The following is a 121,224-nucleotide window of genomic DNA, read 5'->3' on the forward strand; positions in this document are numbered from 1 at the left end:
TAAATTAGAGAGTGAATTTATAGGAATCTGGTCCAAAAGAAAATAAAAATTCGTGGAATCATGCAAGTTGACTTCCAAGCTTTGTTCTCAAACTAACGCTATTCTTGAGTCAGTTGAAAAGTTATACGAGTAACATATACGTGTGTTATTTATTCAACGTTTTACCAAATTTTTGTTTTTTTGTATTTATAATACTCGTACTAGGCAGGTTTAAGGCTTTGCAAAGCATATATCATCGATCCAGGTCAAAGCCCATCCAAGTTAATAGTAGCTTTTTATAAATCCTTATCTAGAGATCAACAGAGCACAGCATTAAAATTCATTTGGCAAGCGTCTTGTAAACAAACACAACAATAAATCAAAACATAAATAGCTAGCCCAAGCTCAAGTTTCTTCATATATTGACTACCCGGCCACGTCGTTACTGCTGGCAATTTCATACGACTTGACAACCAAAAACAAAACCAAGTGTTTTGACCTCCTCAATTAAGTAAGCTGTTTAGGGGGCGGGCCTCCTTTCGATTAAATACCAAAGTTATTCTTTGCTCTCCAAATACCTCAAAAGACCCTTTTTAATTGTGAGAGCATTGGGCAAGACAAACTACATCATATCCTAATTAAATGTTTTACTTAATTTATTACTCTGTAAAACTTTTGGATAAGCTCTAACATATAATTAATTAATCTTCAAAAATCTTTATCTAAGAGAATATATAGTTTTATCTGAAGTATAAAACTACTGAACGACAAGCAATAATAAAATAAGAGCTAGATCCGGAAGACGCGTCAAATATGCCCCTTTTAAACATGACGTTTTAGCTTGGTTTATTCGTGGCGTCAGCAAGTGTCTTAGACTTGCTAACATGTCCTTGTACTATCTCTAAATTCTATATATGACCCTAGATTATCAATACTGTATAAAATCAAGATATCAAAGTGTTTATTGATATTATTTGTTCAGTATCAAAAAGAGGAAGAACCCTCTGATATATATATCGAACTAGGATACGTAAATTAAGAAAAGATATGGACTTATCAAGACCAGAAAAATAGGGAGCAAATATGGGAAAGATATGAACGACCCATAATATTTAAAACCAATACTCCCCCTCAAGCTGGAGTGTGTAAATCGATAACACCCAACTTGTCAAGTAAGAAACGAAGTTGAGCAGCACCGAGACCCTTAGTGAGAAGATCTGCTAGTTGAAGTTTGGAGTCGATAGGCATAGGACAAACTTCTTGAGATTCAACACGTTCACGAACGAAATAACAGTCCATCTCAACATGTTTAGTGCGTTCGTGAAAAACTGGATTGTTAGCAATATGACGAGCTGCTTGGTTGTCACAGAAAAGAGTAGTAGAGCTAAGTTGAGGAACTCCCAGCTCCTTTAAGAGCCAACGCAGCCAAATAAGTACACTAACAGTTGTAGCCATAGCACGATACTCTTCTTCAGCGGAAGAACGTGAGACAACAAATTGCTTTTTAGTTTTCCACGAAACGGGAGCTCCACCAAGAAGAACAATGTAACCTGTTCGGGAACGTCTAGTAAGAGGACACCCAAGCCAATCTGAATCTGAGTATCCAATTAAATTTGTACCTCCCTCTGTTGGCAAAAGTATACCTTGACCAGGAGTTGCTTTAAGATATCGAAGAACTCTTGTAACAGCATCCATGTGACTTTTACGAGGATCTGAGACAAATTGACTCAGAGTGTAAACGGAATAGGAGATATCTGGTCGAGTAGCCGGAAGATATATAAGTCGTCCTATGATACGCCGATAAGCACCAACATCAACTTTTGGATCCTCTTCATTACTAACAATAAGTCGTCCTATGATACGCCGATAAGCACCAACATCAACTTTTGGATCCTCTTCATTACTAACAAGTTTTAGATTCTGTTCAATGGGGAACAAACTCGGCCGACACCCTTTCATACCACTATCTGCTAAAATGTCGAGTGTGTATTTTCGTTGACTCAGCACAAGACCATGAGAAGTTCGAGCCACTTCTATACCCAGAAAATATTTGAGTTGTCCAAGATCTTTGTTGCTAAACTTCTCATGCAAACATTGCTTAAACTCCTGTATCTTGGTGAGACTGTTTCCAACAATGATAACATCATCGACATATATAAGGATGCACACGAAAACGTCATTATCCTTGTAAAGGAAAATCGAATGATTTGCCTTGGAGGACAAAAAACCGAGACCAATGAGAGCAATAGTGAATTTTTTATACCAATTTCGAGATGCTTGTTTGAGGCCATAAAGAGATTTCCTTAAGCGACAAACACCTCCCTTCTTTTCTGTGGAGAAACCTTGTGGCAACTTCATATACACTTCTTCCTCAAGATCGCCATGAAGGAAAGCATTATTGACGTCAAGTTGATGAATAAACCAATTCTTCTTAATGGCAACCGATAACAAAGTTCGAACAGTCACTAATTTGGCTACCGGAGCAAAGGTATCATGAAAATCTTCTCCTTCAATTTGAGTGAAAACTTTTGCTACAAGTCTCGCCTTATATCTTTCGACATCTCCATTTGGCTTATACTTGATCTTATAGACCCATTTAGAGTCAATAGCCTTTTTTCCGTTTGGCAAAGACTCAATGGTCCATGTATTATTTTCTTGGAGAGCTTGAATCTCTTTCTTCATGGCTTCAATCCATCTTGGATTTTGTATGGCTTGCTTAAAAGTTTTCGGCTCATCATTGGTGGTGAAGGCCGCCAAAAAAAGTTTGTGAGCATGAGAAAAATTATCATAAGAAATGTAATGGGCAGAGGGATGTACCGTTGAGGCGACTTGAGTTGATGCGGTATGTGCGTGGTCAACCGAAGGGGGAAGATCAACTACAAAGTCTTTCAAATAATTTGGTGAAACTCGATTTCTTCTTGGCCGATCATTAGGCATTTCAGCATCAGGAAGTGGTATGTCTTCATTAATAGGATTTGGGCTCATTTCATTATTTTCAAGACTTTCTGGGCCAACATTCAGCCCATTATTTGTCATATCATCAGAGTTGGACACCTCACAACCTGGGCTTGCAATGTCTCGAGTTTCAATAGGAACACAAATATCATGATCATTCCTCACTTCGGTTTGAGTAGGAAACGTAAAGGTGCCCTCATGGAATTTTACATCTCGTGACACAATCATTTTCTTATTTCCAATATCAAAAATTTTGTACCCTTTGGTTCCTTGAGGATAACCCAAAAAAATACCAGGTCTCCCCCTCACTTCAAACTTGTCACCCTTTGTTTCAATGTTCCAAAAATAAGTAAGACAACCAAAGACCCTCATGTGATCATATTCTGGTTTTTTATTATGTAAAATTTCATATGGAGTTTTATCACCAAGAGTTTTGGAGGGTAATCGGTTGATGATATAAGCGGACGTTAAAACACACTTTCCCCAAAAACGTTTTGGCAAGCTAGCTTCAAAACGTAAGGCCCGAGCTGTGTCAAGTAAGTGCCTATGCTTACGCTCAACCACCCCGTTTTGTTGAGGAGTAGGAGGGCAGGTGGTTTCCAACAGTATGCCTTGTTTGGTATAAAAATCCAACATGAGATTAGACGTGAATTCCCCACCATTGTCACATCTTATTCTCTTTATGGCTTTGCTAAACTGAATTTCAACCATTTTGCAAAAATTCACTAAACAAACACTAGCATTGTTTTTATGTTTAATGAGAAAAATCCAAACATTCCTACTGAAATCATCCACAATGGTTAAAAAATAATTTGCCCCCGAAAGTGAAGGAACACGATACTTGCCCCATATATCACAATGCAATAGCTCAAAACAATCCTTTGTTTTAATTTCACTTAACGGAAATGGAGATCTAGTATGTTTAGCCTTTGAACAAGAATCACAAATAGTACTCCTAAGATTAAAAGAAACACCTTTCAAAAAATCAACTTTAGCGAGCTTTTCTGGAGACGTATGACCCAATCTCTTATGCCATCTTTCAATGCTCACCGCCATAGCTTTCCTTTCCCTTGCAAACATCCCCATTCGGTATAGACCTCTTTTGCATTTACCCGCACCAATCAAGTTCCTCGAACGGAGACCTTGCATAACACAAAAATCAGGAAAGAACGTCACTGAACATTGAAGATCCTTGGTCAAATGGCTAATTGATAATAAATTACAAGTAAAATTTGGCACATGTAATATGCCCTTAATTTTGGTGCCCCCTGGTAGAATGTAATCGCCTTTCCCTTCTACTGGGACGGTGTGACCATTTGGAATGATCACGGGCATTTCAAGCTGGTCTGTTCTCTTATTTAAGAGAACGCTACTTAGATAGGTTGTATGATCAGTTGCCCCCGAGTCGACAACCCAATCATCATCATTATCAGATTTACCTGTCATGTTAACCACTCGTTTTTTTTCTTCATCACTTGTGATATTTCGATCTTCAAACTGCTTCAAGAAAGTATTATATTGTTCCACCGTAATTCCAGGAATGGTACTCGAACCTCCTTCAACACAGGAAGCCTTTGGTTTGAATTTGTTTCCCTTCGTCTTTCCTGGCCACGAGTCAGGATATCCAATACGCCGAAAACATCCTTCTCGAAGGTGTCCATCCTTGTCACAATAAGTGCAATGCGGTGTCTCCTCTTCTTGTTTTTCAACCTTTGAATAGGCTTTGTTTTTCTGTTGTGAAGAAGATTTACTCGAATTGCCTTGTTTTTGAGGAACAAAGGCCTTAAATGCAGCAGCTTCAACAAGTGGTTTCTTCTCTTCGGTTATTTGTTTCTGTCGCTCATCCTCTGCTACTAGATGGTAAGCAGTCGAAAGGCCAGCAATCGGTTCAGTGGCTAGGATTTGGGTTTTGATGACAGCGAATTCACTGTCAAGACCCATGAGGAACTCGTACAATCTCTCCTTTTCTTGATGTGCAACAAGTCGCTTACCAATATCGCATGTACATCCGTTACAAGTGCACTATGGGATTGGAAGCACTGACTGGATTTCATCCCATAAGGATCGCAACTTCGTGTAGTAGGCAGAAACAGTAGCTCCATCTTGGTGCATATCCGTCCACATCTCCGCAGCGGTATTGGCGTACTTGACACTGCTTCTTATTTCTTTCTCCATAGAGGTAGTTAACCACCCCTTTATCATTGGATCTACTCTCATCCATGACATGTAGTCCTTGGATGTCTTTTCTGGTTTCTTTATTGATCCGTCGATGAAGCCGATCTTATTCTTTGCGAACAAGAAATTCTCCATTTCTTGCACCCAATCCGTATAGTTTTTGTCTGACAAAGCATCGTTAACTTGCATTTGCCTAGGATAATCGGAAGGGTGAAGGTAATACGGCGAGTTGTAATCGACGACATTACCGCCGCTTGATTCTCTATCACCGGTTTTATCTCCGGCCATGGTCTTCGTCAGAATAGTACGATCACTGCTCTGATGCCATATAAAATCAAGATATCAAAGTGTTTATTGATATTATTTGTTCAGTATCAAAAAGAGGAAGAACCCTCTGATATATATATCAAACTAGGATACGTAAATTAAGAAAAGATATGGACTTATCAAGACCAGAAAAATAGGGAGCAAATATGGGAAGGATATGGACGACCCATAATATTTAAAACCAATATACTGAATATTTGATGTAAAGCATGCTGTAATTTCATTGGACAACGAATTGAAGTATGAACCTATTCAGGTCAGTCAATAACCAATTAAACATGTATATCGTCATATCTTAATTAGACAAAGATTGATATACAAGTAAATTAATAGTATGCAGTTAAGTTTTTAACAAGCTAGCTAGTATCAAAATGCAAGTTGAAACTTCCGTGATTAATATGGGTCATTTGGGGATCACCACAAAGGTAATTGATTATAAGACAAGTTCCTTGATTGATATGGGCATAACTAGAATTTTTGTTGAATGAGTTCATTATTAATTAAACTTATCAAGCTAGGTTTATGGATATTTTAAATGTTTCAACAACAAATTTGTACTCGTATAAAATTACGAGAGGAATGTAGCTAGTTCTGCCCGTGCTCGACTCCTTGTACACTTTTTCATTGAATACTTGATAGGAGGATTTAAAGTGTAACATTTCTTGGGCATTTTGGAGTAGTATCCTAATACCACTTTCAGCTTTTGTAATTTTGGTGATTAGCATCTTGCTAGCTACACCAATCTTATAAGTACGACATGCATGTGATATCCACTGTTATTAGAAGAATAAATGAAAAAAACATGCATCTTCATCATAGACCATTGAAAGTTTGAAACTGTCGGGTTCTAACTTCTAAGCTGTCTCATCAATAATGAGACAAGGCATGCATCGTTGACTTTTCTACTTTTCCTCTAAGACCTTTTTGGGAACATCCCAAGTCAAGAGTAGTGGTGGGACATTCGGATCCCGAGCATGTGACAATCTACCTTTATGTATGTATGTATAATGAGGATACGATAGAGGAAAATGAATAATCATTCTAATGTCTAAAAATCCTCATAACATTTTAAGAAAGTAACCTGTGATATTTATTAATTCTTTTTCCTAATCTTGTTCTTGATTTTTTCACATGTCATGATCCAATAATTAAGAAGATTTTTAGGCTATTTTGTTAAGAGGATTAATTATTTCCCTGTGAGAGAATATCATATATTTGACATCTCCTAACTAGCTACATACCTTATGTGTTTAGATAATTGAGTTTCTAAATTTCTGTTTCTAATGCCAAATCCTTGTATTTATTATTAGGGAACATATTAGCTCCATGGTTGAAATGACATTAGTCATTCAAAAGGTTTTGGATTCAAGTCTTAGAGTGGACATAAAAAATCTTTCTATAAGGGCTTTACTTGGGGATACCGATGTTCAAATATGAAAAAGCAGTGTTTACCTTTATTAATCGTTGTGCATTCGGACAGTTTAGTAGAAGATATTAAAACCTATGATTATATTAATTTACTTGTCCATTATTAGCATTCTTTGCATCTTAGAGTTTCCATGAAATAAAAAATTGATCATAACTATTGTTATATCTAAATGCATATATATATATATATATGGTGAAGTTATTTTGAGAACTTTTTTTTGCTAGAACTTTTCAAATCAAGCCCATCCGATGATTGTTTTTTACATGAAAATTGTTTTTTAATTGTTTTTTAGAATAACTTATGTGTAATTTTGAAGTTTATAATTGTGTGGAGCATAGATTATCATCCGTTATACAATTATATGGAGATTTGGATTCTCGATCACATGTGCACGAATATTGCTATGATCACATGTATGCAAGTCGATCACATGTAATCATAGCAATATTCGTGCACATGTGATCAAGAATCCAAATCTCCACATAATTGTATAACGGATGATAATCCATACCTCCACACACTTATAAACTTCAAAATTACACATAAGTTATTCAGAAAACAATAAAAAAACAATTTTCATGTAAAGAATAATCATCGGTTGGGCTTGATTTGAAAAGTTCTCAAAGGTTCTCGCTAAAAAAAGGGTTCTCAATATAACTTTTCAATATATATATATATATTATAAGCTAAATACTAGGGGGAAAAGAACTAATAACAATTATTAATATTATTAATATATTTAAAAGGATTTTTAGGAATTTGGAAAAAATCATAATATATATAATAATAATGCATTCCTACCTATATTTTAAAGTTGGCTTCTTTATTCACAGTTAAAAAGTTTAGGATTTAGGTAAAATAAAATAAGTATTAAAGTAAAACAAATAAAAACAATAAGTTTTTTTTCACTAAAATTATTGTGCACCATGAAAATCATCGTGCATCAATTGCTTCGTGAATCTTCGTGTATCAATTTAACAATGATCTAAGAGTCAAGATATTGTCGTATATGTTTTATTTTAATACTTGTTTTACAATACCAAACCTCTTAGAATTTATGGTGTTTTCTTATAAAGGGTTTCATTTTAATGGAGTGAGTGTTCACATTTTGCCATTTTAAGGGAAGAGTGTCCACAATTTGCCTATGACATATGAAGTAATGAGAAAGAGGTCTTTGTTTGTAGTGCCATACCATCTAAAACATGAACGAGCAAACATTTTAAAGTATTACCATTGGACTCAAAGTTTTGTATAATAGACTTAGTGTTTGGACTTTGAGATAAATATTATTATATAATTTGAATTGCAATAACATACTTGTTGGTTTTACATTAACATCTGTGCGCATTTTTTTATTACTAGGAGTTCAATAACATAAAAGTCAAGCTAACTTTTTTTTTATTTTATTACTATTTATTGATTTACTTTAATTTATTGCTAACAAACTTAGACCTTAACATTAATCTCGTTTAAGGTTCTCAAAAACTTTAAGCTGACACTGACAAGACCCGAATTTGGATTGCCTAGTGCGTATATCAATTCCAAGGGATGCTGTAAATTTTTTTGTCATTAAAAATAAAAAGTGTGTTTATATTTTTCTAATATTGAGCTTTTAGTTTCGAGCTCTGTGAACATACTCGTAAAAAGTTTTGGATGATCCCTTTTATAATGTGGGCCTCCACGGTTGGGTTGTCTCACATGCCCATTACCCAGCCCACAAGTTATCCTTTAGGTTAAAAAGACATATTAGAATCAAATATATATTCAAATGATTATAAATTACTTTTCCTTATATTTTTGTGGAAAATGATGGAATTGTTATATTCTTGTGTGCTATTTTTAACCTTACCGTAAGTACAATCAAACGTATTGACCGAATATAATGACTTTCATATATAGTAATGATTATCGTTTTCCTTAATATATGAAATGAAAAATATATATACAGTATATACTTGGCTATAGCTACGGCCCGGTTACGTAAGAATCACACGTGTTATCAAAATTATTATCATGACTTTCATCTAGTGTGTCAAAGAGGACTGCACTTGTCAGTGAATAATAAGTAAAATATATGTTTAAATTAAAATTATCAACACAAATATATAGCACATTCTAGGCCCTTTCCTAGCTTCATCACTGGTTTGAGGAGCCAAAATAAATGAAACAGTGTCTTATGGTCGTCTTTTAATATTAATAATTTCGTCGACACGTTTTGATTTATATTTGGCTGTTGTGTATATAAGTAATACATTTTCAGATCCAAAGTCTTCACTAGCCACACAAATATAGATTAACGAGAAACTCTCACACTGCACGTACCTGGAAAGACAAAAATGGTCAGGGCCCCATGTTTCGACAAAAATGGAATCAAGCGAGGTGCATGGAGTGAAGATGAAGATAACAAGCTTAGATCCTATATCGCGATATACGGCCACTCCAACTGGCGTGAACTCCCCAAGTTAGCTGGTATATATGATCGATCCATCCGGCCACTGCACTTGTTAATTATATATAGTGATAGTGATTAACAAATTAATTTACTTGCATTTTATTTTTGGTAGGTTTGTCTAGATGTGGGAAAAGTTGTAGGCTGCGATGGATGAATTATTTACGACCAAATGTGAAACATGGCAATTTTACAAAAGAAGAGGAAGATATTATCGTGGCTCTACATAACAAGTATGGAAATAAGTAAGTGAATCTAGCTAGCTATATATTTTTACCCCCTAGAACAAGTAATTAATCTATATAAATTATGTTGTTAAAAATGTAGTAGCTTAATTTTCTTACTAATATGATGTTGTTAATTAATTAATCTATATATCTATAGATGGTCAACGATGGCCTCACGATTACCAGGGAGAAGCGACAACGAAATAAAGAACTATTGGCACACACATTTGAAAAACCGGGTTCAAAAAGATCAAAAAACAACTGTGATGATCAAGAATGAACAAGTTATAACAAGTAGTAGTAGTCCTGAAACCTGCTATGTGGTAAAAGAGGAACAAGTAACTAAGGCGGCTAATCCTAAACAATGTCCCGCCGTTGAAAAACTTAACTTTAAAACACAATTGCAGGAAGTTAATATTTTAGTACAAGTGTTATCATCTGAGTCGCCATCATCATCTTCTTCTTCGGCAAGTGAATCGTCTCCATGTTCATTGAGCGTCTCGGATCATCATGATGTTCTTAATGATTTTGCAGCCCCACAAATTTGCGAACCAGACGAAAATTCGTGGATAGAGCAATTTTTGTTGGATAACGATAGTATTATAACATCAAGTGATAATAATTACATATTTTCGCCTTTAGGATTCACCGATGATGATGATGGCATAACCCAGCAGGCTTCTTTTCAGGATTACATCATGGATGATGAGCTTTTATGGTCAACTTTGGATTTATAATTATAAATCATTAAGCTAGTCATTAATTAATTTATAAGTCCAACTATAGCTACGTGTGTGTTATTTTTGTCGTATTGTTCCATACAATATTGTATAAACTCTCTACGTTGTTCATGACCAATAAAATATTTTTGTGGAGTTAATTATATGAAAAGTTTGCTATTGGATTTAGCCAGAAGTCCAAGGGCAATGTTATATATATAAGCATACTTTTACACCAATGGATTGTGGATCTAACATCTTTTAAAGTTATTATTATTAACTTCATAAATGAATTTGAGAAAATCTTAATCTTTGAATTAAAATCAAATGTTAAGATTTAAAGTTAATATTTAAATCTTGACTTTTCATTTTAATCCAAAGGTTAAAATCATCATCTTTACTTATAAAGTTAATAATAACTTTAGAGTATCTAAATACAATTTAGTTTTACTTTAATTAATTTACACTCTATATTCAAGATTATATCCCCTTTTAGAATATTACTATTTGTGACATATAAATGGTGTTTAATGAATTAACTACACGATCAGCTTTTTATTCTTTAAAGTATTTTCATTAACTTCTTTAAATTAAGTACTTATATAACTCATTCGTCATCACCACCACCAATGGTTCCAGTTAGCTAGAGTAATCACGAGCGGTCGCCGTTACCACCACACCATCGTTTTCGTCGCAATGTATGGGTATCATGCTAGTAAATCTCTGCCTTTAAATTCGTCAAATTAACTTTATGTAATTCGGGTTTGAGTTGAGCTTTTGGTAATCGGCTCGATTTGTCAACTCTATTTGTATATGTAAATAAAAATATCATATAAAGTATATATACATTCTACCCTATCAAATATATATCCGATATTTAAACTAAACTTGCTATGCGGGGTCCGGGAGGAGTTTACTCCAAGGTCTCGAGTTCGACCTTGATATGTTCTCCTCGATGGTATTTTTCAATAAAAGAGGTGATATGGCGAGAAAGGTTATTTAAGATCCGCTTAGTGCAAAACCCTTTCGTTGTGCGATTAGCACACATCATACGCGTGTGAGGTAAAATTTACTTGTCAAATTAAAAGAATCTAAAATCCATAATAACCTCATTTTATTTATTTTTGTTATATGTTCTCCATTCTTTTTAAGTTTATTATTACTCGTATTTTGTTTAGATATATCTGATGTCTAACATCATATTTTAAAACAGTTTGACCAAAACGATCCCACCAACATACCAACCTGCTTAAACCATGCCTTGAACTGGTCATGATATCAGGTTCAGGTTTACAAATTATGAATCAAGGTAGAAATTTATGACTAGCTTAAAACTTTTAATGAATTAGATTTAATCAAACAGCCAACCTAAAATACCCAAATAAAAAACCTAAATCGACCCAATTTAAATGCCAAACTGGCGAAAAAGTTGGTTTGAGAAATACCACGGTTTGCATGTCAAACCAATTAACAAATACATGGGACCATCTGTTAGATATCTTAATTAAGCTATTATATATATTTTTAAATGATATTCAAACCCATAAGTATTGCCGATATCAGTGAAAGCAAACTGAAATCTATAAACTGGCTAATATTTATATATTTTGAAGACGGAATTGACTTTTAGTTTATTGTTCGTCATTTATACGTATTTAAAATGAAAAATGATTGATATAAATAAAAATATGAACCGTAGATCAAACATAATATTGTGCCATACTTGAATGAAAGAAAACACTTAAAATTGAAACATATGTACGTGCTACTCAAATGAAAGAAAATAAATGGTACATATCAATGTATTAAGCATTGGGTAAAATCGACTGACGATTCTAGTTAAACTATATAATGCTAAGTTAAAGAGTTTAACCTTTGATATATCACATATCCAATTTAAATATATCACCGATGTTTCAAACTATATTTTTTTCGGAACAATGTTACGTAACTAAATAGATATAGATCGGAAAATGATGAATAGACTTAAAGTTATGCTTAAAAATCTACCTAGAAACTTTAAAACATTGACTTTTGTATATTCCATTAAGTCTTTTTCCTAATTATAACTTTTGAATCTTTTAAATATTATCATCTTATTAATCTGTTTTATTAGGTTTTCAGCAAGGTGCGAGAGGGGCCGGGTTACAAAATCTGTAGATTTGCAAGAATTGGGAAAGGATCATGAGACCAACTAGCGTTGCTTTTATTTTAGGGCTTTGCTAAAAAAACTCTAAGAACTTTCGTTAAGGTACATTAATTAGTTGTATATTTACCATAAATTTTAGATGGCCGACATTTAATATGAAAATGTACAACATTTTTATGAAAATTTACAAGAATTGGGAAAGGATATGAGACCAACTAGCGTTGCTTTTGTTTTTAGCATTTTCCTTTATTTTTATAAAAAGTACTTAATTAGTTTAATTTTACGAAACAGTTTAATAAAGGAACCTTTTAATATAAACATAAATAAAAATGAACATAACATGTTAATTGGTTAGTTGGTGCAATATTTAAGTTCGCAAGATCCATAGAATGCGTCCGTTGGCCACTCTTAAATGCATGACAGGGTTGTGCATGACATCAGGCAATTTCGTCATTGTAGTCGTCAGATCATTTTTCTTTTATGTCAATTTATGATTATATATGATGCGTCTAGTAGTTGTATTTCTATCGGAAATGAAAAGAAAAAGGAGATGACGTATAAAGGAAAATGATATCGATTGTATCCTGTTAACAACTTAACATATAAATCAATTTTCTTAATGTACGTACGTACCATATATACATTATGGAAATATGGAATACGTTCATTATTCTACCATCATTTCATCTTTTAATTTAAATATTTGTAAATATATATAGGAGAGATTTGTAGTATTTTCATTTTGTAAAAAGATATACATGCAACTCCATATGTCATTATACGTTTGCATTCAATTATTAAGACCGTACTTAAGTTAAATATACCTTAAATATCTCTAGATCATGAGGTTTTAAGGGTAAGGAGTACAGGCACTTTTTAACAAAAATACGTTTCGTACGTGGTATATATATTCTACTACTAGACATCTGAAGATTTAAATGTACGTAATGAGTAGACGGCTAGAAAGTTTTATATACGATTCATTAAAATAATTTACCAAAAATTCAACATGTAATTAAATATGTGATAAACAAAATTTTGCACGTTAAGTTGAGCCTAAAGGCTTAATTTAGCATTTTTCCTATATAATATATCACTGTTTCAAAATAAGTTTTTAAATACTACTCGTATCTGTTTGTTTAAAATTATGCGTCTACTTAAAAAATTTAAACAAAATTATGTCATCTTATTGGTTGACAATGATTTTTATAAAATCATATGAGGTATATCGATCAGTTGTATAGTAAATACGTATATTAGCTAGCTAGCTAGCAGGTTCCTGGCTAGTTAATGGTCTTTTTTTACAATAAATATTTATCATGGAACCACGTTTTGAATTGCTTGCATTTACGTTGCATTGACTTAATTAGTAAATTAGCTTTCAATATATATATAGCCAACCATCGGGAAAATTAAGATCCTCAGGCCGGGAGATCTATTATATATAGAAGATGGTGATGGCAGCATTTTATGACAAAAACGGACGGAAGAAAGGTGCATGGAGTGAAGACGAAGACAAGAAGCTCAGAACCTATATCGAAAGATATGGCCATTACAATTGGCGTGAACTTCCTAAGCTTGCTGGTACGTACGGGCGATCCACTGCTTTCCGACCACATTTCAAATACACTAGCTAGCTTGATTATATTATTATAAGTATTTATTATCTATGTTTCTCGATCGATCTTTTCTATATAGGTTTGTCTAGATGCGGAAAGAGTTGTAGGTTGAGATGGAAGAATTATCTGTCCCCAAATGTGAAACTCGGAAACTTTTCAAAAGAGGAAGAAGATCTAATTGTCGCTTTACAAAACAAGCTTGGCAACAAGTAAGTTCATTACTAATTAATTAAGACATACTATATTAATTAGTACGTTTACTAGCTAGCTAGTTGTGATTTCGGGCTCCCCTGCTAGCTAGTTGTCTACTACATATTAGACAGTATATATAACTAGCTAGGCTGTGTTATTTTACGTATCCGTCCACAGATGGTCAAAAATCGCTGAAAAATTGCCAGGAAGAAGTGACAATGAGATAAAAAATCATTGGCATGCACATTTGAAAACAAGCACCCAAAAAGATCAAGCAATGTCGTCAAATAATAAAGATAGAAGAATTGGAAGTTTGAAGAAGGCCTATAAGAGTAAACCTAAAGTAAGTCCAACCAACAAAAAATCAAACTTTAAACCCCAACAGGGAGTTGAAAATGTAGTAGTTAATACTATGGCTTCATCACAATCATCGCCATCAACTACCGCAACATCTTCTTATTGTTCGTTGAGTGACTTTAATAATGCAACTTCTTCAAGTCATGATGTTGTCACACAATCTTTTGAATACAATAATATTATGGAAGGAGATTTCTGGACAGAACCCTTTATACTAGATGACAACTCTAGCATCTACCAAAGTGATACTTTGTTGTCACCTTTGGATTTAGCCGATGATTACATCAACCAAGCTTCTTACCAAGATATAATGATGAATGGTTCATGTTTTTGGTCAATGTAATTAAGCTTAATTTAACTCAGTTTGTAGATTGAAATGCATGTTAGTTAAGTTGTTTGTGTCTCCTTTTTCATTAAAGATAATTATATCTTCTTTCTTTTCTTGAAAGGCTTTGGACATTAACTATCGTATACTCCTTCCGTCCCATTTTAATTGTCCAAATTTGACTTGCCAAGTCTTTTGTCTTTAATTTTAACCGTAAATATTTCTGTTTGTATTTTATAACACTTGCTATAAAATATTGAGCTTTAAATATATTTTTCATTGATATAAATTCCATCAGCTAATCTATAACACAAACAACTTAAGTTATTTACGGTCAAAATTTAAAGTAAAAAAACTTTAAAAAGTCAAAATAGAAAATTTTAAATGGAACATGAATTATAATCTGTAGTAGTAATGAATAAAGATGCTTGTGTTGACAAGCAATCTTAACTAAAATGCGATTTTATTTAGTGGTAGAATCTATCGAGTTTTAACAATAAATAGCTGGATTGGAAGAGGTTGATTTAAACTTAAAAACTAAAAGTTACATAGGATATTACGTTAGTTGGAGTTGACTAATCATCCCCTCGCTCCTACCCAGGGTTGTAAAATCGACTGTATCATCTGAGTATTTGGGATTGGATAGGGAGACGGTCCCATACGTTTGCAAAATGAACAATCATTTCATCCACATTAAGGGCATTAATAATTACTAGATATAGTTACTTAAAATTTCCTCAAACACAGATTGACTAGTCTAAATGATCAGTTCTTTCGTTTGGCATTAGTGATTAGTCTCGATGTTAAAGTAATCAATGAAACAACTAACAAAGTGCATTAAATTCATCTTTTGAAGCAATTAATCGGTTTGGGCTTGTTCTCGCCCTTGGGCTCACACTTGGCCCATTTAACTTGTTGTTGACTCGGTTTGGGCCCAAAACACTTTGGGTCGACTATGGGTTTGACTCGTTGACATTATTTAGTCCGAATTATCTTAATGGCTTGTATGGATGCGCGTGGTCCGGTTTGACCGGTTTTTGCTAAAAATATCAACAAAACCAATGTAAACGGTTTAACATTTTTATGAAATATTAGCATGGTACCCGCGCGTTGCAGCAGATGCAATTGACAGAACACACATGCAAAAGAAAGAATGGGGAAAATAATTGGTGGCTCCAACAGGGGTTTGTGTGCGAATATATAGCTACAAAGTGAGTTTGTATATGATGGTTGCACTTTTATGGAAAGCGAATTTTGGATATTTCCAATGTGTAACTTTCAACCGGGTGTATTTATTATGTAATATAGGCTATTAAAGAAACTGAGATGAAAATTTATTACACGACTGAGAGCCCTTGTCAGCTGATTTTTGTAGTTCACCATCCCCCTTGTTAATAAATATTTATCCTATCAAGGTTTAGGATTTCAGGTTCCAATTTGTATCAGCGTTTTCTTTTTCTTTTTATTTTTGGGGCGGAATGGTGAATTGATGAGTAATTAATATTGACTGATTCTAAGCATAGAAAATGACGACGATAATGGTGGTGAGAAGTTGCATGAAATCGTCACTAAAACTTGTTAATTCCTTATTTGGGATGTGTGGGATTGCGATGATTGTTTACGCTGCGTGGATGATTAAGATTTGGCCTGTATCTAACCCCCACTGTCACTCTGCTTCATGGTAATCATCTGTTTTACATTTTTTTTAATTTTATTGAACATATATATACTATTTTTTATATATATAGTAGTTAATTTGGGTGATTATTTGTTTTTAATGATGTGAATTATTATGTTAGATTTTGCTTAGTATATATTTGAACCACCGCCAAGGTGGTCAGGCGTATATGTTTCTTTACAAGAGGTCTCCATGGGATATGGTTAGAAACGGTCTTTAATTAGGTCACCCCCTGGTTAGGCCCTGTATATCTAGGTCAAAAACACCCGCCATCCTGGGTAACCTGGACAGCAAATACCTCATCGGTTTGCTTAGTATGTAATTAATGGGTCATGATTTTACTAATTTTACTTACATACATTGGTAATGTAATAAATGCATGTTACATGAAATGTATTTTTTTTGTTTAAATTGAGAGATTTATAAGTATATTAGACATGCAACAAATGTGTCATGTGATAATATACAAACAGAGAATGTAAAGAAACAGAAAAAGAAGGTAATTTGAACGCTTGTTTTTCCAAGAATTTGTTTCTAAACTGTTTCATTGTTTTTAGTATGGGACTAGAACCCTTAACGTTTTGGTTGATGTCTCACCTCACATCATACTAGGCCAAGAGCTGTAAATCAAATGTACATGGTGGTCTGCTAAGATGGTGGCTAGCTGACTAGTTCAACTTCACTATAGAAGTTTGTTAAAATAAATCAGGTTTCCCCTCTACTCCATTGAGGGGAGAATTCAGGATACTTCCAAATGCCATATTTACACAATAAAATTTGGTTATATATGAGAACAGTTTGGTGCAATAAACCCTTAAGTTTAAGCATTCATGTACTTTCGGAATTTTTGGGGTTTTTGAATGGATGGGGGTGGCTCATTTCTTTCGATTGACATTGCAGGTTCATGTATACTATACTTGGATTTGGTGCACTTGTGTGTGCAATAACATGTTTTGGTCACATTGCTGCAGAGACGGCTAATGGTTGTTGCTTGTATTGTGTATCCTCTCATATTAAACCTTACTTGGCTCCTTTAATAGTGAAATATGGTTTCTAGAGCACCTTCTCTTGATTAACAGATGCACTGGTTTTTATGTATATGGCTGCTCATAACAATTATTTGTTGGAAATTTTATGTAATAACATAGAATATCCAAGTTAATAGATATGTTAAAAGGAGTTGAAAGAGTAATTAACTAATGTGAGTTTGTCCCACATTGGTAGAAGAATAAACATTAAGTGTGTTTATAAGGAGGAGTGTTGGAGGAATTATAATTCCTTATAAGGGGCTACACCCCAAGTGGGCTAGGAGCACCCGACGCGCCCGGGACCGAGACCGGGGGCGTGGGCGATGAGGTGTTTTAGTGGCGCACTTTGCACTTAGGCCGCTATTGAGCCGTCTTTATTTTTGGCTAGTTCGGTGTGGCTCGGTTATGGCTTACATGGCTTGATTATGGCTCAGTGGGTGGTTGTTTATGGCTCAATGGGTGGTCCTATTCCAGGCCTTGCACCTGGCAGGACACTTGACTTAGCCTTAAGTGTAACACATGTTGTTTAACCATGCAAACCAACATGTGTCCCACTAAAACATCCACTAACGAGTTTATATGTATATAAACTATACTTAGTGATGTTTTTGGTAGTTCAGAACAACACTAACACTCTCTCAATCTGGATCATCAACCAGAATTTATTTCCTTTTCTTCATTTCGTATTGTTCTTGAAGGTATAATTCCGGGTTGTGGTTAACTCCGGCTAGTACAATCTGCTTTGGCTGTTGTACCCTGGGAAATTGTCGGGTTCACTTGGGTGGCCCGAAATCAGTTTTAAGGGACCTTGGTTTAACCATATCCTCAGCCCGTTTTTGCCTTTCTTTCTGTTTCTGTTCTTTTTCTTTCTTGTATTGATTAGTTAATAGTTATTTACTTGTTATTTCTTGTTGTAATTCGAATTTGTTTATCAATAAAATGTTCAATTATTGAATGGTGTCCAACATTATTTTACTACAAAGTAGTCGTTATCCTTACATGAATGATTTATATAGTACCTCGTCTTTATCTTTTCTCTCTTAATGCTGGAAGGAGCAGTCACAATTGATGTATTCTTGAATCCTAATTGGGAAAAGGTACATAATAATCATAAAAATCTTTATTATCACATTATTTATTATTTTTCCTTCATGTTTTTGTTATCCGGCATTCCTTCCTTAGGTGTGACTGTATGATGTCCTAACCTTGCATCTTTTATCACTGGTTTCATTCATACCAGGACTTCCCACAGGACCAAAGTGGAAACTTACGTGAGCTGAGAGATTTTATCAGGAACAACATTGACTTTTGCAAATGGGTTGGCTTGTCTATTTTATCTGTTGAGGTCATTACGTCTATCTTATTCACTTAACATGTGAAAAATTGATATTCTATTTTCTTGATAGATATACCTCGATTGATTGTCTTCAGTTGAACTGAATTTTCTATTTGAATGGCAGGCATTGTCTGTGTTTTTGGCTCTCATTCTAATAGCTGTTGGGCCACATAAAAAAGTATACGATTGTGATGATGAGTGTACTCCAGAAAGGGTCCCATTGTTGAAATGTTATTCAAACTCAAATGAATCTCCTTATGTGAATATGAGGCCCATTGATAGCAGTATTACACGGCATTTCTAAAGCATGCTATAACGGTGGGATACTGATATCTAATTGCAGTTGACAACACGGACAAAACAAAGGAATACAATATGTTGTTCAAGTAAGAGTGATATTATTCTTATTAACTAATGAACATATGCATTTATTGTTTAATTCCTAACCTGGGCTATAATGTGCAGAAATCAGAGGAAACTGAACTCAATTAACTTGTAGCTGTAGATGATGAGTAAACATGTAAGCCATCTAGTCTTGTTACCATTCTTTCTGCATATTATGCTTTGAATAGGGTATGATCAATTCCTGTAGAGTTTCTGTGTGTCCCCAAATAAACACACCATGTGTTTAAACGTTTTCATTTAGACTTATATACATTGACTTGTGGATCATCATTTAGGCTCACTGGCTCGAATTATCTAAACTACTCTTGGTTTGCCACAGCAAACGGACCAAGTGAGTACAATTCAATATTAAAAGAATAAACAATATTAGACAAAAAAGAAAGGATCAAAGTAAACTGTTCTTTTTTCTATTTCATTATAAATTCATCATTAATCCAAAGCTATTTTTTGTTCCTTCTGACATTTTCATAACCACAATGTGCAATAAGAAAGCGAACATTTAATTGGATTTGTCTTTTGGCATCATCAGCCTCATATCAGTGTATTTCAACTTTGATTAAGAAACTAAAACGATGGGCTTGTCAAGGTAAATAAAGGGAAAAAAGGCTGAATAGGAATTTTGAAAGGGTATGGGTTCTCTGTCAGTGGATTTATTTTATTTTCAGAGTGGCAAAATGGGTGGGTTGAACGGGTTGAATAATTAGTTTGAATAAATGGACGGAAGATTTATCTCTTCTCAGGGTGGTAAAATGTGTTGGTTGAATGGGTTGAGTAACAAGTACTGATCAGAACAGGTAAGTTTTATGCTTCTGAATTTACACTGGAGAAATTTTCATATGGTTGACCCATATTTATGTTAGCTGAGATTGTATATTTATTTTTGTTAACTTCATGATAAAAATAGAAAAAAGATACATAGAAGAAGAAAACACACACCATTAAACCAAAAAGATATAATAGCCCAAAAGATATTTAAATCTCTATAAGTAACAGAATATGCCTACTGTCTTCTACATGCATGTGTCGATGTATTCTCTTTATCAAAGTATTTTTGTGATAATAATACAAAATCAATAACACAATGCCATGCCTTCTCCAAGACAAAAAAAATATGACCATCAATGTACAGCTTCCTATAGTATATGTCATTACGACTAAATGTTTCTCAAATGGCCATAGGATCGCTTTTCTGCTGCACCAGCTGCTGGGTATCCGATAGCTCGACTTCCTCTTCTTGCCAATTTCGATCCTTCTGAAACAACAACTCAATCTGCTCCAGAGACTTCCCTTTTGTCTCGGGTACCAGTTTGTAAACAAAACCAACAGACAAAAATGAAATCACAGTGAATATGAAAAATGTCCCTGCCATTGAAATGGTACGAGAAACCGATAGGAAAGACATTGCCACGACACCACTACATACTCTATTTCCTACCGCCCCTAATGCGGATGCTTGGGCTCGAAGTCTTAATGGAAAGATTTCTGACGTTATAACCCAGCAAACTGGCCCGATTCCAATTGAAAAGAAAGATACGTTCCCACACACAGATAGAATGGCCAATGCCACACCGAGAGTAGTTCCTCTGAACAAAGAAAGACTGATTGCTAAACCGCCTAAACAAATGGTCATTCCAATTGTGCTCACGTATAGCAACGGTTTTCTCCCAACTTTATCGATAAGTAATATTGCGACTAAAATGAATAGAGTTTTTGCGACTCCTACAGCCACTGTTGCTGCTAAGAGTCTTGACTTTTGTTGAATTCCTGCAGTTTGAAGAATCTCCGGACTGTAGTATACCGTCGCGTCGATTCCTGTGATCTGTTGGAAACACTGAATTCCGAATCCGGTGATCAGCATTCTCCTTAAAGTAGGAGATGGACTCAGCAATTCCCTCCAAACAGCTTTCTCTTCTGGGTTCTCTCCAGCTCCAATTCCGGTTCCAGCTGCCTTGAGGATTTCTGATAGTCTCTCCTCAACCTCAGCTTCAATATCAATTGTTTTCAGCAGAACCGATCTCGCCTCATCAATTCGGTTTTGCATCACTAGCCATCTAGGAGATTCCGGGATAATGAATAACGCAAATGCTATAAAAACCGATGGTAGGATCCCTACTGCGAGCATTATTCTCCAGTTTATGTGTGCAGGAAGGCCTGAAAATGCATAATTCGAGACATACCCCAATAGAATCCCGAAATTTATAAATATTTCAGGGAAGGAGGTAAAAGAGCCTCTGGAGATTGTTGGTGAAATCTCAGCTATGTAAACCGGAGCGATCATGACACCAAAACCGATTCCAATTCCAGCAAGGAGACGACCGATCATTAGAACTTGGAAGGTAGGAGCTAAGGTCATTATAAGTGCACCAATCTGAAAGATAACTGCAGCTATTCCCATTGTCCATTTCCGGCCAAGAGCATCTGAGGCACGACCACCGCCTAGACTGCCCAATAGAGAGATGACACTCAAAATTCCCACAAGAATTTCTTCTTGAAACTCTGTGATCTTAAGATCTTCTTGAATAAATATGATTGCTCCACTCATAACACCAACATCTGAAATTTAAAAAAATAATTATATCATAAGTTTCATATTGCATTAATCGTTCGTGCTTTGTTTGGAGATATTTAAGAATATAGATCGATGTGGATTCCCATCAACCAAAACCACCCATAGGATAGAGATTTCACTTCAATACAAAGAGCATTGTACTTCAAGCAGAGGCTGAAAAAACTTAATCTTACAATATAACATCATTTTTATATTTTAATGCTTCTTTTATCGCTATGATATAATCGATCATATGTATAGATATAATCAGGTGAAAATGGTCATGTATATTCATGTAGGTATAAACTATAATAATCCCCATTTTGATACAATATTACAATGTATCCAGCTAATAGCACAATCCTTTACAAAATACCTCATGTTTGCTTCTAATTTGCATGCCATATGATATTGTGGAATAATCGGTGTATATTGTTTGCAATACTAACGGGTCAACCCCTTTTCGGCTTAGCAGGACTTCTGGGTTATAAACAAAATGTCAAATTGCTTAAAGGTTCTACATAAGTTCAGTAGTTCACTAAGCGTTTTGGGATTCTTTTCATTCTCTCTAATATTTCTGTAGTTGCAACTTAAATTATAAAATAAATTTTTTTTAGAAAAAGAGAAAAACAAACCACTGTTAGCTAATCGGGGAAGCAACATATTCAATGTTTGAAACTCTTATAACACCTAATTGCCTATAACAAAATGCTAACAATAAAGAACAATTTTGCAATGCATAATGTACAAGTTGGACTAGATCTTTCCTATAAAAGAAGATTGGTAATCTGAACATCATTCCTTTTGTTCAGACAGCACTACATGTATGACTCTTTAAAGCATGAATGATAGTGTATGGACTATATATAAGCTCTTCTTAACAATAAGAGACACACAAGACACAAGGAACAATGCCACACACAATTGGGGCGCGCACCCGCGCGCGCACACACACATATATATTACTCGTATATGGTAAGGTTCGTTTGAAAATGTTCACATATACCATTCTCGAACTTCAAATTATAATTTTAAAGTTTATTATTTCAATTCAAATAATTCTCACAAGAATATATATATCGACAGGGCATTTAGTAGGGTAACATACTCATCAAATACTAGTACCTAACAAGAATCCCAATGCAATTAACGTTCCCGTAATATAGGAGAAGTTAGGCAATTATGTCTTGTAACCGAATAAGATCAATGCCATAAAAAAAGCTGACAACCACAACACTTAAATCATATGAATAAAAAAAAAAAACTTTAAATCTTTCTTTTTTTATTTATTTATGATTTAATACTCTTTGATTTATATTATAGAGACCAATTTAGATTAATGAACAAAGAAAGTCAAACCTCAAATTCAAGCCCAGAAAAAATAGATGTAACATTTGCTGAAAGTGTTGTACATTTGCCTGTCGGTGACAAACTTCTAAAGCTGGATTTAAAGGTTTGTATCGCGCTATTATATAAAGATTTATATGTAATCTTGTATAATCAGAATCAGAATTATTATAAAATCATAAATAAATATGAGTACAAAAATATATAGTACCGTAGCCAAGAAGGACATTGTTGAGAGATGCAAAAACAGCACAAGCAAAAACATATTTTCTTGTACTTGTGCTTCTTTCCTGCTGTGTCTGCTTGTACGGTACAACTTCCAAATCATCATCGCTATAATCATCGACCCCAGAATCCATTCTTCTATATTTATTTTTGGATCCAAGTGGAACCCCAGAGATACCCATGTCACCACTCCCATTTTCTTGGACACCCATATTGTACACGTACAACTAGTAATCCAAAACGCACAACTTTCCTCAACCAAATTCAAATCCGTTTGATGGGTTTTCTTATTTGATTTATGTTGAAAAAAACCCAGATAGGAATCTAGATATTATTCATCTATTCTGATCAGATCTGGAAAGTTGAAAAAATCAAGAAGTTGAAAATATTGTATATATATAGCTTGACTTGAAAATTATAAGCTAGTGGGCCCCTTTAATTGTATTGTAAGTAGATTCTACTTGTCTAGTGGTGATAGGAGAATAAAGTATGGTGAGACTTCACATATCAACATGGGAAGTATGAAGTTGAATAGTAAAAACCTTAAACAATATAAATGGAGAAAAGATGAACAAGAGCTTTCGTGGGAACAACCATGGCAACTACTTCATTTAAAATTTATTTTAAAAGGAAATAAAATATTCTTTTCATTTATTTACTCACAAGTTTTGGTAATTAAAATCAATGTTGAAACGTGTATAAATAGTTATACTTTCATTATTATAAATTTCAAGATTTTTAACATAAAAGTTATAAATTTTTTATACAAATTATTGACCCATTTAGAGGCATTATTGAAATTTTTTAATTTTTAAACAGGGTGAACAAGAGTTTTCATAGGAATCGATATTTATTTACTCACAATAAATCTAATCGAATATCAAAAGAAATCCACATTTATCACTAATACCATGATAATATTAACTTAGTGACAACATCAATCATTCAGATTAAAATCAAACATTAGCACAATAATCTATAAGCAAAACAACAACTAAACATAACTTAAACACTAAATACAAACAAATAAAAATGGTATGTTAAAAACTTCAAAGCTATATTTAAAATAAAAAAAAAAAAAAAACCAACATTTGACAAGAATAACTGAAAACAAATAGATCACATACATTGAACATCATGGAGCACATACTAGTGCAGTAGTGCAAACTAAACGATAAAATCGGAGTGAAATGGTCTTGAACAATGAAAGCAAATCAGGCCCATTTGAAGAGTAACGTCTGGGCTTGTTTGTGATAGGGCCGTCGATTAAGATTTAGCTTAAAAGGCTATTCCATGAGAGCTTTGGGCTTAGGCCTGTCTAGGTTTGGACCTACAAATTGACACTTCAGTTTACAACATTTGTGGCAAGTGGCAACATACATGATCAATAATCAAATATCCATTTATTTATATTCCTCCGGATTGTAAGTAAGAATGAAACGATATTCAACAGGACTAACTAGTCTTTTTATCCTCGGTTTACAACGGAACACGACAAAATTTTAGATACAGACAATATATAGTAATATTTTTAATATGATACAAATACATATGTAAAATTATTTGAACCATGTTCATAGAAAAAAAACATGTAGCAATAATAATAATAGCATATAAGAACAATAAGTATATTAATGCAACTAATGACTTTCGGATGACGGCAATGTAATATATATGTCTTGCTTTAAATGTTTAATGAACGTAAGACATAAAGATGATAAATGTTTTTATATATTAGAAAGGATGTATATAACGAAAGGATGTAAAAATGTTTATAGGTAAAAATGTACATATGTAAAAGTTGATTGATAAAAACATGAAATATCAAAAGTTTGATGACAAAAAAACTAAAGTTGAAAACTTTGATAGAGGACAATAGTTATAAGATAAAAACTTTATAGGTAAAAATGAAAAAACAAAAGTCAAAAAAGTATTATACTTCATGCTCATACAATTAAAAGATTAAAAAATTTTAAGAGGTAAAAAGAAATAACAAAAATAAATTTTTTTATTTTATGTATAATTAAACATGTACTTTGTATATTATTTTAATGCATAGTTTACTTGTACTTTTTATGCATAATTAACTTGTAACCTTCTATGACAAGTGTGAGTAAATGGGTATAGAATGTGTATTTGTCGTGAAAGTGTCAATAACATGGGTATATGAATGTGAATTTGAAAAGGTTTTAGGTATGTATGGTAAAAGTAGCTGGAGCTAGGAGTTGAAACTGAAAATTGAGACTTTAAAACTGAAGCTTTTAATTATAAAACACTGTCTCACAAATAAAGTTGTAAGATGATATCAATGAAAGTATAATTATATTAATGGACATAGAATTTATTTTATATGATTGTGATAATTTTGATGAAGCATATTCAGATTGTAGAACACCACTAGAATATATTGTATTGTATATATGTATATACGTATGATACATGTATATATGTATGATACAATAGCTTTTTATTTTCTCACAGGAGAATGATATTTCTACAACAACATTTAACCATCTACAACAATACCTGCATTGTACAGTTGTATACTGTACAGTGAAATTTGCATATTTGTTGTAGATGGCTAATTTATGTTGTAGCAATATCAATCCCTTTTTTCATAACATGGTTGATAAAGCAGGTATGAAACTTGGAACATGGATGCTAATTGATTTTTGTGATATTGAATTCATATGTGAATTGAAATTGGAATATGGATACTACTTAATAATTGGCATTTTGATATGATACTACTTACAGGTTAAATAAAGTCAAAATTAAAAAAAAAAAAAAAACCTAATTAAAAACAACTAGCTAATCGCTACACTTGACCATCATTATTCTCTTTCATTGCAATTTTGTGTTCTAGTGTAAAAAGTGTACTACTATTTCTGAAAGAACGAGCAATGGCTACGAACGGTACAGTTTATTTTCTTATGAAGATGGGATTATTAAGGTAATTTTAATACTTAGGAGATGGGGCTTTTTTTTTTAACGCTTTTCTATAAGTCCATTGGGTTTTTTTTTCTTAAAATAAAATCCTCAAACCTTTTAATCATGGCTTCTTTTTTTCAGGATGAGCTTCTTTTCTATAATCCTAAGCGCTAGCCCTTCAAAAGCCCTCAAACAACCCTTGCCAAACAGCCCCGAATATAAGAATAAGAAATGTATAAGATGATCAGTTAAAAAAACAAAATCTTTTTCTAATTCGGCAATGGTCGAAATGGACCCACACCTCTTTTCTTTGCTCGGTTCCTGACCAAAGAACCCGTGCTAATTAAGGGTTCACAAACCGAAGTGTTGAAACCGAAGAAGCCGTTGGCAATGGTCTAATCTAATCAATTATGTGAATTTCTACCATATACTTAACGTATGACAAATAATATAGATAACCACATTCAACATTTTCTTTCACAACAACTCTTACTTACTAAATCAAACACATGAATAGTAAACTAACCTAGCTAGTCAGCACACAAGATACTGCAACCCAAGTTCAGTTATTTGTTCCAACTTTTATAGCCAGGCCTATTTATTTTAATCAAGCGACTTCCTAGTGGATAATACATCCTGCCGTTAAAAGGAAAACACCTTCACTTTTAGTAGATTTTCTTTGTATCAAAATCCTTTATATAATTTTTTTCAAGTTTAAATAAGAAAACTAAGAAACTTTAATTAATTTAACTTGATAACTTGTTGTCATTTAAAATAAATCAGGCATTAGCAAATACTACTTTTGTTATATTATATATCAATATAAAATATTATGTCTCAGTGTGGGGAATATAATTAAATAATTAGTGCAAGGCAAACCAGGATCAAAGATAAGACACTAACACTTGTAAGCAACCATATATTCCTGGATATTTGTTTCTTTGTTGACCTTTAAGGAACATATTCATGCCATAAAGATTTTGATAAGTGAAGCGGTCGGTTATTGATTCTTAAGTACAGACCCACTCGCACGGCTCCAAAGTTAAAGACAGACAGATACATCCTCACTTTCATGCTCTGGATCGCTAATTTAATTAAATAAACCAACAAATTTGAGTTCACAGTCATATGTTTTTGCATCTTTGGTTAAAATTGTATATATATGTTTCATTTAATAGCTAGCATCATTGGTTTATTAATTAAAATTCACGTATTAGTTTCATTTTGCCAAAACTGAACATTACAACATCCATATATGATCACAATAAAATGATATTTGAACATTACAACATCCATATATGATCACAATAAAATGATATTTTATAACTTGTTTGACAAAAAAACCGAATAGAAATCCTCTAAGCTAAATTCAACTTAAATCTAACTTTATAAGTAAAATTTGATATTTTCACCTAAAATTTAAAATAAAATATTAAGATTCAAATTAAAATTTTTTTTTTTGAACAATTAATTTTAATTTAAAAATTAAAATTGCTCTAGTTTTATCTTTAAAACAACTTTAGAAAATTTCTAAAAAAAAAAAAAGCTAACAATTAATTCATTAAGGAAAAGTCTCTACTAAGAGGGTTGGCAACCCATGTTTTGCATTTTTTTTCACCACTCACTTCTAACCAATCACAGCATGCCACCTCAACTTCACCACTCACTCACCACTCATCCAAATTTCATTGGCATCCGACCACTCACTTCACCACTCACTCCATTTTCTAATTTTATTTAAAACATAAATCAAATATAAAACATTTAAAACAATCAAATAAAACACAAATAACACATGACATAAACATAAAACATACGATGTTCGGTTCGGCTACAAATTAAAACATAAAACGTACCACTTACAAATAGAAACCTACAAAGTACACGGCCACCCGTGTTTCGCGCATAACTCGCGTTTACGATTGATGATGAACTCTCTGAACGCCGGGTCGTTGATATGCTCGCGAGGATCCATAACGAACTTCATGTCACGGTTGTACTCTTCCCCTTGCAAAAACTTGAAATACTCGTCGTCCTTCTTCTTTTGAACATCAACCCGCTCCTTCAGTATACTTGCCTTCTCGGTCGTATAGGTCGATAAGGTATCACGAACCGAACAATGGCTTGATTCTTCACTGGTAGCCTTTTTTTTCCCCTTGATTGGCGGGATGGAGCAGGATCTTCATTGAGAATCGGCAAAGGAACGTTGAATTCCATTTCTTCGCCCATAGATGGCGGTGTTGGAGTAGCGTTTTATCCAGATGGTGGTGTTGGAGTAGCGTTTGAACCAGATGGTGGAGTTGGAGTAGGGTTTGATTCGGCAGACTTTCTCTTCAAATTCGAGCTCGACGACTCGTTTACACCACCAATATATGGTTGTTCTTGCCACTTCGGATTATCTTTCACAATGTTCCAAGCCAACATGTGCGTAAACGTCTTCTTGTGTTGTCTTGCAAAATCATCATTTGCTTTGGTTCGGATATTAATCTCATTACATCCACTTTGCTTCATACGTGTCTGCAAAATTGTAAAATGGTAACCATAGATTCGACAGAAAGCAAGAACACTAGATATAACCATTTTACAGAAACATGTTCGACAGAAACAACCACCATAGATATATGTATATATATACATTCGACAGAAAGCAAGAACACTAGATATAACCATTTTACAGAAACATGTTCAAACATGTTCGACAGAAACAACAACCATAGATATATACATATATGTGCTCAACAGAAAGCAAGAAAACACACACACACACACACACATATATATATATATATATATGATATAAATGTGCTCGACATAAACCATATATTCAAACAAGAAAGCAAGAACACACATTTCAATCCGAATCACATTTCAATCCAAATCACATTTCAATCCGAATCACATTTCAATCCAAATCACGTTTCTATGTAATTTAAAGTTGAAACACACATATATATATACAAAACCGAATCACATATATATACAAAACCGAATCAAAGAAGTTGAAACATACCGCCGCTTGATGGTATCCGTTGAATGATTGAATTAACGGATTCATAGCATTCCATTTCGAGTTGAGTTGATCCTTGGTGCGTAAAGTACCCGATATATGTCCTTGAAAGTGTATTAGAACCCGCTTCCAAAATCCTACCTTCGTTTGACGGTCACCAACAACTTTGTCAACCGAAACTTTAATCCAACACTTCGCTAGTGCCTCTTCTTCTTCTTGAGTCCAAGGCTTCCTATCCAATTTTTTTCCCCTCCCGTTGGACGCACCTCGGGCACTTCTTCCACTTCCACTTCTTCCTCTTCGGCTTCGTCTTCCCAATCATCTTGTGTTTCTGGAACGGCATCAAGTCCTGCAAATTCTTCATCTTCCTCAGCATCATCAATGGCATGTGGGTCGCGTGGAACCCAAAATGGGTCGATATCCACATTGCCCATTTCAGTCGCCTCGGGCCCGGTGGAGTAATAAATGTTTTGAGATTCAGGAACCATTCGAGGACGATAAACGGGTTGGGAATCGATCGATTGTCAGCGAGTGGTTTGAGGTGGTGTTTGTTGCCGGTTAACGGGTTGGTGTTGGGGTAGGGGTCGACGGCGATTGACGGGTGTTGGGGTTGGGGTTGATGTTGGATTCGGCCACGGGGTGATCTGATAACGCGTTTGGGTTTTCTTGGATCCATTTTTATGAGGAGAAATGGAGTTGAAGAGAAATGGAGGAGATGAAAGAAATGGGGGAAATGGGTGTAGATGAAGAAGAAGAGGTGAAAAAAAAAACACAATGAATTTCGGTCAAATATGACCTTAATTACTCGTTCCAACACCTCGAATACACAAACAAACCGAGTGGTCGACTGCGTGGTCACACCACGCAACTTGACACCACCACGCGTCGTGGACTGTTGGCGGCGGTGTTGAGTGGTGGTGCCCCATCCACCACGCATCCACCTTCCAACCGTTGCCAACCCCTGATTAGATTATATAGAATTGTTATGTTATATTCACGCAGGGTATTGACTATTAAGCCATCAACATCATATATATGGATAATTGGATTTCCAATGTATAAATAAACATGAAATATATATATATATATATATAGTATTATATATAATGAAGATCTAGTATATTATATATGGGTCTATATATGTGTACTCAAAATTAATTTTCGAGATGTTTCAACAAGAATAAACATAAAATTTAGTTGCTGCATACTCTGAATTAATTAGGTACTACGTCATGTTCAAAGAAAATATTAGGTGTTCTACTTCTAAACTTACGTATCTTATTTGATGCTACAAAATCATGCTTAAATGCAATTATTTTTATAATCTAAATAATGCAATGTATTTGGACAGAATATTCTTCTAATTATATTACGAGTATAAATATAAATTTTCAATATTTTTTACCTATTTGCACTTTTTTTTGGGTTAAAATGAAAACGAGTTGCTATATGCAACCATTCAATTCAAGTGTATAAAAAGTATAAAGCGCATAAAGACAATACTTATGCACGTACATATAATAATCAGCCTACAATAATTATAACAATTATTTGAAGTCATAAGCTTAGTTATTGTAATTCTATTCTATACTTATATATATACAGCATGTCCTCGTCTTCCACATTACATACACACTCACTTCTCTTTTGCTTCTTCTACCGAAACAAATTAAAGTACTGCTCACTTAATTTACACAATGTTGTCCAAGAAAATAGGATTTGTCAAGAGGCTGGCCAACAAGATTAAGGTTGGGGGCTGCATTGGTCATGGTTCTGACATATTGTGTTACGAAAACTTGTCAAGATCATGTGATCTTGATGAAAATAAACAAGTGTATAATCGATCGTGCACGAGCACCCCGAGAGGATGTATTGCACTATATGTTGGAGAGGAGCAACAACGGTTTGTGGTTCGGACATCCCATCTTTCTCACCCTCTCTTCCAAATATTATTGGAAAAGATGGCTGACGAATTTGGGTTCGACCAGAAAGATAGGCTGGTGGTTCCGTGCAGCGTTGTTGTTTTCCGAGAGTTAATGAGTGCGGTGAAATGCAACAACGGCAAGTTTGATTCAAGATGCCTTATTGAAGAGATCAATATTAACTCGAATTGATCGAAAAGAGTAGAAGTTGTGGTATGCAACTCCATTTAGACATAAGCTTTCAAAGTTCTTAGTTTTAGTTACTTGAATTCAATTACTCGAAAATACGAGTGAATTGATTGGATATATATACTAATAATAAAATAATAATGTCTACACGCAACACAATGAGATACGCATATTATGTGACTTATTTTCATCGATATTGAGTAAATTATAATGATACTTTGATGTTTTTACAACGGTGACTATCAAGCATGATAAAATAGACTGGGAGCTGAGAAAACATGATCGATGTTATAAAACCTCATTCGATAAACTCATGTTTTGCTATATAATAATAACTATTAGAAAAAATAACATAGATATAAAAAAAGAATTTATATATATACATATATATATTTTTTTTAAAAACAGTGATTCGGTATTTGACCCAGACATCCGATAAATTATATAATTCACTTAAATGTTATGTGTGTTTATACATTATTAATAGCTTAACCTAATTTACAAATCGGATTTTAAATATTGGTTTATTATTAAAAACTAGCTAATCACCCCGGGTTAACTTATAAACGCTTTTTCAACAAATTAACTGAATTATATCCGGGTAGTTTTAAAATATACTATCATGTTAAAATGTATAATAATTAACAACGTTAAATAAATTGAAAGGTTATGATAAATTATTATGTAGATAACGAAACTAAAGGGAAACAGAACATGTGCAGCTGTGGACACATGTTGAAACACATACGGATGATAAAAACAAAAAACTAAAACCTATCCAAAAAGAACTATAGTTTTCTGCCTATTATAACGAAAAATTAAGGTGATTAAAAACTTACATAATCGTGTGAACATTTAATAAAAATTTATATTAATGAGATATATTATAAAAAGAAGAATATTTTAAAATTAATATGATGATGTTATAATTAATTAAAAAGATGCATGAGAGTACATAATTTTTAAAACTCTTATGTTATCACAATTCTTTTTTATTTATATAATATAATATAATAATTTTAAAAAGATTATTGAACAAATATGACATCATAAATAAAATTAAAAATATTTTGAAAAAATTTGTAGACATGACACATCATAATTGTTTCTAAAAATAATTTAAAAAACAATTTTTCTTTATTATATATAAAGATTAAAACTTATAAGTATAAATAAATACTAAAATTAATTGGATTATTAGGTGTTGTGATTATTAAATTTGGAATGTTTGGCTTTAAATAGAATCTTTATTAGGTTTTAAAATGTGAGGAGTAATTTAAACTTTCGCATAGAAAACATGTAAGTAATAAAATACATCAAAAGTTTGTTAGTGTAGTCATTATCAAGCACATAATTCTATATCTAATCATAAGAGCAATACTATATTTTAAACATAATGTTGAATGTAACGATATTAAAAACGTTGAACTATGAATTAACTTTAACTACTTGTATACAAATTACGGATGGTGATAAATTTAGAATAATTTTTAGTCATGTACGATAAATGTATATATTTGACATACACGACTCCATAAAACATACATATAATAAATGGTTAAATTTGGACTTGTTAATGTCTTGGTGTCAGTTGGGCTAGAAATGATAAGAGGCCAGCCCAATAGGAAATTTAAAGTTGAGCGGTGATTGTCGGGGAATAATATTTAAGCGTGTGCCTTTTATCCCAATGGGGACCCGAAAGGGTAAAAAATCCACATTTTAATTTTTTTTTTTGTTTTTTTGAAAGTTTACTGTTATTCACATATAAACCACCCACCAACTAGTGGTAACATATACATTATAGATTTACACCACAGTGAATCTACCCAATCTTCCCATGTAATCGAGTTTTTTCTACCTCTAAGGCTCTAATCCTATACCACAAGAATCTCACATTTTAATTAACCCATATGCATAAGATTTAGTGCAAATATATATAGATTTAGTGCTTATACATAATGCAAGTTTAATGGAGTAGAAGAAGGTCAAGGTCGTTTGATTTTGCATATATAACAGTGTGGGCTTGTGAAGTTGGTGGCCAACCGACAGAACTAGTTAAAGTTGCAACTATTAAACATTACAACATTAGTTGTGGTCATTCAATCGCATAGCGCTAGGTACGAATATCGCAATGATAATATGGGACGGGCATTTATAAATATATTTTATAGGATTACATATTATATGTTTCTATTTTATATCGGTTAAATATGAATATATTAAAAAATATAATTGATTGTAATATGATAAATGTTTCACTTTATCTTTTAACTTAATCTTTACTGAAATGAACTGTTTTTATTTTAAATAATTATAACTTTGAATTATCAGAATTACCCTTGACTTTTTATGTATTGCCCTTAATTAATTATATTTTACACTATAAACCTTTATTATAATAATTAACATTTTAATTAAGGCCTTATCTTCTAAATTTTTCACTATCACAATTGCATCAACTTACACCACTTGACATCGCCACCACCACCAATAGTACCATCACCGACACCACTAGACCGTCTTCTCCACCACCGCCGCCGCATTATACGCGGATACCATGCTCGTATAAATTAGTTACGACTTGTAACATCATATACCACGAAGTCTATCGATTTAGCTAATTTCCTTCTGTAGTTCTGTTTTATGAAATTCATTTTTGTAAAATTTCAACAAAACGAAACAAAAGTACGAGTCAAAAAATTTCAATTTGATTGTCCACATGATAATTTATTATTGATAAATGTTGTTGGTGAAGTGTAAATTTACTACATATCTAAAATCAGAATAAGCTATTACTGAACCAGCATCGAGACTATTTTGGCACGTTCCTCAAATTTATTACTACAACTTAACAAATTAGAATATATATCCCACGTACATACAAGACATCACATGTGATACTTCCATATAACCATTAATTAAGTGGTCAAACTTAAGCCTATTTCCATGTACTACAGGACGAGGAATAATTTCAGTATGAATGATCTAAAAGGGTATGAAAAAACTTATTTGATTATCTATAATAATAAAAGAAAAAGAATATAAATATGGGATGAGGGGGGAAGGGGATTGGTATTCTTCGTATGGGAAAAGGGAATGGAAATGATCGATAGTTAGGGGAGGAGATACGCTCCCATGGCCTTTATATATTCTTTTGGTATTAACTTTAGGCCGGATTAATTTAAGGGTGTTCAACATGCGGAAACGAACAGTGTTTAGTTTTTCCAATTAAGAAAGAAAGAAATGAGAAAATAAATGGTCCAATATTAAAGAAACAAGAGGGAAACATACGCAAAACAACAACGATGACATGGTGATGGCGGCGCGACTGATGTGCTTTAACATATAACTAGGTTCTAAGATAAATTTATAAAACAGATTTATATGTATGGTCCTTCAATGACTTTAAACATACACATATAATTTCTCATTTACCTTTGTATAGTTTGTTTTTTTATATGTAGGTTAATATACACTTTTAACAAAAAGTTCACATGTTAAAATTTGAAAAAAAAATTTAAATCATAATTTTTCTACATTTATAACTTTATTAACAAAATGTTGTAAATATTATTAAATATTTTCACACTTAAAAATATAAAAGTTAATTTATAAACCTAATATCTTCAGTCCATCTCACGTGAAAAAAATTGGTGTTAATTACAATTTGACTTTACAATTCAAAATTAATGTGAACAATTAATGTATCTTTACACATATGAAAGTTAAATACTTAGAAACTTTTTCTCCACATATATATAAATGTAAAAAAAATTACCCCGTCCCATTTTAGTTGTCATGTTGACTAACTTTGACCGTAAATAGCTTTGTTTGTGTCATGTAACACTTGATATAAAATATATGAATGGATTGGAGTTTTAATATATTTTTCGTTCATATAAGTTTCATCAACTGCTATATAGTACAAACAAAGTTATTTACAGTCAAAGTTAGTCAGCATGACAACTAAAATGGGACGGAAGGATATTTAATTTTCTTTACCCTTTTAAATGTGAATTCTTTTTATTTTTTTTAGGTGTTGAAAAATTAACAATTGTTTTTATATTTTTTAAAAGTAAGTATATAGTTAAGGGAGTTTTTTGAAAAAACAAAGGCCTAACTCTTGGCCCACGATCATATGCGAAGATCAGAAAGTAATTTAAAGCTTGAGTAGAAAACCATTTAAGATTAAACACCTAACTTCTGATCAGAGTTTAATTGGTTTAATTTAATGTATTCTTTTTTCTTTTTTAAACCTTAGATCATTTATATCCGAGTGTTTGGCTCGATCACTTTTCTTTCTAAGTAACACCCAATCTCCACGTACGTACACCATCTTGCAAGTGCCTAATATCCCTTTCTTCCCCCTTCTAGCTCCCTATATATATCTACCTATTTATACATACAATACATACATATAGTCATATAGATATAGAAATGGGTGATGCTCCAAGAAAATTTGAGAACAACACAAGATTGTTAGGGGGGACAGAACAAAATTGGTGCAAAGCAGTGGCTGTTGGAACTGGGATTACAACATTGGCCCTCCAAATTTCAAAGGAACCAGATATTCCAAAGTTCAAAAAAGCCCTTCAAAAACTCCAAAATGACCATCCTAACCTCAATACCATGTTACACAAAAACACCTCAACAGGCACGACTTGTTTCATCATCAATCCACCTATCCCTCACCTCCGCCTCAACATAATGAGTCAGTCGAAAACAACCGAACTTTTACAGACCCTCATGAGCCAAGGCTCTAACGCGTCCATGTCGCCGTTACACGTAATTCTCGAGCATGAACTCAACATCAACGAATGGTCCGATATCAGTAGCCGTTCGTTGAGCATGGGAGGGTTACACCTATGGTTTGCTAACGTCTACACATTGCCTGATAAAAAATGGGTGTTGGTGTTGAGGCTACACGCGGGGATATGTGACCGAACCACGGCTGTTTCGTTGCTTAAGGAGCTCAAGGAAGCCATGGGGGAGAAATTAGAAGGAGGCGCAGCAGGGCATTATAAAGAGAAAGGTAATGTTGGAATAGAGGAACTTATTCCTATTGGGAAGGCTAAGAAAACACTTTGGGCACATGGGAAGGACATGCTGTCATACTCGGTTAACTCACTCAGGCTCACAAATTTGAAGTTTAAGGATGTGAAATCTCCTAGATACTCAGAGGTGTTGAGATTAAAGATGAATGCACATGAAACTCATATGCTTTTGGCTGTAAGTTTTACTTCAATTTCACTACTACTTGCTCTTAATTACCTAGCTTAGTTTATTGGTTTCTATTGAATTTTAAGTTGAATATATGCATACAACAAATTCACCACCCTCATGCTAGGTGGCCTAGCAGTCAGACGTCCTACATCCTGGGGGTGACCAGGAGTAAGATGGGTAGAAACGTAAGTAAATAAATAAATAAAACGTATAATAAGAACTATGTCCTTGCTATAGATCTGATCCCATTTATTTATCTGTTTTGGCTTTGTAACAACAACATTAAATGAAAAAAATTAAAAATTGTACTGCAAACCAGCTAAATGTCTGGCCAAACTAGAAAATCAACTTGACCCACTTCTTTTGTCTTTTAGTGAGCTTTAGTGAGGACATAGTGTCATTGCTATAGAAGTTCCTCGTTAAATGACAATATTCTTGTAGTTAACGGTCACGTAGATGTCACGATTAGGCCACTAGACATCACTACATCTCAGTCAAAAAGGGAAAGCCTCCTTTGTTTTATACAATTATACGTATACAATAAATAAGTTATACTCCATATATATTGATATTTTTGACAACTTCTTGTTCATAAGAGTCTCAAACAGTTACCGTGATCATATAAGATATATAATGCCGTTATATGTCAGATGCCTAAGTTATGTCGTTTGTGGTTTAAGTTCCTCTGCCTTCAACTACATGTACTAGCTAGCATTACCCATTTCATTTCTGAAGAGCCTTTAATCATGTCCATCTTATTAAAGTTCCTGTTTCTTTTCATATAAATAGATGTAATTCCTGCAAATATATTAATGATATATAGTTGGTACAAATGTAGATATACACTGGCGCTTAAGTTTTTTACCGCTACGGAACTTGCCAACTGTATGATTTGATTGTTAAGATTCTATATACCCTTGGGATTTAGAGAAAGGATAGTATACACATACAAATAAGTTTTCAAAGTTATTCAAAGCCATAATTACAACCAGGGACGGAGTCAGCTTGAGGTCTGGGTCCAATTTAAGTATACAATGTAAAAAGAAAAAGTTATTTCAAAAATACATTTGAAATTTTGCCCATATAAAATGGAAATTTGATAAGTATAACGAATACATACAAATTGTAAAATTAGCGTGCTAAATTTGTCCTTTGAGATAAATTTTCTGGATCCTTCTCTGGTTGCTACTGATCCCTAATTCATAAACTTCATTATTGACTTTGTGTTTACATTCAATAATTAGAGCATGACTTGTTACCCCCTTTTTTTCAAAACAGATTGCAACAAAATCTACAGAATTAAGACTATAAGTACAGTTAATTTATTTGTTTATTTATCGGAAACCGTTGTATAACTTATTGATGAAATCAAATTTGCTTCTTAAGCAATTCTCCGGTGCAATCATGTTTTATGAGATTTTTGTCATGTTAACATCTACTAAGGTCAATCTGATAGGGTTGCAAACTAAGAGGAATAAAGTTAAGTGGAGCATTGGCGGCCGCGACACTGCTTGCAGCCTATCCCTCCAAGCGACGTCCTAGTAGCAACCACGGGAAGAAATATGGAGTGGTGTTCCTAAATGATTGCCGCTCATATCTCCAACCTGCTCTGTCCATCCATGAATTCGGTACACTCATGACTCATCTCCTTAAAAAACGTTGCTAGTTAATGTGAGGTTAGCCCACTGGATAGAGGCTCATGCCCCTTGGGAGAAGTTTAGGGTTCAATATTATCAAATTGCTCCAAGTATTACAAGTAGTTTTTTACAAGAGGTTCCTCTAAGTGAAATCTTTTAAGTTAATAAATTACTTTTATTACTTGTTTCAAAATATATATGGAGACATATATGATGGTATAAACATGACATATGATTTGATCACAGATACATTCATAAATACCTCTACCTGCATTACCAAACATACATTATACCAACACGTTGTAGTTGCTTTTAATGAACCAACACTTCATATATATATTTTCAAACTCCAAATAAATGATGCTTTTCAATAAATGTAGAACAGAAATTCTTGAAGAGTAGGATATTTATCGCTGAAAAGTTCATGTTCTCTGTTTTCAGTTTTATTATATATATGTTCGTATCATATAAATGGAACTTTAACTTGTTGAATCTTTTATCTCTAACTTTGACCGCAAGTACGATTGTTTGTATAATATAATAACTAATGAAAGTTATATCAATGAAAAATACATCTAAAGCTCAATCTATCCATATATTTTACATCAATTATTGTATAACACACACGAAACAATTTACGGTCAAAGTCCCAAAAGCAAGACTTCAAAAGTCAAAATAGGACATTTTGATATGCTACTCATGAGCTTTTGGAACTGGGTTTTGTGATACTCAAACACGACTCGAGAGTCTACTCATGTAGCTCAATTCCTAGTGTGGCTCGATCAAGTCAGAGTGAGTTTCAAGTATCTACGCGCGAGACAATCTTGTATAGCTCACGAGTAGGCTTGATACTCGATTACACCCCTACCAAGAATAGTATCAAGTATCTAGTAGATGAAACATAGCATTTCCATCACTAAATGACCCTTTAGTTGTTATTTAACTAAACAATATGGTTTACTGATATATTTCAGGATTCTACCATTCTACTATCTCAAATAGTCATGAAGTGAAAGGAGAAGAAACCTTATGGGACTTGGCAACTAAGATCTACATGACTTTTGAAAACTCAAAGAATAACAACAAACATTTCACAGATATGGCTGACTTAAACTTTCTCATGACTAAAGCCATAGAAAACCCCAGTTTGACTCCTTCGTCTTCCTTGAGAACTTCCTTGGTAAGCGTCTTTGAGGATCCTGTCATCGAGACTTCTAGTGATGCCGAACGAGAGTTTGGACTTGATGATTATATTGGGTGTGCCTCGGCTCATGGAGTAGGTCCATCCATTGCCCTTTTTGATACAGTAAGAGATGGACTGTTTGATTGTGCGTGTGTTTACCCTGCACCACTACATTCAAGACAACAGATACAGGAACTGCTTGATAGCATGAAGTTTCACCTTCTTGAAGGTATAAAAATGGACGAAAAGCTTCAAATTTAGGAATTGCATATTTAATAAAGCAATTTTACTATTCACTTTAATATGTGAGACTATCTTTATATTGGTCTTTATTGGAGTACCATTTTATGTATTATTACACATTTACATGCTATATATGTCTTTCTCCCTTATTGTATCAGGTTATCTTTTATGATAGTTTTCTGTATTAGGTTGACTATAAGTGTTATTGATCATATATTTAGTTTGCTTTACTATCAATTAGCATAAGTGGTTCTTAAAACCTACACTAATCTTTCCTATATCTGCGGATGTTAGATTAAAAAATATCGATGCCCCATCTATCGCTTTGCCATATTTGAAATTATAAATTACACCAATTAACAAATACTATCTAATCTTATTGGACATAAACAATCAACAAAATCCATAATACTCTAGCCTTTTGCTAGCTAGTTGATACAATTACCACCGGTGTTAGGAAGAAGAAAAAAATACTGCAAATCATGCAATTTTGGCCTAAAATTCAAGTTGTTCCTCCATTTTAATACCATCAACAAGATTGGTTTGCATATTAGCAATTAGTTCTTGAATCTGCTCCCTGGAATGAAGAGGTGAAGGGTAAACACAAAGACAGTCCAATTGTCCATCCACAATAGTATCAAAAATGGCAATGGATGGGCCTACTCCATGAACCGAGGCACACCCGACATAATCATCTAGGAGAAGATCTTGGCTCAACTCACTAGCCATCTCAATGACAGGATCTTCAAACACAGTAACCAACGCCGTCCGCAAGGAAGACTTTGGTGTTAAACTAGGGTTGTCAATGGCCTTGGACATGAGGTAGTTCAAGTCAGCCACATCTGTGAAATGTTTGTTGTTATTCTTCGCACTTGCAAATGATGTGTAGCTTCTTGTTGCCAAGTCCCAAAGATTTTCCGCTCGTTTCATTTCTTGAACAGTGTTTATTGCCGAATGGTAAAATCCTGCAAAAACAAACATAATGACCAATGCAGGGTTAAAACGTAAAACCTTCAGTTTAAATTGTGTTTTTGATCTGTTGGCTTATGGTGTTGGTGAATTATTAAGATCAGCTGGCTTAGAGAATCAATAATGAAATTTCTATATTTCTTTTTGGCCATTAGTTAGTTCATAGCAATTAGAATTTTAACGAGGATCCAAAGACATACTCAGTAGTTGGAGAAAAAGAGTCAATGGTTTGGTCCAACTGTATAAGACCCAAATCCATCATTTGGGCCACTTTCAAGTTTTGCATGTTTGTTTTTGTGACCACCTCTTTTAAGCTTGAAAACTAATTTGAACATTGCAAATATACTGTAGTTACAAGCTTGTGTACAGTAATGTTTATTTTCTGTCCTGTTTTGGACCCAAACTTACCAAAATGTTGGTGAGAGAGAGCTGGTTGTAGATATGAGCGACAATCATTCAAAAATATCACTCCATACTTTTTCCGTTTGTTTTTGTTTGGGAGACGTCTAGAGGAGTAGACAGCAAGAAGCATTGCAGACACCAATACTCCGCAAAGTTTGATTCCCCTCGACTTGCAACCCTGTCAAATAGTCATGCATAATGATCATATATAAGTAGACATGGATAACCATATTTGCAATATCTCACACTAAAAGTTTAAATATTAAAGAACCAGCTAAGTGTTCAATTTCAACTGCTTCCTTTCAGATGATAAGATTTCTTTTAGAATAATCTAAAACTTCACATATAAATTCCATATTTTAATATCGGGATACAGAGTCGTGATCTATCATATAGGTACTATACATGAGATTTCCCATGCTTACAAGCAGAATGCACATCCAAATGTATGTACTTTTGGAGTAGATAGTACTTTTTGTGTTGTATGAATTACATCTCATATTTATATGTCTATATTTCATTCAACAAGAATAAGCTGAGAAATGTAACTTACAACTAATAGCATTTGAGTTTGTTGCGCGTTCATCTTAAATCTCACCACTTCTGAACGATAAGGTCCTTTGACGTCTTTGAACTTCAACTTTGAGAGCCTAAATGAGTTAACAGAGTATGCAACCATGTCCTTCCCATGTCCCCACATTGTCTTCTTAGCCTTCCCAGCAGGAACAAGTTCCTCGAATGCCATATTGCCCTCCTCTTTAAACCCTTCACCCTCATTCTCCCCAAAAACCTCTCTCAACTCCTTGAGCAATGAAACCGCAGTGGTCCTGTCACACACTGCAGTGTGGAACCTCATCACCAAGATCCATCTTTGGTCAGGCAAAGTGTACAAATTAGCAAACCATATGTAGAACCCGCCTTTACTTAATGAGCGGCTGGTAAAACCAGACCATTCGTTAATGTTGAGCTCATGCTCAAGGAGTATGTGTAAGGGAGACAGAGATGTGCTGGAGCTGTGGGCCATGAGGGTTTGGAGAAGTTGGGAGGTTGCAGAGAGGGTGAGGATGTTGAGATGGAAGTGAGGAACGGGAGGATTGATGATGAAAGTAGTTGAACCATTGGAGATATTTTTGTGTAGCATGGAGTTAAGGATAGGATGGTTTTCCTGGATTTTGTGAAGAGCATTCCTGACATGTGTGATATCTAGGTTTTTAGAGGCTTGAAGTGCCAATGCGGTTATCCCTGTGCCGCTGGCCACTGACTTGCACCAATTTTGCTCAGTCCCTCCTAACAATCTTGATTTGCTACCAAGTTTTCTTAAATTTTCATTCATTGTTCCGACTTCCTTTTCTCGTTGGTAGAGAAATAATACAGGGAAAGATAAAGGGGTAATAGAGAAGGAAAGACAAGTACAGTTCACAAGGTGGTAGGGTATGAACACCCTTAGGTAATAACAGGTTGATACTTATAGCAAAGTCATAGTTAAATCCTCATGTTTGGGTATGAAATGATTTTGAAAGCTTGATTCATATTACATTGTACACCAACTATTTTACATCGGATGATTGTTACATCTGGGACTTGTTTCCAACAAAACATTGTGATTGTATGATCAGCTTTTAAGTTATGACCCAACTGTTATAGCATCATATCAAATACATGACTGTATTTCTTCACTATTTTCCGCTAATTGATAACTTGATAATATATTGCAACACCATAACCCCAAGTTATTTAGCATGTTTTCAAAACATAAAACATGTTTTGATCCGATGCCAACTTTCAGGAAAAATGAGATGTTAAACTTGTTGTATTCGACATACTTATGGCTGATTCGGTAACTGTTCTTTTATGAACTACAAAGAACGTCTGATTTATATATGTGGTTGACAACATACCAATTTTATACTGTAAAAACAAAGTCCTACATAGTTGCAGCTTGTTGCATCTACTTGTCTTCCTAATTGATCATATGACAAGCATAACAATATCGAAAATTCAGGAATGCATTGCTATACTTTTTTTTTTCTTACAACACAACAAACACATTCATACCATAGAAACTGACTGAGATTCTTCTTTTTGACTGATCCTAAGCCAAACCAACAAGCTTTTCGCTGACTTCCCACAGCTTCCGAGCTTTCTCTGCGTCACTGGCTTCTTGTGAAAGCTGATTTTCAAATGAAGCAGAGTTCTTGTTCCAGCTCCAATACACACCCGATTTCCCTAAGCTTGAATCACTTACTACCTATAAAGATCAATAAAACAAATAAGTCAGCATTAACCAATGTAACATCTTGATTTTAAAGACAGTACATTTTCTTACCTGTGCTAGTCGTTTTCCTGCTTCCTCTTCTGATACATAGCCTTTCGTGATGTATTTCTGAAAAGGAGGGAATAGAAGTCTAAACAAGGGGATATGTTCCCTAAATAGACCAGTTGTAGCGATACAACCGGGATAAAGAGATGAAAAGGTAACTCCACTTTCTTCATGGTAACGTCTATGAAACTCTTGCATTGTGAGCATATTGCACACTTTACTGTCTTTGTAAGCCTTGGCACCATCAAACTCTCCACCATCAATCATAGCAGAATTGTTTAGCCCATTTAACCCACCAGCTAACCCTCTCAAGTCCCCCAGGTTAGCCTTAGGTGGCACGTTTCCAGCCAAAGTGTTTGTGTTTCCTAAAATTCATCCCCAAGTCAATAAATTTACTTTCATCATTTAAAAATTTGGTATGTGGTTGTAAGAGTTAGACATTAGTACCTGTTATGGAGCCAACAATAATGAGTCGCTTTTGTGGGTAATCTGATTTCTTAAGGTCATCAAGCAACAACCTTGAGAGAAGAAAGTGACCAAGATGGTTAGTCCCAACGCTAAGTTCAAATCCTTCTGCAGTGTAAGTAGGTTCTTTAGCTGTTGGCAAATAGACTGCTGCATTGCACACAAGTGCATCAAGAGGTCGACCAGACCTCCTAAAGGTGTCCACAAATTGGCGAACACTTTCAAGAGAAGAAAGATCAAGGTGCATAACGGTATAGTTATCTTTACTAATACCAACCGATTTAGCAGCCTTTTCAGCTTTCAAGAAGTTCCTACAAGCCATGATAACATGCCATTTCTCAGTATCGGCTAAAGCCTTAGCTGTGGCCAGTCCCAAACCAGAAGAGGCTCCTGTAATTATCACATTGCCCTTCCTAAGTGTTTTCTTGCCGTCTGGTGCAGCCTCGTTGACAGATGGAGCCACGGTTGCTGTTTGACCCCTAATGGGTCCAAATGATGACTTCCGCCTAAGCTCCTGCAATCAAGAATTACCCACCAATTGAGATACTAATATGAATCAATTCATCGTACATAATTCCAATCCAGGGAAATTCACTTCGACGCATTCCATGGCCCAAAGATTACGACTTTTATTGAACTTAAAAGACTTGGGAGCTTTAAAGTTGAATAAAGTAAACACATGAATATATTTTGATGGATTTATGTAAATAGGATGAGGATATCAATATGTCGCTTTGAATCGTGTGATCACTTTCCGAAAAACAACATATTAGACCTTATACCTCGCGGGTTACACAGAAATTTGTCTTCGTATAACACAAAATGTTGTGCTTTGTTTTTGACAGTAGAACCAAAAACTTAGCAAGAGTTCCAAAAATTCATGTTTGTATTCCATACAAGACCTAAAGTTTTTTGCAAGATATGTGGGTTAAAACTTATAACTGTCCAATAGTGGTTTCCATAAGTTACAAACAGTTACCAGCAATTACCTACATAATGCATGTGTTTGGAATAAATTGTACTATATAAATAGAATTTACATACTGTAAATTATAACAGTAAAGTTTACCTTTGCACCAATGAAAAGAGGACTGAAATCAGACTTAACATTTTTTGATATAAATGAAGTTTCCTTCAGACTACAACAAGAATTCAACTTCCCCTGTTTCACATTACATACAATTCAGCCCATAATAATAGACACTTATAAAAACATATCTATTAAAACTTTATAAGCCCAAATCTGCATATAATAATAGTAATAAAAAAAATTCTATATGTATGTATGTATACCTCTTTGTGAGCTGAAATTGCAGATGGAAGAAGAGAAGCTGCTCGAAGTGCCATAATATCTTGTTTACTTAAAATGTACTGATATTTTATGCACAAAGTACAACCTGTACAGGTACACAAATGTGTTTCGTTGGGTTGGGGGGAATGATAAGGTTTTTAGTCTTTGAGGGGGTTTATTGGGAAAATAAGTGTGCCACGTTGGCATTTCAACTGCCAATCAGAGTTTGCTATTTCGATTTCTTGATAATTCTTTCTTGCTTCCAAATAAATAGTAAAATTAAAATATGCTTCTACTTAAAAACTTAGCAAAACGAGAGCAAGTACCCGCGCGTTGTGGCGGTGAGATGATGGGGGTGATAGGTCATAGAGTGTGATAGCCAAATGCCTTAGCCGTACGGGCTTCGCCCTCAGATTTAAAAATTCGTCGAAAGTATATCGAATGATATCTCTAATGAAAGAGAATGAAATTTTAAGAACACCTATATAATTTTTATAATTTATCGATGTACGATTTATGAGATAAAAGATTTTGAATGAATTGGATGAATAAATGATATATGGAAGAGAGAGAAAACAAATGATTGATTGAGAGAAAGGGTGTTAGACCTCTCCTTATAGTATACCACTTCTACCCACTTCTAACCCACTTCTAACACTATTCATCAGTTTCTCTCTCCTCTAGACACACCAAGACACACCCCTACTTATAACCCCCACTTCTAACACTATTAATCCATTATTATATTATTTCATTTTCTTTTTTCATAAAACTAAACAAACACATTTTATTATAAAAAAACACATTATAACACTTAAAAAAAACATAAACCAAATTACATTTATTTAAAAACATTAAAAAATAACTAAAAAACACATTATTAGGAAATAAAGAACTCTGCATCAACGTTGACAGCCGCGTTCCGGGAGGTGTCAGACATGTTTAACCAGAGCATTGCGGAGTCCATGATGAGTCCTTCTATCGCGCACCTCCCTGTACATACGAAGTTGCGTTGAACACCTTTCATCCCACGTGCGGGTTGGGAGGACAGTATTAGCTATCAACTCTTCTTCAAACTCTGTGATTGCGCGCCCGTTATCTTCAACGATCATGTTGTGCAGAATGACACAACATAACATGATACGTTTTATCTTGTTCACATTGTAGGCCCGAGCTTGTTGCTCAACAATCTGCCAACGACCTTGAAGAACCCCAAACGCTCGCTCCACATCCTTCCTTGCAGCTTCTTGGTACCTCTTGAACTTGGTGGTTTTGGGTCCATCGGGCACTTGAAAGACTTCACAAGAGTGGCCCATTCAGGATAAATACCATCTACTAGGTAATATCCCTTCCAAAACTAGTGCCCATTCACCGAAAACTCTACTTTGGGAGCCCTGTCCTGAAGTAAATCGTCGAACAAATCTGACTCGTTGATGTCGTTGTTCGAACCAGCAGGGCCAAAGTAAGCATGCCAGATCCACAAATCATATGAAGCAACCGCTTCAAGCATGATTGTGGGATGGCCCTTGTCGCCTCACGTGTACTGCCCTTGCCATGCCATCGGACAGTTCCTCCACCCCAATGCATGCAATCTATGCTACCAAGCATCCCCGGAAAACCATGAACCTGCTCATGTTTAGTAGTTAACAGCTCGATATCTGCTTCTGTTGGCCTTCTCAAGTACTCTTGTTGATACAGGTGTATCACACACTTGCAGAAAGCATCTAAACACTGGTACCCCGTATCTTGCGCCATTTGCATGTACTCGTCCAAAGCATCAGCCTTATAGCTATACGCTAACTGCATATTGCAGAAGTGCATTTCTAGAAAATGTTAAAACCGAGACGACCAGAAGCATCCGTCGGCCCTTTGTGGAAAAACTGAAAGTGCTTCGGTAGCGGTTGAATGCTGTTAAAGGAGTGTATATCCCGCGCTATGCGGAGAAACATTTCCTTTCGCATTCTAAACCTTCTACGAAACATGTCGGGTGGATAAGTGCAATTAGGCGCAAAGTAATGATCGTATAAAAGTTTTGCAGCACCAAGGTGATCTCGATAGATCACCCTTCTAGTCAACTTGGGTGCTGAAGAACTTGAAGATGCTTGGATCTGGTTTTCTTCTTCATCAAAGATAACGTTAAGACAAGCGGTGATTGCCTCAGGATTGAAAATTGCATTCATCTTTGAAACAGCCCGATTGATTGATTCGTTTCGGTTGATTCGTAATGAGAGCTAGAGGATGATGCTGATGAATTAGACATTTTTTTGAGGTGGTATGTGAATATAGATGGTTTAAAAAAGATAGAAGTATGTATGTTTGATAGTGTGTAAAAGAGTAATGTGATAGTGGTGTATATAGGAGAAGGGAAAAAAAAGGCCAAAGTAGCCATTACATTTTAAAATTTTTTGAAAAAAACCTTTTTTTATTTATTTTGGCAACGGATACAACCGCTTGGGACCCACAAACATACACTTCTACTGCGTTCCATTTTGGAAGCAAGGAAGAGACGCACCCCTAGACAAAGGTGGTGCTACTAGCGTATAGTGCTTCGGCCGCGTCGGACGTGGAACAGACGCAGGACCCGAAGCCTATAAGGTGCGACCTTAGGTAAATATAGAATTGAAATATGGACATTTTGGGAAAGTAAATGTTGAAACTTAAAATATAAACAGGGGAGATCTGCTTATAATATAGTATAGATAACTATTTCTTATGGGTAATGAATCTCAATATTATGTATAATAATGTATTTGAAATGTTGAAATGTAAACATTTTTATCCGTAGTTAAAGTAACTAGAACGGTTACTCGTGTAATGCGGCGGTGTAATGACGGCAACGATGGTAAAGGTGGCGGCAGCGGTAATAGTGACGAGGGTGGTGGCGACACGTCGACGGTGTCGGTGGCGGTTAAGTAGTTTAGGTTATGGATAATAATAAATTAACCTACAAATTAATCTAATCATAGGATTGTGACAGTTATAAGAATTAAGAAATATGATTAGTAAGAGACTTAGTGAAATCCTAGTGTCAAATTTTTATGATTTAAGGTTGATTATTAGTCATATGAGTTAGATTGATTTATCATTATCCTTTAATTTTTCTCTCTTTTCATCTCATTTCTAATCCTTTCAATTCTTTTCTTATTATAAAATGTTGAGAATACAGTAGTAGACTTAATGTGAACCAATCACAATCTCGTCATGAGCATGCATGTTATAATTGTTTTTAGGGTTATTTACTGAAATGCTACCTGGACTATCCACCATATTACTGGTTTCATACCTATAACTTTAAAATTACTCTCATCATACCCCAACTTATCAATTTTTCACTCAGACGATACCTGACTTGACGGGTGTCAGTTTGGCCGTTAAGTTGAGGTATGACTACCGTAAATTTTAAAGTTTTAGGTATGAAACCAGTAATATGGTGGATAGTCCAGATATCATTTATGTAATTATTATTATTATTATTATTATTATTATTATTATTATTATTATTATTGTGGTTGTTGTTGTTGTTTTTTTAATTACACAAAGTACATTGATATTTTTTTTTGTAAATATTTATATTTATTTTATAAAAGAATATTTTATTTTTATAAAAAAATTATTGTAAATATTTAATTTTTTATTAAAAACTATTAATATTTCAAAAACTATTATTTATAAAATTTATTTTTTAATAAAATAATATTTTCTTTTATAAAAGTTCATTTTTAGTACAAAGTTTTTATTTTTATAAAAAAATATTTTTCAATTTTCTTTTTTAAAGGGGTCAACCGGAAAGAATATCATAATTTCTTGTATTGCATTAGTACCTGTACAATTACTATGTAAGGTTTGAATCAACTCAAAACAGATTTAATCAACTCCATGTGGTGGTATCCATTCAAGACTTCACGTTCATTTATCAATGTTTTACATGAAATTAATGTACTGCTTCCGATTTACTTATTTTTTTTAAATAAAAAATAAATAAAATCATCATGGATCTATAATTTGATTGATTAATAGTTTTTAATAAAAAACTAAATATTTACAATATTTTTTATAAAAATAAAGTATTCTTTTATAAAATAAAAGTAAATATTTACAAAAAATATCAATGTACTTTTTAAAATTATTTATTCCTAAATAATACTTTGTGTAATTAAAACAACAACAACAACAGCCATAATAATAATAATAATAATAATAATAATAATAATAATAATAATAATAATAATAATAGTAAAAACATCACTTCCATTAGAAATTAATAGAATTTACAAGAAATTATAGTAATATAATAATAATAATAATAATAATAATAATAATAGTAGTAGTAGTAGTTAATTACATAAATGACACATGGACTATCCACTATATTACTGGTTTCATACCTAAAACTTTAAAATTTACCGTAGTCATACCCCAACTTAACGGCCAAACTGACGCCCGTCAGGTCAGGTATCGTCCGTGTGGAGAATTGATAAGTTGGGGTATGATGAGAGTAATTTTAAAGTTATAGGTATGAAATCAGTAATATTGTGGATAGTCCAGGTACCATTTCAGTAAATAATCCTTGTTTTTATATAAATGCCAATATTTCATTTAGAATAGTTTCAAATTTCAATATTTATATGTAACTCATAATATCCTTTTTTTTATTAATAATAAATAACACAATAAGCTAGTTTAGACTTGCAAGGTTAGTCGAATAATAGCAAACGAATTAGTAATCAAAATTAAGCTTTAAGCGACATGCCAAACAAATGTTAATGGATAAACCAAATCTGGCCCATATTAAAAAACTACATAAGTCGACATGTAACCCAGCCCACTCATTTTGCTATCTATAATGATTAATGAAGTTAATTATAATATCTCATGTTTTTTTAACTCAAACTTACAAGCTTTACACTACAGACTCATTGAAATGGATGATGTTAAGCTTGCATCTAGAAAAGTTTTCCAATGCTACAATGGATTGAAAAGTATACTTAAACTCCCAATCACCTCAGCAAACAAGTCCTTAAATTTCAATTTTATAGCACTAAACGAAGGCTCTGCGATTTGGGGTTCAACCTCTCAAAACCAAAAAGAATGTTACATAAAACACCCACCAAATCCGATTTGTAACTCCTGGGATTCTCCTTTGTTCGGGGCTTGTCATCCCCTTCAGATCCTTCGAATCCAAAGTCTGCACTAGCTTCCTTTCTGCCTTGATACATTACATATTACATACGAATCTTAATTGCAAGAAAAGACATAAAATCAGAAACCAGTAAACTGAACCAAAAGAATCAAGAATATTCCATACATTTAGTATATTACACTCTTATATCCAGATAAAAAATATATCAACTCTAGAACGAAACAACAAACGGACAATTTGAACCTATAGAAACTGAAATTTCATACATATTCTGTACTCTTAGATGAAAACTCTAATATCGTGATACCCAAAGATCATTACACTATACTACCTGCTCCTGTTGGGTTTAAAACTCATTTAGGTCACAAGATTCAACCTTTGTTGCTGTTATGGAAAAATATTCAACCTCTGATATCCACAGTGTTAAAGCAGTCCACATTTTCATCACCATACTCTTCTTCTTCTTCTGCCATATCAGCCCAGCTTTTCCTTGGTTTACTTGGTAGTTTCATCTCAAGATCTTGGTTTTCTGCAAGCTGTCCAAACTGTAACTTTCTTAAACATCCTCCATTCAGATGGCCAGCTTTATCACAAGGTTGTGTGTATGGCGTGTTGGGGATGCCATTAAGAGGCAGAAGACAAGGTTTCTGGTAAGTATATGGTGTCTCAGGCTGCATGCTATCACAGTTGTCATTCCCAGCCTCTTCACTAGAATCTGTTTCCTTGTTTCTACTAAGAAACATAGAGAAACTCGTGACAAAACTGCAGGATTCCAACTCATGCATCACTTGGATCGCACGCTCATAAGATTTGGCATAGCTTTCATACACGTCTCTACTTCTGTTGGAATCTTTTACATTATTTAGTAGAAATTTTCCTTCTATCATTCTGTCTGTGTACATCAAGCAAATCGCTAGGTTACACTGCTTGTTCTTATCTGGCTCCAATGATAGTGCTTTTCTGCATAATCAACATCTCAAAGTTAATACCAAATGATTTCTACTAATGCTTTATATAATGACAATACAGAATAAGCTAAAGATACCTATATATCTCTTCTGCTAGTTTATACTTATCAAGCTGCAAGTAAGCCCATGCCAGGTTGCCCAATAATCTCGAATACTCTTGTCCCATTGTCATTTGAATTCTCTTACCCTGAGATCTGGCAATTCTCGTTCTATTCACATTATGCATTGCAGAATCCTCAATTTGCTTTATTCTTGACTCAAGCAAATGTATCTGCTCATCTAACCGTCCAGACCTCTGTTAAAAATGCTCGTGATGTTAATATAACGTTTTAAACACAAAGTCTCATGGATTACTTAAAAAAATAAATGGTAAATAAGTGCAATGTACCTTGTACAGTTCAAGCATAATGTTGTCAAGAGACTCTTGTGCTTCAAGTGGACACAAATGACGAAAAGATTTGATAGCCTCAATTGCTTCTTCAGATCTATTTAATTGTTTCATTGCTGTTGCCATATCTTTTAGTGCACTATCAACTCGGTCGCCAAGATTTATAGCAGCCCAAAACATAGCTACAGCTTTGCTTGGGTTCTTGTCAACCAACTGCCAAGAATATACCAACCAATCAATCTCAAGAAGCGAAAACCTCACATATCAAACCACTTTAAGATCAATGGAACCCACTTTCATACTTCAGCATTAATTTGTCATAATTGAAGTTGGGTTCTGGCTGGTGGCCTGGTGGGTTGGTATAATATAAGTTCTAACACAAACATGACCCCCAAAACCTATTTATTTAGATGCTTTAAACAGTCAAGCAGGCTATACAACACAATCCAACCCAAATATGACCCATTATATGAAACGGGTTAGACAGCTTGACTCGTCCCCTTAGACAGACCCAACCCTAATCCATAAATGGGTTGTACCAGTATACGGGCTGTAAACCGATTTAATTCAGAATTTTATTTTCAAACAGGTTGACAAGTCAACCAACTCATAACAACACAATCCAACCCATTATATGAAAAGGGTTAAACAGCTTTACTCGTTTTAAATAAACCCCTTTAGACCCAACCCTAACGCATGAATGTAGTACCAGTATACGGGCTTGTAAACAGATTGAAACTACAAATTTATTTTGTCACTTTCATTTGAAAATGGGTTGACAAGTCAACCAACTCATAACAACACAATCCAACACAGATATGACCCATAATCTGAAATGGGTTAGACCGCTTGACTCGTTCAAGACAAACCCCAACCCATATATAGTTCATTGGTTTTGATCACCATAATTTGTTTACAAACTTGAACCAAACAAAACCCTTATAATAAAAATAATAATAATATCATCATGACCCACAAACAAAAGTTATCCAAGAATCATAAATAACTACAATAAAGTACAGTATTTGACTTATAAAGTCAACAACCAAAAGTCAAACTAAAGAAATCTTGAAAGAGTTGGAGAATATATTTAAAAAAAGACCAACCTGAACATGTTTGGCTCTGCCATAAGGGGAATCACCGGCCGGAACTTTATGTATGAAACGAAAACTATTATTATTACTGTTTGATTGTGATTGTGGGTGTGGGTGTGGTTGTGGGGGCTTCCATTTCTTTTCAGAGGTAGGCAGAAGCTGTTTTCGGGTGGCGGGTGGCGGAGAAGGAAACGGATTGGAAGAGCAGGTGCGGTGGTTACTCCGTCGCTGTGGGGTGTAGAACGGAAACCCAGTTGGTGTGAAATCGGAATTGGATGAATGGGTTTTGTTTGTGGTCCACATTGTTTGTTTCTTGTTGATTGAACTTTTTGATTGAATGATGATGAATTGATCAAAATCAAGAAGATGAATTTGGGGGTTTGTTATTTTTTTTGTGAGCAGAATTTTGGGGTGGGGGGTATATATATTTAAGTTTGAATATTTGGGGTTATTAGTAACGGTAATACTTGTGTTAGTTACCTTCTCAATTACTCGTACTCATTATTTTAGCTTCAATAAGTAGGGTTTTTTTTTAAAAAAAGAAAATACTTCTTTTAATTGTGTGTTTCTACTTTCCACTACCTCAACTACTTAAGTTTAAATCAAGATTGTATCGTTGATACTTATTGTAACACTTATTAGGGGTTCTTATGAGAAGAAAATAAGAAATAAAGGATTTTTTGATAAGGGGATAACTTGGATAATGTTAACATTATTTTGGTTGGATGATGTTGCTCTTACAAACCATTAAAATCATGGAGGGATTTTTGACATGTGTAGAAAATGATTTAAGTGAGTTTGTGAGAGCAATATTATTTAACAAAGATGATGTTAACATCATAAATCATTTTCTCTTTTGATCATTGTAATGTAAATTACTCGTATAATTTTTTTTAAACATGTAATAATACAATTACTCCTAAAATGGTTTGATAGTTCGCATATTGAGATATCAGTAAGAGATTTTAGGTTCAAACCCATTATATATGATCTTTGGGGTAACCATGAATTGTTCGTAAATAGTTATCCGATACTTCATTAGGCCAGATATATCTAAGTGAATACTCTCCCTCATCGGACAACTTGAACTCTCGGCCCCATCCCATCCCAATATCATTCTTATTTTTCAGCCCCAATGAAAAAATTCGAAAAAGTCGCCATTTCAGCTAGCAGATGTCTCTAATAAACACAATCAACCAACATATAAAAGAAAAATATACGAGTGAATGATATCCTTGAAGGAGACATACAAGGTTGCTATCAAAAAAAAAATGTCCATTGCTTCAATAAATTAAGTTGCATTTAACACACTTCAAGGATTTTCATGCAAAACAACATTTAAAATCGTAGTTCTGCTACTTGGCTGTTTTCACGTTTACCGTGTTGTCCTAACCACATTAAATCGTGTACCATGCTACTAAAATGTGACATCAATAAAAGTTCCCATTTTTGTTGAGTTGTCATAGTTCCATATTTCTGCATGGCCAATCATTTTGTGGTCCAATGCTAATCCTTCAATTCATGCATACATTCATGGAGTTTGTGGCAATTGACCAATTCGTGTTTAACTTAATCTTTAAATTGGCATTAAGATTTTGTTTAACTTTCTTGGAAGTAAAATTTCAAGTAGCATTAAATGTTTTGGTCACGGTACAGAAGTATCACAAGAAGCAATTTACCATAGTAAATTTGGAACTCAAAAACACTAACACAAAAGTGTGAAGTATATCATATCATAAAACATTTGATTGCACCATGGTCAAGCCCTGTGAGTCACCCTCTTTCATGTGAATCTTTTCCACTCCCAAATGCCTGTGACTTGCTTCAATACCACCTTGATCTTTTCCTTTGTTATAAATTCATTATCCATCCACCTCTTTCTTTCTTGATCTCACCATACAAAGTAACCTTCTTCAACTCTGATCACCTATTTGGCGTTTTAGACCGATTACTTGCAAGCATGAAGAGTTCTTTGTGCAATATCATATTTCTCTCCTTATTGCTATTGCTATTGCCGCCTCCTCACATCTCCTCAAGGCATATCGGTTTGCAACGTTCACGTAAGTTATCAACGATCCCTACGTTGTACAATACAGCCTAAGGATTTCCCACATGATCAACTTTTATGTGCACATTACTAGGCTGTAATGTACAGCCTAAGTATGGTATCATATTCTAATTTTGCTTAAAAAGTACTTATCTTGGTTTTAAATAAGCACCTCCAACGACGAATCAATTAGGAATGAATGTTTTACTTACTGCAAATACACATATGTTTAATCTATGTGATGTGAACAGGTCATGGGCATCACCATCCAACTCAAGTGACACAAAATCAGCATGTAGCAACATTTATGACACCACGGAAGCAACGGACTGATACTGTTAAAGTGCCAGGATCAAGGCTACCAGACTGTTCTCATGCTTGTGGCTCATGTTCCCCTTGCAGACTCGTCATGGTTAGCTTCGTGTGTGCATCCATTGAAGAGGCTGAAACATGTCCCATGGCTTACAAGTGCATGTGTAAAAACAAATCCTATCCAGTTCCTTAACTCCCATGTCTTATAGACCATGTTCTTTCCGTCTAATGTTAAATACTAGCAAGATTTTGTTTTCGTTTTCCATTCTTGTGTTTACAATTTTCTTCATATTTAATCAGATTTGGCCGGTGTAATGAGTGATTTGGTATTGAATTCTTAATCTCTAATGCTTTGTTTCTAAGTTTTTATCATGAAAGAAAACATATAGATGATTGACATAAAATATAACAAACATCTAAAATACAAATACTACACACGCTTTTTTAACAAATAAGAATGAACAAAATCTAAAATGTAAGAATCTGTAATCTGTGAGCAAATGCACTAATACAGCAGCATACAATAGGTTGAGCTCCAACATCAAGTTTCTATTACAAAACTAGTTCCCCACAACCATATCATATCTTAACCATTTTTTGAAGAAAGCTATAGGGGTTCTGGTGTCGTGCTGGCTTGGTTGAGGTTATGGACCATATATGGTCACCAGTGGGATTCAAAGGAGATGAATATCGAATAAAACTATACAACAATTCAAGTCAAAACAACTAACTGTGCAGAAGGTTGAATGCTGGCAAATCACGTATTCGATGGATGTCATCAAGTGCCAGTTCTCTTTCCAGTTGTGCCCGTGTAACTTGTAAAACTTCCTGATATTTATATTGAAAAAGATTAGTAGTATAATATTGTACGTGTGTAAGTAAGCTGGAGTAGTCTATACACACAGTGCAAGAAAAAGTACATTGAACTCCATGAATGAGGCATGCGTTGCGAGCCACTGAGCATCCATCAATACGAAAGCTATACAATATAAAACATCAAAGGCTTCTTCATCCTCTGCAATCATATGTTCATAAACATAATGAATCCATCAGTGATCTCACGCGTTGAATGTAGGTAGTTTTATACAAAAAAGATTTAAGATCGAGTAGATAACTACCTCCCAATATTTTGACAAAATTTACACAGTGCGTACATCTAGGCTTAACTGCAAAACAGAGTTCAACAACAACATAAATTGAAAATATAAAGAGCTCTGATCAGCGCATGTTATAGAAGATGGATTGAAGTTGAGAACCTTGGTATAACTCCAACATCTGAGTCAACATAAATGATATGTTAATGCCAGCAATAGCAAAAGGATATTCCCACATCACTCTTTTTCCACGTTGTTTCAATAGTAATCTACGAAAGGCGCCCTTCAATTCAAAATTTTATCAACTAGTAAATTATATATCTTGATGTTTCCTAATTGTATTTCATGAATAATATATGTCCCTTTCTTTAAATTAAAGAGAAAGTTATGAGATTCAAGATAGTGTAGTATGAAATTAAGTAATTCCACTTACCGGAAATGTTTTTGCAAAAAAGATCAAATTCTCAAGTGAAAGAAAACCACCACCCCTGCAATAAACAGGATTTAATTAGCAAATGGTCGATTTTAACACGTTGTATACTTATATGTCAATATCTGTGTGTGTGTGCTCACAGTGTACCTAAAGTCAGTCGATGGATTAATTCCTTGCCAGCCCATTTCCTTCCATTGCTCGGAAATTAATCCTTGCAGTGTAACATTTGGATATGCTAAATTCCACAATTCTAAAAGGGCTTTCTGTTAAAAAAAGAAAAGAAAAAAAGACAATTCTGTCAAGCAGGAGCCAATTCATTCCAGAATCAGACTGAAAAGATGAATGGTAGAAAAATACACCTGATGGTCAACACGAAGCTCATCATAAGGTAAGTTTGCTCGATCTCTAAGGTTCTGATATCTTGCTTCCTGTAAAAATTTATATAAAGATAGATTAAGACATTAACATTCAAGTTTCCAAGTTATCTACTTCGGTGTTTCCAAAGGGTTTAATTTCCTTGGTTAAGCCAACTCACTTTGCCTACACAAAGAAGAGAAGTAGATTACGTGCTTAGCTTGAACATGCCAACAGCATTCCGTTTACTTACCCAGATTCACGCATTTACTTGTTAGCTAGAGCTATTTCACATCATTCGATTGTTCCCAAATGTGTGCATATGTATATCTATGCCTGTTATTTTTTCAATACTTGAACTGGTTCGAGTTGTCAAGTTAAAATGTGTTTACTCTAATACCTGAATAGGAGTCCACTTTAAATCAACGTATTTATTACTCGTAGAATGCTTGGGGCCTTGGCGGCTAAAGATTCCTCCAATCCATGTTCGTGAACCAACCATAGCAGTAGCTAAATCCAACAATCCCATATTACAAAGTTAATAATTAAGTAATATGGTATGAACGGCAAAGCAGTTATCTGGAAAAACAAGTATACACCTAGAGCTAAAGATAGTAAAGAAATGAAAGGTCGTAAAATAACATTTACTCACTAATACATTGAGCCAATTCTGATTTTCTGGTAATAGACTTATGTAACCATTCTAAAAGGTTGTTCTTGTTGTGTTTCCATGGGTAATCATCTTCATCAACCTGATATGTGAATAAAAAAAGTTATTGCACCAATGTATTATTCATTTGCAACTTTAATGATGATCACAAAAAATAAAAGTTGATATCATTCAACTACATCATATATAAAACTTGAAAATTGAGTTCATACTTGGAAGCAAAAACATTTTAGGAAGAACCGCACAAATTCATAAGAACGGTGCAAATCAATCATCTGAGTTCTGCATATAAAATGCATTAATAAAATATTAATATATAATATATATTAATACTTTGTTTCTTTGTATTCAATTTTTTTGTTTTTGATTTATGTATAATGGGACTCTAGTCTATGGTTGTTGCACTTGGTGCATGGTCTGTAAAAGTCAATCTAGTATTCAGCTAGATTGCCCGTTCTTTATTTGATATATATAATATAGCCAGGGGTGACGGCCTTTTACCGGAAAAAAAAAATATTACACAGATTTTTTTGAACTTAAAGAGAATAAATGGTCAATATAAGTGAGATCAATAAAAGGTCTGCAATCATATTTGACCATATTGTAACATAAATTGTATGAGGAAACAAAACACATAGTGTGGACTTTAAACTAAAATATTGAATCATCAAACATACATTAATAATAAAAATAGATACAGATAGTGAAATCGTGAAAGTCAAAAAACGGATACATAACAAGAGGCCTACTCTGTGATGAGAAGAACAGGAAGGTATGCATTTCCTATGCCGTAATCTCATCAGTGGAAAATAAGAACAAAAAAGAGATATGTGGTATGATCACTTTTTCTAACCCTTTCAAACAAAAGCCAACAATCAAAATGCAATACGGGTTATACAAACTAAAGAAAAATGATTGTAAAAACCCATGATTTACCCTCAAAATCCAACCTTCTCATCATACCAACCCAATTTGTAGAAAAAAGAAAACAAGACTATCACAAAAGTCAATTTCGAAAGAAAAGGAAGCATACATAGAATATGTTAAAGAAAAAAGATTAAACAGCGCACTTAAAGGATTATTCCTTTTCACATGATTCTTTTCCTAATGGTTAATGATGCTTAATGTAAAGCTTTTCAAAAGGAAAAGGCATAAGACAAATGAAAAAATACACTTAATCATAACCTTCTTATCTAATAATACAGCATATCCAATGAGGTCTTTCCAATTTAGGTTACCCGAGAGGGTTAAGCCTTTTGACATGTACGCGGCCTAATCAGGGTATCCATGACCATTTTTTAACCCTACCTTAGCCACCCCAATAGATATATATACTTGGCAGGATTCGAACTTGAGATATCTTGTAGAGATCCCAATATGTTATATACATAAATTCTCAAAGGAAATGTTATGTGTAATGACTCAAAGAAACAAGACTCATGTAGAAAAATAAGGCAATTAAGAACACATAAATTCAATCGATAATTGTTCAAAGGAAAGAAACAATACCCATCATGTAAAAATGCAAGCTTTATTGAATGTTTGTCAAGGAAATGAAGGAAGGCATGTGGGTATTAGGCAAACAAGGAAAAAAAAAAGACCCATATAGCAAATTAAGGCAATAACACATAAAATGAATACTTTTGATCGATGTATTGATTAAAGAAAAGCATATGCATGCATGTACCTCTTCAAAAAGAAAGAATGGAGATCCTTTGAGGATGATGATGATGACGATAATAATTAGAAAAAGGTGATGAGGGTAGTTGGGCCCTCTAGGGGAGAATGATGAAGCCAGGGTTTGGGTATGAAGAAGAATGGGTATATGGGTATGGGTATGGGTGCATCAGAGGTTTGAGGGTGGGGGGAAAAGAACCCACCGTTCACAAGTGGCAAGATGCCAAAGGCCGGGAGGGAAAACGCCCTTTGAGTTAAAAACCAAACATGTTTCTATAATGCCGCCTATTCAATAGCTTGCTTTCTTTTTATTTTTCATCTAAAAATAATATTTTGAGTGTGGACATTTTGTTCTATATATTTACAACATTTTCATATACAGATTAAATAGCAAGAAAAGTAAACTAAGTTCCCTGGCATATGTATACTCACATTTATTTCCAAAAGATGTAGATTGGTAGCACATCTTTGATCTCATGTGTTTTTTTGGTACCAATCATATCATTGTTCACTATAAAATATATTTTTTTTTAAAATAGAAAAATTGTTTTCCTAAAACAAATATTAAAAACAAGGCTTTGCACTCAAAAACTATTTATTGCCAAAATTCTCTCCAATTAACTCATGTATTTTATAAGTTTGAACTATATATATAGTTACAACTATGCCAATCTATCAGGTTTATTGCGTGAGTGAAGAAAATAGCAAATTATCTGTCAAAAGTACAAATAAGCTATTGTCAAAAGGCCACCTTGATACGTACATACTAAATAGATTAGTTGAACTTGAAGTTACAACTTGCAAGTAGGAACTAGTAACTAGTTATAGCAAATATGCATATGCTACACACTACACAGGTAAAAATGTAAAATAGAATGACGATTGGGCTATTCTTTGGGCTATACGTTGGGCCACGCACAGGTGGGTAAAATAAAATGCTAATGGCCTATACTTTGAGTCTTTGAGATGTTTTAGCCTTTGAGTTGCATCATGCATGTGAATTCCATGACTTTTCCATGTTGCATATATTTCATTTTCATTTTTATTATTTTTTTAACAAGAATTCATACCACTCTCATCGATGTCGTAATAAAACTAAATACCACTACTTAGTATAGGTAAGTCGAGTGTCGTATCCTCGGGGAATCATGAGAAAGTGCTAAAATATTTGAAAAGTTAATAAAGCTAGACATAAACTTAAATCGATTTGATTGATTGGTTTGCTTAAAACTAAAATTAATCAAGAACTTAACAATATAATTCAGCTAAATAAAAGGGATTATTCTCATGCTTCAAATTATGTTTTCAAATATGTAACCTAACTTGTATCCGTTAGAAATTACATAGACATGATTCGTTATAATGTTTAGATTGAATGAATTCAAGAACTAAAGCAATCGGTTGTGATGATTCACGATAATGGAAACCGAGGAATTGACATAACTAGATTTTCAATTCATTAAAGTAAAATTACAAGTTCATGAGAGATTCATTCAATAATCAATGATCAATCAACAAGTTAAAACCAAATGATAGATGAATTTCATTCAAAGTCATAAACAGGTAATCATTCAAACAATCCAAACAACATTAGATGTAAAATACTAATGAGGAATTAAACATCTAATCTAACATGAATATGAGAAAGGTTGAACATAAATGGCTTACATAATTATTCACATGAGAATGATCAAAAAAAAACCTAGCCTATTATCTTCATTGTTGATTCTTCAATTGAGGTTATGATCTCCATGAAATTATGAATTGATGATGAAATTGGGGTGTTGAGAGGATGAAAAACTGCTCCAGGTGTGTGAAAAATATGAAGGATAACTTCGCAAGTCGTGAGTGATAATGATATAAACTGAAATAAGTAAATGCATAAAATACGGATTTTCTTCATATAGGGCCGTCCCGCACTGTGGCTATGGGCATCCTGCATTGTGCCCCAGAAATTGCAATTTTTCAGATTTTTAACTTTGACTTTTCTTGACTCGTTCCTTCATCCAATTAGCTCCATTTTGCTACATATGACCTGAAATCACTCAACAAACATAAAACCGTTCTAATCGTCTATTAACAAGCAATAAAACACGTCATTTTTATATCTTAAAGTTAGATGATTTAGGCATTCATCACACTCATACTCTCAAACTTGAATACCTAGAATGAAAATATTCTCTCCCAAGATTTGAACTATGATGACCCAAAATAGGATAGCATGTATATAAGCCATTATCTTTTTCATTTGTATGTAGTTAATCGAGTTAAAAAGTGTGTAAAATAAGGCCTGTAAACTTTGTGTGCATTTGGTTACGATCAACATGGAAGACGTTATGTATAACGAATACAGTTTTCACTTTCACGTTCTAATTGACGATCCAATCAATTCATCTTTAGTGCTTAATATATAGGTGGTAATATGGTTTGATATCCATATATATAACATGAGGATGAATTTTATAATATTCGAATGGCATGGTTGCTTTCTAAAAGGGTTAGTACGGTACTACAATTTTATCTTCCGTGTGAGATTCCATATTATGTTTCCGCCTGTGCCTATATATGTTCAAGGGTCTGTTTTTTGTTTTTTTTTTTAAATTATTAAGTGCTGAATGTATTAAGTAGTTGAACACGTTAAGAATGTCTGTATGTAATTAGTAAAATATAAGTAATTGATAAAATTTAACTGAAAAATTAAGTTCATTAACTATTATGTTTATTAAGTGAAAAAAAAAAAACAAGGGGTAAGTCTGTCTAAAAACAATTGGTTTAAACTCTTGTCTAATGTGAACATATAAAAGCATTATATACAAGAAGAGATTCCATATATAGGCTTTTTGCAATGTCATTTTCAACTAGCCTTGTAGATTGATTCAATTTCTCAAAGGATAAGATAAATTGATGGTGCGTATTTTACTTTCTTATATAATGATGGTGAATGTGGTCACATAGGAACCTAAATTGAGAAAAAAAAATGTCAAAGTAACCATGGGTTTAAAGTGGACTAAGAATTAATGGAAATGCTGGGTTTAGCATCATTAGCTTAGCTCCAATCCAATTATCCAAATCCACACATGATGTGGTCCAACTCCACATACTGGTGGCGGTGTTGACCACTAGTTTAATACTAATTCTTTTTTTAATTACAAAAGCTAGGTTTACATTCACAAGTTAGATTAATAGATAAGATAAATGTCAACTTTGATTCTTCTACTGTAATTCTTCTTAAGAATTGAGTCTATATATTTTAATAATAATCTCTTAGTTTGGATAGAAAGGTAAACTGATATCTTACCGTAGGGTATAATCTTTTGCATGATTAATAGGTGAAAGCATATATATTTTCAACAAGCTAGGTTTTGCGAGATGAAATATCGTTTTTCAATAGGTAAAAAAGCTACATATACATGATGTGGGCTTGTGTTTTCTCTAATTTTTTTTTTTTTTGAAATGTGTGGATTATTTGCTCGCAACAGGGGATCTAGTTTACGTTTTCTAAACCGGGTCTGCACTAGAGAGCCCCTTCACCCTCAATACCTAGTAGGAGGAAAACTCCAAACTAAACCGCCCGAAGACACAACATTTAATTGGGATAAAACTTTGCCCCCTCTGCATGACTCAAACCTACATCACTGAAGGACTTTATTTGTAAAATACCTTAGAATGTTTTTCCCATGTCTCGAACTCGAAACCTCCAGCATGAAAAGCCGGTGTTCAACCATTGAGTTATAAGAAGAAGTACCATGTGTTCTCTAAATGATGATAGAATAAAAGGAATTGATATTTATACCATATAATTTGATTAATTATCATATTGTACACATCTCATAACATATTATAAAAGTATCTAATACACAATTATAATAGATACATTAAATTATGTGGTACGAATATCACTTCCCTATAATAAACTATATCTGTACCATTTATTCCTTTTATAGTAATAAGATTTATGTAAATTTATTATTTGGGGTTTTAAGTAATTAACATATCCTAAAGGTTATGTTTTAGAATATATATATTAGACATTAAAAAATGGAAACACTCATACAAGATGATGTGTGGGAGTACTCGTTAAAATCTATATCAATATGATACAACTAGACGGTCGACGTACTATATGTTTATAGATTGAGGATGCAATTATGTGGAGATTAATGAAAACGTCTTTTTTTTTTAGTTCTTGTGTCATGATTAATATATTAATGTTGTATATGGTTGGTGGTTGCCGCTTTGATAATGTGTGATGATGTTGATCGATCATTTTTGTTTTAGAAAGGCATGACGTGTAAGAAGCACTAGTACAAAATATTTAAACCTCGAGATCAGTTATTGAGCACAAAGAGACCGATTTTATGACCTGTCTTTAATTTTGGTTATAGGTTTCCCTTATCGAGACCGGTTATTTTGAGACAAATAGGTTTTTATGCGACTTTTTGTTGAATAATAATAGGGGTTTTTTTTATTATCCACAACTTTACAAAACTCTATAGATCTCCACACTCTTACAATTAAGTTACACGTGCGATAAAAACTCTCCCAACCATTAAGCTTTATACGAACACAAAGGTTGAAACAACTCCAAGTCTCCAACCTTCAAATTTAAAGTTGTAGCCACAAAGTATAATTACTTTCAAGAACAAGCATTTCTTATGTATTTTACAAATACATTAATTCATGCGTAAATCCCATTACTCGTATATTATATCATCACGCAGTGTCATCATGAATTAAAGAAGAGTTAATCTAAATATAGATAAACATTAAATATTATCCGACGTTATTAAATATCGCAGTGTTTGACTTTTGGTTTTTATATAATAATACTCTAATTAAAGTAGAAAACATATCACAGGTTCAATGTCTTGTGAATTTGGTTGCGGGAAACAGGTGAGTATGAAACTATGACTCTATGAGTATTCAAATCACATGGACTTGGACCCAACATACTTTCCTGTTAGAGAACCAATCCGACGTGCACAACTCATCTATCACCATTTTATGAGAGATCGGAATGCATATATATGATTTTAATTTTATGAATAAATGTATAGTAGTGTTTGGGTTAAAATATATAAATAGAACTGTATATGTTTAATAACAAGATAATAAATAACATAAGAAAATGGGTCAAGTTCTAAATAAACGAGATTTGATTTGAGACATGCATTTTGAACATGAGGAATTCTCAACAAAGATGGTTAGTGACACCTTTTATTTCTATTAATTCTTCGTTTTACATATCTGAGATATAAAGGCTAAATTTAAAGATGAGTCTAAAGACTCGATATTACATTTGTTATATTTTTAGTAAACGTTTGATATTTAAGAAATACGTACGTGCATATCTCTACCTAAGTACTTTTAATTTTACTTTAGAATTGAAAGAAAAAATAAAAATCACAGATGGCATCTACTATTAGTGACTTAATGATAAAACTAAACCGTCTAATAGTAGCTTGTTAAAAAAAAAAAAAAATTATGCGTATCACGAAATTCCTATGTATAAAAACATAAATGAGCAAATCTTCGGTATTTAACATTTCAATATGCACATGTTACTTCTATGATGCAAAATTTAGCTTTTGGGATATGGTAACAAACTTTCATATCGATAAGGTTAGAAGTTAGAACAAAGAGATCAGTATAATAAAGCTAATAGTTGTGTAGCAACTAGCAAGATGTAGTAAACTAGTAATCACCGACTCATCATCATACAATATATAGAGAGGAATTGAAGCACGTTCCTTTAGTTTTCTTTTTGTCATATGTAAATAAATTTAAAAAAGTAACTGCTCAATGACGCCTTTCGCGTGTTTTGAGCCTCAATACCTCGATGGTATATGGGGAAGGTTAAGATGTAGACAGACATTATCTCTACCTAAGTAGAGAGGTTGCTTCCAGTTTCTACCTAAATGGTAGAAAAGGCCCTCGAACCTTTGCATGGGATGAGGATCGAACCCATGATCTTTGTCTACAAAGACAAGGATGTTTACCACTGATCCAACCATGCTGCTTTATGTAAATAAATTTAGTTATGTTATTCTTAGAGACAATTTTTTTTTTAAATGATTAATTTTCCTAACCAAATAGCCTAATAATCCTCTTAACTATGAGATGATGACATGTGAAAAAATCAAGAGGCAAAATTATGAAAGAGAATTAGTAGATACCACATATCACCTTCTTACTGTATTATTATGCTATTTGGTTAGGAGCAGGGACAGAACTAGAATTTCCCATTGACGGAGGCCGGTAGACAAAAAATTTTGTCCTCACAATTTTAATAAGTACAAAACATTTCAAAACTACACCATTGTATGATGTATAAGTTAACTACGGTCTACATATTGAATTTATATTGAATAATATACAAAACTTTAAAAAGAAAAGGTTCTATTAATATGTTTGAAAAAGTAGAAGGTAATAAATGAAAATTGTGAAATAAATTATGTAGGCATTTGGACCCACCACCCAACTAATACCTGTTATATTTACATACTAATTTAAGGATCCGGGTAATATTATGATAACTAATTTTAATAAAAACAGTTGAGATGTAATGTTAAACGTGAAAGCACAAATACATCAGTAGTCTAGAAATATCATATGATTTTATTGTACACACATCTAGTGATGACAAAAAATATCCGTACCCGATGAAGAATCCAATATCTGAACCAGATTTGACCAAAGAATCTCTTATTTAACCGGGGATGGGGATGGGGATGGGTATTGGATATTATTCTATTCCCCAATGGGGATTGGGGAGGGGATGGGAAACGACAAATCCCTGATTCTCATACTCGAACCCGAAAATACTATATATATTTTAAAATTACCTTAATTTTTTTTCAATATATTAGAATCATTTTAAGTTTTGTTTAGTACTTTTTATGTTATATACTTACTTATCATATATTTAACATAGATATTAGTTTATACATAAAAAGAAAAAGTCGAACTATATATTTTCCTTTTTATCTTTTACTATAATGAATTTTATAACTAAATTTTGATAATTTTTTTGATACTAAAAGTAATTATGGGTATAATAAAAATTCTGAATTCTCCCAAAAAAGTCAGTTTAGGATATTCCTGATATATTGTCTTCAACATTATTGGAATTAAATTATCGAAAAACTTTTATAGCACTAAATTACTGAAATTAAACTATCAACCGTCCGTATGATACTAAATGAACAAATATAGTTATAAAGCTAACCCAGATGTTCTCTCATTAAAAAAAAATTGAAATTTAAAGTGCACTCATATTATTAACAAAAACAATATGTTTTTGATACATCCTTTATTAACAAACCTTCTTTAAATCAATATTGACTAATTTGAAAAACCCTTTGGATTGCAACAATACTTGCTATCGTGAAGAGATGTGTGTAGTTTCGCTAAAACATCTTGGAGTGAATATCATATATCCCTTCCTTAAATCCTAAAAACATATTTACCAAACTATAAGATGATAATAACTCTCACATGTATCCATTTCATTAAATAAATTTAATAGACTAATATAGTACACTTAAATCCTTAATCCATCCTTTCATAAATCATTTTTATACAACCAGTTTACACTAATTTCGACAATATAAACGGTTGATATATTCAACGATATTGTTCCAGCCCCTCTTCCCATTTATGATTATGTGTTTAAGTGCAATGTATAGTTTATATAGCCAACGAATATCATAAATAAAAATATTAATACTAATATCCATTAAGTTTTTTTTATAAAATTCTCAATATACATCTTCTTTACTGATAAAACAAGATCCTAAGAAAAATATACCTTCACAATTCTACCACGTGGCAGCTCTCCCGTATGTTTCCAAAAAATCCTCACCAAAATTATTTTTCACACAAGCTTAAGTACCCGGGTATTGTTATGATAATTCATTTACCGTTATAACAATTTGTTACATATATGTGAAAACACGACAACGCTGTTGCGTAATAAACAAGTACTATAATGGCATACTGTAAAACAAAACACAAAAAATACTCGTATAAATTATAGAAAACATACATACTAAAAAGTAAAAATGATGAATAAAAAACCCAATCCATATTTACCTGTTTTTTTAATCAAAATCATTATAATTAGTCATAATAAATAGAATTACAAACAAACCAAATTAAGAGTTCAAGGGAAATACCAAAAGATATAAAATAAATAAAAATTTATTGTACCATAATAGCAAACATGATTTCGAATACTGAAGAGGCTAGCAATTGATGGATATTTAAATTGATAGATGAAAACTATTTTTTTTGAATAAACAGATCAACAGAAAGGTATGAATAATTAGGCAAATGTTTTAATTTGTTTATAACATCATAAATATCTGTATTTAATGGAAATAAGTGAATGAAAGGATTTTAACTGTGCCACATATGATTATTTTTTGAGAAATTTTAGGAATGGATTTTTGTTTTGTATAGATAAAAGATATACACATCATTGTCTTCAACCAAAGTTTCAGATCTCCGCTATTTTTTTAGATCTCCGATCTCTACCATTTTTGACTTATTAAAAGGGGTTAAACTAATAAAAACCTCAAGAAATCTTTAATTGAACTATTAAAAATCTGCCTTATCTATATCTGTTGGGGGAGGCTTGGCACCCCCTAACCCCCCTTGTCTCTAACACTGGTTAGAAGGATTTATCATTTTTTACTCAAATGTATACTTTTGTGTTTTGACTGTTTAAAGGTGTTATTGTTTATTACTCCCAAACTTAAGGGGTGATTTTTGGCAAGTAACTATTGTCGTGCTGTTTGCCATGATCCGATTGCGTAGTCCGTTAACGCGTGTGACAACTGACAAGGGAAAATATGGGATACTCGAAGTGTGTCATCACGGACCTGGTCAACTATTTGGTAGCAACTGTTATCTGCCTATATTCATTCATATTCGTATGTTATCTCATAATTAATGTTAAAAAATTAATAAAATCCTAATTAATTAGTACAGCATATATATGAAGACATGATAATAACGTGCATATACGATATCAAAAAGAAAGTGTATATTTCATACGGTATGTGAAAAAGATAGTTGCCGTTTGCATTTCTTTTCATTTATTAACTACATTAAATACTGTCTAAAATAAATAGTGTCAATTTTATGTAATTTGTTTTATATGCTGAATGAACAGTTTGCCATGAACAGTATAAATATTAGCAACTTAATTGATAAAATCATTCTTTACAAATTAAGTTCAAAACAAATACATCATATCTTTTTAATTTACATATTAGTTTTGACAAACAATTATTACTGATTAAATTATAAAATAACTATACTTCTCATTATAGCTCAGTTGTTGAGTACCAGCTTTACATGTTGTAGGTCTCGAGTTCAAGATATGAAAAAGACATTTTCAAGGTATTTTACAAATAAAGTCCTATACTGATGCAAGTTGCGAGCAAATAATCCACCTCTTTCAAAAAAAAATGATAGAATAACTATTTTAAGTGAATAACTTCAAATGATAAACCCTTCAAAATTTTTGCTAGAGAAAAATAAAGATATATTTGAATTTTGAACTTAGAGGCATGTCGTTTTACATAATTAACTCTAATTCTAATAGAAAATATAAGTTCTAAATTAAATTTGTAGACATTAATAGTTAATGTTTTTAATGATAAAAGTATGAAAACTAATACTTTTATATATTTTACATCATTTTTCATTTTTAAAAATCATTTTTTGTTTATTTAAAAATAAAGTTTTATCTTTTAATGTAATACGTTTTTATTAAATTATGTTTTTGTATAGAAATTTTATCATATAACATAATAAAATTTGATTATAAGTTATTTAATTTTATATCATTAATATCTTATTATTTTTTAAAAAATGTTTTGAAAACCGGGACCCGATGTTAAACGGACCTTCTTACTAAAGAACTAAGAGATCCCTTAGTTTGTTGAGACTTAAAATCGTTGATACTATCATATGATTTAGGTTACAATATTATTGGACACCCCTAGGTGTTCACATTGTAAGATATTTACATACTCCGTATAAGTTTGATAATTGTATTGTAAGACTTAAAAAGGTTAAAAACACGGAAGCTAAAACGCTTAATGTAGCTACACTAGATGAGGTTGACCCATCAGGGGCTAAAGACGATGATTTCCATATATCTTCCCAAAAGTAGTAGAAGGACCAAAATGACCCAATTAAGTTGAAAGAGGTTATAATGTTGTTCCACATATTAAGATAGGTTCTACTCCCTCTACTCACCTTAATCTGATTCCGACACATGTTGTGGATGTAAAGGATCAGTTTGAGGGGCCCACATTCATTCAATCTCACCTGATGATTTCATTCGAGTTTTGGTAAACCAGATGAGTTGAGTAATGGTGCACAAACTAAATCATGCCACACACTACAACTCCTCATGACTCGACTATGTTGTTCCATCAACACATATCGAGTAAGATTCGGAAAACATTTGGAGCTATAGAGACCCATTTGGAAAAATTCAAAGACCGTCGTTTTCTCTCATTCATTTACATAAGTGGAATAATAACTATTTTCCTATTAATGTACGTTAAGACTTGGAGCATGTGTGGTACGGGGAAAAAAAAATTTATTTACAAAATATTTTAGAGAGGCGAGCAAAAGGTTTTAAAAAGTCGAATGTCGGGTAAGTCTCTTTCTGTTTGTGGCATTATGCAGCAGGTAGTGTTTGGTGTTCGTTCTACAAGAGGTCATTGTTTTTGTATTTTATTGAGATCTCATTTATTAAATTAGTAGATGTTGTCATTTTACGCATTTGCCTCTTAGTCTTAGGGCTCTTGTTTTATATTTTTGAATGTATTGCGTAACTTTGTAGTGGCTAGTTTCTTGTTAGCATTTATTACTCGTAATTTAATTAAATTTTAATCCCGTTAAAAGAAATATATATATAACTTTAGAGACATGAAAAATCAAGGGTCCTTACACTAAGGGTACTTTTAAGGAAGATGATAAATAAACGGTCGTTACACCGATGGACATAAATACATGCTAGTGACAGTGAAATGAGAATGCAAACAATAAGTCTTACACAAATAATGTTTTCAAAATAGCTCTCACTTGCAAATAAAAAAACACGGATAAAATAAGAAGATATGATGAAAGAAACAAAAAATTAAATTAACAATTCCATTTGCGTCAAGTTAGTTTCTAAACATATGAAGATTTGTCCAAAAGCGTAGTATTTGTTAGAAAGTGTGAATGATTTCCCTCTTCCATACAAATGTAGAGCGCATATTAGAAAATGAAACTGCTTCGTATAGTAGTTATGTTTCATAGTGATATTATACGAGTAAAATGTCAAACTTTTCTATCACATTCATTAGATTCCTCAATGTACATAACATAAATCCGCCTCTTTTCGCTAAAATTTTCCGAAATCTAAACAATTCAGTCCTAAAAAACCAAAGGGCGGAGTTGACTCGACAGGTAAGAAAGGAACTAGGAAAAACAAAGTCAAAGCTCGATCTCAACCAAATTGTGCAAAACAATGTACCATCTAAACATAACTTCTTCCTAGCCATGTAGGACGAGAGGCACGGCCCACTGGTGATAACAAAAGCGTAAAACCAGACGACACTCTCATATGGGTCAGAGCATAATTCTTTAGACGTCACATGTAGTTAGTTCTCAACCACGACGATTCCCCATAAAGTAGTTAAAATCATGGTGTTGGACACCTAATTGCCTCAACCAAGAATCAGCGACACTCAAAAGTGAAACTACCTTCTCTTGGTCCCTAGAATTCCTACTCGAGATCCAAATGTCTCCTTGCATCTTGTAAGTCGCCAATCCAAATGGCGGAAGACCGATTCCTTCTCCCTCCTTTCTTTTTGTCTTTACAAATCCATCTTGGTCTACAATATCCGTATCTACATCCGTAAAGTTTGGTAAGTCCAATGTGGATAACACTTTTTACACAACAAAGTATAAACAGACGTAATGAAAACCGTTACTACCTTGAAATGAAGACGAGAGGGTATGATATGTTAGGAAACACGTAGACAAGTCTTTCATCATCTTTCCCATGGGAATGTGATATATAGGGTACCTAAATCACAATTTTTAAGCCATTCAAATGAGCAAACACAACACAAAACCATGCAAAGTTGTTTTAGCACCATCCAAGTTAACTATTCTTTCGATATTAACAAACCACAAAATTTTTGGCAAATTACAAGAGACATACCAAGCGACCGCCATCCAAGTAGCCGGTGAAAGATCAACATTTCTTAATGACATTAGTCCAGGATACCTTTTAGATAATGCATAAACCTATGAAAAGAACAAAAAAGAAAGACAAAATTGAGTTTAAAAAAAAAAAAAAAGAAAGACAAAACTGAGACAAAAAGGCAGATAAGAGAAAGAGTAGGTGGTCACATTGCATTCTTTAGAACATAGTGGGGGTGTTTAGTAAAATACAAGACACATCAGCATAGTTCACGCGGAAACTACTCATCTTTACTTCATCAAACACTTCAAGCAAGCCACTGATCACGTCAAAACAGAAACGTGTGGCGCTCGAAAGCAAGGGATATTTGTAAGGGAGGGTAAATGTGTCATTTACTTAATACTTAATATAAAATAAAAGTAATCCTTTTCAAATATAGTAAAAAAAAATGAAACTAAAAAGAGAAACAGATTTCAAACTTATCATTTGTGATAACGTAATAGTATGTCATAATACGGATCTGGTTTACAATTTAATTTATTTGTATATTACTTTATAACAACAATATACATTCCCAAAATAGAAAATATACCCCATTTATATATAGATTCTTGTTTCACAAGAAATATCTGTTTCCAAAAAATGTCCACCAGATGATCGTATAAATATTGGACTAAAAACAGATCATACCATGAAGTAATTAAGTTGAAAACAAACTTATTAACTTAGATGCCACATTTTCAAATTTAGTGTAATTTATTTATGAAGTAGACGCTGAGCCAAAAACTTGTCAATAAATATAATCGATCCGATTAAATTACACTAGAATAATGATGAAAGATTTATTCAATGGGTTCGAGTGCACCCTCCCGATCGGGTGTATGTAGACCACGATATATAGCAATAATCAAAATGCACGTCTAAAACATAAGAACGATATTTTTCCCACACTATAAATGCTCATGGATGACGTTACCCACACACAAATCATTTCTAGGTATGGAGAATAACGATGCGTCTCCTATTCAATGACATTTCTTGTACAAACTCTAAATGAATAAGTTTTTGAAAAATAAAACTACCAAAAAAAAGGTCAAACGAAGATGTAAAAATTGATTCAAAACTTACTTAAAATGTATCATAAAGTATATAAATAAAAATAATATAATGTATACCTTATCCACGAGCGGAACTCTTCCGTAAGGAGTTGATCTATCGAAGTACTGGAAGTAAAGGTGACCCAATCGATCATTCAAATGAAAAGTCATCTCTTGATCGGGCATACCTTCATCCGATGAACATCCGTCCCATCGTGACACCTTCTCACACTCACTTTCATCACTAAAAGTGTCGCTAAATGAATCCCTCGTTTCAGAATCCGTTTCATCCCTACAAATAATAAAAATTCCTTATTCGATAACATAACAAATAATAATGAATCAGAAAAGCATATTCTTAAAATCATCACTCTCATTCATTTAAAAATGTGACATAACCAAACAATATAATATAACTATATAACATTTAATATATATAAAAGAAAAAAAAAACAAGAGTACTTTTTCTAAAAGCTATTAAGACTAGATTTAACTTTTGTCTTTATAGTTAAAGTTGTCATGGGCATTTTAGACATGTCACAAATAATATTCCCAGGATTACCAACAGCTATTCCAGAGTACCGCCACCGGGAATGTGATAAAAACTGGCATAAAATAAACTAATAAAGAATAAAAAATATAGATGATAAAAATTACCTTAAATAATTTAGGGATATGTTGCTAGTAAAGATTTGAATAGCAGAAAGATAAGGAACATAATACTGAATGATGGTTTCATCACCGCCGTCATCGACGGTGATCGGAACTCCGGCACCATAAGCACTCCATTCATCAAAGCAATTCCAGAGATCACTTAATGTGAAAAATTCAACTTTATCTCTGGCCCACGGATGCCATAATCTATTTAGCTTTATTATCTCACCCTACAAAACCAATAATATAAACAAACACTTATAATAATTAGCTGATTAAACCGTATAATTTAAAAAAAAAAAAAAGAAAAAGTATCAAAAAACATTATATTTTTGCTCTTTTTTTTAATAAATAAAATAAATTAAAAAGAAACAAACCTTGGGTAAAAATTGAGAAGGGACAACAGGGGTTGTGGAATCCAGAAAGCATTCAAGATTTGATGGTCTTTTGAGTGAAAACATTTTTTTGTGAGAGAGAATGAAAAAGCAAATGAGAGGTTTTAATGTTTGAAGTTTATTGGTAGATTAATATTAATGGGGTTTGATTTTTTTAAGAAGTGTAATTGATGGAGGAAAATGGTAAGACTTGTAGTTTAGTAAACTATCAATAAATATTCATATATATTTAATTAATGAGATTTTATTGACTAAAATAAATAGAAAACAAAAAATCTTTGTCAATTCAACTACAGAAATCTTGTTTGTGTTGTCGGTGACAAAAAGTCACCGGAAACTGCTAAAAGAAAAAAAAAAAACTCAACTTACACTCCAAGAAAAACACAATAAAAAGAAAGAAACCCTTTGAAGGTTGGCAAAGAAATTAAATGAAAGCTAATCAAAATTCAACAAAGAAAATGACCGGGTCGGGAATTATGGCGGAAAAGGCTCTGATCGTGGAATCAAATTGAAAACATAGAGGTGTTGGATAATAGAAATATATAGTGTGTATGTATAGGAGGCAAATACTATTTCAGGAATTGAGAGATGTATGTATGTATGTATGTATGTATGTATGTATTTGTTTGTTTGTTTTGGGGGTAACGTGGATGAGTATCACGTCTTATTTGTACAGACTACAGAAGTTTGTAGTGCCAAGACAACGTTTGTTACAGGAAGCGGTCAAAACAAAATATATTATTTTTATGCTGCGAGATAAAATCTTTGCTCATTTAATACTTTAGTATATTTTAGTATTTTATTTAATTTAATTACGAGTAATATATTCTTATCCACCCTTTAAATAGAATTCATGGATTTCATTCTTTTTTGTTATATAAAAGGATTCATTATTTAATGTTTCGGTGATAAATGGTTAATAAAAGTTACAGATTTAGGCGTGGTGAATAAAGGGTACTCATAAATGGTTAACTGGTGATTATTAGTTAATCTAAAATCGATACAACTTTTTGGTTTTTTGGTTTCGGGATTTTTTAACACACCGAGTTGTTAAGGTTGCGTTTGAAAGTGGTTATAATTGCTTTGATTCTGAATAATGATTATTTTCTTCAAAATTTCTGTTTCTTGTAAAGGCAAATGCGGTTTTACATAAGTATGTTTTTACATATTCTATAAACGCTCTTGTTAATATGCGTTTTGAAATTAATGAAATAAATTAGGTGAAATATATATTAGTACTCTGAGGTTAGTTGAGTAGCTCTTTTACTACCCTAAACTGTTCAATTTATTTTAACGCATAACATGATATACGGAACTTTTTTTTTTTTTAAAGTAACTATTATAACAAGGTATTTTAATTTAATTTTAAGGTTGTATCTAACATTACCAAATATATGATACTAAAAGTACAACTTATTATAAAGAATTTACACGGTTAATTATAATGAAAGTAGAGGATTAAAAGTATTACGGAATACATTATTTCAACTTATAAAATCAAAAAACATACATATTATGTTTAAGAAAAAAACTAATCATACGATTACTCAAAATATAAAATAATAAGTTCACGCTCATACGAAAATTTTAATAAATTACAATGTCACATATTTACTTATCATAAGTATTTAAGCTGAAATATTTACCTTGTCTTTTAAAGAAAACTTACAAAAAGTAAGCGTATGACTGTTTGTCTAAAGAAAGTTGGAAAAACTTATACAATATGTACTTTAAATTTTTTATTTGTTTTTTAGTTCAAAATTGCTATTATTAATGAGAGACGGCTCAAGAAAACATAATGATTTAAACTGCTTGGTTAAAAAATCATACGATGGAAAGATGCGTACGAACTACGAAGAACAATGAAAATTGGAAGATCTAAACAAAACAGAGGTAGGAGGGGATGGGGATTTAACGACAACAAAGTGTGACAATATGGTTAAAGACTAGACGAGTGGTCTAAGATTATGTTGGGAAACATATGTTTTTGTTTGTCGACGTAACTAAAGTAGATTAAATAAAAGAATTCTAAATTGTCATAAAAAACTTTTGAAAAACACAAACGCATTATATATCATTTTATTCCTACCAAATATTTGGGACGTATTCTAACTTAGCTATAAATGACTAATAAAACGAAAATACTATAAAAAGAGATCATTTTATATATACTTTTAAAATCTTAAAAATACCATTTACATATGACAGTCCTAAATTTTTCTTATAAAAAATCAAATACCATTATAAGGGTATGTTATTGAGTTTTTTCTAAAAGGGAAAGGAAAGGATTATGAAGGATATTAAATTTTTTTGTGTTCTTTAGTTTTATTTAAAAGAAAAAGAGAAAAGAAAGAAAAAGATATGGAAGGAGAATTCAATAGATTTTGTTAAAGATATTTTCTTCCCAATTTTGGGATGATTTGAAAGGAAAGAAAATCTACTATTTCTCTTCCATTCATCTCTCTTATTTTCTTCCCTCTTCCTTCATAAAAAAAAACTCAAGAACACAGGCTAAGAGTTTATTCTTTCATTTATAACTTTAGGATCATTCATATGCTACAAGAAGAAATTTATATATACGTAATTATAGCTAACTATAAGTGAAGTAAAATTAAAGAACAATTTATGGTATATGTTTTCGGGATGCTTTTAGGGTTGTTTGCAAAAATATATAAGGAAAGTTAATGTGAAGTTGTCACACAAAAAACCCTTTACATCTTGATTTTTTTTTATATTATATAAAAATCATATGTTCTAATCATTTATTAATTATATAAAAATAAAAATATTTAAAAAAGAGTATATGGTGGATTTTTCATCTAGGTTTGGTGTGTGACAACCTCACACTCACTTTTCTTAAATATTATATATAATAAATATGTTTTAGATAAAATAAAACAAGTATTAATGTAAAACAAAAAGAAAAATAGGTTTCTATTCATTGAAAATCATCGTGAATCATGAAATTTATCGTACATTAATTGCTTTGTGGATATTCGTGCATTAATTTAACAATGATCTAAATGTCAAAATCTTGTTTTAAATTTTTTTTTTTTAATATTCGTTTTTACAATACTTAGCTCCATATATATCTATATACATATTATAACAATAAGAATCCTGGCATTTTAAAGTTCTTTTCAATTTAAAGGTATTTTTAAAAATTGGCACATAAGATTTTATACTATGTGGCATCCTCATATATTTTTGACAATATTTATCTTATTTTATATACAAAATTATATACAAAACTATAAAAGTAACAAGCATTTTTTAAAAGAATAATTTAAAATATGGTTTCATAATCTTCTAATCATTATTGCTTCTAAAATAAAGAATCTCGACAATATATATCTCTTGAAAACCTAAGTATTTAAATCTGCATTATTATATATAGGATTTGTTTTTATCTATTCACAAAACTATAAAAGTAACAAGCATTTTTTAAAAGGATAATTTAAAATATGGTTTCATAATCTTCTAATTATTATTACTCCTAAAATAAAAAATCTCAACAATAGTTAGCCAGTTTCAATCATATCACGTTTTATGAACCTATATTTTTTATATTATGATTTTTGTTTTATATATATAGATATATATATATATCGTAACTTACACACTACCATCATCATCTACTACGATATACAAGACTTTTTTCTAAAACCCTAAGAATTTCTGGTGACGGTCCCACAGGAAAATCATGTGTCACTTACACATGATTTTCCAGCGACACGGTGACCGGAAAATCATGGTGGTGGTCGGAGTTAACTTACACATGTGTAAGTTACATGGACTTTTTTTAGGTGGACTCATTTTATCTTTCCCCATATATATCTATATAATTATTAAAACAGTAGGAAACTGAACGATTCTAGAACCTCTAAAAAATCTAACCTGTTTTATAAATTTGTCATGTAAGATTTTATCCTATGTAGCATTTCTACAATTTTTTGTCAACATTTATTAATTTTTATTTATTATTATAGATTCAAAATAAATTAAAATTATTTCCTTCCAAATTAGCCATATATATTTGATTTTAAAAGTATATTAGATATTTAATACATTACATTATAATAAGAATAAGAAGTTACGTATATTACTGTAAACAAATCTTTTATATTACTTTAAGACTCTTTTTTTGGGTTAGATTTTAAAATTCTTCTATATTACTTGAAATATCACATTTTAAGAATTTTCTATATTACTTAAAATATATCGTTATACTTTAAATCCTATTGATGATATCATATCACCGTATGAATATTTTTATTAGATTGGTTTTCTCTCAATATATATGATCCATCTCCAATTCAATATGAATATATGGTATGTTTCTCTTACATGTTTTAGTTTTATTGGTTTGTAGTTTAATTTATATTTATAATTTTTTTTTATATTTAATACAATGATTTTTCGAAGTTTATGAGTTTCTTATATTCAGATATTTAGTTTGATACTTTAACAATAGTTGATTAGGATGGGATGATTGATGGGAGTAAAAGATGTAAAGTTCATTTATCTATAATTTCCAAGGGTATGTATTATTGTCTCTTTCCTTTTAGTTACATACATAAACCATTAATGATTTGTTAATTTCCTGTTAATCGTTGTTGACATGGGTCTTACATTTATTGACTTTTGTTGTTTAATTAACTTTTGATCAGGCTATCAGCTGGAGAGTGAAATGGATGCGAACTAGAGTTTGTTATTTAATAGAGTTCAAGTTTCACATTCTATTTTTTTTCGCAGTTTTTATACTCCGTATATCTTTGTTAGATTTTCAATGCATCATCTTTTGATTTATGTGGCCGCTTGATGTTATTAATACTAAAAAAAATGGTGAATTGATGAGAACCGTTTGATCCCATGCATTTAATTGATACCCACGTAACCTCCAACAAGGATAGTGTCAAGGTAAGTCAACCACTTAAATTTAATTCTGCCTCTAACAAGATTCGAACTCAAGTTATTCCCAGAAAGTGGTAACTGGTGGACATCTCTTCGTGTTATTAATACTATTAATTATTTATTATGAAAGTTATTATTGATGATATTATTCATGTGATTAGATATAATTACATATGATATTGGTTTATTTTTATTTTTATATATCTACCAAATAAAGAATATCAATGAAAACTTTATTAAATTGATTGTTTTAAATAACCGCACATCGTGCGGGTAAAAACCCTAATATATATATATATTTGATTTGACGCATTTCAACTCTTCCTATGATTTTGCGTCTTTTCTTTTAATTATAACATTATAATATAACAATTATCAAGTTCTGGGTTTAATAAACTGAAACTCATACTATGATTTGTTTAGGGTTGTCAGTATTAACTAATTTGATGTATTAAAATTTATACTTTGTTTGTGAAAATTTAAAGGGTGGTTATTGGTATATAAAGTAATACTTTTTATGCATGTAATAAGCTGTTAATGATAATTCTTATTGTCATTATAATTTCCTATTTGTTTTATTTTTTTTTGAACGACAAAAGTGAATTTTATTGATCAACAAAACTAGCAAAGAGCTAGTATATATATATATATATATATAATAATATATAATATGTGAGACATTTTTCTTTTAAGTTGAATATGAAATAACTTCGCACTTACTTTTCCCATATAATGTGTACTTAATTTCTTTGTGTGTGTCTATTCAAAATCAAATTACATAAATATATATCTCTCGTTTAAAATATTAAAAATGTTAGTCGTGACCTTAAAAGTTTGTCGTTAATATGTATAAAAAAATATATATTTTTCATATAGAAAACTCATTCTGAGTTTTATTATAATAAAAAAAAATGAAACTATTTATGCAGGCAAATAAAACAAGGCCCATAAATAAAATATTTATTATGATAACAACAACTAAGTGCTATTAAAAGTATACTTTTTTATCGGCTAATTCTTTACTAATATTTTATATAATAAAATCTTAATGTTGTTAAAAAAATACTCTAGTATACTTTATTTTTCTTTAGTTTTTCCATTTAATTGTTCTCATCCGCTACAACTCTTGCAATCGATCATTAAATTTTTAAAGAATTAAATAAAAGGACGCGTGTGAGAGTGAGACAATAGTCTCAATAGATATCAAAATGAGAATTAATAAACATATTCCCTGTTTATTTATTATTTACATCTGAACAGATAGAATTTTGACGATTTTTTTCTCATTTTTGATAATGACTCGAAGTTACACGTTTAACTTATGGTATTTTAGTTTTAACTCAAACCATCAAATAATTAGTAATTCTAACCATTCGTACGTGTCACAATGTAGGCATCTTCAATAACATCGTTTACAATCATTATAAAACGTAGAGGTATACACGGTTAGGCCACAAGGGGATAGTCCACATTTGGCTCGAATGCAACCAAGTATTCATTTGGTCAACTCTTACATTTTTACTTTAACCATTTTCTATTTTATTTTTTTACCTAGTAAAGTTTGAACTCGACTCTATCTTAAAATCTTGCAAATGCTTTCCCTTTAATGTACCTCGAAGATCATGGTGAGGACTTGAGGTTGTTATTATTACTCTAACACACACATGTTGATCAATTATTGTATAAACTAAACATATATTGAATTAGGGGTGTGTATCTGATCATCCAGAAGCCGTAAAGGGAAAACGACATGACTCGGTTGAGGATCGGGTTCCCGTTTAGGGTATGCGCTAATGATGGGGTTTTAAGTGACAGAGATAAGGCCACAAGAGTTTAGAGAAAATTTAGAGGGAATGATTTTTGTTATGGTGTTAGCCCCTAATGATCTCTATATATAAGAACACCCAATGGGAAACCCTAATTAATAAGTATGCTAAGTACGTCCATCAAATAATTACCTATTAATTATTTAGAGGTAATTAGGTCATTGATCATTATAATTAGATAAATGATTATAAGGGTCACATATATAAATATATATTTATTCTTACAACACACACAAAAATTTTTTTTACACATTGTGTTATTTTTTATGTTTTCTTTAAAGAACATCTGTTATGCCTCCAATAATTATCGACAATAATAACGCTCGTTTTGTTGTGTTTTTTTCCCCTTAGAAGGTAGCCAATACCCCCGTCCATGGTTCGTTCTCCACTCGTTCGTTAGGGATGGGCGAGTCCACACCGTTAGGTGGGCCTCGTCCCTTGTTCGTTCCTTTGGTTCGTTCCCATCACTCGTTCCTGCAGAGACGAGTTATAATTGTGTTATATATATTATTTTCTTTTTCTTTCCCCTAAATATATATATATATATATATATATAATATTTAAATACATAAATAGATACATATATATATATGTGTGTGTGTATGTTTACTGTAAAGTAAAAAATGAACTTCTGTTTTTTTTTCCAGAGGTCGATAAATTAACGCGAAGAACAAGGTGAGGTTTTAGGGGATTTTTACTTTTTCAATTTTTTGTCTTTTATGTATACACTTGTATAATTTTCAAGTTCTATCCTGCACTTTAATGTTAGTTTAAAAATAACCCTAAATAAATAAACTTCCTTTTTCTCTAAATATATATACATTCTATGTTGTTGTTGTTATTATTATTGTTGTTGTTGTTGTTGTTGTTGTTGTTGCTGCTGCTGCTGCTGCTGCTGCTGTAATTAATTTTGAATATGTAAAATTAAATAAAAGGCGGTTCAAGATTAGTCTTTTGCATTAGGTATGTTTTCAGGGATTGGTTTTTGGAGTTGCTGATGTGAAATTGACTGGGACTAGTCCTTTTGAGGGTGAATCCTAATACTAAGGAGCCTCTTAAGGCATATTTAAGTGTATTTCTTTTATTATTTATTTGAATTATATGTTACTCTTAAATTTTGGAAAGGTTCTTGTCTATGGCCAGAAGTTTTGACCAATGAAACAAAAAAAATGCAGAGTTGTGGTTTGCAATGTAAATTTGGAGGCTCCAACCATACTTTAACGTGAGACTCAAAACATGATTTAAACTGTAAGAATCAAGATATTTGAGAATATATAATCATGATAATGTATATATATTTACTAGTCTTAATACCTGCACGATGTACGGTAATTATATAAATTATATCATAAAGAAATTCGAATATGTCTCATACATGATTTGTAAGTATGAAATAAATTGTGATTGCTGATGATTAACGTTAAGTTATAATAAACAGTAATGATGAATAAAATGTATGTTTAGTTAAAGTTTTAGATTTACCTTAAATATTTAAAATCACATCAAATTCGGAACTTGTAAGTATAAAGTATGATGACAAATAGTCTTGTGATTTTTGACCGTAAACTCAAGTTTTTAAAGTTTCATGTTATTAATTTATTATTATAAATAATATAAGTAGTAGGAGTTGAAGAATTGAGAAATAAAAAGAGACAATTTTATTAATGAAAAAGGGAAATGATATTCCCACAACACAAATTACCCATCCACAACATACGTATATATTCTACTGCACAATATACAACTGTGTAAAGCATTGATTGTTGTGGATGGCTAATTTGTGTTGTGGGGATACCACTTCCCAATGAAAAAACGATCAATTAAATTAAGTTATAATGTGTTATATATATATAAGCTAAGAGTTATAGTTTAATTGTAAGTCTAATAAGGAAATTACATCTATTTACAATTAAAAAAGTTAATTTAATAAGATAAATAAATTAAAAGAACACATGTCAATTAAGGAGTACGCCACTTGTCGTTTCAAAAATATCTCAATCTTGCTTTAGTTTATTGGTAGATATAATACAAATATATGATTAATCGTAGTATGTAGATTAGGCTATTAGAGTTATACTAGATTTTAGACCCGTGTCCAACACTGGACACGGGGCTTATGACATTATCAAATAAGATGATTTGATAACTATTAGGAGTCATAATTTGAGTGACAATCATAAGTGTGAGCATTAATCACAATGTTAATATATAAAATCAGAAAAAAATTATACCTTTTGATTAAGAGATAACATTTGCTTTGAATGAAGTTCATATTCGTTTGAATTTAGGATTCAATTAAGATGATCGTAAATCAATCCTTAGTTATATATGGTGTTGGATTTATAATAAGGGATTTGTGGTTCCTATTGTATTTGGCTATAAGTTTTTAATAGTTTTCTAATAACATAATAGTTTTCTTTAGGTAGAGTGGTAATTGTTGTATTATACTATGATGTACGGATTGATTATGTATGCTATATTATTATTTTTTCTCATATAAAATAATCGAAGTTGAAAAATTAAAATTGTTGATTTGAAATAGAATTAAAAAAAGGTAAATTATATTTAAATACATTAACTAAAATCTGTGCAACTTATATATCTTTTTCTCATATTAAATGTTCAATTTGAACTTATCAAGTTTTATGCTTTCATTGATTAAATTCATGCAACTTAATATATTTTCTATAGGTAGATCGAGTTTTACATTTATCTTTCATTGATATAATTTTCATCTACTATTATATAATACAAACAAAAATATTTATGGTCAAAGTTGGAAAAAAAAAAAGATAATACAAAACGGATTTACTATATATGTTATATTATAATTTTTTCCCATACAAAATAATCAATTTCGAACAAAATAAAATTGTTGGATTAAAATATAATTTAAAAAAAGAGTAAATTATATCTAAATACATTAACTAAAATTTGTAATCTCGTGTTTATAGACAAATAGATAAGGATAACTAATTGATGTACACAACATCGAATTAAAGGTTTTGGATATATGGTAATTCATATAATTGACATATTTTAAATGGATAGATAGATGATCTTTTAAATATATTGCATTAACTATTAAGTATGAAATAGGATTAGTCGTAATTGATTTTATATATATAATAAAAGTTAAGAAAAGTTAAAATTGGAATTTTAAGGAAATTAAGAGTTGTAATTGGTTAATAAACTATTAGAGCAACTGTGTTTTAGTATAATAAAAGATTTAAGTTATATGAAGTTCTCCGTAGCATATTAAAAACTTGTTTAATAATAAAAACCTTATTTTTGATTTTGATATTAGATACTTAATAAAACCAATTAACAAATTTCTTGTTTGTTTTTATCAAAAAACCATTCCATATGTCCAATGAAGTTGATAACTTATTGCTAAAATCTATATTTTAGGATATTATATCAAAGTTCAAATTTTACCACTTACATTTATAAAAATGAATTATTAAAGGGTTTAAAAATAACAAGTTAACACAAAGTAAAATCTTTATTAAAAACCATATCATATCCAAATGACTCATTTCAAGTAACCCGCATGTGATTCCTATCTTTTTTTTTTTTTTGAAAAGTACATGTGATTCCTATCTAGTTGATTGATTCATGGGCCTTTTTCTTCCAAACATAAAAAACATACTGGTTTCGACAAACAAAGTCTTAATTACAATTATTTTTTATTATTTTTTTAAAAAGTGTACATCATTTGCTCGAGATCTAGCTTACGTTGATATATTAAATAGTTATATACTTACCATAAAATTTAAAGGTGAACTTTTGATATAAAAAATATAATTTTTTAAAAAGATGATTAGTCATTCAACCCATAAATTTTGTACTTAACACACATAAAATCAAAGATCCCATCAATCAACACTGATTGCGCTAATTAGCTACCATAGTTAATGTTCTTTAATCATTAAGATAATAATATCCTAATATTTATCTCTAATTTACCTTAGTTGTTTTAGAAACATGATACACACTATAAACCAATATACCATCAATCATAAAATTAATTGATTTAAAGGGTTAATAAAGGTATATTTTATAAGATAAATGATTAATAGTGTTATTTAAACATTAATGTTACGGGGTAGTGTATGTGAAAATAATTTAAAAATGCTAGATAAAAGTATTACATAATATTTTATAGGATGACATTTTAGACATTTTTCTCTCTATAACTTTCAACAGGAAAGTGTTTTTTTTAATAAGTAATATATATATATATACTTTCCTTATTTTGAGAATTTTTTTTTTGTAAAAATTATGAGAACTCTTAAATTATATATTTGTTTACATGTTTTTTTTTCATTCACATGTTAAATGATATAAAAATGTATGTTGTAGGAGAAACTTTTTTAAAAAACCTTACAAATAGTCTTTTATGAATTTGTGAATGAAATATATATACATATATATGGGAAAGATAATTAAAATACAAGCAATTCAAAAAGTACAAAAAGTACAAGAGGATATCTTCTTCCCCTTTCTTTTTTCTTATCCGGCGAGATTGCCGCCGCCAACCACGACCTCCTTCTTCTTCGGCAAGACAACTACTGTCACCACCATCATCTCCGACCACCCCAACCACGCCGCCGACACCTGCAGTAAGGGCTTCGCCCGTACCGTATTAAACCGCCACCATCTCTTGGATCGTCGCCCATCAAATCCATACTATTCCCGTATGCGCCCCATGACAACCAGTTTAGAACGAATTAGGGCAACGCCCGTACCGTATCCACCCGAAAACGAACCTGATTCTCGTCAGAAAAGTCACCGGAGATGTCGTCGGAGGTGGTGGCGGTGGTTGTCTCGCAGGAGAAAAAAGAAGAAGGAGGAGGTGTGGCGGTCATCCGAGAAAAAGGTGGTGGCTGGTGGTGGCAGTCTCGCCGGAGAAGAAAGAAGAAAGAGGAAGAAGATCCAACGGTGCCTTGTATTTTTTGTACTTTTTGGATTGCTTGTACTATAAAAAACCCATCCCTACATATATATATATATATATATATATACCAAATTAGTCTTATATGTCTTTATTCTAATTATTTAATAGGAAATGTTAAACGCAACTTTTAGAGATACATTTAGGTCGCGTTTGGTTCGCAGATTCTGATGAAATTTGATGGAATTGGAATTTAATTCCATTCTTTAGTGCGTTTGGTTGCTCAATGATGAAGGAATATCATTCCGTTGGAATGTCAACATTCCTTCATTTGATGGAATCTCCATTCCATGGGGATGAGGGAAGAAATCTCATTCCGTCTCTCACTTAAATCTTAAAAAAATGAAAAACATTCCGTCAAATTTCATTCCATCAGATTCCAATTGCTTCAACAGATTTCATTCATTTTCTAAAAACATTATGTGAACCAAACGTGCCCTTAGCGTACACAAATTTTGTTATCTTTAATATCAAAAGTCCTCCACCAAATTTTATGTTAATTGTATAACTATTTAATACACTTAATTAACTACAACCTTAACATCTGCATTTAGCAAAACCCTTATTTAATTATTTATGAGTCTTGCTAAATACGGAGTATAAGCTAAAGGCTAAAGTTAAGGTTTATAGAATAATTGTGTACTATAACACATAGATTTAAGCTTGATTGATGATCGATGGTGATTTAGATCTTGTAAAGTGTATAAGTGTGTGTGTTTGGAGGTTGGGAATAATGATAAAATTGGATATTTTTATATGAAAGCTTTATATACAAATGTAAGGTTTAGGGATATTTATACATTCACTATTCTTTTTATTAATACTCTTTCCATACTTAATTAATTACAATTAAACAATATATATTTATCGTATATATATATATATATATATATATATATATATATATATTTTTTTTTATATATAACATCAAGAAACACTTGGGTGGTTGCATTAAAGGTTGATTGAGTAATTATCAACTCGTGTTAGGATTTGGTCAAAATCTCTAGACATTAAAAATGACACTATTAAAGAATGTGTACTACGAAAAAATGCTATAATCTTAAAGATTAAAGTTAACATACACAACAAAAATTGTACATTTCATATAAAAGGTCTATCCCATGACATTTCATATTAAAAATTTCTCAATTTTTTGATTAAATACCTGACCATTTAATCAAATCCAACTTACGGAGGATTACATTACATGTATCATGTATGTATAAAAGTTGATCTTCCAGTGACATGCATATGTGACTAGATCTAAACGTGGCCAAGTTCATATGTAGACGGAAAAAACATGTGTCATCAACTCGCTCAACATATGTAGAAATATAGGTGGTGTTTAATAACATCTTAATAAATAAGACATGACTTAATCTTAATTGTTTAAGTTGGATATAATATTTGTTTAGGACTTATTTAATAAGTCATCACTTAATTAAAAAGTGCAGCTAAAAGTATTTTACATAATTATTCTTTCAAAACTTTTTTTTAAAAAACACTCATTAAATTTCAAGGGTATTATAGTAATTAAAATTTTTTAATTGGTTAATTTAGCACACATAACAAACAATAACTATATCTATACCCGGTCGTTGACCGGGTTAGAAACAATATATAGTTAAGAATATACGAAACATGTTGAACTTTATATACAAAGATAAAATAAATTGACAAAAGTGCAAATATCCAACTTTTATTATTAACGTGTAACATAAAACGCTAACCCTATCAACCCTAAATCCATCCACCAACCTGCCAACTTGATTATTTCAGGTTGGTGAGTTAGTTTGGGTTATCTGGTAAGAAGTTCGGATCAGGTTTTTGACCCAAAATTTATCAAGCTAGATATTTTCAACTTGTCAACCTGAACCCGACCTTATTAACACCCCTATACAAATAAAAGACATAAAAAAATATTATAAAAAATATCAAAACTTAAAATTAATCCATTAACCTCCCAACCCAGCACCTGTTTAACCTATCAACCCTAAACTCGTCCACCAACCTGCCAACCTGATTATTTTAGGTTGGTGAGTTAGTTTCGGATAATCTTGTTAGTAGGTTCAAGTTAATTTTCCGACCTAAAATTTATCAAGCTGGATATTTTCAACTCGTTAATCTGAACCCGACTTTATTGACACCCCTATACGAATAAAAGACATAAATAAAATTATAAAAAAATATCGAAACTTGATGGGAACGTATGTTATTAATATCAAGTTAATAACAGTTATTTTAAACAAATACGTATATCCGATAAGAAAACGATGGATTGAATTTTATTGCATTGTCGGGCGTTGGGTTTGCATAGCTCTGGCCGGATTTTGACCACTGCTCATGACTAACGCCGCTATTGTCACTGCCACCATCTGTAACTATGCCACCGCTGCCACCAATCACCAATGTCGCATTGCACTGCTACCCTTTAGTGTAATAGTAACAATTCAAAAATATATGACTTGAAATATACTGTATTTACTTTTAGTTTAAAAATATATATGTATCACACACTGAAACCCGATCGACCCCGAAAGCCAAACCGTCTAAAACTTTCTACCCATTAACTTAGTTTTTTTCGCATTGAGTCTGGGTTGAGTTTTCAACCCGACATCCCGAATAACTTTTTAAAGTTAATAATAAGTGATCTTGACCTATTTGACCCCAAATCAATCCACCAACACAATTGATGGTTTTAGGTCAAGTAATTGACTGACTTGACCCAAACCAAAACCAACCTCATCAACCTTATTGACTTAATTGACCCAAAACCAACCCATTTGATATGTCGACTCGTCAAGTCACTTGACCCAAAAACAACCCGTTTGACTTAAAACAAACCCATTTGATGTCAACTCAAATGACCCAGAAACAAACCCATCATAATAAGTTAGGTCATGTTTGAATACTTGTATATTAAAATTGTTTATACGTACTGAAAAATCATTTCTTTACGAATGATTTCTGCACAAGTCTCGCAGAGAAATGATCTTTACTTATAAGTGCATAAAGTATAAAATTTGTACATGTTATTAACTTTGATCTTTAGATCAACAATACAACAATCAACCATCCACAATCAATAATAGATGAATAATGTATAGAAAAATATTAGAAAAGATACATAGGGGGGAATAATTTATCGTGTATATATATCCATATATGTATGCATGTGACGACCCTCAATATAGTACAATGATTTCCAAATATATTAACAAGTGATTGAGGAGTAAAAGAGGCGAGAACTAATCTACTCAATATATTTGCATATATAACACTCCACGCTCATTAATGTTAACATTTTTTTTCATATGAAACTTTTAAATTTTTTTCGTACTTTTTCGTGTAGCTTATTTGCACACATTTTTAAATGTGAATGATTCAACAAATTTGACACTTTTCAAAACTGTGTAAAATAAAGTGTGCTGAATTGACTAATTTGTTGTAGTGGATTGCTATTTTTTGAATGAATCTAATAAAAGATTATTTTTTTTCTTTAGCTTCATGAGCAATATTATATAAATTCAATTGTGCATTTGTGGTCCGAAGTTAATACAGAAACCAAATATCTGTATTATATGTATCTAAAATCAACGGCATTTATAGCATATATTCGTATCGAATGAGAGTAGACAAAGTTAGTTTACGGCCATTTCATAAAGACATAAACTCCATTACTACGTACAATATAAGGGAAATACAAACTCCTTAAGACTAATTATGCCCACCACACTAAACTAAAGGAAGATATACATGTAATTTAATTTAACGTGGGAACATGAAAACTATACCCAAATACTGTAAAACTAAGTTGAACATGAAGTTAGACTAATATGTTGACTTTTAAATAGGTATTAGCTAGTTAATTAAAAAAATTTACCATAATTAAATATCAAAGTTGACTATTAATTTTAATGGTGGAGATTCATTTGTTGGTTTATTTTTAATGGTTTGGATTAGAAACAATTTTTATTTTTTTCTCTTCGTAGTGGTAGCCATATATATATATATATAATTATTCATTTATTGTCTTACCCGTCTCAGACACACTAAATTCAGACATACACTTAATCCACACAACACTTAATGGGAAAAAAAAAAATACAGGCCCTATTAATCAGAAATAACTACTTTATTAACTCAGGCAATGATTTTGATCAAATATTTAGAGTTGATCAATTTTTTTATGCAAATTTAGGTCGAACCATTAAAGGATTTAAAAGAACGAAAGATGATCAGCTTAAAATCAGCATATATAGGAAGTTATATACTTATATGGGCTTCCTTAGATGAAAAGCCCAGTTAGAGACTCAGACGGTCGAGATGGCAACATACTTGCCCACACCAGTTGACGGATCAATTTGGAGGCCTAGGCAATTTTCAATTATGTCTCCAATTTTTAATTTCCCCAACTTTCAGTATTTTCATTCGGATACTCGTCAAAAAAATAGACGCGGCCCTCTTATATTTACGTTGTAATCTTGGATCATTTTCAGTAATTACTTGTGGTTAACAATATTATGTGTTATATCATGCTATGTTATGTCACGATTATTTGTGAAATATCAAGAATTTTATCTCTTTCAAAGCGTATTGTAAAGATCATGTTCTTGCTTATGTTCCGTGTCACAAATAATCAAGTTATCGCACATCGACCATAAGCATATAATAAGTTTAAAGTTTTAACGATATACATAGTCATGATCAAAGAATAGTAGGACTGTAGGAGAAGCACACGTAATTTCCTCATTCTGGATTTTCAAATCCATTAGAGAATGTCACAAGATCCATTAATGTTACCCAGAAATCCACCATTTGTGGTAGTTCGTTTTTAATTCAAACAAACCCAAAGATGCATGTAGATATTGGATATATATGTGGTTTTAACCAAATAAAATGAGTCCAAAAAGAAGTTAGGTTAGTCAATGTTGACATATATATTTATTTCTGCATTGTGACCAAACCACGCTTTGGAATTGTCCCAAACTATTAGTTAATGGGTGAAAAGTTAGAAAACCTTCTTGTACATGTACCATCTTGTTATTCAAAGCGCATTCCGCATATAAAACATGTCCGGCGACTCATTGTTTTCACACATGAATCACAAGATATATATAATTTTTCCATTTGTTTATGGCAAAACTTAAACTTGTGACTTTCAGTCTTGATTTGTTGGTCCATGTGGTCACATGGTGGTAATAACAGTTGTTTAATGACCAATTTGTTATTAATATACATACATATATATATATAGATAAAATCAAATTTAGGTATTGCTACCTATTATGCGACGTATTGCTGTAACATATTCCATATTACATAAAGATTATTTATCTCTTAGTTAGGTGTTACTAGTATAATTTTGTTGTGTTTATTAGTTTCCGAGTATTGTTGGGTCACGGCTATGGGTTTTGGTCTTTTTGGATGACCGGATCAAATGATCGATGACACACATTTTATTAGTGTACTTGATAATGGTCGGCATGTGTAATTGACTTTGAATCAGAGGTTTATAAATACCATCTCTAAAGGTTAAGAAACCGAAATCTTGAGAGCTGACCACCCTATACAAAATTTACTATGTACGAGTTTTGGCATAGAGCAAAATGACCGACTATTCATAGCCTGTTTATCAGGGCGTAAAACTTTATATTACATTTCTACAAAAGTATAGTCTAGGGACTAGTGATTTTGCACGGGCCGGCAAGGGTTTTGACCCGTGCTCACGCCAAGTATATATAGTCTATACCTTATAATGTGTTATTTTAATAGTATGTTTTTTTTTTCTTAGAATTTTTTTAATAATAATGTTTGTTATATTTATTGATATACACTAGTAACACTTATTGTCGCTTTTAAAAGTTAGTTTATACGATTTAATTCATCGTGTCTAAAGAGTTATTTTTCTAGCTAGCTCGTCCTAAGCCCATGAATCCTCGATACCTCCTCACGAAATCAACTCAATGCTCCAAATGAGTTAAGAAAGATGAGTTGGGAAACATTGAGCATGAGGTGACAACGCAGAAGATTGAACATCTACGACATCAGGAGGAATTAGACAAGGATCATGCATATATGCTATTAATTATACATATAGTAATAGTATATCTCAATCATGACCAGTGACTTCCATATATTATTCTCATGTTTGATCATAATTAGAAGACCACATAATTTAGTCCATGTGAGAGTATACAACAATAATTAATCAAGCCGGGGACATGATATAACACAAACCTTAATTATCCGTGTGGAATGTATCACAAACCTCATGATAACACATTTTTATATATATAAGCCATATATATATAAATTATACAAAAATAATACGAGTAATATTATTGTTACAAGTCGATGGATAATAAACTCATCAATGGCTACATATCTATCTCCCCCTCAACAAAGCCTTTTCAACAGAATCCATCTCTTCTAGAATTCTAGTCTTCCTTTTAGCAGGAATAGGAGAAGTGGGCCCAAAACTAACATAATGGCCAGAGACAGCATTCAAGGCCGAGTACATGTCTCTAAAAGACAGCCTGCCCAACAAGGCTTTTTCTCTTCTGTATTTTGCAACCCATGTGTTTGAAGTTTCTCTTAGCTCGGCCACAGCAGTTGCAATGTTTGGGTCAGTTTTGTCCATGTTGATTGTGTCCCTTACCTTCTTGATCACCTCTTTTGTTTCTTGTGCATATTCTTCATCAGTAGCAGCCAATGCAGCTGATGCTGGCAGTAGTACTACTGGGGAAGAAATCAGGGCTATTATGGCTGCTGTTGACGATGATAAGAAGTTGCGGCGGTGGGTGGTGGTGGCATTGGAGGAGAGTTTGGAGCGGATAATGGGTACAAGGGGTTTAGGGGTTGAGGTTGTGGGGGTGATCAAGGTGGGAGATGCCATGGTGGTGAATGGTAGTGATATGGATATGATTTTATTTTGCAATATATGTTTTGGTTAGAATTAGAAGATGGTGGGCTTATCATCTTATCTACTTTTCATAGTTTATGGATGAGAAAGTGTCTTGCTAGATTTTGGTATGATGTGGCTCAACCTATGGGGTGGATAATAGAGACTTTTCAACTATCTCATGGCTAATACTAATAACTATCTCATGGTACTTACAACTTAGGTTATCTTTAATGGAAGATGGTAAGAATGTTTTTACATATTTCAAGAACTTGTGGGTAAATATCTTTAGCCAAGGATATGTTTTTAGAATGCTTATAATATCTTTTGTTGTTTGTTCGTTTATAAAATATGTAAGAATGTATCATGTGTGGTGATTTGTAAAGTATAACAATATTTGTACGGTTAGAGATAAAACTCAAAGATTTGAAAGTTTTATTGTTTGGGGTAGAATTTTCAAAACTAAGATCTCAATAATATTGTAACATTAGACTTGAATAGTTTTATTTATTCTACTCGCTGTTACTTAAAGGATCCTTATCATTGTGCCAATTTAAGAATCTTGATTGTATTATCTTATTATTTTAGTATAGCAGGATCTTGAGATCATCGAGATCAACATAATCACTAACGAATGTATATCTAGTACAAGAAGATATAGTATGCAGGGCTAATTGTGACGACCAAAGAGCATTTACAACGTGAATAAACAATTCTTAACAAATAGTTAACCGTTTCAACCATAAGAATCAGGATTGATAACGGTTTTACCATGTGTGGACAAGCTCTCAATGGTCACCTTCACCAATTCTTCAGCGTAATGAGCAAGTCCAGGAAGATCCCAGATTTTCGAATATTCAGTTCAACGTCCAGCTCTATAATTACAAAGGCTTCTTCGGCAGAAGGACATACAACGATCAACACACAACAACTTCACACTTCGCTCATCTTTTTACACACATTCATAGCTAGTTAATCATTCACTTTTTATTTCATTCATTGTATTGTAATTTTAAACTAATAATAACAAAAGAACACAGGTAGGAACGATTGATTCTTCCCGGGATTTTTTACTTGAGATTTCTTAATTGAGTCAAGGGTTTTTTCCCGTCAACAAAACTCTATTGTCGTTATTCTTTTCGTATTTATCTTCAATTTAGGATCACAACGCTGATCTTTAGTCTTATTATCTTTATCTTCAACGATTTTCATCTTTAATTACTATAATTCTATCTCAATGATTTTCACAAAGTTTCTTAATCAAAAAATCATATTTCGTATTACTTTTACTAGCAAAAATCTTACTTTATTTTAAGATCTTAAACACTTGACCTCACTTACAAATCTTTGGTTAGAAAATTATCTTGAATCTTTTTACAAGATTATCTTAGACAATTTTTGTCCAAAACAATTATAAGGATTTTAAGATTTGTATTTTGTAAGATATGATATGGTAACCGAAATACGCTTAAAGATGTCCTTACATTGGAGATAGTCTTATGCTTCCAAATTTACAATTTTACATTTATTGGATCTTTATTTTCTAAATAGTTTTCTAGGTAATGCAAACAATCTGAGCCAACGTTTCGTAAAAAATAACTCAAATATACTTTTCAAACTGGGCAAATCATTAAACCACCACGATTTTGAAAGTTCAGACTCTGATAAATGTTTCAAGAACTTGAAAGTGTCGTGAGTCGAAATCGTGACCAACCACCTAACATTTAGTTTTAGCAAACACATGCAATGGGTTTGGTTTGGGCTATTCTAATGGGTTAACTCACTGTTAGAAAAAGGCTGATACACAAACATGGGCTACATAGTTGTCAAATTTGCCATGACTTGGGACCTTGGGTATATAATTACGTGGTGAAGGCCTTATGAATGTTAACCTTTTCATGAAATTGGACAATAGACACTCAGCTCGTTTTGTGACTTTGTCATTTTTTTCGACCGTACAAATGTTTTAAAAACTAATTTCGTCCGATTCAACCAATTAAATTGTTGGCCGATCGGTTGGTTCAAAAGAGCCCAGCTTTTTCCGTAAACGGTTGAACACATTGGTTTTTCCAGTCAAATCTGCCCGGTTCAATCAGTTTTTGATTATTATTATTATTATTATTTTAAAATTATTATTATTTTGTGATGATTTGTATTTTTAATATTGTTTTGAGTTGTTTATGAAGTTTATAATTAATATTTTTTTATTATATAAATGAATTACGAATGCTATATATTTATAAAACTTATCATGTGAATGTCTTCGTATAACAACCTGGTTATACCCATACATTATTATGAAACATAACACTTTCAATAGCTGCTAGAGATAAGGTGGGTCATGGTTTAAACATGATGTTAAAAAAAATTAGAACTAATAATGACTACATAAGGAATGACATAAAGTGGAAATTTTGAACAATCCGAAGTAAAATACGAGTAGTAAATTCACATACAATGCAATTGAACCAAATTTGATTAATCTAAGATCAATACGTAAATGGGGTAAAATTAGTAGGCACCGATGAAGTATAAGTTATGCGTTTGAGTGTGAATAAATCAACCGGATATGTAATTTCATCAAGTTCATAATGTATGGGATTGTATAAGCATTGTAGATCATGTTTCTTATGTAATTACTTGAAGAATCTTGCAACTTTTCCATAAAGAATACAAAATCAAAGTTGTCTATCAACTTTAATCATTCCATTTTGGATCTATCTCCATACAAAAGGAAGGGCCTATCCTCTTTTGGCATAGTTCACCAAAAGAATGGAAAAAACATTGCCAAATTCCTTCAAGATTTTTCTAACAATTAAAGTAACAAAAAATATTTATTACTCGTTCAGTTAATAAATAATGGAAATGTCAAATACAGCCCTAAGAGCTGTATTTAACGTGCATAATAAAACTTGTACCTTCCATATTAAAAGTCCGCCCCTGATTTTCATGGTAAATATACAAACAATTTATGCACCTTAAACACAGCCCTAAAGGCTGTATTTAGTAAACCCCATAAATAATTAAACATAGTTTTTAAAATCTTATTTTTGTCGTTTTTGTTAAATACAATGTCAATAGAAAGAGAATTAAGACTAATTTCATTGAAATTAAGCTTTAATTTCATTTTGGGGTGTTTGAAATTAAATTAAGATTTTAAAAGTTATGATTTCTCATAGATTTTCTAAGGGTTGGAAATAGTTAGTGAGCAAAATTATCTTTATTTTTATAAGTTAAATAAACCATTAATTATATTTTAAACGTTTTACTTTGCATGAATTTATCAATTTTATAAATTTTAGGAAAATAAAAATCCCCTTAATTATAAGATTATGACGGATGACGAAATCAAATAATAAGATCAAGAAAGAGAATAAGTGTATTACATTTGTCATGTTTTAAGATTGTTAAGAAGATTATTAGGTTATTTTAAGGTAATAATTTATCCTTTTAAAAATTAGCCATAAAAATCCTTCTAAACTTCTCGTATAAAATAGTGACATGATTCAATTTATTTAATTTCCTAATTTCATCATTTGAGTTTAACACTTGTCATCATCTCATAGTTAAATAAATCTATTTAATTAAAAAAATTAATCATTTCTCTAATTTTTTAGAGAATATATCATTTCTTTTTAATCTTGATTCCAAACCTTGAAATTCGAGTTTTATGATTAGTTAAGTACTCCACTAAACAAAAATCTTAAAAACTACGAGTACTACATTTATAGAACCCCTTTTTGTCCTGTCATCTCTTTCTCTGTCCCTCACTCACTCACTCATCCCGTGTTTCTTTCAATGCACTCCCCTCTATAACCTCTCCACTTGAATTCCCACATCAATTTACTACTACAACAAGGTAAATTTTTTTCCATCAAGAATTAATCTTTTTTACCTATTCTTTGTTGGGTTTTGTAATTAGTCTCTAATTATAATGGTGCAGTGTTACTTTTGCTTTATTTGTTAAACATTAATAGAAAATCTTGATTTATGTTTTTCTTGAACTTAGTACTAGTATTGATGATTTGATCATCTTAGCTTTGATGGATTTTTCTTTTTATTGTTGTTCTTGTTGCATTTCAATTTGGGCATACATGATCTGTTTGTTGCTTGAAATGTCTGTTGGTTTTTATTGAAAAAATATTGGCAAACTTCATATGTATGTTAATGAGAGCAAAAATAAAAGTTCTTATTTTTTTATGAGATTCTTATTTGAATTATTAGTACTATTTTTACTCTTTAGCCTAAGAAAGTTTACATCTTTTTAAGTTTTATACTGAAGCAACTTACTAGTTAATGTTATTTTGTATATATCTCCTTATGTGAATGTAATAAGATTCAGTAAATTTGATTAAAGAATCTTGATTTAATCCCTGTGTTTTTTAAATCCTTTAATGGATCAGTGGATAGTGCAGGTAACATGATAATGATTTACTTTGCCTATTTAATTATTATCTACAGTTAGGATTTGATTTGTTTAATTATTGTCATTTTCAATTGGCATGATAAAAACCAATCATTTCTCAAGCAAGAACATTTAAAAGCTTTCTGTCTTGCCATCATTACACTACTTGCTATAAAAAATTCCTATAGAATATCACCTGTATATCCTTTGTTTTTTGTTTTGGATTACTAATCTTCTTGGTCAAGAAGATTTTTTTTTTTGGTCACGTCGCGAGTCAAACTGCTGTGTTATGACTTTTTAATGAGTTTAATTTGAAAAACATTATTGGATAAGTTGATAGTTGACAGTTTGTTATATCATGTTTTGGAGTCTGGACAGTTGACAATTTCACATGATTCTTTAATCAACCGCTACTTACAATTATTGGGTATAAATGCATAAAAAGTTCCCACTTGTAATATCAAGTATAAGCTTTATATCAAGTGGTCTATACTCTATCCTCATTGAAATTTTCGTTTCTGCATTTGTGTAGCCGGGCGGATCGTTTATGATACTGAGTCTTCTATATCGTATATAAAACGGATGTTGGTCGACTGAAAATGGGGTGTTGTGTTTCCACAAGTAGCAAGAGTTCTTGTAGTAGCATGAGTGAAGGAGAGACCGTTTCTCCACCCTCTTGTTTTGAACTCGCCATGTGTTGTGGACAAAAAAGAACAAAAACAACGTTTTCCGACCATGTGAGTGCCTTGCAGAATATATCATCCATTGAAAACAGGATTTTCACTAATGGGAAAAGCCGGAGTTCTTGCATATTTACTCAGCAAGGGCGGAAGGGAGTAAACCAAGATGCAATGATTGTGTGGGAAGTAAGTCTTCTAAAAGAATAACATTTTATAGTTGATGTATGAAATGTAAATTTGAATTTGCTTATTGTTACTGTAAATCACTGCAGGATTTCATGGCAGAAGATGTGACTTTCTGTGGAGTCTTTGATGGGCATGGACCTTATGGTCATCTTGTTTCCCGTAAAGTTCGTGATACATTACCATTAAAATTATTTTCTTTTCTTGATTCGCACGAGTCAAAGAAAAAAAAGTCTACTGGTACTATTTGTTGCAGTCAGGATTCTGCTTCAGATGGAGCAGATTATGAGGTGGGAATAAACGATAAGTTGGACTCGATATATAGAGATGCCTTTTTGAAATCGTATAAATCGATGGATAAAGAATTGAGGTTTCATCCCAGTTTGGATTGCTTTTGTAGTGGCAGCACTGCTGTTACAATTGTAAAACAGGTATTGCTCTTGGGCTCTTGGTTATTTGTAACAATGAATTTGCATTTCTGGATTAGAGCCTAGTGTGTTAATTTTATTATCTGAGTAAAACTTTGATTCGAAGGGATTAAATCTTTACATGGGAAGCATAGGAGATTCTCGGGCCATCATGGCGTCCAACGATAGCAACAATTCACTTGTAGCAGTTCAGTTAACTGTTGATCTGAAGCCTGACTTACCAAGTAAGTTAAAGACCAAGTACTATGCTTAAGTTACTTTTTGCGCATTATTGTCGTTAAAGTAATTTAAGACTACAGGTTTTGGTCCACCAAGATTCTTTAAGTTGTCAGAAAGTAATGTTTTAGAACTAAAAGGATTTAAACCATTCTGATATGATAGGAGAGGCTGAAAGGATTAAACGTTGCAAAGGTCGCGTTTTTGCTTTGCAAGATGAACCGGAGGTGTCTAGAGTTTGGTTGCCATTTGATGATGCACCAGGGTTGGCAATGGCACGCGCATTTGGAGATTTTTGTTTGAAGGAATATGGAGTCATATCTATTCCTGAATTTTCTCACAGGGTCCTCACTGACAGAGATAAATTTATCGTTCTTGCCTCAGATGGGGTAAGTCTCAATACTATTTTATACCAACTTGAAAATTTATTTATGTACTCCCAAGTTTCATGCCTTTTTCAGTTTTCATTGTGTAATAATGGCTTAATGAAACAATTTGTCTACTCGTCTTGTTTCATGCCTGATCATATCTTATTTTTATGCAAACTGGTCCTTTTTTCCACAAAAGAAACCATCCACTTGATTAGTTTGAGATTTTAAAGCTCGTTTGTGCCCGTATGTATTATTCTTTGGTCATAAAGTAGTTAAGTAGAGCTATAAAGTTGACTGGAATATGTGCTGTCGTAGACAGTATAAGTTATTTTCCTCAATTATGAAATGATCAAACCGATAATCAAATTTCAAACATACACCATGTGGCTTTAGTTGATGCAAGTGATTATTTTTTCTTCTCATGTACTTTGACTTTTAAATCAAACAAACCCCCTTGGTAAAAAAGTCAATCTTGGAGATTTGGGTTTGAGATGAGTTACTTGAGGGAATCCTCCTCCCTTTTTAACATTATAATTTTCAAGAGTAATTTTCGTGAATTGGTAAGTTGCATGGTAAACCAGAGGTTGAAGAATAAGTGGGTCTTTCAGAACAAGTCCAGGTTAAAACGGATTATTTTAAGGGCAGGTCAAAAAAGGCTGGGTTGGACTGTGTGACTGTGCATAACATTTAACCTTTTTATTCAGTTTCATGGATATTCATGAATAGTTAATGTGTAAAAAGGAATTACAAACACTATATGGTTACAAAGGTGGACTTTTTTTCCTTCACAAAACAATTTAGTGGGTTTTTGCATCTGAATATATTTTGTAAAACTTTCTACCTGGTTGACTTGTTTCCCTTGTTTAACCCGTTAGAGACAACTGATATGATCTCCATCAGCCAAGTATGGGATTGGTTGGTGGTTTATAAGCCTAGGTGTCCCCTCCTCCTTTGAGCTAGCTTTTGAGAGTGAGTTCTACACCTAGCTTATGGCATGATAAGAGCCCATTATGGTTAGGGTTCGTATCAATTGGTATCAGAGGCAACCTTACATTTTGAGGTTCCAACGCTCGGAGTGGTGGCTTGGACCCAAGGAGAAGGGTGCCAACCGTGACCAACGAGGACATTGGCTCTTCAAAGGGCGGGGTATTGATATGATCCCACATCGGCCAAGTATGGGATTGGTTGGTGGTTTATAAGCCTAGGTGTCCCCTCCTCCTTTGAGCTAGCTTTTGAGAGTGAGTTTTACACCTAGCTTATGGCATGATAAGAGCCCATTATGGGATGGGTTCGTATCAACAACATATAGCCAATTAACCCAGCCGTAGGCCGAATCATGATAATGGTAAACAAAATAAACTCTCTTCTATGCTAAATCATATAAATTTTTTACATAAGAAATATTGCGATTCCGGAGTTGACTAACAGTTAGGTTGGCCCTAAGTCAAACAGTGAATAGTTGCTTTTGTGTTCGAGCTTTCTCGTTATACTAAATTCAATAACACCCTTTGTAGGTTTGGGACGTTTTAAGCAATGAAGAAGTGATTGATATAGTGTCATCAGCTTCAACTCGGTCATCAGCAGCAAGGATCCTAGTTGACTCAGCTGCTCGTGAATGGAAAACCAAATACCCGACATCCAGAATGGATGATTGTGCAGTTATATGTTTATTCCTGGATGGTAAGATGGATTCAGATTCCGACTGTGAAGAACAAGATTTCTCTTCAGCAACCTTAGCAGGTGAATCAGACGATGGCCAAAACTCAGAGCCATCACTGCAGAGAAACTGTACGGTAAGACCATCCGAAGAGAACAATGATGGCTGTTTACCAAAAGTTGGTGATGAGGAAACGGCTGTGGGATGGGCAGGGTTGGAAGGCGTCACCCGAGTCAATTCACTAGTCCAACTTCCAAGATTTTCAGAAGAGGCACCAAGACCATAGTTATTTGTATCTTTTGTTTAGTTAACGATTTACGTCTGGTGTAGCATGTATGATAATTCTGTTCATTGTAAGTATCCGATTAAATTCCCTAACCAATGAAAGTCTATACTGACGGAAGTATGCAACAATGTCGATTGTGTGGTTGGTATTTAATTATTTTCTGCAACAACATTGTTTGTCCGAACTCTAAAAGTATATATTTATTAATTTCTACTAGAGGGTATCAGCGCAATGATGCTGCGATGGTGGACGTGGCGCACTAGTAATGTTGTTAATTGATGTAAAGGTAATGTTGTTAATGTTAAAGGTCATAAGGGATACTATAGGTATTTTAGTAGTAGAGTAGGTAATTAATCTTAAAGAGATTGTATAAAGGTAATTAACTTGCATAAAGGCAGTATGAACTTTTTCGACTTTGAAAATGTGTAGTCTTTAAACAGTGCATGTAGATTTCATTTAAGGAGTATAGATAAAGTGAAAATATAAAAGACAAACTTGTTAGGAAGTTTTTTTTTTTCTTTTTTTTGTAAAAAAAACTTGGACAGTCTAATCCTATGACTAATCTATCAAACTCACAAATATCCAAATCATTAATAACCAATTCACAAACAATGATCTTGTAATTAGATGTTCCATTTCTCTTTATTACGTTCCTTGTAAGGAAGTGTTTGTCTCAAAGGTTTGAACAAAATATGATGCTAAAGGAGTGGTATCATATGTAGGTGTTGAGAACAAAATTCACGGTACTTTGTTGGCCGATATATAGATATTTGTCCCCGACCGACTTAGCTGTTATTTAGAATAATAAATAAATCTTACTGTACGTATTCGCCCCTGGGCTTTAATTTTATGACTATTATTCAACCTCTCAGTTAGATACTTGTACTTTTCATGACAATAAGCCTTCATATCATTAATTAATACTCGTAATATTATGGGACCTGCAGACATGGACCATTTCCATCACCACACAAAGTTAAAACTAGAATACTACTACTTCTTTCGTAATAAAGTAAATTAATGAGGAGAGGATTGTACCGTGGGTAATCTCGAATTGGGGACTTGACAGATAGGATGACCAACCCCTAAGTTTGGTGCCACAAGCTAGCATTTCATATTATACATATATATTTTTATTTACATAATAATATGGTTAATTTCATATATATCGTAAATGCAGCCTCCACTGAGTTGGTGAAACTCAAATGCTACCAATTTTTTTCAGCTTGCATATTATTACATCTAATCATTAATCAATGAAGGTAGTTTTGGAGTGCGATTTTATATGTAACTACTACTTACAGTACTTTATAATTACTACTATACGTGGAGCATTGCGATCAATCTAGAAGAAAATGGATCCGGCCTATACAAAAAGTTAAAACTCAAATGTTTTTTCTTTATAATGATCACTTTTAACCAATTTATTTTAAGGAGCATGTGAAATCTATATATTTAGTCCATCTTTATGGATTTAGTAAACATATATAACACTGAAAAAGACAACAAAAAAATCATATGATCACTTGACGTGACATAATTTAGTTTGTAATATCGTGATAATGATGTGATGATCATTATTATTTATAACCTAAAGTTCCATGTTGTTCAACAATCCAAATTAAGTCCATATCTTGATAATGACATATATTTAGTCCATTTTTGATTCATTTTGTGTAACCGTAGCACTAAAAATGACAACAAAAATCATATGACGTGACATGCCATAATTAAGTTTGTAATGTCGTGATAATGATGTGAGGATTATTTATAACCTAAGTTCCATGCGTGTTGTTCAACAATCCAAATTTTGTCATTACAGAATCCCGTGGCATCATCATATATTATGGTAAAAGCTAAAATTTGTTATTTCATATCCTGGCCGGGTTATTAAAATTTTATCGTATTTATTTATTAGTATCCAACTTGCATAATCGCTGGAAAGTGGTGCATTTTAAAAGTTGTAGGGTTTCCAAATAAATATAAAAGGTAAATGCTAGTAGCTTTAAAGGATGATCACATGTGACTAAATACTTTTCTTCTTATTCTTTAACAGTAAATTTATACTAAGTGACTTATGTTTCTTTTCATATATCCAATTTCAATCGGAGAAAGAAACAAAAAAACCCATATCTTCATTTTTAACAGCATTTTGTTCTCACACCAAAATTTAAACCCATGACATCTGAGTTTCAAACTTCACCATATATCGAATTCATCGATCTATTATTGAATCATTATATATAGATGCAAAGAACTTCACTCCTTTAAATATGTTTTATCGCTTGGATACAATATAATGGTTAGATTTTTTTTTTTTTCCTTTCAAAAGTAGTGTTCTCACAAAAGCGGATCGAACATTAAAAATACTTGAAAAAAAAGCTTTATTGTGTTTAAAAGGTAAACTATAAACACTTAATAAGACTTAAAAATGCTTTATTGTGTGTTGGATGATGATGACACCGGCCCGCGCGCTTTACTAGCATATTAATTGATCCTAGCTAGCCGGTCGTGCGAGGCAAGAGTTATAGTGCTTATACTTATTCATTAATTATTTTGTTCGGTCATTCTATTTTTATCAGTGTAGGTGATTTTATAAATCTTTGGGAAAACTTAAGGTGAATTGAAAGTGTTGTATAGTAGTCTTTAAGTATAAAATATATATATACAGTTTTAGCCATTAATCAGCCATACTAAAATTAAAGGGGATATGATCTTAAACTCACATGCATCATCTCTAATTAATTAAGTGAACTTCTCAAGTCATGGGAACAAAGTTGGGCTTGTTTCATACTATGATATTTACTACCCCATGATTTTTGACAGAAAATATTCCTGGTAGAGCAGGATATTAGTATTTACTACCCCATTGCATTTGCATATATCTCATTTAAAAGTAGTACTGTACTTCATAAAATAAAAGAGCAAACTGGAAAATTAATATCCGTAAATAATATAGTAGTACTTCCGATCTCAATGCATGTTATCTTTTTTTTTGTTTCTTATACAGGAATAATAATAATAAGTTTGCTAGCAAAAAATCTTCACCATGCATACATATGTATATATACCCGGCCCATATGGTAAATGAAAAACTTAATTGGCCGCCCAAACTGGTGGTGATCTATAATATTACCAAACTTACACTCCATTGTTTTTATGTGTACGTGTATGCATGGGGTGGGGTTGGCATACCGATCGAGCTCCCTATAAAAATCCCTCTTTGTCTTTGCCAATTTCCATCATCTCTACAACTCGATCTAAAGCCACAAAAACCATCTCCAAAAAAAATAAAAAAAAATTAAAATGGCTAATACTAGTCACTACTCAGTGATGGCTCTCATTCTCATCTTCCACATTTTCATCACTATGGCTATAGCCGGGCGTGACATCCCAAACGCAAACGACGTGAACAAGCCCGACGACGACATCAAGAAACCTGACTCGCTCTTCTACCATGATCGTGGGTACCTAATTCCGGGTGTGGGAAGAGGTATTAAACCAAACTGCAAAGACAAGTTACATCCGTTTACGTTCAGTCCTATCACTGGTAGACATGATGGTGGAATCGCGGGTGCCATTGGTAATGTGCCAAGGTATGGTGGGGCTGGTGGTGGTAGAAGCTACATTCCCGGTGGTGATGACACATTTGTTCCAAACCCTGGTTTTGAGGTCCCAAATCCAGCAAGTGGTGGCTCGGCTCCTGGCCCGGTTCAAGGGTGATGAGATCCAAGGGCGTGTATGTTGTACGTAAGTTTTGATTTCGATCTAATAAGGAATGATCAGTATATGCATGCATGGTAGTAATGTTAATTAAGTTGTTTGTTTTGTTTTCTAGTTCAAGTTTATTTGTTTCAAGATTTAATTTGTTATGCATCATGCATTGTTGTTGTAAGATCATTTGGGAATAATTAGTTTAATTTTTCGCGTTGCTATTTATATTCTTATTAGTTTGACTATTTTGATAAATTTAATTTTATTCATAATGCAGCTAATGAAGCACAACATCATACCTTCTTAATAAGTTAATATAGTCATGGTCTTAACTCATCTTCAAAGTTGATACTTCTGGATTGCATTTAAAAAGAGATTATCTATCCGGCCATTTCATCTGTAAAACATAAATAATCAGAAAAATATTCGGCAGAAAGAATGACTATTTACGTTTGCATAAAAAATACGCACTTTTAAAGAAGTGTTTAAATGGGAAGTTTTGAAAAACACAAAATATATTTTCAAATCGCAATACCGAACACCCCAATAAACATTAAGTTTACACTAAATTTTACAAAACTATATAGAGTATTTTAATTATTTCAAGTTATTTTTATAACTTTACACATAAAAACTGATAATATGTAGCAATTACGAGTATAAGTTATTCGGAGTAATGGAGTTTATATGTGGCATTTAAAAAAATAAGTCAAATGTCAATAAGTCTAGGTTCTTTTAGGGGTTATTAAATAATAAATTTAAGATAATATGTGGTGATGAAAAAAAAAACCGCTAAAGACGAGGAAATTCGATACTCCATATTTTAGGGCCGGCTTTGAATCTTGATATGCGGGGTTAGGTACGGGTATAAAAGAATATTAGCTAGATTTTTCGCAGTTCAACTCTGGAGATATATGGTTTTAGACGACATGAGCCCGTATATCCGACCATCTGTATATATTACTATACATAACATAACATTAATATTTCTATAATATTTATGTTATATTTATAATGGATATTTCAAAAGATGAAATCTAAATTATAGTAGAAAATTTATTATTTATTTGTTCTGTTAGCTTGATTGTGAATGGAAGAGGCACTGTCCCCTTTGTTTGGTTACAGACTTACACTACGTAGTCTTAATTTTTTTTTTTCTCAGGTGTCACTAAAGACTCGACATGTCAGTCTTGAACTCTGATTCTATCAACTTAGTTAACCATTAGAGATCTAAAGTTATCCAAAGTTACATCCTTAATTGCTTAATTATAAAAGATGATTTTAGCATTATGAATTTATAATCTTTAATACATTAACATTCTAATATTATATGTAAGTAACAAAGCGTCCCAACCTGTTTTGACAATGGTAAATGTAAACTAATTTCAAAAAAACTACTCGTAACATATAATTGATTACGGATCTCCAATTACTATGGGAGTATGGGGAAACTCGTGACCCAACAGTTAATAAGGAAACGGGACTCGTCGGGTCAGGCCGGGCTATTTGAGACTGAAATTTTAATATGACCAGGTTTTGAGATTATCTAAATACGACCCGGCATGTTGCTATGATTTCCTATTTTTTTTTTTTTATAATAGATAAGTATATATAATGATTTTAATTCAAAACATGGCAAGGACATAAATTTAAATGATATAAATGAAAACAGTTAAACTTTAATATATTTAAGTTGAATAGACATAAAGAAAAATGTGTTTTATTATTTGGTATACTAAATTTAATGTAGCATTTAGTGTGAAGATGAATTTACGTATTGTTACACTAAATTTAGTATAAAATCGGGTTTAATATTTATGAGATCCCTATGACTCTCAATATAATGATTACATTATGGATAAGTAAGAAAAAGTTACTTAAAAGATATGGGAGATGTTTGCTTGAAGTAAGTGTAGTTGGAACTTTAACCTGTAGTTTTTTTTATAAAAAATGTTTGATATGGAAGTTGTAGGTGACTTCAAGAAGTACTTGTGTATATTTTAAAAATTAAAAGCTTCATAAAAAACTAAAGCTCTTGAAATACTATTCATGTAGCGTTTTATTTTGGAGCTTTTTCTTTCAAATAAAAGCTAACCTTAGTTGCATCCAAACAAAACTTTAAACACTTTAATTAAGAGCTTTTAGTTTAAAATAAAAACTAAAATTTCTGAAAAACTTATGTCAAACATAGCCATGGTGTTAACCCTCAACGCTACATTGAAGATATGAAGTAGAGTACAAGTAATGAGAAAAGGAAAACAAAAATTCAACCGCTAAGAAACACATAATCAAGCTTTTTGAAGTTTATTTGAAAGAATATTACGGAGTATATATTTCTAAAGTAGAGAATTAAAAAAAAAAAAAAAAAAAAGACATGGATTAAACCCGGTCTTTACTTCTAACATTTGGTCCCATTCGGGCCCATAATTTAAATGTAAAAATATAACATATAGCTTAAACTCCGTTTATGCACACACGATTTGGGCCCTAAACCGAACACCCTGGAGCCCGATTTGATCTGAGGTTTAAACGTTATTGAAATTTGAAATCAGAAAACACCAAATAAGAGAATAGCACTAAAAATGAGTTCTAAATATCATGCTACACAAAACAAATGGAACATAAAATTTTAACAATGGTGCAGATTTAAAAAGATAGCATAAGTACAAATTTGAACCAAAAAGTGTATACAAGATCTCTTAAGTAAACTTTATGTGTTATTATGTGATTTTGTTGAACACTTTATTCACTTTTAAAACTAAAATTGAACTTAGACGAGAATGATTAAAAACATTCGTGTAGTAAGTTTATCTTTTTCAATATTTTTCCTTTTATTCAAATAACTCAAATTACCTTTTCAATCTATCAAACTAAATGTTTAAGAAAAAATTACATGAAATGATTTGTTCTATCTCTAAACAAACAATTGAAACAAGTACCTATGCTTTTTGCCTTTTTGGAGTTTAATTGGGCTCTGGATTTCATCTAGACTAGACTTAAAGTAAAGAGACTCACTGGGCTTACTGGATTAAGTGGGCTTAGGATTAGGGTTATGAGAACCATACGTCCATAGCTTTTGTTCATTTAGGAAAACCGGGGTTCACACATCATATATATCTTTTACTTTCATTTTCACTTATGAAACTATGAATCTATGATTCATAACGCACGTGGATCTTGGGCCAAGTGAGATTGGTCCCAATTAAAAAAGTGTTTCTTTACGAAAGGATATTATAGAAAATGAAAATCCAAGCAAGCCGATAACTGAATGAGTTTCGACAACTTTTATTTTGTTGACCCACAATGAGCATTATTACGCTAAACACATTGATGTTTAAAAAAACGTTACTTCTGAGAAAAATAAAAATAAAAAATGGCTTGACATCCTCAAATAATCCGAAGAAAGAAATAAACTTCATCCATTTATCTATTTTACATGTTCACAACTATAAACATTTTGTAAGTCTAGTATTTCTTATTTTCTTCGGATGTATATACACACACACATTTAAGTATCACATGTGTGCACCGTGACACCACTCATTGTGTTATCAGAAATTATCAGGTGTGTGAATTACTTATTGACATGTCATTATCCAACACTTGTTTATTATCTGATTATGTTTGTTGGTATGCATAATATTAGATCTTCAATATCTTGATAGCCCAACCACCGCCATAAATCCAGCTTATGCCTTTTTTAGCAGGGTGGATCCTACGCAAATTTTTTTTTTTTTACTATGTATGAATATACATGTATTAGTTGTACAGACATATACTTTTATGCATGGTAAAAACTAAAAAGTCGTGTACAGTATTAGAGTAATCAATATGCTATAATTAGCAATTTCAGTGTTGTAACTTCTGATATTTTTGTGGCCAAAATTTGTCCAATCTTGCTTGCCTTTTGACGCAGATAGCAGAGTGTCTTTTTGCCAAATAAGTGGTCCGGTCCATTATACTATTTTTAGATAACTTGGATTGAAATTGTGGCCGTTGATTAAATGACCATTTGAAAATAACACCATTTTTTTTTTTGTTTTTGCTTTTTAATTTAAAAAGAGTATAATTGTTTTCTTTTTCAAATATGAAGTTTAAGAAAAGATTGTAAATTTTTTTTTTTCTTAACTTTAAACGTGACCAAAAAAATAAATTTGACTTGAAAATGATAATTCCTTTTATGGACAAGGATAAATTGAAAATTTTAAAAATAGATATTTATTTAGCCGGGAGATAAAAGAGAAAAGATTAAGAGCTTAGAATAGCAGTTGACGTAACAATGTAACACTGTAACACAACGCAAGTTAGTCCATGAGAAGAATCACCATCATCACTTAGGTGGGGGTAGTAGAGGCTTTGGCTTCTTGGAGAAAAAAAAAGGTTCAAATTCTGACAATGATATATAAATACGGAGTTTATAAATTAATGTATTAGTAGAGTAGCTGTTAAAAAAAGTCAATTAAAAGAATGGACATATAATTTACAAATTAAAGAAATGAATAAATAAATTTGATTGGTTGTGGTAACCAGAATCCTGGATCAAAAGTTTCCACGAGTTTTGTCTTGGATGTTACGAACAACAAAGATTGCTATCTGCTAATACTTTTAATATTAGCTATCGCATTAGTATTAGTATACGGTGTATATCCCAAAAAGAGTGCAACTGGAATCGTGCCAAATTATTTTGATTTAATCATCTAGCTATATATCTACTGTATTTGTATCTATACTATATTAATAAACAAACTATCATTTCTCTTTTCAACTCTCTACCTTTAAAATACCCAAAACACCTTTAATTTTCAATACATTCCTAACTCACACTAAATCTACCCAATATATCCCTAAAATATTTTATCAAAACTATCTATCTCCTTTAATAATTAATTTAAATATTTCCACATAATATTTTTATAATATTCTTAATAAAGTTATTTACAAAAGATAGATCTCTTAAACATAAAATAAATGCACTACCATTTACGTAACTTACTTTTAGATTAATAATCACATCGTTACCACCACCTCCACTAGCAGCACCCGTTGCTTCCACCGCCGCTACATTGCACGAGTACCCATCTCGTAATACAATAATAAGTTAATAACCCATGTCCATGTTGGGCTTATTTGACTCACAAACTTTGGCACGTTACTAAATAAAAACAATTATCAATATTTGTTCAATGATGATAGCTTAACAAAAAAAACAATGTTTACAATTATAATATCAGATATATTTACATACGTTATTATTTTATTATGGTTGTTATGTTGATATTTGTTTGACAGTGTTCTCTTGCAATACTTATATTATTAACGTCATTTTTATGATTATTTTACTGAGATTATTATGTTATGTTACGTTTGACATTGTTCGTCTTTGACGCATATTTTATTCCGGATGATATGCTAGACAGTTTTTAGAATTAATATTTGGAATATGCTAACATAGTATACTTTATATTAAAAGTTCAAGTTTTAAATTTTATGTTACAAGTACTATTATGCACATTAGTCATAGCTCACAAGATTATCATTAGCAAGACTCTTGATATCTTATCATTAAAATTAATATTAGATGTATTTGATTTTCTCTTATATATTTTAAACTCTAAAAATTCAACTATATTGTCATTATGCGCTTATCAGTATTTACACTTCAATATAAGTTTTTTCCAGACGTAAGTTGAGTCATGTTGGTATATTCTTAATACAGGTACATATGAAGATTTAAGATGAGGATTATGTATATATGTAATTACATGTTATTTACATTTTTTTTTATAAATATCTTTATAAGATATAAAGTGTTTCAGGGCAATATTCGAAACATCAAAATCTAATTTTACATAATATCGCATACAATAAACGTAATTTTTTTCGAGGCAAACGTCCAGAAATATAACTCGTTATTACTAAATGCAAAGGTAGTTCATTTTGTTCAGTATTTTCAAATATACCAATATTTTTAAGGTGTGGATTCCTTCAAGTTCTCAGTTAAGTTGATAAAATCTTGACTATTGAATTAAAATTAATGGTTAAGATTCAAATATACTTTTTGAATTTTAACTATTGATATTCATCCAATGATCAAGATTGTTTTTTAACTTGACCTCTTAAGTTAGAAACAACTTGAGCGATTCCTAAATATATTTATAAACTCTGAATTATCTTATATACCAATATAATTACCAAAGTCCCTATCAAATGAATGGTGGTCCGCATAAAAAAGTGAATAACATAGACAAATTAGCTGGCTATTCTATATACGGGGAAAAAAAATATAGGGTTGTTAGACATCTAACTTTGGTGAAAAAGCACTCATATGCTAGCTTTTTAATAATTTGAATAAATGATTGAGCCTCCATGTATATATTAAAAATTAGGATGTGAGAGATTTTTCATACAAGTTTGATACCTAACAGCTTCATATTCTCATCCCCTCTCTCTCCCTATATATATATATATATATATGAGAAAAATGAGTATTAAGCTGTTATGCACCCAACTTAGATAAAAAACCCATCACATACAAAGTTTTAATATTTTGAATAAATGTTGGGGCCTCATATTTTTTATGGTTTAAAAAATGGTATGTAAGGAGTTTTTCATCCAACTAATTATATATAGGGTAACACTCCGGTGAGAACATATTTAATATAAAAACGGTGAGAAAACTTAAAAACATCATTTTGATATATTAAAAGTCCATAAAACTAACATAGTGCTTAAATAATTATCATTATTTAAGTGCTTAACAACACATTGATCCGTCAAAATCGAAAAAATCACGTTTTTTGTTTTGTGCATCCATCTTGGATGCATATTCATCAAAATGATGCATCCAACAAAAAACGTGATTTTTTTCGATTTTGATGGATCAATGTGTTGTTAAAGACTTAAATAATGATAATTAGTTATGCACTATGTCAGTTTTATGGACCTTTAATGCATCTAAATGTAAGTTTTAAGTTTTTCATTTGTTCTCATTTTAATTTCATTCTCATTTGATAGTTACCTTATATATATATATATATAATGGGATGAGAATATAAGGTTATTAGGTACCTGAGCTTAGGTGTGTAACACTCACATTTTTTTTTAATCCATAAAGTTCATGGGGGCCATGTGATTTATTTAAAATTCAATAAATTTTAAAAATTCAGTATGTGAGAGATTACATACCTAATCTTAGATGCCGAACAATATTATATTTACTTTTCCCATATATATATATATATATATATTGTGTGTATTAGGGATGAGAAAAAAAACCGAAACCCGTGACCCGACCCGGAAGCGAACCGGAACCGGCTCGAACCGACCTGCCCGAAGGGCTAACGGGTCGGGTCACGGGTCAAGCTTTTGTTGCATTTTCGTGTCACGAGTTGCGCGGGCCGGGCCGGGTCAAGCCAAAAACCGAAAAAAGGAGAAAGAAACCCGTGACCCGCCCGAACCCGACCTGAACCGAACCATAACGGGCCGGGTCACGGTTCTGATTTTCTTGTATTTGCGGGTCGGGCCGGGTTTTCACGTGTCGGGCCATTTGCACGTCTTTAGTGTGTATATATGAAAACGTCCTTTTACCATATATATCAACTACTATATATACATAGAGAAAAGGGAATATAAGGTTGTCCGACACCTAAGCCTAGGTGTGAAACCCCTCACATACTAATATTTTATTATTTCTTGTTTAATGAATAATGTATGGGCCCCATGATTTTTATGGATTAAAAAAATAATATGTGAGTGTTACACACCTAAGCTTAGATACCCGATAACCTTATATTCTTATCCCCATATATATATATTGCCAAACTCCCTACCAAGTGAATAGTGGTCCACATAAACAGGTGATAACATAGTCATGTTAGCGGGTTATTGGCTGCTTTCAGTTTTTAATTTTATATAGGGATCGATGTATAGAATGAACTCGAACTTTGGTCAAATTACTTGAGAGTGTCAATACTATAAGGCACTAAAACATTTAGTCAACATCCAAAATAAATTTGACTTATATATATATATATATGAGTTGTATTCATGTGAAAACACAAATTTTGGTGAAACCCAAAGGCTAAATTTCAGCCCTTGGATCAAAACAGATCTACAACTCATTAAAATTAAAAAAAAAACACAGAAGGGTATTTTCGTCATTTGACACATTATCCCACTTTTTTCCTTTCTAGTTACAAACACACACACATAGATCTCTCTTTCTCTCTCACTCCCCCTCTTGGGAAATCACCACTACCTCCACCACCACCACCACTACCCTCATCGTGTTTAGGTCACCGTCGCGTTCCAATCGAAATGGCACAGCCATCATTTCCGTCGTCATCATCATATTCATCAGTCATCATCAATGGATCTTGAGAAGTTAATATCATTGAAGGATGTATTGAATACGAACATTACGACTTTTTGTTATGTAAATTCGAATTTTCTCAGGTGATAATCAAATGTAATTTGATAATATGTGATTAGATTTATTCTAACATTTGAACTTGTTAAATTTTATTAATTATTCAATTGACTTTGTTGTTTGGTACAATATTGCATACAAGGTGTTTGATGAAATGTCTGAACCAAAGTTTCTTATATATGATTTAATATCAAATCACATTTGATTGAGTATTGCACAAGGTGTTTGATGAAATGTTTAAATCAATGTTTGATAATATGATTTAATCAACTTTATGATTCTGTATTAAATTGGTGTATAGGTTTGTGGATATAAACTCCATTTGTTTTGTGGAAATGTATGAGTAACATCAAATTCGATTTGTTATCTGTTATTGTTTACTTTTATGTTCATAATCATAGTTTATTATGTATAGAAATTATAGAAATTTCTGTTTTTGTAACTGTATGTGTAAAATCATATTTGATTTTGTATATAGATTCTATAGATATGTGTTTTGTAACTTTGTTTTGTACAATCAAATTTGATTTTGTGTTGAGGTTTTAGTTACTTGTGTTCTTATGCCTAGAATCATATTTGATTTTACTCTTACAGTGTGAAAATCTTATATATAATGAACTATTCAAAATCAAAAATGATTTTACGCATACATTGTGACAAAACCTATTCAAAATCAAAATTGATTTTTACGCATACATTGGAGAAAACCTATACAAAATCATATATGATTTTTTATAACACATTGAGACAAAACCAAATGAGTTCCATACAAAGAAAATCATTTAAAATCAAAAATGATTTTACACATAGAGTGTCAAAACCCTATACAAAATCATATATGATTTTATTCATTCATCTAGATAAAAAAAAGTGAGTTCGGTATCATTAAACATATTCAAAATCATATATGATTTTGTATATGCTTCCGTACAAATAAACTTATTTAAAATCAAAGTTGATTTTAAGTATACACTATGAAAAATTTATCGAAAATCATATATAATTTTACGTATTTTGAGACAAGGTAAATGAGTTCTATACAAATAAACCTATTTAAAATCAATTTTGATTTTATGCATATAGTGTGAAAAGCGTATACAATATCATATATGATTTTACGCATACATTGTCAAGAAAATACTCGTATACAAAATCATATATGATTTTATGTAGCACATTGAGTCAACCAAATGACTTCCTTAAAAAGAAATTTATTCAAAATTATTTTTGATTTTACTCATAAAGTCTGAAAACCTATTCAAAATCAAAAATGGTTTTACGCATATATTGGGGAAAAGCTATACAAAATCATATATGATTTTGTATAGCACATGGAGACAAAACAAAATGAGTTACATACCAAGAAACCCATTTAAAAATCAAAAATGATTTTAAGCATATAGTGTGAAATACCCATACGAAATCATATTTGATTTTATTCATACATCTAGACAAAAGAAATGAGTTCGGTATCATTAAACCTATTCAAAATCAAATTTGATTTTGTATAGGTTTTTGAAACCGTATGCGTAAAATCAATTTTGATTTTGTGTAAGTTGTTTGGTATGAGCTAAATTTGTTTTGTTTAAATGTATGCATCAAAACAAATTTGATTTTGTATAACTTTGACACCATATGCATAAAATTAAATTTGATATTGAATAGGTTTCTTGATATGGAGCTCATTTGTTTTGTCTAAATTCTCTATACATAATCAACTTTGATTCTATACATAAAGTTGTAAAAACTGAAATCCCAAAAAATATCAACACATGATCAAATTTGATTGTAGGCATATAGTCACAAAATCAAAGTTACAAAATCAAAATATCAATACATATAATCAAATTTAATTCTAGACATATAGTCACAAAATCAAATTAACTATAAACTCAATACAAAATCAAATTTGATTGTCCAAACAAAGTTACAAAATCAAAATCTCTAAAATCTCTATATATAATCAAATTCGATTCTAGACATAAAGTTGTAAAAATAGAAATCACTAAAATATCAACACATAATCAAATTTGATTATAGACATATAGTCACAAACACATAAGTAACTACAAACTCAATACATAATCAAATTTGATTGCACAAACAAAGTTACAAAACACAAATTTAACAAATTATATTTTAGAATAGATATATGTACAATCAAGTATATGATTGACTGTACAATCAGTAAATAGATATATAATCAAATTTGATTTAGTACATACATTTTGGTTTAGACATTTCATCAAATACTTTGTGGGCAAAACTCATATAAAAATTTTAAATAACAACAACCAAATATACAACTTCTTATCATATAAAAAGCAAAAATGCTAAAACCTACAGGAGGGGACAAATGTATATGGTACGCTTAGGGGTTTATGGTTTGAAGTGGGCTAACCCTACAACTTCAAACCCTAAACCCTAAGCTACAATATAAAAACCTCAGAATAATCTAAAACCTAAATGCTAAAGCCTACAGGAGGGGGACAGATGTATACGGTACGCTTAAGGGTTTATGGTTTGAAGTGGTAGGGTTAGTCCGGTTAACCTTACAACTTCAAACCCTAAACCCTAATCTAAAATATGAAAACCATATAAAATATAACCCTAAATGCTAAACCCTTAAAGGCTAAAGCCTACAGGAGGGGAACAAATATATACGGTACGCTTAAGGGTTTATGGTTTGAAGTGGTAGGGTTAGCCTAACGGCTAACCCTACAACACTTCAAACCCTAAACCCTAAGCTGCAATATAAGACCCGAGGGAAAAGTTACATTCTAAAACCCTAAATGCTCAACCCTAAAATGCTAAAGCCTACAGGAGGGGGACGGGTGCATACGGTACGCTTAAGGGTTTATGGTTTGAAGTCGTAGGGTTAGCCTAACGGCTTATTTAGTTTATTATTTAAATCAAAAATGATTTTGTATATATTTTCTTAATAAAAGATTGGGCTTATTTATTTTGGACTTTTAGCACAACCATTATGTATTTTCTTAATTAGGTCAACTGTTGAGGATATATACTCAACACTACCACCGCACTTTAATTTTAAAAGACTGTAAAAATAAAAAAGAAACAAAAAAAACAAAAAGTAAAACATAGATTTAAAATGAGTTACATACAAAGAAACTCATATAAAATAAAAAATGATTTAAAGCATGAACTGTGATATTCAAAATCAAAAATGATTTTACGTATGCATTGGGGAAAACATATACAAAATCATATATGATTTTATTTATAAATGTAGACAAAAAAAATGAGTTCGATATCATTAATCCTATTCAAAATCATATATGATTTTAGTCATAATTAGTCAACCAAGTATACCAAATCATATATGATTTTGTGTAGGACATTTAGCTAACTTCCATCTCATTCATAAAAAAACAATACGAAATCAAAAATGATTTTATGCATCATTTAGAAAACCTATGCAAAATCAAAAATGATTTTACATATACATTAGAGGAAAACTTTAGAAACTCATTTATGATTTTGTATATTACATCAAGTCAAAACCAAAATAATTTGCATAAAAATATAACCGTTTGAAATCATATATGATTTTAAACATAGTGTGAATTATCCATACAAAATCATTTTTGATTTTATTCATACTTATACAAAATCATTTTTGAATTATCCATAAGAATGATTATACGTATGCATTGGGAAAACATATACAAAATCATATATGATTTTATTTATAAATATAGAAAAAAAAATGAGTTCGATATTATTAATCCTATTCAAAATCATATATGATTTTAGTCGTAATTAGTCAACCAAGTATACCAAATCATATATGATTTTGTGTAAGACATTTAGGTAACTTCCATCTCATTCATAAAAAAAAAACGAAATCAAAAATGATTTTATGCATCATTTAGAAAACCTATGCAAAATCAAAAATGATTTTACACATACATTAGAGGAAAACTTTAGAAATTCATTTATGATTTTGTATATTACATCGAGTTAAAACCAAAATAAGTTGCATAAAAATATAACCGTTTAAAATCATATATGATTTTAAACATAGTATGAATTATCTATACAAAATCATTTTTGATTTTATTCATACTTATACAAAATCATTTTTGAATTATCCATAAGAATGATTATACGTATGCATTGGGGAAAACATATACAAAATCATATATGATTTTATTTTAGTTAAAGCAAATGGCTTCCTTAAACAAATCATATATAAAATCAAAAATGATTTTTAACATACACTTTCATATTCGAAATTTGATTTAGTACATACATTTTGGCTTAGACATTTCATCAAATACTTTGTGGGCAAAACTCATTATAAAATTTTTAAACAACAACCAATAATACAACTTCTTATCATATGAAAAAATAAAAATAAGAGAAAAAGACTACAAATCATGGATAAAATGGTTTGTTTGTCCATTTTTTATATTAAAAACATAAAGTACATAAAATATCACTCTAATAATATCTAAAACATCATCTTTTATTTGTTGTTGTTGCTAGTGGTTTGAGATGAAGATCCAGATTTTAGTGGTGGTGGTGGTGGCGACGGCGGCGGTCGGATATGTTGGTGGTGGTTACTGTCCAAGGAGTAGAAGAGAGAGAGAGAGAGTGTGTTTGTGTGTGTGTGTGTGTGTGTGTGTTTTGATCAGGAGAAAAAGAAAAGAAGATAAATGAAAGATAGAGTCTTATTTTTTTAGTGTAAATTACGAATATACCCTACGTGTTTTATTTTTAATTAGGGGTAAATGTTAATCTCTACCATTGATGGGAATGATCCAAGGGCTAAGATTAAGCCCTTGAGATCCATGAAAAATTAAGGATGTAAATGAACAAAGCTCATATATATATATATATATATATATATATATATAGGATAAAGATCAAATGAGAAGGTACCTTAAGGAGAGAAGGGAGAGAATGTTCGTTTTTTATTTTTTTTAACTTGTTTTCTTGACTTTTATTTTTTTTTTCACATTTTTCTTTCTCTCTTTAATTAACTTATTCCATATAAAAATTTTAAAAAAGTTTTAAAAATTATTTTTTTTCAAAGGGCATAGCCCGTAAGCTATAGGTGAAGCCTTTCGGCCTATGGCGGAGCCATAATAGCTAAGGGCAAAGCCCGTTAGGTAGATCACCCCATCACCGATCACCCCCTATGACCTATCACCCTCTATGACCTATCACTCCTACCAACTACCCCTTATTAACATCCTTAAGGACGAAGCCCGTACCGTACCCTTACATGTATAACTCACTAACTCGGGTTAGAAGTTTTTTATTTTTATTTATTTTTTAAAATTTTTTTATGGATTTAATTAATTAAAAAAAGAACAAGAAAAGTGAAAAAGAGAATAAAAGTCAAAAAAACAAGCTAAAAAAAATAAAAAATGAACCTTCTCTCCCTTCTCTCCTTAAAAACCTTCTCTCTGAATCTCTAACCTATATATATATATATATATATATATATATATATATATATATGTATTTTTGTGACTTTACTAGCATAATGGAATTATGAGTGGTTACAACTTTAAAGACAAACCTTAGTAGAATATCATGGATCATTTGGCATTAATAAGATTAAAATCAATCATAACTCTATGTCGTATCGTAAATTTTGATTTAACTTTTGGGTAGAAAGATTGGTATCTTTATTAATGGTGTTACTGATAGTACTTATACTTATAACGAATTTTCACATTTCCAATATAAATCACCAATTTACTTCTTTAATTACTTTTACTTAATTACCGAGCTTTTTATATCTTTACACCATCGGCACATATAGCGTACATCTGATACACAACCAAAAAATCCATGAAAGTACGTTCTTCTTCGTCGATCGATACGTTATTATTAAGCATACATACCCCTTTGGTTTAGTTTATGAAGATAATTAAGAAGTGTATAATGTTTCAACCTTAACTTGGCAACATATTAATAAGTTTACTTACACACTTGCACTTGCAAGTTACAAATCTTTTGTCAAATGTTTAGAAGTTTAAGGATGCAGTAAAAAGAATTATGGAGTTTTGGGCTTTAGTTGATAGAAGCCGAAAAAGGAGGGGCTTGAAGTATTTTCTTATTACACATGGATATATACTAGGGGTGAGCATAAGTGCATAAGAAAAGTTCCGGTACGACAGTACTGATGGTATCGGTCCCGAAAATTATAAAAATGTGGTACCGATCCCGGTCCAATCAAATGTGGGATCGAGAAATCCCACATTTTTTGGATTTTTCCAATTCGTTCCGGTCCCAATCTCGGAAACCATAAAAAAGGTACCAGTATTGGTCTTATTATACCACTTCCCAGTACCAAGCTCAGGACGGAATCAATACTTGGGATTTTTGACTCATCTTTAATTTATACCCATTTAGGGTTCCATTCAATTAAAAACATGCCCCCCCCCCCCCCCCCCCCCCCCCCATATATATATATATAGATAATCAAATAAAAATAATATTAAAATAAGAATACGGTGTAAACAATTAAAAACTACATTTTGATGCATTAAAAATCCATAAAACTGACATAGTGCATATCTAATTATCATTATTTAAGTGTTTAACAACACATTGATCCGTCAAAATCGAAAAAATCACGTTTTTTGTTGGATGCATCATTTTGATGAATATGCATCAAAGATGGATGCACAAAACAAAAAACGTGATTTTTCGAATCAATGTATTGTTAAACACTTAAATAATGATAATTAGTTATGTACTATGTTAGTTTTATAGACTTTTAATGTATCAAAATGATGTTTTAAAGTGTTCTCACCGTTCTTATATATATAATACTATCTCTTATATAAATAAAACAAGATTGTTTCTAGAAACTTTTTACTAATGTGACTTTTCATAATTTTTTCCTAAACTATTTTTAAAAATATATGATGTCATAATAAATTTTGTTTTCTTTCAAAAACTACTTTTTATATTTGGAATTATGTCATTTCTTTTTTTTTTCATATTATTTTTTTAACCTTAAATTTTTTTAATTAATATGAAAATTTTTCCTAACTCTTTAATTTTAGTTTCATATCTACCATTTATTTAGGACAGTTATTTTTTAATTTTTCATTATCCTAATCGGTTTTATATATTAATTTTCATCTTTATAAGTATGTTATTATCTCTGTATCAAATTATAATATATTAACAACAAACTACATACATATTTCGATCTGTATATTTTTTTGTGTTAAATTTTTAATTAAACGTCCCGGGTTAATTATATCTTTTGATTGTAATTTTGGTAAGTTTGAACATATTATTTAGTTATAGTATGTTCTTGTGTAATTCCTTAAACACATTAAGTATCATAATAACAATTGGCCGACTAAATTCGTTAATTCTTTTAGGGTTTATGAATTATATTCAAAAATTTTCAGATCGAAAACACAATCAATTAACATCCTTGTACTAAATTTCATACATTTTCCACGTTCTAATAATTTCCAGTTATTATGGGGCCCTCCCTCGTCTATATACATATGGATGGATAGATTCTATTCTATTCTATAACTCGTATATATCATCCACGTACTATAAAAGTATAACCTTCAAAGAGTTAACTAGCCCGATGCTATCCGACAAACTTTGTCAATTGATTGAACGATTGAATCACCTTTGAAACTTGAAAGTGATGCTACAAATGAAGCACATGTTGTTTATCAATTGATTAACTATATAGTTTGTCCTATTAAAAATAAGGTTTATTATCTAAAAACATTAAAAGCATTGTATTTATATATTAAAAATTTATACTTTAAAAAAATATGTAATTATGTCTTAAAAGTAGAGGATATATGAAAATTTTCCTATTATCTATAACTCTTATTTAGCTTTTAATTTATACAAGAAATCATTTGCCCATCACGCTTAATGAAAGGGAAATAAAAACCTTGATGTATGTTGGTTATTATTTTTTTTTCCCATTATCAAAACTTTTCCCAAGTATTCAATTCCCCGAGTATATATTTTAGTTACAGCGACGTTGGCAACAACAATTTGGTGGTAGCGACGATTGGTGGCGATGACAGCGCCTATTGATAGTGGTGGCGACTTGAGTGGTGTAGTTTGATGTCAAGTGAGGTTAGATCATTTGTATTTTAGTACAACTTTATACATAATAATATTTATGATATATATATGGGAAAGATAATTTGAGACCAACTAAAAAAAGTCCAAAAAAGGACCATTGATTTTCGTAACTTACAAATCACCATCATCATCTACTACGATATACAAGATTTTTTTGTAAAAACACATGATTTTTCTGTGGGCCCGTCGCTGGAAAGTCTTAGTGTTTTATAAGAAAGTCTTGTATATCGTAGTAGATGATGGTGTACAAAAATCAATGGTCCTAGTTGGTCCTAAAATAAAAGGTGGTCTCAAAATATCTCAATATATATATATATATATATATATATATATATATATA

The 121,224-nt window shown here is 31.9% G+C and overlaps 16 protein-coding genes across 17 annotated transcripts; 8 read left to right on the forward strand and 8 right to left on the reverse strand.

Annotated features, from left to right (window-relative positions):
* The first annotated feature begins 9,161 nt into the window (after positions 1 to 9,161).
* Positions 9,162 to 10,408, forward strand: LOC122578515 (transcription factor MYB10-like). Its single transcript, XM_043750490.1, has 3 exons — positions 9,162 to 9,334; positions 9,430 to 9,559; positions 9,699 to 10,408. Exons 1-3 carry the CDS (start codon positions 9,202 to 9,204, stop codon positions 10,276 to 10,278), a joined length of 843 nt encoding a protein of 280 aa, XP_043606425.1. The 5' UTR covers positions 9,162 to 9,201; the 3' UTR covers positions 10,279 to 10,408.
* Positions 10,409 to 13,860: 3,452 nt separating this feature from the next.
* On the forward strand, positions 13,861 to 14,920 carry LOC122610887 (transcription factor MYB13-like). Its single transcript, XM_043783842.1, has 3 exons — positions 13,861 to 13,993; positions 14,108 to 14,237; positions 14,398 to 14,920. The coding sequence occupies exons 1-3, from the start codon at positions 13,861 to 13,863 to the stop codon at positions 14,918 to 14,920; spliced, it is 786 nt and encodes a 261-aa protein (XP_043639777.1).
* A 1,508-nt stretch (positions 14,921 to 16,428) lies between these two features.
* On the forward strand, positions 16,429 to 19,301 carry LOC122610888 (tetraspanin-19). Its single transcript, XM_043783843.1, has 5 exons — positions 16,429 to 16,583; positions 17,481 to 17,580; positions 18,625 to 18,705; positions 18,849 to 18,953; positions 19,069 to 19,301. Exons 1-5 carry the CDS (start codon positions 16,429 to 16,431, stop codon positions 19,246 to 19,248), a joined length of 621 nt encoding a protein of 206 aa, XP_043639778.1. The 3' UTR covers positions 19,249 to 19,301.
* Positions 19,302 to 20,287: 986 nt separating this feature from the next.
* Positions 20,288 to 23,854, reverse strand: LOC122579721 (probable polyol transporter 4). The gene is made up of 2 exons (XM_043751945.1): positions 23,456 to 23,854; positions 20,288 to 21,902 (listed from the first exon to the last, which is right to left on the reverse strand). The coding sequence occupies exons 1-2, from the start codon at positions 23,679 to 23,681 to the stop codon at positions 20,515 to 20,517; spliced, it is 1,614 nt and encodes a 537-aa protein (XP_043607880.1). The 5' UTR covers positions 23,682 to 23,854; the 3' UTR covers positions 20,288 to 20,514.
* Positions 23,855 to 31,104: 7,250 nt separating this feature from the next.
* Positions 31,105 to 31,521, forward strand: LOC122610889 (auxin-responsive protein SAUR15-like). Its single transcript, XM_043783845.1, has one exon. It carries the CDS (start codon positions 31,105 to 31,107, stop codon positions 31,519 to 31,521), a length of 417 nt encoding a protein of 138 aa, XP_043639780.1.
* Positions 31,522 to 35,948: 4,427 nt separating this feature from the next.
* Positions 35,949 to 39,958, forward strand: LOC122580016. Its single transcript, XM_043752284.1, has 3 exons — positions 35,949 to 36,747; positions 38,198 to 38,369; positions 39,353 to 39,958. Exons 1-3 carry the CDS (start codon positions 35,956 to 35,958, stop codon positions 39,820 to 39,822), a joined length of 1,434 nt encoding a protein of 477 aa, XP_043608219.1. The 5' UTR covers positions 35,949 to 35,955; the 3' UTR covers positions 39,823 to 39,958.
* Positions 39,959 to 40,194: 236 nt separating this feature from the next.
* On the reverse strand, positions 40,195 to 42,387 carry LOC122580632. Its single transcript, XM_043752900.1, has 3 exons — positions 41,729 to 42,387; positions 41,182 to 41,353; positions 40,195 to 40,769 (listed from the first exon to the last, which is right to left on the reverse strand). The coding sequence occupies exons 1-3, from the start codon at positions 42,314 to 42,316 to the stop codon at positions 40,300 to 40,302; spliced, it is 1,230 nt and encodes a 409-aa protein (XP_043608835.1). The 5' UTR covers positions 42,317 to 42,387; the 3' UTR covers positions 40,195 to 40,299.
* A 776-nt stretch (positions 42,388 to 43,163) lies between these two features.
* LOC122611279 (protochlorophyllide reductase) lies at positions 43,164 to 45,387 on the reverse strand. Its single transcript, XM_043784280.1, has 5 exons — positions 45,254 to 45,387; positions 45,030 to 45,122; positions 43,943 to 44,474; positions 43,502 to 43,860; positions 43,164 to 43,423 (listed from the first exon to the last, which is right to left on the reverse strand). The coding sequence occupies exons 1-5, from the start codon at positions 45,305 to 45,307 to the stop codon at positions 43,268 to 43,270; spliced, it is 1,194 nt and encodes a 397-aa protein (XP_043640215.1). The 5' UTR covers positions 45,308 to 45,387; the 3' UTR covers positions 43,164 to 43,267.
* Positions 45,388 to 46,183: 796 nt separating this feature from the next.
* On the reverse strand, positions 46,184 to 47,072 carry LOC122610890. Its single transcript, XM_043783846.1, has 2 exons — positions 46,796 to 47,072; positions 46,184 to 46,548 (listed from the first exon to the last, which is right to left on the reverse strand). Exons 1-2 carry the CDS (start codon positions 47,070 to 47,072, stop codon positions 46,184 to 46,186), a joined length of 642 nt encoding a protein of 213 aa, XP_043639781.1.
* Positions 47,073 to 50,526: 3,454 nt separating this feature from the next.
* LOC122580114 (protein SULFUR DEFICIENCY-INDUCED 1-like) lies at positions 50,527 to 53,218 on the reverse strand. Its single transcript, XM_043752386.1, has 4 exons — positions 52,854 to 53,218; positions 51,748 to 51,960; positions 51,437 to 51,654; positions 50,527 to 51,351 (listed from the first exon to the last, which is right to left on the reverse strand). Exons 1-4 carry the CDS (start codon positions 53,142 to 53,144, stop codon positions 50,793 to 50,795), a joined length of 1,281 nt encoding a protein of 426 aa, XP_043608321.1. The 5' UTR covers positions 53,145 to 53,218; the 3' UTR covers positions 50,527 to 50,792.
* Positions 53,219 to 54,718: 1,500 nt separating this feature from the next.
* Positions 54,719 to 55,545, forward strand: LOC122580449 (protein EPIDERMAL PATTERNING FACTOR 1). Its single transcript, XM_043752719.1, has 2 exons — positions 54,719 to 54,901; positions 55,140 to 55,545. Exons 1-2 carry the CDS (start codon positions 54,802 to 54,804, stop codon positions 55,391 to 55,393), a joined length of 354 nt encoding a protein of 117 aa, XP_043608654.1. The 5' UTR covers positions 54,719 to 54,801; the 3' UTR covers positions 55,394 to 55,545.
* A 72-nt stretch (positions 55,546 to 55,617) lies between these two features.
* Positions 55,618 to 59,492, reverse strand: LOC122580139 (ELMO domain-containing protein A). 2 transcript variants are annotated; one of them, XM_043752411.1, is made up of 10 exons: positions 59,439 to 59,492; positions 57,734 to 57,833; positions 57,482 to 57,591; positions 57,087 to 57,155; positions 56,875 to 56,990; positions 56,728 to 56,782; positions 56,457 to 56,577; positions 56,319 to 56,366; positions 56,121 to 56,215; positions 55,618 to 56,028 (listed from the first exon to the last, which is right to left on the reverse strand). In XM_043752411.1, the coding sequence occupies exons 3-10, from the start codon at positions 57,581 to 57,583 to the stop codon at positions 55,927 to 55,929; spliced, it is 708 nt and encodes a 235-aa protein (XP_043608346.1). In that variant the 5' UTR covers positions 57,584 to 57,591; positions 57,734 to 57,833; positions 59,439 to 59,492; the 3' UTR covers positions 55,618 to 55,926. The 2 variants fall into 2 exon arrangements, with proteins under 2 accessions (XP_043608346.1, XP_043608345.1); XM_043752410.1 differs by lacking the exon at positions 59,439 to 59,492 and adding an exon at positions 57,964 to 58,032.
* An 11,283-nt stretch (positions 59,493 to 70,775) lies between these two features.
* LOC122578890 lies at positions 70,776 to 74,025 on the reverse strand. The gene is made up of 6 exons (XM_043750939.1): positions 73,777 to 74,025; positions 73,403 to 73,629; positions 72,824 to 73,037; positions 71,667 to 71,752; positions 71,437 to 71,528; positions 70,776 to 71,349 (listed from the first exon to the last, which is right to left on the reverse strand). Exons 1-6 carry the CDS (start codon positions 73,858 to 73,860, stop codon positions 71,108 to 71,110), a joined length of 945 nt encoding a protein of 314 aa, XP_043606874.1. The 5' UTR covers positions 73,861 to 74,025; the 3' UTR covers positions 70,776 to 71,107.
* A 17,691-nt stretch (positions 74,026 to 91,716) lies between these two features.
* On the reverse strand, positions 91,717 to 92,436 carry LOC122611338 (photosystem II repair protein PSB27-H1, chloroplastic). Its single transcript, XM_043784355.1, has one exon. It carries the CDS (start codon positions 92,387 to 92,389, stop codon positions 91,880 to 91,882), a length of 510 nt encoding a protein of 169 aa, XP_043640290.1. The 5' UTR covers positions 92,390 to 92,436; the 3' UTR covers positions 91,717 to 91,879.
* A 3,706-nt stretch (positions 92,437 to 96,142) lies between these two features.
* Positions 96,143 to 100,790, forward strand: LOC122611218 (probable protein phosphatase 2C 52). The gene is made up of 6 exons (XM_043784203.1): positions 96,143 to 96,254; positions 97,333 to 97,666; positions 97,753 to 98,094; positions 98,198 to 98,315; positions 98,473 to 98,696; positions 100,193 to 100,790. Exons 2-6 carry the CDS (start codon positions 97,400 to 97,402, stop codon positions 100,619 to 100,621), a joined length of 1,380 nt encoding a protein of 459 aa, XP_043640138.1. The 5' UTR covers positions 96,143 to 96,254; positions 97,333 to 97,399; the 3' UTR covers positions 100,622 to 100,790.
* A 3,061-nt stretch (positions 100,791 to 103,851) lies between these two features.
* Positions 103,852 to 104,560, forward strand: LOC122578838 (putative cell wall protein). Its single transcript, XM_043750885.1, has one exon. It carries the CDS (start codon positions 103,928 to 103,930, stop codon positions 104,342 to 104,344), a length of 417 nt encoding a protein of 138 aa, XP_043606820.1. The 5' UTR covers positions 103,852 to 103,927; the 3' UTR covers positions 104,345 to 104,560.
* The last annotated feature ends 16,664 nt before the right edge of the window (positions 104,561 to 121,224 follow it).

The sequence above is a fragment of the Erigeron canadensis genome, chromosome 8 (genome assembly GCF_010389155.1).
Source record: "Erigeron canadensis isolate Cc75 chromosome 8, C_canadensis_v1, whole genome shotgun sequence".
Classification (NCBI taxonomy): domain Eukaryota; kingdom Viridiplantae; phylum Streptophyta; class Magnoliopsida; order Asterales; family Asteraceae; genus Erigeron; species Erigeron canadensis.

Bases quoted from the DNA above. Each gene is read 5' to 3' on its own strand.
- LOC122578515 (XM_043750490.1), top strand. From the start codon at position 9,202: ATGGTCAGGGCCCCATGTTTCGACAAAAATGGAATCAAGCGAGGTGCA. The intron at 9,335-9,429 runs GTATATATGATC...TATTTTTGGTAG, and splicing joins TGAACTCCCCAAGTTAGCTG to GTTTGTCTAGATGTGGGAAA. The intron at 9,560-9,698 runs GTAAGTGAATCT...ATATATCTATAG, and splicing joins CATAACAAGTATGGAAATAA to ATGGTCAACGATGGCCTCAC.
- LOC122610887 (XM_043783842.1), top strand. From the start codon at position 13,861: ATGGTGATGGCAGCATTTTATGACAAAAACGGACGGAAGAAAGGTGCA. The intron at 13,994-14,107 runs GTACGTACGGGC...TTTTCTATATAG, and splicing joins TGAACTTCCTAAGCTTGCTG to GTTTGTCTAGATGCGGAAAG. The intron at 14,238-14,397 runs GTAAGTTCATTA...ATCCGTCCACAG, and splicing joins CAAAACAAGCTTGGCAACAA to ATGGTCAAAAATCGCTGAAA.
- LOC122610888 (XM_043783843.1), top strand. From the start codon at position 16,429: ATGACGACGATAATGGTGGTGAGAAGTTGCATGAAATCGTCACTAAAA. The intron at 16,584-17,480 runs GTAATCATCTGT...TTGACATTGCAG, and splicing joins CACTGTCACTCTGCTTCATG to GTTCATGTATACTATACTTG. The intron at 17,581-18,624 runs GTATCCTCTCAT...TGATTTATATAG, and splicing joins ATGGTTGTTGCTTGTATTGT to TACCTCGTCTTTATCTTTTC.
- LOC122579721 (XM_043751945.1), bottom strand. From the start codon at position 23,681: ATGGGTGTCCAAGAAAATGGGAGTGGTGACATGGGTATCTCTGGGGTT. The intron at 21,903-23,455 runs GTACTATATATT...TTTAAATTTCAG, and splicing joins CAATGTCCTTCTTGGCTACG to ATGTTGGTGTTATGAGTGGA.
- LOC122610889 (XM_043783845.1), top strand. From the start codon at position 31,105: ATGTTGTCCAAGAAAATAGGATTTGTCAAGAGGCTGGCCAACAAGATT.
- LOC122580016 (XM_043752284.1), top strand. From the start codon at position 35,956: ATGGGTGATGCTCCAAGAAAATTTGAGAACAACACAAGATTGTTAGGG. The intron at 36,748-38,197 runs GTAAGTTTTACT...TCAATCTGATAG, and splicing joins AAACTCATATGCTTTTGGCT to GGTTGCAAACTAAGAGGAAT. The intron at 38,370-39,352 runs GTACACTCATGA...GATATATTTCAG, and splicing joins TCTGTCCATCCATGAATTCG to GATTCTACCATTCTACTATC.
- LOC122580632 (XM_043752900.1), bottom strand. From the start codon at position 42,316: ATGCTACACAAAAATATCTCCAATGGTTCAACTACTTTCATCATCAAT. The intron at 41,354-41,728 runs GTAAGTTACATT...ACTATTTGACAG, and splicing joins AAACTCAAATGCTATTAGTT to GGTTGCAAGTCGAGGGGAAT. The intron at 40,770-41,181 runs GTAAGTTTGGGT...TTGTTTTTGCAG, and splicing joins TCTCTCTCACCAACATTTTG to GATTTTACCATTCGGCAATA.
- LOC122611279 (XM_043784280.1), bottom strand. From the start codon at position 45,307: ATGGCACTTCGAGCAGCTTCTCTTCTTCCATCTGCAATTTCAGCTCAC. The intron at 45,123-45,253 runs GTATACATACAT...AATGTGAAACAG, and splicing joins CAATTTCAGCTCACAAAGAG to GGGAAGTTGAATTCTTGTTG. The intron at 43,861-43,942 runs GTACTAATGTCT...GATGAATTTTAG, and splicing joins TATTGTTGGCTCCATAACAG to GAAACACAAACACTTTGGCT.
- LOC122610890 (XM_043783846.1), bottom strand. From the start codon at position 47,072: ATGCACTTCTGCAATATGCAGTTAGCGTATAGCTATAAGGCTGATGCT. The intron at 46,549-46,795 runs GTACACGTGAGG...ACTCTTGTGAAG, and splicing joins CCGATGGCATGGCAAGGGCA to TCTTTCAAGTGCCCGATGGA.
- LOC122580114 (XM_043752386.1), bottom strand. From the start codon at position 53,144: ATGTGGACCACAAACAAAACCCATTCATCCAATTCCGATTTCACACCA. The intron at 51,961-52,853 runs GTTGGTCTTTTT...TATTCTTGGCAG, and splicing joins GCAGAGCCAAACATGTTCAG to TTGGTTGACAAGAACCCAAG. The intron at 51,655-51,747 runs GTACATTGCACT...CATTTTTAACAG, and splicing joins TTATGCTTGAACTGTACAAG to AGGTCTGGACGGTTAGATGA.
- LOC122580449 (XM_043752719.1), top strand. From the start codon at position 54,802: ATGAAGAGTTCTTTGTGCAATATCATATTTCTCTCCTTATTGCTATTG. The intron at 54,902-55,139 runs GTAAGTTATCAA...TGATGTGAACAG, and splicing joins TATCGGTTTGCAACGTTCAC to GTCATGGGCATCACCATCCA.
- LOC122580139 (XM_043752410.1), bottom strand. From the start codon at position 58,026: ATGATTGATTTGCACCGTTCTTATGAATTTGTGCGGTTCTTCCTAAAA. The intron at 57,834-57,963 runs GTATGAACTCAA...TTCACATATCAG, and splicing joins TAAAATGTTTTTGCTTCCAA to GTTGATGAAGATGATTACCC. The intron at 56,783-56,874 runs GTACACTGTGAG...TGTTTATTGCAG, and splicing joins AATCCATCGACTGACTTTAG to GGGTGGTGGTTTTCTTTCAC.
- LOC122578890 (XM_043750939.1), bottom strand. From the start codon at position 73,860: ATGTTTTCACTCAAAAGACCATCAAATCTTGAATGCTTTCTGGATTCC. The intron at 73,630-73,776 runs GTTTGTTTCTTT...TTGGTTTTGTAG, and splicing joins CTTCTCAATTTTTACCCAAG to GGTGAGATAATAAAGCTAAA. The intron at 71,753-72,823 runs GTATACATTATA...TTCTTTTCATAG, and splicing joins GAGTTCCGCTCGTGGATAAG to GTTTATGCATTATCTAAAAG.
- LOC122611338 (XM_043784355.1), bottom strand. From the start codon at position 92,389: ATGGCATCTCCCACCTTGATCACCCCCACAACCTCAACCCCTAAACCC.
- LOC122611218 (XM_043784203.1), top strand. From the start codon at position 97,400: ATGGGGTGTTGTGTTTCCACAAGTAGCAAGAGTTCTTGTAGTAGCATG. The intron at 98,095-98,197 runs GTATTGCTCTTG...TTTGATTCGAAG, and splicing joins CTGTTACAATTGTAAAACAG to GGATTAAATCTTTACATGGG. The intron at 98,316-98,472 runs GTAAGTTAAAGA...CTGATATGATAG, and splicing joins TCTGAAGCCTGACTTACCAA to GAGAGGCTGAAAGGATTAAA.
- LOC122578838 (XM_043750885.1), top strand. From the start codon at position 103,928: ATGGCTAATACTAGTCACTACTCAGTGATGGCTCTCATTCTCATCTTC.